Genomic DNA, 113,653 nt, shown 5'->3' with positions numbered 1-113,653 from the left:
TCTGAGCTTATGAAATCGTTCAGGAGATGAACCAGCTCCAATTGTTCAATTACTCAGGATATTTTTGTCATGATTTGCCAGAATCACCACCACCGAACAGGCTTTTAAAACTATACTAATAAGATTGTTTATTCTTCTGCTTAGTTTTCTTCTTCAACAAACAACATTAACAAAACTCGCACATAGATTTTTGAATGGTTGACAATTTCAGTTTTTAGATAAACGTAAAGATCTTTAAAAAATAAAATTTATGCAATTTCAACCACAGCAAGTACAGAAACAAGATATTCCCCAAAGGCTGGCTGCTGTCAAGGTAGTTATTTCACTTTTACAGTGGAGGATACAAGCAGCAGAAGTTTCCTCAGGAGTAAGGACTGCATGAATATGTTCTGTTCACGTTGGGGTTCACATTCTATCCCCCTCCCCTATCCCTTGCATTTATATCTAGAGACCCCTCTTCTTTGTTCAGATCTACTGCATCTCCCCAAATTCTCTATTCATTGACCTTTATTTCTAAGTACTGGCGACTTAGACAGTTCCTTAAGTATCTATTGTTACACACACACATATTTTCTGAACGAGAAATTTAGGGATGCAGCACTTACCCTGGAGTCATTTTCTTTGGAATGAGGTCACTGGAGGAGCAAGGGGGGCGGGGAGCCAGCTTCTCCTCTGCCGGCCCATCAAATGCCCTGCTGGCCGCATTTTGGGGCTTTCTCTCCTCCCCACTCATGGAATGCTCTATTTTGGGTCTTTCCATTGGTAGGAAAACCCCTGGTGGAAGCTGTCTGCCTGGGCAAAGTGAGGGCTCTACCACAGTGGAATTCCCACACACACACCCCGATGTGCTCCCCACTACCAGTGGAGGCAAATGGTGTCCTCTAGATATTTGGGACTACAATTCTCATAAACCCCAGCAAGCATGGAATGGTCAGGAATTATGGGAACTGTAGTCCAAAACATCTGGAGGGCACAAGATTGCCTACCCCTTGTCAATCAAACCACACTTAGACTAAGTCTAACACAGTGCCTCTGGCAATCCATTTCCTTAGTTTACTTAACAACAGAATGTGCCTGAATAAAACCTGGCTGGCAGGTGTCTGGTCCACCTTCTCCCTTAAATTCAAACTACAGATTATGCGAATTATCTAGCCTGTAGCCACCCCCTTCTTTGTTTTTTACTCTAGTGCAAGCAAGTATGGCCACAATTTGGATCAGGATCCCCAGCCCCTGCCAGCTTCCCATCAGCCCAAAGCAGAGCTCACCAACCTTTTTGGGGCCCTGGGCAAGGCATGTTTGTCAAATTGAAGAAGTGTTGTGAGTACCATCATAGGCTGGCTACTGTGGGTGGCTGGCATACTGCAAAGTTCAGTGTGTGGCTCAGTGGTAGAACACATTCTCTGCACGCAGAAGGTCCCCAGTTCTATTCCTGGCATCTCCAGGTAGGGCTGGGAAAAAATCCTGCTTGAAACTTTGGAGAGCCACTGCCAGTCAGCATCAACAATACTGGGCTAGACCAATGGTCTGACTCAATATTAGGCAGTTTCTTATGTTCCTATGTAAAAGCCCCAGTTTATCCCTCATCATAATTTTTCCAGAGTGCCTGTGGATCATGTAGGCCCAGAGACGCTTGAGGGAAATTAAGAGGGTGGGTGGGTGGAACTTCAGCTGGCACTGCATTTCACAATGTGCCCATCTGCCTTAGGTGTTGTTTTTTTAAGAGTTAAAAACAAAAACAAGAAGGAGGGGGGAGAAGAGACTCACAGGCACTGTGACTGGGGCTTTATGGGCCTGTGCCAGCGCAACTGCTGGGGAGAAAGTATTTGATATAAGAGACAGCACAGCATACTGTCTCCTGCTGTCTCCGGGCCTAATTGCTTTCTCCCCCTCTCTGACCTGGTTTGCATGTAACAATAAACCACCGTGAGTAAATTTCCAAAACGGGCATTTTGTTGTGTTGGCAGCCATTTTGAATCATAGACTAGCAGAGTTGGAAGGAGCCTACAAGGCCATCGAGTCCAACCCGATTTGAGCAGGAGCGGGCATAGCTTGTCATTACATGTGAACTCTGTGAGGATGGGTTGTTGAGGTGGTTAATAACTCACCTGCAACCCTAAAATGCCCCATGGGTTCTAGGTGGCTTGTCATCCACCCCAACAACCCATCCTTGCTGGGTTCACATGTAATGACAAGCTACACCCCATCCCCCACCCTAATATTAAAAAAAGGTGACTGCCACAATGAGATGCCCCCATGGGAAAATTCATGTCTCTCTCCTGCAGTTGCTTCAGAGAAAGGGCTTCTCTTTGGCTCTGAGGCGACTTTTTAAGAGGAATTTGGGCTCCCCTCCCTGCCAGAGCACAGTTGCTTCAGAGGTGAAGGAAGGGCTAAGCCCCTCACATGCAATTGTTGTGGGGAGAGATTAGCTCTCCTTGTGTGGGGTGAGGGAAGCAAGAGACAATTAACCCTCCTTCCCTGCTCAAGGCTAGCGTCTGCACACAGGCCCCTGCTGTTGGGAACATTCATTGGGATTTATAATTATTGCAGGCGGGGATTACTTCCTAATGAATGTTCATTAGATTGAATTTTTAGGATTGGGGATCAGCCCTCTTACCTGCAATATAGGGAATCTATTTAGATGTGAAGTGGTATACAACTATTGTAATAAAATAAATTACAAATGCTGGCCTACCCTACAGAGTTGTTTTAAGGATTACTGAGCTACACCTGAAGTGTGCAATATAAATGCTAAGTGTTGCATATAGAGAGCATTTCCTAAGGGACAAGATGCTTCGCACACATTATCTCAGCAATCTTCACAAGAACTTTATATGGTGGTTGTTTTTTTAATACGTGCACGGCCATGACTATGTGTATAGGAGCCCTGCCAGGAAAAACGAGAGAGTATTATTCTTAGAAGGAATGTGATGTGAGCAATATGTAGGACTTTGGTCTCCATGCAGGCTCAAAAACTACTAGCATGAAGGACGGTAGAGCAGAGGGACTGTGTTTATGAGTTGTGCATGTTGTAATCGAAAATTAACATCAGCCATAAATGCATTTCTGTATGCTATTACCTTTCCACCTCAGGGGAAAGCATCAAGAAACTTCACAGACATTAAGAATGCCCAAATGCTAATACTCCTGGAGGGTCACTTCTATTATTTGTGACTTGCCTCAGTAAATAAGCAGGCTCCAGCTGATGCTGCCGTACCAGCCTATAGAATCAAATGTTTCAACCAATTAGAACACAGGATTTCCTAAAGCGATTACGCAACAAGGATTATCTACTGTCCTGTTAACAAGCTCAAACCACTCTAATCCTATTCTTGCCCTGCAGGCCAGTTTCTCAACCTCTCGAAAAATGGAGGAGCTAAATATATATTTGTGCCGTGCACATCCACTGCTCTTCCGCCCATTTTGAGCTTCACAAAACTCTTCTAGCCATAATAATTGAGGCAGACTTCTGCAAAGTTGCACATTTCACTGGCAAAATTTGGTAAATCTTGTGAGGCCTAATATAAATATCCTGGGTTGGATACAGACTTCGTTATACTTAGAATAGACCCACTGAAATCAATGGGACTCATAAGTCTGGATCAACCCCCCTATTTTCTGGGAACCCTTTCCACATTTTATAACTCCTGCTCTTCTGCCACAGAACCCCCAAGTGTTGCTGACTATTCTGGGAAGTGTTTTAGGGCACCCTTAAAACACTGACTAGGCTTCTTAGGTCTCACCATACTTCTTTGTAAACAGAAGCTGCAATACATACTTACCTGGGAATTAGCCCTACTGGTCACAAAGAGACTTACTTTGCAAGTAAGCATGCATAAGTTTGTGTTGTTAGGAGTAGAGCTGTCAGCAAATGGCCTCTCAAAATTCTCCAGCCTGTTCGTGGGCAGAGAAATTGGGGGGCGGGGACAACAACAACATTTCAATGAATTTCTCTAGGAGGAAAAGAAAGTCTCCAACAGTTTCTCGGGAGATAGAACACATCATTAGCTGTGCGGCAGTAACACACTTCTTTCTTTTCTCCCCATAAAGATTTTTGCTATTTCCTTGCTGCTGCTGCTGCTGCTGCTGCTGCTGCTGCTGTAAACACACACACACACCTGTGTTGGCAGCCTGAGTATCATTTTACTTCCTCCACAATTAGGGTGACCATATTTTGGAAACCAAAAAGGAGGACAACATGATCACCCCCAATGTGGCGTGTCCAGTACCAAGGGGGCGTGCCCACCCGAACATAGCCTTGGTCACATGTCTGATTTTACAGCACACATTTAAGACAAATCTGTTCTACATAACATCTTAATGTTAAAATCACTGAAATAAAGAACAAGTGAGAGATTCAATGTATCTGAAATTAACTTCACTCACTCCTACTTTTGTAGGTTTTGCTGTACTTGGAAGCTTTTGCTATACTCTGTGTGTTACATTCTCCCCTTCCCTCAAATATCTTTTCTGACTGTATCTTCACTCATTGCAAGCTGCTGTTGTTGTTAACAGGGTTTGATACTCGCTCCAGATCTGTTTCAATGCACCTGCATTTGCCTTCCTTCTCGGCACCTGCACAGGAAGGAAGGCAAGTGAGAATTTTCCTGCCTGGCACCTCTGAAAAGTTTTTTTTAAAAAAAAGAACCCGGGGGGGGGGGGCGGGGGAGGAGGAAAGGAACGGGGCTGTCCCTCCCCCTTTTTAAAAGATGTAAACAGCCCAATCTGCGGAGCTCCGCATATTCAGATTGGCGGTTGCCTGGTCCTCCCAAACAGATTGGGGGTTGCCTGGTTCTCCCAAATTTATATTCGTTTCTATGGAGCTCCACAGATTTAGAGCATAAAATAAAAAAGGGAGGGAGGAACGGTACTGTTTCTCTCCTCCCCCCCCCCCGTTTTTATGTGTGTGGTTTTTGGGTTTTTTTTTTTTTTTTGCTTTTTTGCTTTTTTACAACCGTGGAGCCACCTCTGCTGCCAAAAAAGTCGGGGTAAATGCCCGACTTTTTTGGAGCAGATTTTCCAGGGTTTGCCCCTGGATGGCTTCGCATTTGTGGCCGTGTCATCTGTCCAAAAATGGAAAGATGCGCATTTACGGCAGTATAAACCGCCGTATGGACAACCCCTGTGTCCAAGTGACCTGTCTACCTGCTCAGTCTGCTGTCCAGGTGCTAACTGGTGATGGCTAACAGCTCTTATGGTTCTTTGTCTTTAAACCAGGTTTGGATTGGACAGCCTTCAAATGGAGGCTGCCTTCAAATGGAGGACCATCCTCTGTCAGCCATTCAAATAAATGGCTGTCCTCTGTAAAAGAGGATACATGGCTGCCCTGGGCAAGGGGATGGTTGAAAAAAGAAAAATCTCAGAAATTTTCTCAGAAAAGGTCTTTCTGGGAAATTTCAGCTCAGCTCAAGTTAAGAGTATGTGCCACCTCAAACACACTCAGTGAGGCTTTTATCCCACCGCTTTACCCAGACTTCTGCTTCTAGATTCTTTGTGGGATTAAGATTGGCTCCTTTACTTATGTTTTTTTCAGGGGTGGGTGGGTCTCTGCCTTTCTATATATCCCATTACACAAACACTAGGTGGCACTGTGGGATAGCACTATTGCCCAAATACACCAGGGTTCCATGCTGCCATTTACAAAAATACCACACTTTCTTCATTAGAAAGAAAACAACAATAACGCTACAACAGTTGCAAAGAATGGGAGAGGCCCTGGAGGAGGAGGTCAAGTAAAGCATCTGCAATCTACCATGAGTGAGGAATCATGAGCACACAATCAATGCCTCGTATAGAAAAGCTATCACTGTTTGCCTGCAACTGCACATTATGGTATTGTAGTGGTTGGCAACTATTTCTAGGGTGACTGTTCCACCATTACAGGTCTTATCATAGATCCCTCAGTCAGCTAATGAAGAACCACAGCAGATGATAATCCCTTGAGCCAAACATGATGTAACCCATTCCTTACCCTTTACCGTATTTCTTCGATTGGAAGACGCCATCGATTGTAAGGCGCACACTAATTTCAGTACCACCACAGAAAAAAAAACCTAAGACACACCTGCGATTCTAAGATGCACCCCATTTTTAGAGACGTTTATATGGGGAAAAAAGTGTGTCTTAGAATCGAAGAAATAGGGTAGTGTCTTAATTCTGGACATGGCTGCTGTGATTACATAATTCTGGCTCAGGTTCAACTGTTAGGTCCCTGGCAATGTCTAAAACTTGAACTGTTGTTTAACATTTAACCAAGTACTGTAGCTAAAGCCTTTGGGGAAATTCAGGCTGTCTTAACAAATTTGCCACATGAGAAGTTACTTCTACTTGGACTGTTGTAACTCTTGCAAAATGCCTGTGTGGATGTGGGAACAAATTCATGCCTCTGATCCTGTTGGCACCCTAAACCAGAGTTCAGATGATAAACGAAAGGTGGGGTGACCTTTCTTTCTGTACAGGGTTCCTGGATATGTAAACCGATGGTGAAGTATACGCTTACACTTCCTTAGTTGAGCAAAAGACCTTATAACCAGAATTCTCTTGTTATGTTAGGTTTATGTTTTCAGTTAGTTAGGAGGACATGATCCAACCAAAGTTAAGCTTTGAAATACCTATGGAGTGCAAAGAAAGTGTGAGTTACACATGTGTTGAATAGCACAATTGCATAAGTTTATATAGCAAGGGTTTATATAGCAAGGCGTTACACCCCACAAGTCAGTTCCCTAATGTATGTCTGAAATTGGTAAGTCTGGTGGGTTTAGAATGATGACGTGAGTGGGTGGAATTAGAATGTCTTGGGAGGGGGAGGAGTGATATATAAGGGAATGACTGAGGGGATTGTTGGCACTCTCTGTGCATCAGCTCTTGGTGTTTAGAGTACTTGGTTCTGGAGAGTTTGAGGTTCAGTGTAGAGAGTGGTGTCTTTGGAGTGTGGTGTGCACATAGTTGATGTATATTAAACAATACTGATAATAAAGAAAGCTCAAGAGTGATTGTGTGAGAGAAAGGAAAGTGTGTATGTGAAGGGGTGAAAGGATTGGATGAAAGGTTTCAAAAAGGTTTTTAAATGTTTTATTTTGAAAAAAGCTTGTGAATTTTTAAAATAAATTTTAATTATTTTGTTTTAACTACCACAAAAATCCCACTTGTCTGTTTGGCATATATTATCTGAAGTTTATACATTTAGCACCCACTCTGACAATAATTCACCTCAGCACATATAACTCACAGTGTATTATTTTATATATTGAAATCCTTCTCCATTTAACCCCTTTCTCCACATAGTTTGGAGAAAGGTGGTTTTTGTCCCTCGCCTCAGGTGTATCAAGCGGTGGTGCTTGGCTAGAGCAGGGAGTAGCCGCGGCTAGGCCTGGTGTTCAGAGCCTGTGTCGTTGCATGGGCAACCTTTATGTAGTTGGGGGGGGGCGCGCAACGCCCTTGCAGAACCCTTTGGGGACTGCACAAGCAGGCAGGGCTGGTGGTGAGTGCAGCGAGCACACACACACACACACACACATTCTCTCACACATCCATTTACAGTGAATAGGACTGCTGCAGGCGGTCAGGTTAGCAGTGGGAAATAGCAATCTTGATCAGGTTAGTTCCGGGGACGTTAAAGTTTCTTCCCCTGTACCCCCCCCCATCTCTATCCTGATCAAGAATGCTGTTCCCCTTTTGTTAATAACAGCAGGTAAACAGGGATCTCTTTCCCGCTGCGCGGATTATGGCTGATCAGCTGGGCAGCAGAGTGGGGAGAAGTGGACTTGTCTTTCTGGGGCTCCATGGGCTGTATGCACCCCGTGAGTCACGAGCTGCCCACATGTGGTATATAGGAGTGGCCTTTGTGGAAATTAAAACTGCTTAACTTTGGCTGGATGGTTCCTTAAATAAACAACATGGGACACACAGTGGTGAAAGCCTAACACTTTCCAGGCAATAAAGCAGTTATCAATACAATGGTGTACAGGAGGGCGTGGCTCCATATGCCACATGCAGCCTCCCCAAATTGTTAAAAAAAGCAGTCTTGAATTTGCTGGCAAGCCCTTCCCTTGATATAAGGGAAGTAGGTTAGAAGCCTCTTCTGGTTAACAGCAAACTATAGTTTGCCATTGCATCTGAAGGTGGCAAACAATGTTTTGTGCAAATCAGGATCCCTAACTAGGATCAAACCATGGTTTGTAGGCAGACTATGATTTGCACAAACCATAGTTTGCTGCATTTGAATGCAATAGTAAACTACAGCTTACTGCTAACTAGAAAAAAGGAAAGGAAAGGAACCTCTCGTGCAAGCACTGAGTCATTACTGACTCTTGGAGGGATGCCAGCTTTCACTGACGTTTTCTTGGCAGGCCTTATAGCGGGGTGGTTTGCCGTTGCCTTCCCCGGCCGTGATTACCTTTCCCCCAGCTAATTGGGTACTCATTTTACCGACCTCGGGAGGATGGAAGGCTGAGTCGACCTGAGCCGGCTGCCTGAAACCAGCTTCCGCTGGGATCGAACTCAGGCCGTGGGGAGAGCTGCAGAAACTGCTGCTTTACCGCTCTGCGCCACACGAGGCTCTTAACGCTAACTAGAAGCAAAGGCTTTTAATCTTTCTTCACACATGGAGAAAGAGAAGAGTTAGCATGAGAGCTTGAGGAATGTGGTTACTTGTGCATGTACTGGCAAGCTATGGTTTGCTGCTAAGTCTGAAAGCAAACTATGTAAATTAGTAGATTTTGCCCTTTAATTCCGCTAAAGAAATGAAGTCAATCTAAGTTTAATGTTAACACAGCCATTTCACAAGATTTTTTAAACATGTCCCTCTCCTCTGCAATGAAACCACACACCAGTCCATATTATGCATGCTTTCATGCTCTTAAAAATATCACAGCCCACCATTTTGTAGTGGGCCTTCCCATCCTCAGTTTCAAGTCTGGGTCCATCACTCTGTAGCAAAAATGGTTATCACTTTCAAGTAATAAACAACTTTTTACCATAAGAGGAAACATACAGCGATCAAATATTTGAAATAAAATTACTCTATTTCTCAGAACTATCATTTCAATTAAAAGTGGCTGCTTCTTATATTATGAACCATATTAACATATATTCACATTTGTTGGACATATTCCCAAACTTGAACAGGAAACAAATAGGAGCCAAAATGCATTCTTAATGTTACTTGTGAGAGATTCCAACTACACATTACGTGGGAGATCCATGATTAGAATCCCCTAAGTAACTTTCTTCTCCTAAAGTCTGCTCTATGCCAATTCTCCAATACAACCCTCCTCCCCGCCTCTGCCCCAGATTTGGTATTAGCCACAAAGGGGGAAATATGCAGGAAGCCATAGTTGTATAGCTTTACAAAATTAATTCAGAGCTGTTAAACTTAAATTATATCTTTATTATAAACTCTCAGTGTGTTTTAGGACCATAGTCAAAAATCAGAGGTACGCAAACTGGTTCCCTCCAGATGTTCTGAACTACAATTCCCATAAGCCCCAGCCAGCATGGCCAATGGTAAGAGATTCCTCGAAATTTAATAGGGATAGATGCCAAGTTCTACATCTAGGAAAAAGAAACCAAATGAACAGTTACAAGATGGGGGATACTTGGCCCAGCAATAATACAAGCGAGAAGGATTTTGGAATTGTTGAAGATCACAAGCTGAATATGACCCAACAGTGTGATGTGGATGCAAAAAGGCAAATGCTGTTTGGGGCTGCATTAATAGTATAGCTTCCAAATCACGCGAGTTACTGTAATTCTGCCCTGGTTAGGCCTCATCTTCAGTATTGCTTGCAGTTCTGGGCACCACACTTCAAGAAGAATGCAGACAAGCTGGAGCGTTTTCAGAGAAGGGCAACCAGGATGATCAGGGGTCTGGAAACAAAGCCCTATGAAGAGAGACTGAAACAACTGGGCATGTTTAGCCTAGATAAGAGAAGACTGAGGGGAGACATGATAGCAGTCTTCAAATACTTAAAAGGTTGTCACACAGAGGAGGGCCAAGATCTCTTCTCGATCATCCCAGAGTACAGGACACGGAATAACGAGCTCAAGTTACAAGAAGCCTGATTCTGGCTGGACATTAGGAAAAACTTCCTGACGGTAAGAGCAGTACAACAATGGAACCAGTTACCTAGGGAGGTCTTGCGCTCTCCCACACTAGAGGCATTCAAGAGGCAGCTCGACAACCATCTGTATGCTTTAAGGTGGATTCCTGCAATGAGCAGAGTGTTGGACTTGATGGCCTTATAGGCCCCTTCCAACTCTACTATTCTATGATTCTATGAGTTGTAATCCAAAACAGGGTTCCTGTTGTAGACACATGATTATGTTTGATATGATGGGTGCATGGCATCCTTTTTGAATTCTGTACTAGATGTCCAGCAGAGGGTGCTATAAGATTACTGCTATAAACCTTGCTATTTAGTTATTGACGTTTTTGTATTATCAGGGCGTTATAGATTGTAAAGCATGTACTACACCAGTGTCTAGCAAAACTGATAATCTAGTTCTCTGATGTCCAGTGGAGGTGAAAAAGGCATTAGGAAACTAGATTCCTCTGAAATCAACACCAATGGTCCCTCCACCATGGATTTTCTTTAGCAAAATTTCATGATGAACTGGGATACTCCATCTCATTTAGGAAGGTTAAACGTCTCAGTTGATAAAGAAAATGCCTCCCCCAAAACACAACCCTTATTAAATTCTTAACCAGGTGATAAATTTGCCATCTTCAAATATTTCAAAGGCTGACACATAGACTGTGGAGCAAATTTGTTTTCTGTTGCTCCAGAAATCCAAACCAGTGGGCTGAAATTACAAGAAAAAGGATTTAGACTAAACATCAGGAAGAAGTTTCCAATGAGACAAGCTGTTTACAGTGGAACACTGTCTCAGAAGATAGTGGACACCCTTCCTTAAAAGTTTATAAACAGATGCTTGGTGGAAAAACTACCAAAGATGCTGTCATAGCTGATTTCTTGCATTAGCAGGGGGTTGAATTAAATCATATCTGGATTCCTTTCCAAATCTATGATTCTATATTTATTGACTGTGCACCTTTCTTATCTTAAAGTCTCCTAAAACCTTTCTACATTAAAGTCTCAAACTGGTTCAAACGAATTCCTTATTCCCATGGAACCCTGGGAATTACAGTTCTGTGAGGAGGAAGCTGGTAAGAGAGAATTCTCAGCACTCATCAAATGACAGCTCCCAGGATACCTTGGGGGAAGCCCTGACACATGACATGGTAGAGACTCTCTCTATATGCCCTAAAAGATCACGTGTAATAAGTGACATAATTTTTATTGGCAAGGAGCAGGATTATCAATATGGGAACATTTAAGATCCTGCTGTCTGAATTCATTTTTTTCTTGCCAGGATGTAACGGAATCATGGTGAGCCTCAATTAAGCACACCAGGAACATGAGCAGGAAACAGAATGGAGAGACTGGAGCATAGGAGCAGACTTGGTTTGCTTAGGAGATTCGCTCCTATAGCCTGCAGGGGGCAGGCTGTGACTTCAACTCCACATCACAGAAGAGCAGTAACCTTGGTGGTGTTGATTCAGGTATCCAGAGACCATGCAGCCTTCTGATAAGCTAACAGACCTAGTCAAGGACAGTTAAAGGGGCCAGGTCATGTCCCCACAGAGCTATTGGAATGTGAATGATGAATTCTCTCCTGATTTTGTGTTAGGCCAGTCACTGAGCAGTATCTTATCTACAATGGATGCACCCAACTCTCATAGGTCCTAGATAGTCTGGCACATTTTCTTCAGTGAGAAACAAATATTGACACTTGTCAACCCCTTCTAAAACAGGAGGCATAGAGGAGACAGGGACTTGGTTAATGACTCTCAGGAATATATCGGACATGAAATTGCTGATGCTGCAGGTGGCGGAGTCTTGCTAACTAATACAACGCCAGGATTCTACCTGCTGAACCACTCTAGATTTCTATCTATTTCACAAAGGCTTATGCCGCAATGAATGTTTTTGTTTCTAAAGTGCTGCTGCCCAAGTGCCCAGTCTGTGTTTATCAGATTTAATAAATGTTTGAAGGACCTAAGAAAGCAGCAGGGGAGGGGGAGCATTGTTTTCATTTTACTTTGGATGTTTCCAAGACAAGGCACTTTTAGTATAGCACAATTTTGCAAGGATTATATTTATGTCAGGTGTTTTCATTTTCTGGGTCTGTAATTTGAATATAATTCCTATATTAGACAGAATGTACCTTCCTTCCCTCTTTCAGCACTTTTATCCTGCCCTTTAACCAGGAAAGGCTCTCAAGGCAGCTTACAAAAATAATTCTTAAGACAGTCCCTGTCCACAGGCTTACCATCTAAAAAAACATGACCCAAAAGGAAAGAGGATTGGGAGGGAGGAGGGAAAAATTGGGTCCCCTTTGCTTTCAGTGTCATAATAAAAAAATGTGTATGAGAACAAATCATGCTGACACCTATTAAAACAATTCTCTAGATTTTTCTGAGTAGGCCGCTGCAAACCAAGAAGTCAAAAAATGTCAAGGTAAGAACCGTTACAGTGCAATCCTATGCATGCTTAGGCAGAAAAAAGCTGTACAACTCCCAGCATGGCCCAGGCAGCACGGTGGGAGCTGTATGACTTTTTTCTACCTAATCAAGCATAGGATTGCTCCTTTAGTCAGTTTTTTTTGTGATCATGCGGCAGAGATTGCTAGTTATAACTGGACTATATATTATTTCATTCCTCACATGTATCTGTAGCCCAAAATTTCAAAACCAAGTATTTTGCCATCTCCTCTTTTTCGTGAGAACAGCTGATCTTCCTCCACCACAGGTCTGAAGAAGTCTTAAATGCCAAAATTTAGCAGCACAGCTTTTCTTAGCAAAGAGAGAGATGGTGGGAAAAGGCACAAAAGAAGGGCCAGAGTGTGTGTGTGTGTGTGTGGAGGCTGGCCACCCTTAGGACAGGGTTGCATTCTGTCCTACATTAACCATTGTTAATGGTTCCCAAAGCATGGGAAGAGCTTTTTTTAAATGTCAGAACCATCTTAAGCCTTGAAATGGGTGACAGGGGGTTTACAGCAACCTTCCCCAACCTGTTGCTGTCCAGATCTTCTGGACTACAATGCCCATCAGTCCCAGCCAGCATAGCCAGAGGTCAGGGATGATGGTCATTGCAGTCCAAAGCATCTGAACAGTACCAGGTTGGGGAAGGCTGGTCTGCACCTTCAACTTATATACCTGCCCTACAAACCATGTTGAGCTCTCCCAAAGAATCTTGGGAATTACAGTCTGGTAGGGTGACCATATCTAAAGGAGGACAGGGCTCCTATATCTTTAACAGTTGTAGAGCAAAGGGATTTCAGCAGGTGTCATTTGTATGTATGGAGAACCTGGTGAAATTCCCTCTTCATCACACCAGTTAAAGCTGCAGGTGCCCTGCCCTCTTTTAAATCTGGTCAATCTAGTATAGCTCCTGCAGCTTTAACTGCTGTGATGAAGAGGGAGTTTCACCAGGTTCTCCATATATACAAATAACACCTGTTGAAATTCCTTTTCTATACAACTGTTAAAGACACAGGAGCCCTGTCCTCCTTTCCATATGGTCACCCTAAGTTCAGTGACGTGCAGGGAGTTCTCTGATACAGATTCAGGCATTCTTGGTTAAGCTTCCTAGCACCCCCCTCCTTCCCACAGAACTGTCATTCCCAGGAAGAAGGACGGACAACTAAAGCACTTTTAAGCTTCTAATACTTAAATTTTAAGCTTTCTCTTCTCCCAGGCATTTTAACAGCATTTAATAACGTTAAGTTTGTTTTAATGGCCCCCAGAATTGTTGTTTTAAATGGATACTGTTGTTGTTTTTATACTGTTTTTATGTTTTTTAAAAAAATTGTATACTTTTAATGTTTACTATTTTTAATTGTTGTAAACCGCCCAGAGAGCTTCAGCTGGGGGGCGGTATATAAATGTAATAAAATAAATAAATAAATAAATATGCCCCAGCTCATATCTTCTCTAGGGCTTCATCTCCTCTTTCTTCTCACGGTTTCTCTTGTGCACAGCATAGCTTTGCTTTTGGAACTACCCACAAAGTTCACAGCACATAGAGTTGCAGTAGGAGCCATTGGGATACAATGGGTTATAAAGCTAAATAAATAAGGTGCTAGCTAGAGCAACAGACCTTGTTCAGACTTCCATGGATTGCCGAAATGCAATGCAAACAAGGATGAGATGGGCTCCAGCTGGTGCATTTTATGTAGCCTGTGGGCAGCTGGGAACAATGAAACCTAATGTGAGCCAAGGACAGGCAGGTTTAAGCAGGCAGGCATGGCTGTGCTTTTGCCACCTGACAAAGCATGGGTAGAATTCCGGCACTTTAATGATCGTGCTCCGTGTGTTGCTAACCTGCTATTTTACAACTTAATTTGTTAGGGCTCATTGGCTCATTCACACTTGCGGCTTATTCCTGCATATTGGCCATTCAGTCTTAGCTGGAGTGTGAAGGCAGCCGCTTGACATTTCTATCACATGTACACAAGGCTTTCTCTCTGGATTAATTAACCTGAAGTCCATCATCTTTGCATGTGCTGACCTGCTTGACTGCACAGACATCCCCTTAGCTCCTCTTAAATGCCACTTTAGGACACCTCGACCTAGTATATTATTTATCACACTTGTATCCTGGCTCTCTTCGAAAGAGCTCAGGGTGGTATACAGGGTGTTACCTAGTATTGCCATCAGGGCAGGTATTTGGAGCAGCCTTCGGGGAGCTTACTCAGCAGAATGTACAGGAGGGCCCTCAAAGGCAGCAGGGCTGGCTTCTCACATTTTGAGCTAAGTGAAATAATACACATTGCCACAGTGGAGGCTGGTGGCTCCAATGTCAGTGGGGTGGTAAATCTGCTGCGGGTTTCAATCAGAACTCTAAGAGAACTATCCAAGGTGGAAAGCATGGTTAAGGTTAGTTTGCAGGTTCAAAAGCTGCTTTAGAGTTCTGACTAAAATCCAGAGTGGACTCATCGCCCCACTAATATCAAAGCCATCAGGGTCCACTGCATTGCCATCTGAAGAGCCTCCCCCCACCCAACATCATTAAGTTCAGAGTTTATAATTATCTAATTACACCACTGATGTTCTCCCATTTAAGACTGAGAGACACTGACTGGCCCATTTTCATTCCTTCATTCAAACACACCCATATAACCATCTATCTATGTGTTAAATGTTGCTCCAAGACTATGACTGGCCACAATCCAACGTGCAGTTGAGCACACAACCCTGTTACTTTAAGTCAGAGGGGGGCAGCTCCTGGCCCTCCAGAGGTTTTGGGCTACAACTTCCATCAGCTTGAACCAGTACAGCCAATGGTTAGGGATGATGGCCAAGACCTCTGGAGGGCTACAAGTAGGGCAGACTTCAGGAGGGCTGCAAGCTGCCCACCCCTGGACATAAAGGCATTGACCTGTTCAGAAGACACACTAAGCCATGGTGGTGAAGCATTTTGAGTTAATGCTCAAAATTTGTTGTCCATACTCTGGTAACTTCCAAATTAGATTACTGCAATGCCATCTACATGGGGCTGCCTTTGAAGACGGTCCGGAAGCTGCAGCTTGTGCAAAATGCGGCGGCCAAATTGATAGCTGGAACAGGGAGGTTTGAGCATGTAACACCGATTCTGGCCCGCTTGCATTGGCTGCCTATATGTTTCCGAGCCCAATTCAAGGTGCTGGTCTTAACCTATAAAGCCCTACATGGCTTGGGACCACAATACCTGATGGAACGCCTCTCCCGACATGAACCTACCCGTACACTGCGCTCAACATCTAAGGTCCTCCTCCGAGTGCCTACTCCAAGGGAAGCTCGGAGGATGGCAACAAGGGAGAGGGCCTTTTCAGTGGTGGCCCCCCGACTGTGGAATGATCTCCCCGATGAGGCTCGCCTGGCGCCAACATTGTTATCTTTTCGGCGCCAGGTCAAGACTTTTCTCTTCTCCCAGGCATTTTTAACAGCATTTTAACAGCATTTAACAACGTTAAGTTTGTTTTTAATGGACCCCACAATTGTTGTTTTTAAATGGATACTGTTGTTTTTATACTGTTTTTATGTGTGTGTGTGTGTGTGTGGTTTTAAATTGTATACTTTTAATGTTTACTATTTTTAAATGTTGTAAACCACCCAGAGAGCTTCGGCTGTGGGGCGGTATATAAATGTAATTAAATAAATAAATAAATAAAATGGCTTAGCATGTCGTGTGAACCATTCTTAACCATGGTGGCTACATAACCATGGTTTAAACACACTATTTGCTGTAAAAGGGTTAGCAGCCTAACCATGGCTTAGCATGTTGTACGAACAGGCCCATTGAGAACTCTGCACTGAATTGTGCTTATTTGTGTGTTAGAAGCTGCCTGGTTCGCCTAAATGAGCCCCAGATACATAACAGAAGCATAATGTGGTTGGAGTATTTGACAAAACTGCCACTCTATAGCTTGGCTTTGAACAATACTCAAATGGCTTTCCACAACTATATTTAGCATTTATATAACAAGAGTCTTGTGGCACCTTAAAAAGCAAGACATTAATTATGCTCATTTTTAAAGCACCTCAAGTCTCCTTGTTTTTGCTGCGACAGACTAACACAACTATCCCTCTAAAAATTAACACTTACATTGTTTTGAAACTGCAATTCACTTACCTGGAAGTAAATTCCACTGAAGTCAATGGGACTGATGTCTTGTGCTGTTACAAGTGTTCAAAGTATAATTCATATACAATAACCCTGTAAGGTAGGTCAGTATTATTGTCCCCATGGGGTGTGTGGACACTGAGACTGAATAAGCATGGCTCACTTGCATAAAGCTACTTAGTGAGTGAGTTCATGCCAGAAGTGAGATTCCAATCTTTCACAATGCAATCCTAGTCATATTGACTCAGGAGTAAATCCTATTGAGTTCAATGGGGCTTACTACAATTAAGTGGGTATAGAAGTTCAGCCTTTGCCTGGCCACAGTGCTGCTCCAACTGTCTTACCCAACACTTATGGCACATTTGTGATACCAAGAAATTGGAGTCCTAGAAGTCAGCCTCTAACAGAATGGTCAGCACTCCTAAAAACGGTATCTTCCATAATGTAAGAACAGTCTTGTCAGCATTCCCCAGACAGGTGCCCTCCAGATGCCCTTGATTACAAGTCCTATCATCACTTTTCATTGGCTGGGGATGATGGGACTTGTAGTCCAACACATTTTGAGGGCACCAGATCAGGAAGGCTCAAGGATTAATTTGTAATAGCAGCTGGTTAGATGCCTTGAAAAACTGAAAGGCAAGGGTGTGATAATGATAGCTGTGACTTGCTCTTTGTCAGTTATAAAGCAGTAGTGTAGATCCTGCCCTAAAATCCAGGTATCACTGAAATATGCTACTTTTAATACCAGAAGAATGATTTGATTTGACAGAGACCTAAGATAGAGAACTTCCTGATAGGGTTTATTCCCCATTAATTTGTCTATTTCAAAACAAAGCAAAACATATATGTTCTGTATGTTGTACAGAAGTAGCTGAGACAGTTATGCCAGTTTTTAAAACCGTTACACATTTACAGCATATATTGAATTCCACAGCACAATCCTCTACATATCTTTTCAGAAGTAAGTCCCATTGCGTTCAATGGGGCTTACTCTCAGGTAAGTGGGTATAGTATTACAGCCCTAGAAAGGTGTTTTTTTTAATCTCACACAAAAACAAAATGCCTGTGTAAATAGTGTTATTATATAGTTTAGACACTAGATGGCGCTGGACTTAGTTGTATCTGGGAGGACCTAGGAGTTTCCTGTTCCTGTAGGAGGAAGATAATAAAGTTCTTGTCTGGGTCCTTGACTGGTGTTTTCTGTCCTCTAAATGTTCCATTGCAATGTCCTTCTATCCAGTTAGGTTGAATATTTCAACATTGCCTCAGAAATCTCTTCAGAACAGAATCACTTCTCTTACTCCACTCCCACCCGCTTTTCTGCTTCAATTTTATGGCAATAATTGCCGTCTCAAGCTAAAAGCTATTTATTTCATGCCCACTTGCAAGGCAGTGGTTGGCTAATCGAGCAATTTAGCTAGAATCTCTGTAATTCTCCTAGGTTTTTAGCATCACCAGACACTGTGATTACCGGACCAAGGAAATGATGTGACATTAAGCTGTGCAGATTTGAAAAACACCATGGTGCATAAAGCTTGTCAGACTTGCCCTGAGGCTGGTATATATTGGTAGCATTCAACTGGTTGCATTGGGACTTCCACAGTTAACCCCCTCTCACCTAGACTAAAAACAACGCCGTTTTCATGGCTTTTCAATATTTGTTATTAGTAATAGTGTCTATAGAACTTACAATACAAAAAACGGAGAAAGGAAAGCTTTGTAATGATTATTGACTCTCGTGACAGACTTTGTTATTAGTTGCCACCACATCAGGTAGAGAAGATTCACCCAAGGTTGCCTAGCCAATAGTGTTGCCAAAAATGGTGTTGCCATACAGAATCACCAATCTGAAAATACCATATGTATAGCAAGCCTGTACACTCCCCATGCATTAATAAATATTGGATAGTGTAAAAGGAGAACTGTGATGTGCCTTGTTTCCAGAGGGATTCTCCGCCTACTAGCAGCCTAAGTATTTTCACACAAAGTAGACAAACAGCCATGCCTGTCTTGGAAATGGGTTTTGGCATTTTTGTACCACTTTCTAAAAGTAATCACACAATATATAAGAATTTCTAACCAGGCTGCCCAAACCAGCAGAAGACATCTTGGTTGGTCTTAGTCTACAGCAGAGGGGTCAAGGGCCAAATTCAATGCCAACTAAGTTCTCGGAGGCCCCATTCCAGTGGGTGGGACTGAAGGCAAAGGAGGTGTGAGCCTCAGGAGAAACATTTTCACCTTTTAAATATCAGATCATGTGGAAATAAGAACCTATCAGGGCCCTTCAGAGATTAGGGCCTTGACTATTAATTATGAAGTCTAAGATGGCTGATGTGGAAGAGATGTGGCAGCACTGTTATCACTCATCAAGATTAGGGGGTGCTGCCAAGTGGCAGGAGGTGCCTGTTGCTGTGGCTCAGTGTTGGATCCTGGAATGGATCCTGGTTATGTTTCCATGGATTTACTAATTGCTGAGGAGCTGGAGGAATCAGAAGACTCAGCAGAAAACTTAAAGGTCAACGTTGCACCTGGACATTGATGTCATGATTGAATAATTGGTAACTTGATTGTTTCAATTAAGGGATTGCAAGCAGTTGCATCACTGTACAGTTAGCCTATAAAAAGGAATGTATTCCCATGTACATGTATCAGAAATGATCACTCAGTAATGATCACTCTATCAGAGATCAGATATCAGAAATGATCACTCAGTAATGATCACTATATCAGAGCTGTATTGACTGACCGTATGTAAGTATTTGTATTTGTGATTGCCATAACTAAATTATATTTTTATATGCCAGTAAAGGTTTGTTTAAACCTACTAAAAGTCTCAGTCTTAATCTGTGTCTGTGCTGACTTTGCTGGAAACCGCTGCAAAACTCTGCTATATGGTTATTGGCCAGAAGCCCAGTCTGGCAATAACTAAATCAGGTTGTAAATATAAAACCAACATATCCCAATACTCAGAAGCTACAGTTCTCTGGTGTAACAATATTAAAGAGCTACTAGACTCAGCCAGAATAGGTTGTGCTTCCTGGGAAGAACCAGGAAGTGGTTAAGAGCAACACCCACGGTTTCTGCTCTGTGGAGAGAGAGGCCACAGAGAGGGTTCTGTAGAAAGCCTTTGCTTAATTAAATCTTAAAAGTTGGTTTAGAAATGAAAGTGTGTCTATTTGATTCTATAAAAAAGGGCCTACAACTCCCAGGATTCCCCAGCCAGCCATGGTTGCCTGAGGAATGCTGGGAGTTGTAGGACTTTTGTTCTGTCTAACCATGCAAAGGGTTGCGTGCCCTAAAACACAATCCACCAACCTTGAAACACCTGGTGCTGGCAGAGCCCAATGGCCTTCATGAGAATCCCAGCATGGAGACAGGGTGTGAGAGTGCACCTTCAATGCTCAAGAGTTGAGCAAGATACTAGTTCCTGAAAATATTAAGTTTCTCACCTCTTTACTTCCTCTCCTTTACCACTGTGTCTACACCAGCCTTCCCCAACCCAATGCCCTCCTGATGTTTGGAACATGGTGGCTGGGGTTGATGGGAGTTGTAGTCCAAAGTATCTGGAGAACACCAGGTTGGGGAAGACTAGTCTACACTTCCTGTGTCACCAAGGGAGATCTGTCCCCTGCAATGCAGGAGATATCAACCCAGCTAATGAGATTTTGACTGGATTCAGACAACACAATAACCAATAGTGGTTTAAATAGTTGACGATGGTTAACCCACCGTGGGTTATTGTGTTGTGTGGTGGGAGTTTTTTAACCAATGGTTGGTTATTTGGCTGAAATAACCAAAGCAAATTACCAATGCTGTGCAGAGTTGGCTATTTGAACCACCGTCAGTTATATCATGTCATATAGAGGGCACCGTTGCTTATTTTGTCAGCTACGGAGACACAAGGCTAAGGTGTTCAAAGCAGCAGCTGCCGCAGTAGTCCAGGCAGTAGGACAGATTTTCAGCAGGAACGGCTAATAGGATACTAGCGGGAGGATGGGTGGGTGGGTGGAGAGGGCGGAGGATGAATGAGTCAACTCAGCATGGACTAATAGCGATCCTAATCCACGCCACAGTTGATTATTATCATGTCATGTGGTAAACAACTGATAAATAACCAACAAGTTATTACCCCACCATTGACTATCATGTTGTCCGAACACAGTTTAAGTCGTCCCTCTCTACTGCTGTCAAACAACAGCACTCCCCTGAAGCCATATATCTGCATAGCTGATGCATGTGCCTCTGAAATTTTGGCACCTCAGGCGGCAGCCTAGCTTGCCTCAGTGGTGGTGCTGGCCCTGGAGCCGTGCTTTGAAACTGGAAACCATTCCGTCTGCAATGTAATTGAAACAGAAGTCTGATAATTATTTAAGGGGCTGCGGCTACATTTTTTTGTCAGGCTTGATCTTTCCTTTCCACTTGTGCATCGTGGCATGAAAAATATCCATTTGCCTCCTAGGCAGTGCCAGAGGGAGAGACAAGTAGGGCAAAGCAAATCCCAACACACAGGTAGCTTACTACCTACTGTTGGATTTTTCTGGTTACGTGAAGGAAAAGCACTTTCCGCATACTAGGAGTGTGTATTTATTGCCATCAATCAATACTAGAGAAGGAAAGCTGTGTCTGCACTGGGTGGGAATTTATCACCCTGCCAGAGGATCATGGAATTTGTGGCATAATGCCGGAGAACGTTCTGAGCGCATGCACAGTGGGAATAGGAAACAAACAATATGTGAACCCAAATCAAGGAATTTGGGTATGTGCCATGGATTTTGTAGTTTTAATGATGCATAAAGTTCCATTTTCATGCATGCATGTTTCTTTTGTGAGTCTAAAGATGGATTGGTGCTCACCTCCCCAGAAATTCACTTTGCTCCTTCTGATCCCCTCCACAGGTTTGTGGGTTTACTTGTTTTGGATACTGCTATTGATCTATCCATTTATTTTTCTCCAGGGCTGTTTTGAAAATTCTTGTAGCTTCTCTCCTGATCCCAAGGTTTGAGAGGTAAAGGGAAAGAGTTATTTTTTTCTTTTTCCCTTGCTAAGATTAGGCATTAAAATAACTATCAATTATGTAATGCTTTCTCTTCAGTATGAAATATTTAGGCAAGTTGCAAGGTAGTAAATGCAAAGCCAGACATCAGCTTGCTGGGAGACTGAGGGCTTTTCCAGACAAAGGTTTTAATGCGATTCTAATTTAGTGAGAGTGGCAATCCAGGCAGAGAGTTTCTTGCTCTTTCTCATTGGCTTTTTGCTTCCAGCCTGAAACAGTATGTTTAATGAATATAATTGGCATTGGAGGAGAAAATGTGCAATACACAGTCCTCTCCAGATTTCACTGATAACTCTCCTAGGAGAAGGGGGAAGAGTCCCTTGGAATCCAGGCGAATCTTCTCCCATGATTACGGTGACCATATGTTCTAATTTTACCGAGGTTGGTGTTTGCAAGCAGACTAACTCCAGAAAGTGAAGGACTTGGCAAACTTTACTGAGTCATAAAGAGAAGAGCACATCAGGCAAGGTGTTTTTTTTTTAACAGAATGAAACCACTACTACTACAGAACATAGTGAATATGCATGTCTTTTTATACACAAGGCTCTGCAGGGATCAGTTTTGTCCCTCATGTTATTTAACATCTACATGAAACTTCTGAGTGGGAACATCCAGAGTTTGGGAGTGCTTTGGCATCAGTATGCTGATAACATGTAGCTCTATTTCTCATTTTCATCTGCATTAGACAAGGCTGTGGATGTGCTAAATCAGTACCTTGCTATGACAATAGATTAGATGAGGGCTAACGAACTGAAGCTCAATCCAGACAAGACTGAAAATGCTGTTGGCGGGTGGTTCTTCTGACTGAATGGAGGGTGTTCTGCTTATTCTGAATGGGTCTGTACTCTCCCTAAAGGAGCAGATTTGTAGCCTTGGATGTTCTCCAGGAGCCATCATTGACACTTGAGGCTCAGGTGGCTTCAATAGCACAGACTGTCTTCTACTAGCTATGCCCCTATCTGGATAGGGGCAACCTGGCTTCAGTAGTCTATGCTCTGGTAATCTCCAAATTCGATTACTGCAATATGTAGTACACGGGGCTGCCTAAGATGATTCAGACATTGCAACATGTGCAAAATATGGTGGCCAGATTAATAGAAGGGACCAGGAGGTCCGTGCATATAGTTCTAGCCCACTTGTACTGGCTGCCTGTACATTTCCAAGCCTGATTCAAGGTGCTGGTTTTGACCTATAAATCTTTACATGACTTTGGACCACAATACTTGATGGAGTACCTCTCCCGGTATGAACCTACTCATACACTACAGTCAACATCTGTGAAACAAGGGAGAGGGACTTCTCAGTGGTAATTCCCAAACTGCAGAATGATTTCCCCACTGAGGTCTGCCTGGCACCAACAGTGCCATCTTGTTGATGCCAAGTTAAGACTGTGCTTTACTCCAAGGCATTTTATAGCATATTTTAGGATGTGTCAGTTGTTTTATCACATCTCAGTATCTCATCGTAACTTTTTTTACAGCTCTTTGAAGTAGCTTTTACATTGGTTAAAGTATTTTATATTACGTTTTGTGATTTTTGTGAATCCCCAGAGCGCTTTGGCTATTGGGCAGTACAGAAATTAAATAAATGAAATGTATGTTGGTGCATAAACACTCCAGGTCCCTGAAATACATGGGCCCTTGCTCTGTGCCATAAGCCATCTGTCATAGAAGGCATTTCGTTCAGTTGAAAAATGGCTCTTTTAGTTTCTAGCTCATACATCTGCAAGGGACGCATTTCAGCCTGAAGGACATTCTTAATGTTGCTTATAAAAACACCCTCTGTTCCCTGGCCCCAAACACTAATTGTATTATACGTCAGAATGCTTTGTGCCTCAACATCACCTTAAAATGACATTTGGCAGTTGAAATAAACTCATTTAGGAGTAGTAGGTGCCATAGCATGTGACTCCAAACATACGCCGGTGCCCTTGTTGCTTGACTGGCAAATGAAAACTAACCGTAATTCAGTGGATTATGGCCTGGATTTTATGCAAGACTCCCAGGTAACCCTCTTTATGTAAAAATATTGTTTTAGGGGCCTGTAGTCATAAACAAAGGGGGCAGGAAACAGGTCTGCTTGACTTGTGCCAGTTAATTAGACAACTGGGAATATCAAAACAAGCCAACAATGGAAGAGATGGCCTGATCGTCCTGCAGAGAAGATAGCGACCCCCTGATGGAAAGAGCCTTTCCAATGGAACATGTACCCCAATAAATTGCTCAGCTCACTGCTGAACCAGTTTGGGCAATTGCTTATTTTAATTTATTAAATGTATATCCTGCCTTTTCACCAAAAATGGTGCTCCAAGCAACCAACAATAAAATTAAGATTAAAAAGTTTAATTAAAACATAACATAAAATCAAATAAATCAAAAATGCTACACTAAAAGGAAAACAGCAGCCAACCTCCTTCAGCAGCAAACCAGCTTACATGGAAAAGGCCTGCCTGATTAAAAACGCCTTTGCCTGCCGGCAGAAGGATAAGAGACAGGGAGCCAATCAAGCCTGCTTTGGTAGGATAGGGAATTCAGGCCTGAGAGCGTCGCTCAAAATGGCCCATATCCATGTGTTTGCCAAATGTGCCCCTGATGGTAGTGGGGCTGAGATAAGACCCTTCCCTCAAAGATCTTAAGACCCAGGCAGGCTTTTACGGGAGAAACATTCATGACCACTACCAAAATTGGGGCATCCAGGTTCCGGGCTGAATCCAGGAGTACATCCAACTATGGACCTGAGTCCAGCACAGGTTAAAACCCTATTCTCTCATCTGCTTTTCAGCAAACCAGAAGCACTTCTGTCTTGCCTGGATTAAGATTCAACTTGTTCACCATCATCCAAGTTCATTACTGACATCAGATATGGATTCAGAACCTGAAAAACTTCCTTGGATTTAGATGGAGAGTTGGGTGTCATCAGCACACTGGTAATACCAAAATCCCAGACGACCTCTCCCATCAGTTTCATCTATATTTTAAATAGCATAAGGGGACAAGAAGAAACCTTTAGGCGACATCACAGACCAACGACCATGGTATCCAGCAGGGATCACCTAGCACCATCTTCTGAATTAACCCCTCCAAGAAGGTCCAGAGCCACCATATAACAGTATCTTGCAGTCTTAGCTCAGATGCCTCTGAAGGATACCATGGTCAATAGTATCAAAAGCCAAGATGTCCAGCAGAACCAATAGGGTCACACTTTCCCTGTTCAGTTCCCAGCAGAGATTGTCCACCAAGGCAACCAAAGCAATTGTTTCCCCCTAACCAAGTCTGAAGCCGAACTGAAATGGATCTAAATCAGAGGCAGGCAACGGACACCACTGTTCTTTTTCAGTAACACATTCTTACCAGCAGCTAGGATTGCTGCGAAATAGGTTTCCATTGGTGCGGAAACTGTTGGTTGAAAGGAACTGTTTGGTGTGTGTTGGGGCTCAGCCCCCACCTCTGCTTTGTGCTCAGACTTTTGTGCAGGTTTCCTGTCATTTCCCACACTTTCCATGGTAGCCATTTTGTAGTGATGCCCAGGACAATTTCCCAAATCGCCAAATGTGGCCATAATCCAAAAATGTTGCCTACCTGACGTAGATAACCTGCTCATTCAAAAATTCTTGAAGCTGAGATGCTACATAGAATCATAGAATAGTAGAGTTGGAAGGGGCCTATAAGGCCATTGAGTCCAACCACATGCTTCAGCACCTTACCCAAAAATGGAATATTGAAGACTGGCTGGAAATTATCGAATATGGTGGAGTTCAGGAGGTAGAGGGGTTTTTGTTTTTTGAACGAAGGTCTCACCACCATTCTTTTAGACAAGATGGAGGCATCCAGGGCTCCAGGTATCCTATTACACTGTAGTGCATGTGGATGAAAACATAGGCATAGTTTCTGTATACACGGTCATTTGCATACAATTTTCATTTTCAAGATCACAGCTGCCTAAGGGAAGCAACAGCCATAAAACATTTTAAACGCCATGTTAAGAAACCAAATTTATTTGTAAAACAAGACCTGTATATAAAAATGCTGCACAATCAAGGTATACAAAAATACAAAATTTTTGTTTCTGATTACAATTCTAGTTGCAAGTTCAAACCAAAAAGCATCTTTCTTTTCCCAGGGCTTCCAGCAAGCACGGAACACAAGCCTGTGGAACCTGGCAAAGCAGGAGTTTTGATGATGTCAAAGGTGAGCCAAATCCAAGCCTCTCATCTTGAGTGATGATTTCAGATAAATAACCTCACTGATGTGTCCCGCCATTTCCCTCGCTTTGGAATCCAGCTCCTGTGGTTTTCAACCTGCTGAGCCCAGGTTTCTTTCATTGTTGTTGTCAAACCCCCGTGACTTAAGCAAACAATGTCCGAAGTCCAGTGCCATGACAGAGCCATGGCACTTCCTCCCACAAATTAAGGCTCCTCTTAACTCTCCTCCTAAATATCCTTACAGTAATATGTAATATATACATTAAAAGAGACTCAAAGCAGTGCTCTAGTTTAAGCCTAGACTAATGCCTTGGTTCCTGCTAACACACACGCATTCAAGCCTGGATTCATCTCAACAGACCTACTGAATTTTCATGGCATTATTCATGTTAGTAAAGTTAAGCAGGTTGGGTCAACATGTTAGCAGGAACAGAGGCTAATCTAGTTTGCTAGTCTTAAAATGTACTTCCATTATTGGTTTCTGTGACTGATAAAGGATTCTTCTCCTTTTTTAATTGTCCTGAATTTTATTGCAATTCGTCTGAAAAGATTACGATGTCAGATGATTTATAAAAATGAAACTGAAGCATTGAGTTACACAGCAAAGACCACCAATTAATTACAGAATGCTATGGTTCCTTCAGCAGCCATTTTAAAAGCTTTCTGATCCTTTGAAAGGAAGCACAGAATCAAAGCAGCCATTTAATAAAACATTGGTGGCCATTCAACTCTACTGGGTGTTTCTACACCCATTCCTGCAACCATTTAGCTAAGCTTATCTAGAACAATAGCTTTCTTTTTCAAAAAGATTCTCTTAAGGAGTGATCCAACCATTGAGGCATTACTTCTCTCTCTCTCTCTCTCTCCACGTTTGCATTTAGTGCAATAAAGTTTAAAAATTCTGCTCTGAAATATTTAACTTTACATTAACAAAAATAGTTCTTTTAAAAAAATTGTAACAAAAAGGAATATATAGCATAAACAGATCATGAAATTATTCTCTGCAATTACACTGTAAGCGTTTACCATTACAATAAGCCAAACAATGGAATATTAGCATTCATTGTGTAATAAGTTTCAGGAATGAAGAACGGAATTTAACACACAAAATATGGACAAGTTCTTGTTACTGGATAAATGGAGTTCTTCAAGAGGCCTCTGACCATTCATATTAATGGGGATTGAGCCCTGTCAAACTTTGGGAACTTATGGAAAGCAATGTATATCAGTCATGTTTCTGCCACACTGATCTATCTACACAAACAGCAGATGAGACAGCTAAAATTGTTCCTGAACCATGCCACTTCATACTGCAAGGTAGGCATAGCATGGTTTAATGCTTCCACATAAAAAGAATATTCAGCACATAGAAAACTAGATGTTCAGGAGAAGGTTTCTAGCCCAACCTTCTACCTGAAATGCTAGCTTTCTCTATGCAGTGACTTTTGGTGGGCATTGCAGTAAGTATTCAGACATACAACTCCACCTCTCCACTCCACATACATGTGCAATTTAAAGTGGCATATTCCAAGAACTGTCTTATTAAGTCATCTGCCGGTTATGGAAGCCATGTAAAGGAAGCAGCCAGTATTTTCAATTCACCCTGCACTGTTAACTGGGACTTGGGCATATAACAGAATGCTTTACATGAAGGACTATCTCACAAAGCATCCCAAATACTTAGTGAGCTGATGTGGAATATCTGACCTTGTAATGAATAAGACGTACCGGATCAAACCCTGAAAGCAAATCAGGAGTACAAAATGTATTGCACCCTGAAATTGAAAGGTTGCAGATAAAGACAGCCCTGCCTGATTCCATTATCCCAGAGCTCAAAAGGAGGAGGTCTCATGAGGAAATTAGGGTATAAGATCTCTCTAACACAAAGATCATCCACTCATGGAAATCTTTCAAAATCAATCCACACATGTCATACAAATGAAGATATCCATTATAGATCAATTGTTGAAGTCTCTTATGAAACACTGAATGCATTCACATGTGTGCCAGTGTGAAGCAAACACACTTCTTCATATAGCACATAAATGATGGAATTTGCCAGCACAAGATGTAGTGATGGCCAGCAAACTGGATGGCTTTAAAAGAGGATTAGACAAATTCATGGAGGATAGGTTTATCAATGGCTACAAGGTCTTGATGACTATATATTACCTCCACTATTGGAGGCAGTATACCTCTGTATACCACTTGCGGGGGAAACCCAAGTGGGAGGATGCGACTCACGTCCTACTTGTGGGCTTCCCACCGGCAACTGGCTGGCCACTGTGTGAACGAGATCTTAGATAGATTCATTGGTCTGATTCAGCACGGCTTATCTTATGCTTTCCAAAACCTTCACTTAATATGACTACATCCTGAAGGTCCTCAACTGTTTGAATGAAGAGATTCAAGGGAGTCTTCCATAGGCTTTTGCTAAACTATGGGGTAAACTAGACACAAGAGCAGCAGGCTGGTGCATTAAAATGGGGTTGTGCCAAATTCCTATAAAGGGGAGGGATTTAAAGTGCAACATGGATGGGCAGTAGAGGGCACTGAACCCTTTCCCCACCTATGCTCCCAGCCCTTTTCTCCTGTTGAGGCCCAAGATTAGGAGAAAAATTGCCGGGGTCATGCAGTTTCAGCAAAGGGAAACAGGGGAGAAAAAGACATCATCAACTCCCTTCTACATCTTTCACATGTCTCCATCTTCCTACTTACAGGCATCTGGCACATTTTAGCACACAGGCTGTGCCACTGCAATATCAATTTTGCTGCTATAAGAATTAAGAAAGGCTACTCGTCTCTTTATGTAGTTTCAACCAGAAATGTGGGAAGGTAGGAAAGGACACACATGTTGCTTTCTGGAAGTTTCTAAAGTATTCATTTGGCTCTCAGATACCATTAGCATGACTGCACAGAGGCTACCCCAAGAACTGCGTTAGATACTAAGGCAGTGACATTTCAAAAAGATGGTTATCTGCCCTTTCCCACTGTATACGACTAATTACAAAACATATAATGAAGAAATGGTGTCAACAGTAAAGAAAAACACAAATGACTTACAGTACTTAATTTGTTTTGTATGGTTGTACAGTTTCTCTCTTTACTCCCAGGACCTTTCCATGTAGTCATGGATGATGGAGCATATCTAAGGCTGAGCTTCAGAAGCCTATTATTCAACTGCTTAGTTAAAGAATTTGCGTAGTTCAAAGGAACAACAATGTGCAAAGGACAATATTAAACTTAAGGGGGGAAATAAAGTAACACAGGACAAAAGTTGCATATAAAACTCATCCTTCCTCATATGCCTTTAGTTTGTCCTTCACAGATTCAGGGGCTGTCTCAATATCTAAATACCTGAGGAGTTGGTTAGGTTTTTTTCAATGTGTTAGATATAAATTGTCTAATGTGTTAATGAGAGAAAACTGGGTATGTTGAACTTATTGGATCCTATTAGCATCCCATTGCAAAAGAGCAAGCAAAATCCAACATGATTAATGTATTATTCATTCCAATTCTAAAGAAGAAAATTTAAGAAGGATTTGTCCCCCCAGAACAGTCATTATCCATTGAGTTTTAAAGACTTATGCTCATTAAAAAATAACCATGAGGGGAAATTACTTGACCTACATATGCTATTCCAAATCTGCAATCTTGCATGATTCTTTTTAAGTTTTATGGAATCCTCCTCCAAATTATGAAATATCTCAATCGGATTACAATCATAACATTGCCACGAACCACAATGATTAGATTTTTAAATGGAACAATGATAAAAGTTGCTTGTAAAAGCCACCCGTATGAAAAGAGTACATGTTTCACAAAAATAATCATTAAAAAAGTATTAAATCCCTGTTCCTTTTCTCTGATTTTGGCTGCTTTTTAAATAATATATATAGATATATATAGAGAGATAGATAGATAAGATAAATATTGTTTTGGAATGTCAATGGTTTTCATAATGGCTGACTAGCTTCAAGATGAACTTGCTCCAGAGGCCTAGAAAACAAGAAGTCATAAGAAAAATTAGAAAAGGTTAAAAAGAAACTGATATTTATAGAGACTGAAAGTCAACGTTAAAAGTGCACAATTTTGTAAAGGTATTTACATTCAAAGATAAAGCAGACAAATATAAGGCAGTGCTGCAATTTGATAAAGCCTGGAGAAAACGTGTGGGTGGTTTGGAGAGAATATCCTAAAAAAATATGCCTATGCATATCTAGGCAATGGTATAGTTTAAGTATAAATGGCTACCCTGGATCCAAACTTGCCCTTCCAAAAATAAAAGAGCTCCTTCCATTCACTGAAGTAATTAACGTGGAGCAGAGGGTCCACTGAAGGGCAGCAGGGAGTAACAACCAATTTTTGACAATTTTCCTTTCCCTCTTCTCATTGTTTTGGAGGGTCCCACAATCCAGAGCACCTTTTGCGGGGGTGCAGGGGGTAAGGAGGAATTAGTGAAAATCACTTCTCCCCTTTCTCCAGTAGAAGGGTTGCATGGGCAGCGTTTTACCCATGCAACTCTTCTACTGGATCCAACCAAGTAACCTGTAATGTGCTATTGTGTAATTATATATTTTCTTTATTTATGCATCATCTGTTGCATTTTGATAATAAAATACTAAAAACAATTCTGAAAATTAGGAAAACCACTTTTCAGGAATTAGAGATTCATATATGTGCTTCTATTCTAACAAGCCACATCAAAGTCCAGGATCCACAGCACTATTTTAGGCATGTCTAGTGGGATTTTAAAACATTTCTTCTTTAAAACAGAAGACTCCTGTGCTAGATCTCAAACTGCTTTGGAAAGTCCCTACGGGAGCAGAGAATTTAAAAAGTGGCCTTCAAGGGAGGTGGGGGCTGCTGTTCTATGAAACCCCCAAACCCCTTGAGGGCATGGATCATGCTCAAAGTTTAAAATACCTACTTTTAATCAATGTGTTGGGCTACAAGTAGGAATACTCAATATTCTTAGTGAATAGAAACTTAGCTGGCAACTTTATACTTTTAAGTTCTTTTGGAATGATAACATTATAAAAGTTTGCTGTCGTAGCATTTGGGGAAAAATGAAGAAGTCCTCTGGTCCCCTGGTTGAACATCTGGATCAATTTCTCTCCAGAAAGAACAAAACAAACCGTTTCAAACCATTTGCAAAATGAAATGGGGTCTCACAATTCCTGAAGGCTTTGGAGAGCAGTTTGATGCACATAGAAACTGTTTATCAAGTGATAATTTATTATAGTCTCTTTCACATTTGTATCCGCTTTCCTTCAAGGAGATTTACATGAGATTGATCCCGTTTTATCCTCAGTACCCCATGAAATCAGTTCAGTAACCCACAAAGTTTCATGTATGAGTTAGTATTTGAAGAGAATGCCCTGGGGTTCAAGACCCACACTCAGTCTGCCACATAACATCTGCAACAGTAGGCATGTAACCACATTGAAAGTTGTTCAGCTGTAATCTACAGCCAATAACACATTAATAAAGTACATAGGCCTGAAAAACTGCATAGCCATAATTGTCCAAATGCCATGCAAAACCTGTCTGTCTAGTACAGAGCGAGTTATAAAAATCATATATTTTCAAATCATTATGGGGTAAATTCTGATGACTCAGTGTGTGATAACTGGTGGATATATGGCAGCCAGCTCGGGTCGACTCAGCCTTCCATCCTCCCGAGGTCGGTAAAATGAGTACCCAGTTAGCTGGGGGAAAGGTAATAACAGCCGGGGAAGGCAATGGCAAACCACCCCGCTATAAGGCCTGCCAAGAAAACGTCAGCGAAAGCTGGCGTCCCTCCAAGAGTCAGTAATGACTCAGTGCTTGCACAAGAGGTTCCTTTCCCTACAAGAGGTGTACATTTCCTACTAAACCAGTTCCTCAGAGGGTTCATGTGATATTTATTATCTGTTTTTAAAACACACACACACATACACACACACAAAAACCCTGTGTTTCGCCATAGCAGGAAAAACTAAATCAGACCTAATTTATCCATTTCTTCTTCAAGTTTCTTCTATTTTAACTACTGTTTCATTACATGAAGACTGGAGATTACACAATGGGCCAGTTCAGATGTAACAGCAAACTGCAGTTTAGCATTATGGTGAATGGGCATTGGGTACACATGCTTTTCTTCCTCTCGTGTGGCTGTGAGGAGATTGGAAGCACCTACTTCTTGTTTTAAACTAACCACAGGTCCCCATTATGTTCAAACACGGGAAACTGTAGCAAGCCACAATAATAAACCATAAGTTAGTTTGGGTTTGGACTTAATAAGGAGTTGTGGTGAGTTTAAAACAGGAATCAGTAGCAAAGGGGGCTATCACAAAAGGTGCCACACAATTTGAACACTGGGGAGGAATGTATAAAAAAACACCATATGCAATGGCTTATTTGCACATGCATGCCATTACAGCATGCTACCATCAACAAGAGATGAATGTGAACTTTTCTTGTTTTTTACAATGGTCCAGGAAACTCTCCCTATGCCAGCACCCACTTGTTTCTACTTGACGGTCACCATAAACATCTCCAAAACCATTAAATGAGAAAGGAACAGCCTCCCGCTGGAGCACGTTGAGTGTATGACCTACACTTTCTAGCTTCCTTTGTTCCTTAGAATAGGGTTTCCATTTCCCACAAAGTCCCTTCCTGTTCTCACTTCCTCACCAGAGATTATGAAAGTTGCAGCAGCTAACTCTGTCAGCTACTAGCTCATCTGTAAATGTTACTCATGCCAAGTCAATTTATGTGACTGTAAAAAATTGCCCCAATATATCACAGGAACCAGAGGGAGAAAAGACTATGTACACCTTTAGTATCACCATGAAGTATAACAATAAGATTATTTTCTTTTACTGGTTCCTGCCTTTCTTTGTCCCCAGGAATTTATTTATTTTTTAAAAGCTATTGCATTTTGAAATAAAACAAAGAAGTGTCTGAAACTGAAGCCCCAATTACATATTTGTTCATTAGGCACAATCTTAAAACACAGAAGGAGGAATGACAGAGAGGAGAAGGGGTGGGGGTGAAGAGGCGTAACAAGCAGAATTGAGAGAAATGTTACTTTAGCAGGTTGAAAGGAGTAACTGTATCCATTTCCTTAGTGAAGGGGGTGAAGTCTGGAAGCTTAAACTCAAGTAAATAAGAGTCAACTTCAGGCTAAAGTGAACTAATTTGTGTGGATAGAAATAAATAGGGGAGTGAGGTAGCTACAACCATTCCCGATCACCTCTGAATTCTCCTATTAGATACAGCAGGTACACAACTGCGGCCACCTAGAGCAGAGCTTTAACTAATGTTCTGGCAAAGACTCATATCCACCATCTTTGGAATAAGAGGTCAAGTGGCTCACAGTCTTCCACAAATGTAGGGCCACGCTTTCCAACAACAGGATAGTAAATATTATGTCAAGCCCATGGACAAGTTTGATACAGCTCAGCAATGGAAAAGACAGCACAAGAAAGGACACATATTTGTTTTATGACTAATATTTTAAGTCCTTCAAGGCAAGGATCCCCCTCTTGCACATATATAGGACACTGCAAGTACTAGTAACATCCCTACTGAGAGAATTCGATTGCGCTCCGATGGTTATAGAAACACAGTAGAAGAATGAAGATACAGTTCCTTTCAGCTTACTTTTATGGGAGATGGTCTCAGCTGTGACAAAAACTCTGCCATCCAGGTGATAGGCAAGCTCACAAACAGAAAAAGCAGAATATCCTGAGTGACACAAATGACAAAGACTTCTCCTGAAGAAGCACAGTCAGTGAAAATAGAAAGGGACAGGAAGTACAAGTGAAACTCTTGGAAGAGGGAAACCACGTCTTCCCTTGGACCTACCATTGGTTTGAGCTCCCTGCCTTCAGGTCCTCCTCCCCTGCCAGCTTCTTTCATTGCTTTTCTGCTGTTTTCCACAAATTCCTGAAAGACAGTTGGGAAAAGGTTCTCTATCAGAGCTCTACACCACAGAGAGTCTACGATGGAGCAGAGTAGTGGCACAGGGAGTCTTTCTCCTTGGCTTTTGTCTGCCATGTTTTTAAAGAAGTGCCAGAAGGTGAGACAGCTGCTTTACCCCATCTCATAAGGCATGGTCTTCCAGGCAGGGGAAGAAGCATCCCAACTGCCTGGGCAATGGAGCTGCTCCCCACCATCTTGCTGCTCTCCTGGCCTCCTCCCAGTGCTGGCCTAGTTTGTCTGGGCAAGGACGCACTGTAATGTGTTCACAGAGCACTCTCCTCCTCTGGCTGTATTGAGACAATATTGCTAGTGGACCCCCGACATCTATCCTGCAAGATTATTGTAAGGATTAAAAGATAATGGGTTGGTTCACATGTAATACCAAATCTAATACCAATCTAATACCAATTTGTAATACCAATTTGTCAAATAGAGGCTGATACTGATCTAAATGGTCTACTGTTCCATAGTTTATTCCATCTATCTTCTTCTAATTCTCTTTCAAAATCTCCTTCCCACACTTTCCTCAAGCCCACCATTATGCCCATCTGGGCATCTATTAAGATAGCATAAATTAGAGATACCAATTTGTCTGGTGATATTGCAGGAACAAACCCTGAACCCTGTGCACCTCCCCCCACTTCTCTGGGGTGCTCTGCTTAATTATAGATTTTATTTCTTACATTTTTATCTCACTCTTCCTCCAAGGAACTCTAGATAGAATACAAATGTTCTTCTTAACGTTCTCACAAAAAAAGTGTGAGTTACGTTAATAGCAACTTGCCCAAGATCACCTAGAGACGTCATGGCTTAGTGGAGATTGGAACCTGGTTGTCCTTCTTCCTAATTCAATATTCTAACCACATACCACACTGGTTCTCAATTAGTTGCTTCCCAATTTGTGTAAGACCATCGTTTGCCATTATACCCAAACCAGCAAAACATAGTTTGCACTCAGCCTGAACAATACAATTGAAACCAGGTTCCGACAGCTAAAAACCCTCTAAGGCAATGATCAAATGAATGGTGGTCCAGAGATCACCAATCATTCCTAGTGCTGCTTCAGTTTCCAACTCATGCTGGAGAGGCTGTATCACTTCTCAGCTTACATTTAAAAATGCAATTAGAAAAGGACCTACAGTAGTGCAGGCAGCAGCAGTGTGGAACTGTGGGAGAAATTGCTACTTGTTTGTACAGTTCTCCCCCAGCAGAAAACAACAGCTGTGCTTTAATCCAAAAGTTTTCAAACATATTCCAACTAGCACTGGATCAAAAATCAGCCTGGACTTGTGAGGGCAGCGGACGCCCCTGCATCTGGCCCTCACGGGCCCAAGCGAACCCACCCAGCGCTAGGACAGGCCTGAGCCTGACTGATCTCGAGCCTTTGAGAGCATTCGGGGGCGGACCTGCCCTGACATGCACCCTTTGTCCTTTGCCCCTGCTGCATTTCTCTCTCCACCCCCTTCCACCAATGGGGGCCTTAAAGGCCCTATTAACCTTGCATTAAGAGAGCCTTTAAGGCCCTGATTGGCACAGGGGGAGGGAAGGCAAAGCACGTTTTCTGGGGCCTCCAGCCACACTAATAGCATAGCCAGGAGAACAGCATACTTTCTGGGTCCCCCGCAAAGTGCGCTTTACCGAGGGCTCCTTGGAATGGGGCCGCGCAAGCAGGGCTCAGAGAACCCAAGAGGCAACTTCCCCCCCTCCCGGTGAGTTCTCTAAAGTTTAATTCCAACGTCTTGGCTGTAAGGTAAGAAAATGTCGTGCCCACCCCACCCCAAACAACAACCGATCAAGCAAATCAGAATAGCCGTCCTTCGTATAACAAAATTTAACAACCGCAGCTCTAATGTCAATAGAGCTTATGGCCCCTCGTGTTCAGAGATTCCAGGGGTACAGAAAATTAAGAGGAACTTACCATAAGAACTTTATCCATGTAGAACTCCTTCCCAGGGCTGCCATCATTATACTTGGTGTCAATGGCAAAACATAAGAAGAGGACGTCCACCACCATTTCGTAAATAGACAGGAAGCAGTGGGCAACCAAGAACGCAAACAGGCAGACAATGATGAGCGGCAGCACCCACACGGTGTAGTCCCGCTGGTAGTTCAGCAGCATGATCCCTGCCAAGCCTGTGCTGCACACTATTAGGACCTAGAGAACAGAGGGAGCAAATGCCCAAAACTGCTAAAGGCTGCCAGGTCTCTCTACTCTCTACTCAAGGCATTTATTTAGTAAGGCAAGACTTTTAAAACGATTTGATTTATTCACTTTTTAGGGCCTACAGGTGGAACTGACTGAATGTGTCATCACACTAAGAAAGGCCACAAAGCCAAAGCCGTTTCTTGTTTCCAGCCCTGCAACCTGTGCAGATGTTATCATCTGACACCAAAGAAGCAGCCGAAACCTTTGAGCGTTGCCTGGGTTCAATAATGGACTGAACGAGGGTGAACAAGCTGAAGTTAAACCCAGACAAGACGGAGGTATTGTTGGTCAGTAGATCTGGGCTTGCCACTGAGCCACATCCAATCCCAGTTCTCTGTAAAGATCTCTATGCATACATCATACACGTATTTACACTTTAGCTGTACTCCTAAAAGCAAACATAATGTGTGAAGAAGCCTTTAAGACATCTATATTGTCTGAGGGGTCACCTCTACCGTTCCCGGCACTTTTGGGGGGACTGGGATAAAAGTATGTGTTAGCATAGCCCTCCTCAAGCTGGTGCCCTCCAGATGTATCAGACTACAACTCCCATCATTCCCAGACAGCATGGCAGGCTACCAGGTTGGGGGAAGCTCTATTATTTATTTTATTATTACCTTGCCTTTTTTCTTCCTCCTCTTCCTCATTTTATCCTCCCAAGAATCCTGTGAGGAAGCTTAGGGTGGGAGTCAATGACTGGACCAAAGTCACCCAGTGAGCATCATGGCTGAGTGGGGATTAGAAGCAAGTTAATCGCCTGCCCAGAAAGTTTTGAGGGGGAAAAAACAGTCCTTGAAGTTGCAAAGTCTTAAATTAAATGAACTATGTGTTTCAGTCCAACTCTGATTCCAAGAAGAGAATAGATTTCTAGTTATTAGTGCTAAGGACGAGCCATCTTTTAACAGCATACATTTGTGTGCATGCGTGTGTGCGTGTGCGCAAAGAAGACAGAACAGCACCCCCCAAACAAAAACTAGCAGTTTTCCAATGTTAAAACTGCTGGCTTTGAGCAGAGATGACCAAGTTCTAATTCTCGGGTGCCCTCCCAGGGACCATAGGATAGTTCTCTAAATCATTTTCTGGAGATACAGTCAGACAGATCCCCCAATTCCATCTCCTGTTTGTAAAAGGAAGGTTAATTTTATTCTTTGATTCTCCTTTTGCACAGTTTCTAACTGTACTTAGTATACGTTTTAGAAAAGTAATAAAATCCATTTCAACATTTCTTTCAAATACATCTTTCTTGGGGGGGGGGAATATGATAGTTTCATGAAAAATGGATTTTCAATGCATTTTCAAGTGTGAATCCTGCTTTTAATGAAAGATGCATTAGAAAATGGCTCCTTGCATTCTGCTTCAATTTGAATCTGGCTTGGCAGTGTTCAATTGACATTAAGGGAGCATGTTCTGCAGTGCTAGTTTCAGCCTCTATTATCATTGTGTTATTTCTAGCCATCTGAAAAACGTGACCGCCTCCTGCTACCAAGGGAGACCTTCATGGTACATGTCAAATCCATTCCAAGCAAACCTCGCTGTGCACTCCAATCCCCCTAAGGCCATTATATCTAATTATTCGCTCGCTCCTACTGCGACTTATTGATTTGTTTATTTGTGGGATTACAAAGTCTCCACTTGGAAGTTCAGTTGGCTGCAATGTGAATTAATACACAATGAGCAGAAGGAAAGGAATTCATAACTAGGACTCCAATGCCATGAGGTGGCTTTAGACATATTTGTCTGGGAAAATGAGCATGTAGATCATTTTAGTGAAAATAAGTATACTTTGAAATATGTACAAAAGCATGCTTTTTTCACTGATTATCTAGTGCCACTATTAAGAACAAAACTGAAACACCTGGGATTTTAGAAAGAGGGAATGCTGAGGGTAGGGTGCTGTAACCTATAAAATTGCAGCTTCTTTTCACTCCTAAAGGTGGGCAACTTCTACATCCTTTCACTCCACTATCCTGGCTAATTTTCCTCATTCCATTCACTAAAATGGTCACTCATTCATCCTATGACTCCTCCCTCTTCAAAAGGGAAAGTAAAGCATAAGAGTGCAAGTTGATGGTGCTATATAAATAATAATAATAATAATAATAATAATAATAATAATAATAAGAAGAAGAAGAAGAAGAAGAAGAAGAAGAAGAAGAAGAAGTAGGGCAGGGTGCAATGTCTCAGGTCTACTGAATGTGGTATCAGATGAAGAATTCATCTCCTTGGAAATCGCAGCTTCCAGTTAAAACCTTCCAGCCAGTGGGTGGATGAATAAGATCCCCAGTAGGTGTGAATCAAGATTCAGCAGCTTTAGGTTTTCCCCATGAATATCAGAACTAAAATAAATTATGCAAATTTATCTTTTTAAAATCCTCAGAATACATTATACAGAAGAACAAAAATTACACAAATTTGCTCAAATTGCACCATTTATATAGGTCACACATAATTTATACAGAACACGTGCCTTGAGTACATCAGGATAGATGTACCGTGATGCACTTTATGTGGGGCTGCCTTTGAAGAGTCTTCGGAAACTAAAAATGGTCCAGAATTAGAATTCGACACACAGGCAATTACTTTTGTTTTTAAATTGCAAAATACATACTGCCATGAGGGGTAGTAAAGAAAAAGAAAGAACTTGAGGAGAGTTCCCAACATTTTGGGGCTCAGTCCTACCTTTCCTAGAAAGAGCATGAAGTCACCCACTGTGTTTATGGCAGCCACACGCAAAGCGTTCTCCACTAGTATCACAAAGGCGTCCTTTGCTGAGGTGCAGAAGTTGGTGCTGTTGATAGCTGTGGCTGTATATGCATTCTAGGAAAAGAAAGACATAATTTCATTGATCAGATTATTTTCCACTCAACCCCCATTAATTTAAGACTTTCACAGACATTAATTTTAATAAATATATTCCTCCACTTAAGTCACTGCCACAGAAAACAGTGATGGTTTGTGGAAATCTGATAAAAATACCAAAAGGATGAAAGTGACTCCCCAGAAGACCATTAATATTGGAAAAGCTTTCATAAGTCTACCTGACTGAAGTGTGTCCAGATAAATGTCTTTATTCAGAGTGATTTGTTCATAAACATGCAGGGAAAGAGGAAATGTACCAAATTATTGGTACTTTGTTTCAAAAAGAATAATTTTAATATGGTGTTTTAATCTTTTCCTCTTTTTAATGTTTTACCCTTATGTTCACTGCTCTGGAATCTGTTTGGATGTAGAACGGCAGAGAAATGTTATAAATAAATAAAATGTCCAAATCTCAATTTTGTTTTTCATTTGGGATTTGGCAGTATGTAACTGGCAAAAAAAATACAGACTTCTAAAAAGCCACATTCTTGGAGTTATTAAACAAGGAAATCTTTGCAAAATTCTTTTTGAATGCTATGAGAATACGGTCTCTCCAGAATTGATTCTGCTGCATATTTCTAAAATTCATATCTAATTTCCCCCTACTCTTTTGTATGTGTAAAGTCTAGTTGGTGACCATAATAAAGTTGATGATGATAAACAAGGGAATTGGGGTTTACTGCACTCTGCCTGGCACAGCTTTGTGAATCTTAGGTTTTTCTGTTCGGTGGAATCTAAGCCAATAAGACCAAAAATTTAAAATAAAAAAAATGGGAGAAGGCTTTAGAAAAGGATAAAAAGCTCTCCCACCTCAATTTTAACTGGAAGTACAAGGTTTCACAAGGGGTCCTCAGAAAAGAAATTACAACCCCTTAAGCCAAACACAGCTCAACCCCCATGCTGGGGCTGGGGACGCAGTAAAGAGGTCGTTTTTGCTGCCTCCCTGTGCCCAGAAAACGTAGGGGAATAGTCAAACACCCAGCAGGCTGCAATATATGGGCGGGTCATTTCACCATTTCACTTCATAAGATGGATAGGGCTACCTAAGAGGTCTCTCAGGAATTTATTCTGAGCTTGCTTCCTGTCTCAGTTCCTACCTTTCCAATTTCCAAAGCCATACACACCCAGTGCTGCTTGTGTTTTTGTCTCATCTTTTAAGGCTAGAAAATTATATTCACCCCTTTAGCTCTTGAAAACGGATGAATTCCTTGGGCTCAATTTGGCAAAGCGATGTACGTTGCTGCTGCTGGTGTTACAGGGAAAACATAAGCTGAAATACTTGAAACTTTTCACCTGCCCAATGGGATGGACAGCCAGAAATTATTAATATCTGGAAGGCCTTTTGTCCTAAACCCAAACCTGTGATAATGAACAAAGATTCATTGCACATAACCTACTGAATTCTTATATCAAACAGTTAATTGTCTGTCTGCCATTTGTGTGTCTACTCTACAGTTAATGTTAAGATCACATTGGCTGCAGTTGGACGTCAAGTTAAACTGTGATTTAGTGAAAAGAAACGAGCACAGGTTCCGAGCTCAAGCACTCCCTCCTCCCCCTCCCCCTCCTTTACAGCTGGAAGGAAGAGTCCGGAAGCTTCAGCTTCTAGTTTTACTTGCTGAGTATGCCAGACCAGTTAACGGTGGCTGACATTAACTATGGTTAATTTAACCAAGCCAGCTTCAGAAACCACAGTTTAAAATTGGATTGATTGAAATTAACTACAGTTAATGTTAACTACAGTTTGTCAGCCAGATGACACAACAAATTGTGGCTAAGGAAAAACAGACATGAGAGCTTCCAAACTCTTCCTGCCAAAGGAAGTGAGGCAGGTGGCTACAAAGAGGAGGGCTTTCTCCGCTGTGGCACCCCGGCTGTGGAATGAGCTCCCCAGAGAGGTCCGCCTGGCGCCTACACTGTACTCTTTTCGTCGCCAGCTGAAGTCCTTTTTATTCTCTCAGTATTTTAACGCTTAATTTTAACTTAAATTTAAATTTTACTGTTCTAAATCTGCATTTTAATCTTATATCAATTTTGCTGCGTGGTTTTATCCTGGTTGTGCTTTTGATACTGTATTTTGTATTTGTGTTTTTAACCTGTTGGTTGTTTTATTATGGTTTTAATTTTTGTGAACCGCCCAGAGAGCTTCGGCTATTGGGCGGTATAAAAATGTAATAAATAAATAAATAAATAAATAAATTCCTCCGTCCAATGCAGGAGGAGGAGAGGGGAAGCACACAAGCCCGGGAGGGGGCTAGGTTTGTTCACATCTTGCTAAGCCGTAGTTTAGCATGGTATCTGAACTGGCTGGTTTGGAGGTCAAGATAAGCCAAGGCTCTGGAGAACCTTGGCTTATTGACATCAAGCAGCATGCTGCCTGATTGCTCCTGCTTGGCTCCTTCTGTGAGGAGGAGTGACTAAATGACCCACAGATATAGTTTGTTTTTCAAGCTGGAGTCATAAGCCAACAACATATCATGCTTGATCATGATGCCCAAACCAGGCCAGTGTTTAGTAGCTCTGTGAAAAGCTACTAAACCCATTCAGTTTTGAGCTTTATTCCCACCACCCAAGAATGATAGGAGAGAAGAGTGTTTTAACAAGAAAGATGGGTTCAAGAATAGTATAGATTTGAGAAACAGAATATACAGGATCATTACACAAAATCACTCTCATAAAAGTAACAAATACAATGGAGTTAGAGCAAAAGGGGGGGAAATGTAGAACTACAGCATAACATTCTGAGGAAATCTTTATAAAATAGGTGTGATTATAGCTAGGCCATTGGAATTCACTGTAGGAAACCCTCAAGGAAATGAGGAACAGACAATTACAGATGCTCACTTTCAAAAATACATGATGCTTAAATGCAAAAAAGGGGAAAGAAATATTTTCATTCTTGTTGCAGTAAGCACACACTGTGGTCCGCCCATACTCGATCATTGCACAAATTTGCCTCAGTACTGAAACACAATTACAGTACAATGGCTTCTCATCCACAATATTGTTCTTATTAACAGCCAAGGCATCTCTGAGAGATTACAATGCACCATAATTTCAGGAAAGGCTTTGCGCCTGCAATACCTAAGTGCATTCAAATGTTAACTTACAATCGGCATCCCAAGGGGAAATATTTCATCCTCTGATTTAAGTCTGACTGCAAGAGAGGTTGAGGTTAAACTTTTCAGCCTTTAAAAAAGAATAGTAGGCCAATATTAAAATCTTACCTGATTTAAGAAAGTCAGGCACTTTTCTAGACACCAAAGGCAGCAAATGCAGGCTTTCAGTATACATCGAGCGCAGGCATTTTCCTAAAATGAGGAGAGCAACAATGACAAAAAGGAAATACTCAAGAAACAAAGGGAAACACTAAATTGCATTAAATACTAGAACACCGGGTGCTTTTTAAATGACAAGAAATTGCAAATATAAGGCTTGTTTGTTTACAGAGCTGTTTCCTTGTACAAAGAGTTCAGAACCCAGTTTTAATTTTGATGGTTCCTGTTAACTACACAAGGCCAAGTCACATGGGTGACCCAACTGCTTTCTCTCTCAATGGCCCCGTTCAGAAGACACCTTAAACCATGGCTTTAACCATGGTAGTAAAGCCAGAAAGCCAGGCCAAGTTCAGAAGACACCTTAAGCCATGGCTTTAACCACAGTGAATAAGGCCTTTTACTTTATTCACCATTGCTAAAGCCGTGGTTTAAGGTGTCTTCTGAACACAGCCCGGCTTTCTGGCTTAACCACCATGGTTAAAGCCATTGTTTAAGGTTTCTTCTGAACAGGGCCACTGTAATTCTTCCTGTATATAGAAACCTCGGTATGAACCAGGCTATACATGGAGATAATTGGCAGCTATTTCCAAAGCTGCAATGGTGACAAAAGCTACTACTGTGAGTACAGATGTGGCAGTCTCTATGTGTCACACCAGACATCTTGGGCTAGGTCATTGGGACCACCCTGATCATTAACCAGACTCTGACAATGGAAGCTGTTGCATTGTAACCTGCATCCATGAAGAAAACTTGCCAAACGCCCTAAAGTCTTGCTTTCTTCCTTGATGCATCTCCTGAAACTTTTGCAGTATTAATAAGAACAAAAATAAAATAAAATAAGGGTGCATGTTTAGACAGAAAAAAAGCCCTACAACTCCCACCAACAAAAATTCTAAAGACTAAGCGCAGTTTAAAAGCTTGGGGTTAAATTAATCAAAAAATTCCCTTCCTTATCACAATCCTATTATTTTCTGCCCTCTACCCACACTCGGTCCCACCCCAGACAGTGGCTTCTGCTGCTTGTGCCTGAGAAAGCTTATTTTACTTGCAAGGCAGAAACGGCATTTTTTCTCTTTTTAAGTTTGCCTGTTTTTCCCTAGTGTCTGGCTGTTCTGTTTGCACGGTTCCAAAATTCAATTTTCTAACTTAAAGACAAATTAATAGAGGATCAGGCTATCAGTAGTAATGATTGCTGTATGCGATATCCAGGATCACAGATAATCAGCCTCTGAATGCTAGTTGCTGGGTAACAAAGGTAGGAGAGGGCCATGGCCCACAAGTCCCTTGTATGTGTTTCCCAGAAGAATCTTATTCGCCACTGTGAGAAACAGGATGATGGACTAGGCAGTCCTTTGTTCTGGGTCACCAGGACTCATCTTACGTACTATTAATTTTTTCTCCTGTCACTTTCACCAAACACCCTCATTTATGCAGCAAAGTTTCCCCTTACTTTTCCTTTGACTTGGGTATGAATATACATGAGTATCATCCGTGGAATCTTCACTAAGGTAATAATGAAAGACCCTTTAGCCACAGTTCCTAGGTGGTAACAGATCAAGCGATTGACAGATGCCAGAATAGGTGTGAATGGTAGGTTCCTTTTTTCTCTGCAGGGAAAAATTGTAAAAATACAAAACAGTGATAACATATTGCTTCAGCAAAATTAATTAGCAGTGACATTACTCAGGGGCTAACTGAAGTTGTGAGGGGTCATAGAGGTAGACCTTGTGGGGACATAGATCCTGCACAGATTCAACCCTTATAATAGAGATTCTGTGCGCAAGAACGCAGAGATCATTTAAGGTTATTGTCCCCAGCAAAAAGCAAATACAGGCTGGGGGTGGGCAACTCAGAGCCTTCTCGATGGTTTGGATGACAATTTCCATAATCGCTGACCTTGGCTAAGTTGGCTGCGGCTGATGGGAATTGTAGTGCAAAGCATCTGGAAAAACACCTACACCCACAATATAGACATTCATGATTAAGGAGGCAAAAAACCCTAGTAATACAAGTTGTCTATTACAGTGTTAATTGATCTTCTGCATTTCCTTGTGTAGTCTTGAGTGTTTATATACCACAACCTGGCAGCTCCTGCTGGCTTTGTAAGGGCTTCGAAGCCTTGCTTCACTGGCAGAATAAGGTTTGCATTTCACACAGAACTAACCCAACCTTTTGGATGTGTTCTGGCAGACAAAACTGGAGGCAAATCTCCCTAAATATCTCAAAATTTGGTTTAAGTTTTCCCATTAATATTTAAAGTCAAGCAGGCTCAAAAGATTTCTGCACCTTGCTTTTAAATACTGTGGACTGGTTGAGACAGTAGCGATCTCGGCTTAATAAGCCAAAAATGAGCATCAAGCTCGCATGCTTCCCCCTTTCCTTGGGCCCTGGCTTTGGAGCGTTCTCCCAGGGTTTGTGCTTTAATCCCTTTACTGATCATTATTTGAAATCAGGACTTCCGATCCTGTTAAGTAAACTGAGATAAAGCTAGCTTCCCAGTATGGTTGTTCCAGGGAACTGTGCTTTAAACTAACATAAGAGAATGGAGGAGTGAATGGACTAGGGGAAGAATGTGGGAATGACGTTTGTCCTCAGCTTAATAAACCATAGTTTATTAAGTTGAAACAGCTATGTCTCAACCAGACCTGAAGCTTTTTAAAGATACTGACTGCTACAGCACAAGGTAAATAATGGCTTAATCTTTATGAAAAGTGCCTACTATCACACGTAGCATTATAATTAAAAGCTTAGAGTTTGTTTGGCATGAAGTATTGGATGTTTGCTATAATTCTCACATCTCATTGATTCAAATGGGAGAATTCTCATTGATTTTAGAGGCTGCGGTAGACACTTTTGGTTTGTAAATCATAAATATTGTGACATAAGAAGAGCACCATTGCTTCTTGCTATAGCGAAGTCTGTTAAAGAAGCTTAAGGTTAATTATTTTAATTGCATTATAGTCCACTTGAGGAATGGGTGTCTGATTAGCTGTCTGAACCAAAAACATCAGGGAAACACTGTAAATCTATTACTGGGCTAAAACAATTACCGCTTAAATGAAAGACAAACGTCTCCACTTCAATTTACACCACAGGTAAAGAAAACTGCAAACTGGATGTTTCATGTGATTTTATCCTCTACTTTTGTACCTTGCTTTTTCTCTCCTTTCAGAAACGGTTGCACTCTTTTCTTAACATTTTGTATAATTATGCAAATATTCTAGATGATTTCCAAAAATCTCCACAACAGAAGACAGTATAGAACATGAAAAAATGTTTACTTATTTCTCCCTTTTTTGGGGGGGGGGGCTATGAACAAATATTTATTTCAAGAGAGAGAAGACTAAGGAATAGGACAGAAACAAAATCATGCCTATGCATAACTCAAAATCCCAGTTGCCTCAGGAGCTTAGGATGTTACTTCCATCCACTTTATTCACTTGGGAGTGGTCCACTTGCATGAGCAGCATAACACATGATGTGTGAACTTCAGAGAATGCAAAAGATGCCACAGCTGACATATACTGCTCTCACAAGGGTCAAAAATAGTATAAATCTCCTCTCCAGTGACATCTGAACATTTCTAAACGTATAAAGATACTGGAAGAAGAGTAAAAATACCTCTTTTGGGGGGAAATCTTTTAATGTGCAAGCAATGATTTATTAGTTTTAGTGTGATTTTAGTATTTTAAATTATTTAAATGAAATGTTGAACTGGCTTGACATTAAAAAAAAATTATGAGTGCTGGCTAACACTCAGAGAAGCTATTTTCATTTATGACTCATTTCTTTCACTCTTAAATAATGTGTTAAATTAGCCACTGTTGCATATTCAAGTCATTTATGTTTCCATCCATAGTTAGTGTCAACCGTCTCTCCAGTACTCGAGATAGAACATTCTGACAGCTTTTGCCATTCAATCCAAGTTGACAATGCTTACTATTCTGATCATGTCTGCACTTTAATAATTATATAAAAAAAGAGATAATCTGCTTTGAAATGTTCATTATTTTGTATAAATAAATAAAGAAATCTTGAATGAAATCCAATAAGAGGGGTAGTATGTGCTCTGACCTAGAGAAGCACATTTACATCAAATATATTATTATTTTACATGTTTGATCAGACTCATTGTGGCTTTTTCTCCACCAGCATTCCAGCCATCTTCCTGCTTGTTTCATCACAGTCAGCACAAGGAGCTGCATGGATGTGGCACTTTGAATCAATCATCTAAACAGCCTGAGTTGTCTCCATTCCAGAGAACAACTAGGGCTTTGGCGGGAGTGCCAACATACCAGCTGGAAATTTCCCCTGAGCCTTCATCAGAATCGATCAGCGGGGGACCATCGTTGCAGGGTGCAAAGCCGCTGACAGTCTAAACCAGTAGTCTTCAGCTGATCCAGACCTGAAACCCAACACGGACTGCCAATCTGCATGGGACCCACTTTCACAATTGCCCAACATGGCGGCCACCGCATTGCCGCAACCCATCTAGATTGTATCGCATGAACCACTTTTGCGTCATGACCCACCAATTGAAGACCACTGGTCTAAACATCAACAAGAAGTGATCCTACCATGACAAGGGAATAGATGTCAAATCCCCCACTTTCAGATCGCTATCTTTCTGTCCAGTTCAGAACACCAAATCCACAGTACACATGTACTGAATCAATAAACATGTGGGGTCAGCTTTATGGTTGTCATGGCAACCATGAAATCCTGAGATCCTCCAGACAAAGCAGCCCTGGCATGGATGTTGAAATCCTTCAGGATAGTCATCCTGGGAGTCTTCAACACCAAGGTCACCTCTATTAATTCAGGCAGGGAGGTTGCTGGGCAGTACATAGCAGCATCTGTAATCTGTCCTAAGCACCTAATGCAAGATATAAACAATCCAAATTGGTACTCACCCAGACCAGAGGCCTGGAAAAGAACATGGGACTCCTTTAGATGACAGTGAGTTGCCTTCTCTGACCTGCCAATCTAAGCTGATGCTTCACTAAATATTTTGACACATTATATGAGTAATACTCCTGAGCAAAAGTTTTGTGTGTTTGTCCAGGGGTGGGTGTGCGCAGTGGTTTCTAATGGTTGCAATCCTAAACACACTTCCCTGAGAGTAAGTCTCAATGAACTAAAAAATAGGCACTTATGAATAAACATATATATATATATATATATATATATATATATATATAATTTATTTTTTTTAAAAAAATACCATAAAGGCTCTAGCAAACAATGTGTCACCCAGCAGTGCCTATTTCTTCCAAGACCCACGTTTTGGACTTTGATCACATGTAATTACACATCAATCATGCAGAACAGCCACACAAGACAGATCAGATCCAATATCAACCAAGATGCTGTTTACCAAGAAACTGTGTCCTAGGTGAACAAATAACTGCATTGCAGTGAGTGCATTTAGCACAGCTCAGAGCCAGCCAAAACACATTAGCAGTAGTCTTGCTTTTTAGTTTCATCTTCTCATCTCATTACACCATCTGCCCCTACCCAGATACTTGTGTGATTTTAGAAAGCAAGTCTCTCATGATTAAACTGCCCCCAAATCTCTCACCTTGTAAAATAATATGTCACAACAGCTCCTGCTACAGTCATCTGTTGACAGGCAAGGATAAATTCACTGATCCAAACTAACCCCACAACGTGATACCACCACATATACCTCAGAGGGCCTGCAACTTGGAACTCTACAAAGCCCTGCTCATTTTGGAATGGGCTACCTAAAGTAAGAAAGAAGAGGAAGGAAGGCATTTAAAATATTCATTCTGCAAGAACACATAATTTTAAATATTCGCATTAAGCTATTATGCTTATGGAGCAGCACACCACTCTATACAGCAACCACGTATTTTTTAAATTAATAAATAAATAACAACATTTATATACTGGCTATTCTGTCTTTAAAAAAAGAAAGTAGCTAACATATTTCAGTAAAAATATTACAAAATATATTAAGAAATTTCAAACATATAACAACAGCCAGAATATCTGGTGCATTCTCTTCCCTTTCTTATTGTTTTATTGTGATTTTATTAGAATGTAAGCCTATGTGGCAGGGTCTTGCTGTTTTATTCTTTTACTATGTACAGCACCATGTACATTGATGGTGCAATAAATAAATAAATAAATATTATAATATAAGCAGCCCCCTATGCTCAAGAGAAGAGCCAACGTGGCTGAAAGCCAGCAGCAGTGAGGAAGGTCCCTCTCCAGGTAACAGCTAGCTGGATCTTAAAAGGTGGGGGAATGAAGAGAGGGCTTCAGTGTTGATCATAGAATTTTATTTATTTATTTATTTATTAAACTTATATACCGCTCCCATAGCCAGGGCTCTCTGGGCGGTTTACAGAAATTCTAAAATTGAGGTAAAAACAAGTATACAAAATTTAAAACTCAAAACACAGAACATACACACATAAAGCATTAAAAACCGATTAAAAACTAAACTTGTGGGTAATTAGGATGTGCCGCCATATGCCTGGGCAAAGAGGAAAGTCTTAACCTGGCGCCGGAAGGATAGCAGCGTTGGCGCCAGGCGAGCCTCATCAGGGAGATCATTCCACAGTCTGGGGGCCACCACCGAAAAGGCCCTGTCCCTTGTTGCCACACTCCGAGCCTCTCTCGGAGTAGGCACCCAGAGGAGGACCTTAGATGTTGAATGTAGTGACTGGGTATATTCACGTCGGGAGAGGCGTTCCGTCAGGTATTGTGGTCCCAAGCCGTGTAAGGCTTTATAGGTCAAAACCAGCACCTTGAATTGGGCTCGGAAACATACAGGCAGCCAGTGCAAGCGGACCAGAGCAGGTGTTATATGGTCAAACCTTCTGGTTCCCGAAATCAATCTGGCCGCTGCATTTTGCACGAGCTGCAGCTTCCGAACCGTCTTCAAAGGCAGCCCTACGTAGAGCACATTGCAGTAATCTAACTTGGAGGTTACCAGAGCATGGACAACTGAAGCCAGGTTATCCCTGTCTAGATAGGGGCGTAGCTGGGCCACCAACCGGAGTTTGTAGAAGGCACTCCGTGCCACTGAGGTCACCTGAGCCTCAAGTTATTAGAATGTAAGCCTATGCGGCAGGGTCTTGCTATTTACTGTTTTACTCTGTACAGCACCATGTACATTGATGGTGCTATATAAATAAATAATAATAATAATAATAAGTGACAATGATGGGTCTAAAAGAACCCCCAAGCTACGAACCTGCTCCTTCAGGGTGAGTGCAATCCCATCCAGAACCAGTAGAACACCCCCCATCCTGTCAGCGGAATCACCTACTAACAGCATCTCAGTCTTGTTTGGATTGAGTCTCAGTTTATTAGCCCTCATCCAGTCCATTGTCGCAGCCAGAATAGTAGAGTTGGAAGGGGCCTATAAGGCCATCAAGTCCAACCCCCCGCTCAATGCAGGAATCCACCCTAAAGCGAAGACTGGGATGGGTTCTACAGATGTTTTGGCCTACAATTGCCATCATCCTTCACTACTGGCAATATAGGACTGATGGAAGCTGTAGGCCAAAATATCTGGAGGGCCACAAGTTCTGCTCCCCTGATCTAACAGACTGGGTAGGCACATATGGGTCCTTCAGGTATCCCAGCCCCAGACCATTTATGGTCTTAAAGATTAAAACCAACACTTTGAATTGGGTTCAGAAATGAATTGGTAAGATCTTTAAATATTGTTAAAAGGTATTCACTAAGGCAGATAACCTGGCTATCATATTCTAGATTAGGATTTCAAACACTTTCCCTGCAGAGCGGGAAAGACCAATGCTTGTCCTTAAACATCCATGTAGACTTGGAACTATAGCTCAATAAGCAAACACAGATTGAGCTGATTCTGGTGTGCTTCCAAAAATAGTATTTTTTTCCAGTTAATTTAAAGGAAGTTCTCAGTTAAGTTTGCTAAAGTTAATTTAATGCAATAAACAGATGAAAGCACAGTAATACTTTAATGAGATTCCCCCCCCCCCAAAAAAAATAGTTACGGAACCATGCAAGACATACCTGTGGTACCTAGGAAGAGTAGGACTGCAATCCAATATATCCAGAAGATTATGAGGGCAAAAAAAGTCCAAAATGGCTGGAAGACGAGCAGTGGCAGGTGAATGAAGACCTTGCCAGCCACGTGGAACAAGGCAATGGTGAGAGCTACTCGTTTGCGCATAACTAACATTATCAACAGAAGGATAACCTGAGAAGGATGGAGATTCCACATGACATTTTAGATGAACTTTATCAACCGAAGCAGACCAAAAAATATGCCCCCAATTCACAGTTCCAAAACTTAACTTTTATATCAAATGTACCTAGTCCTCAGTGTAAAAAAGCACAAAGTCATGTTCATATGTCATGAGTAGTATGCTCACAAATTCTGCTTGATTGTTTCCTGGATTGTTTAACTGTTCCTGCCGGCAGGAGGAGTCAAGCTGGATCAATCAAGCAGTGGGGACTAGCGCAGTGGTTTATTCACAATGACCCAGGACTTTTTTTAAAAAAATGTGGGTTATCATGTATAAACTGGGAGGTGCAGCCATTCCTGGTTCTGATTATTATATCTGTATGATACATATTTTATGTCATTCATACATTACATGTTGAATGTACACATAAAAAACATAACGTGTGAACAGGCCTTCACACTGATCAGAGCTTTGCCCAAAAATCTTGCCTTCTCTTACAATCTGAAACCTATGGAACACATATGAGATTCGACTGATGAGCAAAATATTTCTAAAACAGATGTCAATTAACATGCCAGTTAATATTCCTAACAAGCAAAAATGTCACATGAAGCATGGTTATTTTGTTGAGTGGCTGTGACAGCATTGCCCTATGGGAAGTTATTACCACTATAATTATTTTAAAATGCTTTTCTAATTAATGCAATGATACAAGGAATTCTATATCATTAACTATCTGATCATTTCTATGATAAGGTAATTTAATATTGCAAGGACAAACTGCATCAAAAAGAGAGAGAAAATAGGGGAAAGTGGAATATATCGCACTAAAAATGGGAGCCCCTGTCCCTGTTTTGTGGCTCCCACGTGCCACTAAATTTTGGTGGAGCAGCCATAGAAGCTGCTACCACACCACCAAAATTTGATGGTAAACTGCTGGTTTTCTTCTTAAAGGGGGCTTTCCTCCCCATCGGTGCTGCACCACTGAATATCAGTGGTGGAGTGGGCCAACTGGGATCGGGGTGCACCCCATGCTGGGGTCCAGAGAGGGCCATGTGGCTCCCATCCTCATGGAAGTTGCCCACCCCTGGTCTAAGTGCTTGGTTTCATATATGGTAGAATACAAGAGCAAGTTCTGGATTTGTGCACTTTCCCGACCATGTGTAGAGTCTGTAACGTGAACTGGGAGACAGGTGGCATGAGCGAGACAGGGTGGAAGCAAGCCTGTAAGTCTGCCCGTATGCCTCCTGCAACACAGAAAATCTGCACATTACTCCACGATATGTATTTTTTAAGGGCTGCTTCAGATTTTCCTATATAGGCTAGGAGAATTGTCTATACCTGTGTACTGCATCACACAAATTGACTGCACATGTGTCTACTTTGCGGCATGTCCATATATCAGAAAGCTGTGATTTGCAGCTGTTTCCCAATTCATGGACATGTAGTAAAATCAACACAACGTTGTACACTTTGCTTCTTATTCTCCCTTACACACACATGCTTCATGTATTAAGGAGCCCTAATTCAACAGCCGCTAAATACTTACTGTGAAGACTGTAGCTGCAATGGCATAGATCAGGAGGGCCTGACGATTGTCTTTGGCTATTTGAAGCTGATCAACAGTAAGAGTGTCAGTGGGAGACTTCCGCTGTTTAGCATACAGCCACCACAAAACTCCTGTGCCACCTGTGTTCATACAGGAAAAGATATAGTGCATTCCCAGTATCAAAATATATGTATAATGGGATATGCTAATCAGCAGCATTACCAAAATCCAAACTGACTGAGCTCACACAACATGACAACTCACACTCAAGGTTGAGTACAGGTTGCTGCTGAACCATGGTTTGTTGTTACTTGTCCTTTGTGACTATCCCTGCCCACCCATGGCAGATATTTTATGGTTGTGCTGAGGACAGTGTCTCAAATTTCCAGATGTGCCCATGGCCACCATATTGCCTACTCTGTTCTATAAAATGGAAAATGCAACTTGGACATTATATAAATAAATACCGCCTTCTCCTATGCCAAAGTCAGCATGCCCAGGGACCCTGAGGTGGGGAGGCTTATCTCTCTCCCACTACTATTTTACGTTATAAGTAAACTGCTGTTTTGGGTAGGGAGCCAAGAAACCTCGCATTCACTTGTGAGGAATACTTTCTTTCTTTCTGCAATTACCTTTAAGAAGGGCCTCATGCAAAAATCATTGCAAGAGTGAAGCTTCACTAAGCTTGCTTCCTACAGTGCGTCAATATAATCAGAGTAAGGTTAATCAATATAACTTTTGAAATTTTATAGCTTTTTATCTTGCATCACTTTATTTTCCTGCTACTTTTGTACTTTTATATTCTATGAACTGTTATTCCCCAAATTCATCAATGTGAAGTCATTCTGCAGAGTAAACATTGCCATTGCTTTGACTTTCTTTAGTTTGCTTCCCGGTAATTGGCTGTATCCTCATTCAGTCTAATAAATCCTTAAACCTTGATAATGACCAAATTGATATTCTTCCCAAGGGCTTAGCTTTAATAGTTCTCAGTGTAACAATGGCTGCAAATCAATTGTTCCCAAAGTAGAAGGTTAACATTTTTAAAGGATGCAAACATGTCCAAGGGAAAGCTAAGTTCTCCGCTGGTCTCTTCCAGTGTTTCTTTACCGGCAGGAAGCATAACTTTAGGCTTCCAGTGTTATACAATCCAGAAGGACATCTGTGTCTGAACCTATGCACTGAAATGCTCCCCAACAATGAATGTGGGGCAATTTCAGTTTTTTACAAATATTTTCTTCTTCCTTTTTTATTTCTTTGAATTAAGCTGTGGGCTCATCAACTCCTGCTTTATTCTCTACTTTCTTGATCTGGAGTCAGACAATCCATCTTAGTTACTTATACAGGGACCACTTGGACAGACACTCTCCCATTAGCAAGCCATGGTTAAGCCATCAGGAGCAGGCTGCATGACCATCCTCTCCCAACTTGTGTCTTCTAGAGCATAAATCCTACCTCTCTGCCTTAACGATTCATTAGCACCCAAGTTGGCATCAACATTAATGCTGATTCGAGCTAACTTTATTTTAAAAGTCTTGCTTAATAAGGCCTGAAACAGAACCAAATCCTGGTTAAATGGGAAAACCTAGTTAAGTGGGAACTCTGCTTACACTTTACTCTTGATACTGTGGTGCCAATATAACCCTTAACTGTGGTTAAAGCAGATGGGAGGGGGAGTCCCTTCTGGATTTGCTTAGTCTAGGTTAAATAATCTGGAGTGCTACATGTGCACCTCCTCTAAAATAAAAGGAGGAAAAAACAATGTTTTCAGTGGTCCAGTTTATTACTCTTGCCTGCAACTACAAGCTGCGAATGAATTTGGCTCTTCCCCTTGACATTTGTTCTCTCCCACCTCGGTTCAGCAGTATTTCTTGCTGGATTCCATTCATCATCACAACACATCACTAGGCAAAACAGAAAGCAACTCCATATATCCAAGAATGAGGTACCTTCCAATTCTGCCTGAGAAAATCTGGAAACCTAAAAATTTCCCCACTAAAAGAAACTGACCCAATATCTATATTCTATCTTCAAGGTTTTTCTAGAAGGCAGGTTCTGGATTCTTAGTTAAGTGCTGAAACGTAATAGGATTCCTCCACATCCACTCCAGTTGAAACTTTGTCAGTCATGTGGGCCAGAAATAACACTGGATTGACAATAAAATTGGATGAAGCATTCCTGATTGACAAAACGAAGAGTGGGCTAGATTTGCCAGGGAGAGCAGAATCTCTGTGACAAAGTTACACACATGCATACACACACCAGCTGTAATATTTCAGACAATTCACCACAAGAGTTGGGCCATAACCAGCTGGTTGCCATCAAGCGTCTTCTCTTCCCCAAGTGATTCTTGGGAGAGAAGCAGTGAGTTCACTCATTGATGATGGGGTAAGGAGAGGGTAAGAAACAGCAGGAGTTTTTCCTGCTGCCTGGAATGTTTCTTACTGTCATGATTAGGCCTATTCCCCTTAGGCTGGGGAAGGGAGTTTCAGGCGATCAGTCAGAATCAGATTCTGAAGCAGAAGAGACAGCGCCAGAAACACACCAGCCTACACAGGGAGTGGAAGAGTGACACGGGCTCTTCGCCAGCTGGAAATGAAACTTCACCAGACCTTATTTAAATGTTAACAACACACAATCTGTGGGAAATGAGTATTCTTCCGAGGGGGAGGGCACTTCAAGGCTAGCTGATCCTAGAGTACACTGCAGACTAAAACGGGTGAAACTAAAGGAAGGCGAGAGAAGGTCGGCCCGTCTAGCTTCTCGCCAAAGGCTTCTTCAGAACCAGTCTCCCTGAAATTAAAGCGTTCTGGTAAAAGGCCTTCCGTTCTTCTTGAAAGGACAATTGTCTCGCTTAGTTTGCATAGTTTTGCCTGGAAGAAAGTTCCTAGAGGCTGGACTCCTCAGGTGGGAAGAGATGTTTATTGCCTGAATAAAGCTTTGTAGATTGTGTGGCAGACTTCTTTATTGTCTCCCAATAAGGTGGGAGGTTTTAAGAAACACGGCACTTACTTTCTTTAAAATTTAGTGGAAATGAGAGCTGTGGGGAGCAGATTTGTGGAAGCCTGGGTATTATGTTGTGAGACAGTAAATATCATATAGATTGTGCTGAAACTCACAACATTATGGCCCTTACTGATCCAGTGTGTGTTAAGGAAAGTAAGCTTGTCACAGGGATGCTGATGATGCCTATTTATTTATTTTATATATTTACAACATCAATATACTACTCCACATCTAAACAGATTCCAGAGCGGTGAACAAAACAATATAAAAGATAAAAAGAATAAAACACCATATTAAAAGCGTTTAAAAACAGAATACCAATAAAAACTGTCTTTGACTAGTCAAGGAAGACTTCTTGAAATAAAGATGTTTTCAGGAATTACTGAAAACAATATAATGTTGGTGCCTGATCTTCAAAGGAGGGAGTTCCACAGAAAAGGAGCCACCACACTGAAGGCTCTTCTCCGGGGGGATTCCAATCGGGCCATAAGTCCATGCGGAACCACCAGGAGCATACCATCTGATGACCTCAGTGACCAGGCAGGGAACTCCCATTCAAGTGAAACAAAAGCAAAATGCACTTCTACAGCAAAAATGGTCAGTAGTTGCAAGGTGTGGCGGAAAGTAGGGAGAATAAATATTTTACATTCTCACACATATGTGAGTACACACATAGAGTCTAAAGACATAGATTAGCTTCAGCAACTTACCAAGTGATCCCAGAACAACAAGAATTGTTAAGATCCAAACAAGTACTCTTGAAATATATCTGATTATCACCATCATAATCATGGAAAGCACTGCAGAGAAATGAAAGAGAATAAGCAGGACAATTATTGAAAGCAGAAATAGCCAGGAAATATGACTGCACCAATATAACTGTACATTAGTGTTATTTGTGCGTTCACTATGAACTCCTTGTACAAAAATGGGCACTATAAGCTACTATTCTATTCAATTTCTTATTTGCCAATTAAACAAAAGAAGCCTATATGAACAGCTATCTATCTATCTGAGATGTCAATACATACAATGAGAACAAATGCGATATGACAAAATGGCAAGTTTATTCTCATGAGTTGCAAAAGTACTGTGCAACTCATGATGAGCACAGCCCAAAGTTGCATGCAGACACACATGCTCCACAAGCACAATTATCATGACAAGTATGAATTAAGATGTTAAGTTTGTGATAAGAACCACACGCTATTTTTGCTCCAGCTGCCTTTTTCAGGAGAAGTTATTTAATGAGCACTTTCTACTGTCAATCATCAACTTGTCTGGTTCTTCATAAATTTGGAGCTAGAAGGTCTTAGGTTTTCAGGTCTCAGCTGGTATCATATGGCACCATACAAAAATGTCTGTTACAAACTACGCTGGCTTGGATGGAACCTGGTTGGTTATTCATATTAGATAAAAACTAATTGTTTTAAAGTGTGGGTGTGCATGCCTCCACAGGTGCACACGCACAAATGCAAATGTATAGCAAGATGAATGTCCAATATTTAGCAACTATCAGAAAACACAGAGATGCACTGGTGAACTTTGATAGTCATCTAAATGTGATTTTGAACATACCCAAGTGAAAACTGATAAAGTAGGGAAATTTTTCTGATATTCACTAAATTCACTAACTTTGGGGGATATTTGCTTTCCATTCAATGTGTCATATATTTGATGGTGAAACAGGGAGGTGAAAGTTTGTAAGTAAAAGGGAATAAATCTGTGTTGACCAAGGAACCATAACTTTGAAAATAATTAAAAGATCATGCAACATCAACTAAACTTAATGACCATGCCGATTATATTTTAAATTCTAGATTTTTACTGTTACTCCAAAATGTTTTGAAAGGCTATGGCTTCTCCACTACTGTAATTGTCTAAGAATCATATTATAATGGGTCTTGATTTTCTCAGTAATTACAAAACAAATTTTCTATGTGTGCAAGTAGTGCTTAAGTAGCTTAGTTTTCATTTTTAATCAACAAAACCTTCTATTCTATTATAATCTGATCACTGTATATTTTAATGAAAGCTGGTATTGATCATTAAGAGTTGTGGGCTCTAGCAGAATATTCTGAAAAAAATCTGGGATTAATTGATGCCAAAACTCCAAAGTATGTGTCATATAATAACACATTTAATTACAAATTATTTAAAATAATCAGTTTGCTTTGGCTTCTCATGTTTGATATATAACAACATAAGAGCAAGAAGAGCCAGCTCTTCTTTATGATCTTGTCCTATCATATTCACTTTAATAATCAACTCTTCACACAAAATGAAGAAATCTTAACTAAGGCTGCAATTTTAAATCCATTTAGTTGACAGATCAACTAATTTGCTGAGCAATCAGGGAAGGCCAATTTTAATTGAAGTTGCACTGAATTATTGCTCTAGAACATTTGAGGCAAAAAGTGAAGTATTGATGGGTGCAAATAACAGTGTCTGAATTCTCCCTCCCCTGGCCACCCTTTTTGCTATTTTTCACATTATTGCCTCAATCTCCTGCTGTTTGGGCACCATTTTTAAATCATTAAACAAAACTTCTTCAAACATGTACCCCCTTGAGAGCAATCCAGTGGAGAAAGACAATATTTACACTCCAATACATGTCCTAATACACATTCTGATGTGATCTAGGCTGATGCTCCCAGTTTACTTCACTGCAGCAATTTCGTTTGGTCTCTTCCCCTGAAAATTAACTGAAAAGCGGGTAGGAATCATTTTGGGATGTGTGAAAATGTCCATAGAACATGGCCTCTTCATTTTGCTCCATTCTCATTTTAAAGTGTCAAACGAAATTTGAAATTTGAATTGACAGGACTAAAGACTAAGGCACACTTATTTATATTTAAGGCAATTTGGGCCCTTTCCGTCTGTTTATTAAAGCGTAAATTTCCCCGCATTTCATATAATAATGACAACAGCGCCTCTCTATTACAGCTCTGATAATGCTTAAATTTATTTAAATGTATGTGCTTCATCTTCTTATTGATCTATTTTTTGATATTTATAAACAATAAATCAATCAATATAGCAACATTTCTTGTTATTTCTCCAAAGATCTCAGTACAGTTTACATGTAATTCCCAGGTGGTCTCCACTGAAGGAACATATGGCACCAGGCCTGTTTAGTTCAACTAGCGGGCCCCCAGATATCCAGTTTTCACCAGGCAAGAACAGATGATCAATGGTTTTTAAATTGGTTTAACAGTCCTACGGTTAACTCAAGTCCCTGAAGATACTACTGCTTAAGCTTTTAGAGGGAGGCAGAGGGTTCAGTGGCAATGACACTAAACTGAGTCAAAATTCCCACATTAGTTAAACATAAGGAAAGTCAATGCACATACATGTTTAAAGAACATTTAATTCAACTGCTAGATAGGAAATATATTTTGGAATAGTCTCCTATATTCGTTAATACTGAACATGCGTTATTTTCATATTGTAGGGACAGAAGATGTTCACATTCTCCTATTGCAGTACTATAAAAATAGCTAAGAACGAGAAAAACAATTACCTAGTGATAACAAGCAAAGTCCCAATATAATCTCTCTGCAGGTCATTACTCCACTAATCAGCCTGTGCAAGACACTACTGTCACTGACAAAGGTGATCAGGGCCTCTGCAAACTTGGCATAGCAGGAAATGTTCACAGGAGCACAGCGATGGAAGAATGGAATAGGTGCACTGGTGATACAAGAAAAAAAATCAGAAAAAAAATTACTCCTATGTAATATAAATGCCACATCAACACACAAATGGAAGGTGAATTGATGCAGTACACTCCACCCTCATCAATACTCTAACCAGGAGTTGCGAGATTCACATAAAGGTGCTGCTATAAATGAGGATGACTGTAATGGGTCATGAAGTAATTCTTAACATCCAAGATACCTCCAGAAGAGGGTGGAGTGTACATTCTGATGTTTCCCCCCATCCCATCAACTCAAAATAAAACCCACCACCCCAAAATTAAAGAACAAACCTCAACTAGTTCAATATGTTAAGAGTTAGATATAATTATGTATAATAAAGAGGTTTTTTAAGCATTTCCAGGAAATATTCAGACTGTGGCAAGCCTCTTGCATAGACTTTTCCATAACTCACAGATGTAACTGGCTGCTCACCTTAAGAGACTGCAGCACGGCATAAGGGTGTTGGGGTGGGTGGGTGTTGCATGTATATACCAGGATCCAAACAGTCACTTTGCATGCAGTACAATGGGGTTGCTATGGCCCTTCCAGCTACAGCCCCTCATGCAATACTGGATGATGTTCTAGGGTCTCCCAATATTCATGAGCAGATGGGGGAGTGGAGAGGAACATGGTGAGGAGCTGGGAAGGGAGCCCTAAAAGGTTGTGTTGTGTGTGTAAGACACTCTGTACAGCTCTTTAGATTCCGGCCATAGAATCAAAGCCTACTGCATGTTGGCACCAGAAGTCCTTTCACCAAAAGTAGATAATTTTGGTAGCAAAAAAAGTGCCAACAAACAAATGTGCTCAAATGCCAAAAACAGTCTGTGTTTCTGTGGATATTACACACATAACTTCTCACCAATAAGCATGACAAATATTCTATTTTAATGGTACACGTCCCTATTCTGACATACTACAGCTGGATGCAAAATTTGGTGCCAGTTGTAAACATTATTGTATCTGTTCCACTGTCCAATTGTCTACTGGAGTCTCAATGCATTGCTTTCACAATGCTATATAAGGCTCTCTACCTTAAATATTTCTGGGAGTACCTCAAACGCAGATCATCAACATACTATTTGAAATTATAGCCAACTAATTTAACTGCAACTTCCTGCCGTTTTATTCCCCCCACCCACCCCCAATTCTTGTTCAATAGACAGCTGCATTGCTGCTGTCAAAGCCGGTCTATTTTTAATTCTCTCTTGCACACAGAAAACCTTTTGCATTTTTATTCACAAGACACTGCCTTTTTAATTGGAGTCAATGAACAGAACTACTCTTTTATATCCAAATGGAGTTTTATTTAACCTCTAGGTTCTTCTGAATCATTGCTTGCTGTCTTACTTGTCTGATTCGGCAGAGCTAGGACAAGCAGAGTATAGATCATGGGTGATGTTTTAAAAAGACACACCTCGGAACATGCCCTGGATCTTTTTTTCTTGTGTTGTGCCCTAGATCTTTTGGGCTGCCCAAAGGACATCATCTGCCTTAATGCAAGCTTGCCTCTTGTCTTGGAGCTCAGTAGCTTTCTAGTGACTAGGAGGCCTGAGGTCTAACAACCTTAACAGACCAATAAGGGTACAGAATGAAGGCAGGAGCTTTTTAAATTATAAGAGACACAGCCACCTTCCACCTACCGCCCACCTCCCCACCCAGTCCCATTGTTTTTTCTCTCTCTACCTTTCTACTCTTACATGCCCATTTCTGGGAGCTTGCTTGCAATGAAAGTTTGAAGAGGGATGGGTAAGGGTAGGAAGATGTCCCTATGAATTCCTGGTATTTCATACAACATCTAAACTGACTGTCCCAAACTGGAACGTTTGACTTCTGCAGAAGCTCTGTGGCTTCAGCACAACAAATTAGTCTCTTCAGAACTCCCCCCACTCTCAATCCAACTTTAGTTTATCCCAGATAGCTGCAGGCAGCAAATTATACCAAAAAGAAGGGTTAGGACTATGTGATGATCCAGGAAGTGGAGGGGAGTATTGTGCGCAGAGTGCTTCATGGCACTACCAGCATATAATGGTCTTTCAAAATAGGTTTTACAATTTTAAAAAAAGCAAGACAAAGCCCTCAGCCGCCTCACTTCATAGAATCAATTAATGTATGTACAATCCCCCCACACTCTCCACTCACCTCCAAAATTTCTCTCAAGTGCCACTCCTCTGAAAGGAGACACTTGGCCTGGGGAATTATCTCTTTCCCTGCTGCATTTCTAACTACCGTTCTTCTTTTCCTCTATCCTGGCCTTTCTTCCTCATCTTTATTCCATCTAGAGAAAGACTCGGGGCATTCTCAAGAGGGGAGGGTGGTGGGTACGAACTGTATTCGACTTCATGGAACGGTTTAGGGGTTTTTTGGAGAGGGGGGGAGATAAATATTGCTCACACACAATCCTAATAACATCTACTCAGAATTAAGTCCCATTATGTTCAATGGACTTACTCCCAGGAAGGTGTACATAGTATTTCACCCCAAGGTACTTTTGTGGCATTGTTTATAGGCTGATCCTCCACATATTCAGAGGAAATTTCTGCATACTCAGAAATAAGTCCTGAGTTGTGAGCATGGTGCTGCAGGCTTAATAAACTGCCCATACCATTCCATTCCTCTTACTTGGTTACCTTTCAGATTAATCCTATAGATGTTTTGTTATTTAAAACAGACTCCTTGGTTGAATCCTGCCAAAGTCTTGGAACAACTTAACTTATGGGGAGGAGAAGACAATGACTTCTCCTCCCCATAACAAGTAGGATGTAAAGGAGAATTGCAAAAAAACAAAACATTTTTTTTCTGAAAAGTGGCTGAAGGACAGAAAAATGAGGAGGGATTGTTGTGTGGAGGGGAACAGAATGTATGTGATCCGGTTATCATTTTCTTGCAACAGGTATGGTCAGTGTTTAATTTCTAGAACAGGACTGCTCAGTCTTTGATCTATGTGGGATTCATTCCATCACTATTATGTGTGGGAAAGGGGAGGTTGTAATTGCCCAGTGCTGAGACAAGCACTCTGCATATCCTTAGAGGCACTTTTCATTTCACAGTTATTTTTGCTAACATTGCTATAACGTTAATAAAGTCTAGTAATTCTAAATTTATATGCCACACACCACATATTTTTTAAAACATGTGCTATATGGAAATTTGTGTCATTGGCCTGTGCCCTGGTATAGGTTGTTGAATTCTGGATTGTAATGTTGTGCAAACCCACCTGCATTAACAAATAACCCAGAAAGAGAACCCATGCTTTGTTGTTCAGTTATGAACTCTGGATTAAGCAACGGGTCGTTGTTTAAGCCACGGGTCACCATTATGAGCATTGTGGGAGCTTGGCTGCCGTCTGAGATAAGACAAGTCTAAAGACACCTTGGGATCAATGAACTTGTTTTTACAGTTTCGGGGAGAGATAATTCCCTTCCTGACGATGCAACATAGCCTAGAAAAAGAACTTGCTTGGTTCTCACCCCCATTTTGTTCTCAACCTCCCTCCCCCCACCACCCGGCCATTTTAGTTTATTTAGTTATTATTGCACTGAACTCCCTTTTGCTGAAGAGAGTGATTATCTAGCACATCCAAAATTACCTGGTTTTATGTGTAGGAGACAAAATCTAACTTTGCTATAATGAATAAAAAATGAGGTCAGTGGTTACTACATGATGTCTTGGAATAAATGGGGCTCTTGAGAATCAAGCACATGAGTCTAATTTCTATTTCAGTAGTTCTGATTCAGGCAGGTGTGAGATGCACTGCCCCTTCTTTAATAAGAAGCAAGTTAATATCTATTCAAAGTGACACTCTGTTCTTTTATTAATGGCTGTTGATTATATCCAGGGATATTGCATGTCTTCATGGAATTGCAATTCCTCTCAAGTATAATCCTTTGTTTAATGATGATCGTAACTTAATATGGGAGTGGGTGATTCTAAAGCAAATGACAAAATATTGACATGGTTCACAAGTAACAACAACCCATGGGTTTTTAAACCATGGGCTATTGGGTTTGAGTGTAAGTGAGCGCACTGCCTCACGCACACCTGCTGCGTCTGCTTTGGTAAACAACCCAGGAACCTGGCACTCTAACCCTCAACAACTCAAACAACCCAGAGTTTTAACCCAACAACAAGCCATGGATTCAAACAGGAACACCCAATTCCTAGGTTGTTAGGGGTTTTCCTGGGTCATTTAGCAAAGTGGAAATGGCAAGCAGTTAGGAAGTAGCATGCTTACTCACTTATCCCATGCAGCCCTGGGTTGTTAACTTATGAACTGATGTTACATGCAAACCAAGTCACATAGAGATATCTAGTTATTGGGTAGGTGTGTGGGGGGTGAGTGTACGCATGTTTGAATGAAAGAAAAATAGAATGGTATCATACACACACATACACACGGTCAGATCTTTATTTTAAAGCTCTAAAAAGGCTCTTTAAAAAATCAGAAGCTCCATATAAAATTGGCATCAAAACAAGAACATTTAAAAATCTATCTCCTGTGCTTGCAAAATAGAAAGATGCCTAAGAAATGAAAGAAATTCTTCCCCTGTGACCATTTCACCTTTCAGCAGACTCTTCCATCAAAAGGGGCTGTGAAAAAACGTTTATCTGACAGAAATGTTGGAGCAGAAGAGCTTCACTGATGTGCATGATTTAACAGAATTGTTAAGATCCAGCATGTATGTTTCTCCCACTAATAGTGAATACACAGAAGTTACATGAGCTAAGACTGTGAATGCTACCAAAACTCAAAATTAGGAGGTTTGCTGGTAGAATCTCTTACGTTCTTAATGCTCGTATTGTGTACCAAGTGTTAGTACTTGATTACAAGCGCCTGCGCAAGTCTGCATGACCAAAGCATATAAACTCCTCCATTCTTGCAGTTGTCTTGATGTTGGTTGGTTTAACCCATTACTTTCTGAGGGAAATGGAAATGTCGCATTTGCAATGCTCGTGCTCGCTGAACAATGTCACTTAATCCTTTAGTTCCTGTTTTCAAAATCAAAGTAGTGTAAAACTTTGAATTTGAAATCCAAAGAAACAGCCACAAAGGTTAATATCCACCCTTTGTTCAACATTTATTTCCTTTTTTCTTACTCATGGGTTAGTTTCCTTTCTGTATCTAGCTAGTCAACTGAGGCCATTTCTCTCTAGAATATTTTTCTTGGAGGAGCCCAGGATGGAGTGATTCAGCCCGGAGCAGCTAGTGGGGGGGGGGGGGGGAGAGAGGAGAAGAAGATCTGGCCTTCAGCGGATGGAAGCGCAACTTCCACAGCTCCTACTTGCACCGCTTGTGCCACACCACAACTGCTCACACCAGCTCCAAACCAAGGTCATGGTGTGATATTACAGTTCCCAAGAGGCATTCTGTTGAAGCTAATGCATAACAATTCACATATACACAACGAGATCTTGGGATAATTGAGATTTTTTTTGCCCCACATTGGGCCAAATTACAGAAGAATTTGTACTTTGATGAGCAAATGACTGTTTCTTTTGGGGGTACGTTCGCCCAAAGCTACCGAAAGATGTCAAAAGAAATCTCAGAAAGGAGAGCAGAATTCTAACTTGTGGGAATTTTTGCAACAGTATCAAATTCCATCTTTGCCCTCAAAAGTCCAAACTTAAGTTCATTTAGACATTGAGGGACTTCATAAACACTCCATACTCCAGATTGCATACTTCGGCTTCAAATATAATATTCACTCTTTCCTTTCTTACAACTTAAATGAAAGCCCACCTTCCCTGTTTCTATCCCTCAGTTCAGCAGTGGTGAGCTGAAAAGTTAGTTTCTGCTAAAAGCTCCCAGCATTTGAGGAGATCGAAGTCCTAGTTGAGAGGACAAGTGTCTTTCACTGTTCAGAGCTTAATGTCTTGTAGCTGCAGTTGCTATCAATTTTCCACAAGTTTTTTGTACATCTCTTCTCCTCTAATATGACACTATTAAGAAATCATTAAAGAAAAATATTAGGGCTGTGCACCACCGCACCTGCTTCGGAGGCTGATTCAGCATGAGGCAGACCGGATGTCCATAGTACCCGCTCCCCCTGAATCCGGCAACTCCCTGACCCATGCCTGCTGATCTGCATGAGCAGCTGGGACTTTCCGGAAGTGGCCCTTTACAGATGACATAGTTTCCAACTTTAGATTTATGACAAAAGACAGCTCCCATCTTCAATAAAGATGGCAGTTTTCAGGGAGGACTGCCGGCTGCCAGATGCAAGCAGACAGATTAGGTAAATCCCAGCTGCTTGTGTGGTGCGGCTCAGCTGGCAATGGGCTGCCATCGCTCTGGATTAAGCTGAAGTGCTCTGAGGCACTTTGGACCCAATCCAACTCACTTCATGCCTATCTAGTACTGATCCAGATTCGGACTGAAGTAGCCCGCTTTGGTTCGGGATCCGAATCCTGAACAGAAGCGGTGCACAGCCCTAAAAATATAATGCAACCTGTTACCATTTTTATTAATGAGTTTGTTTAATCAAAAGTGATTAGATCAAACAAACATTAGTACAAACTGTTGAATTTGCATAACTTCCTGTTCATGGTGAATTTGGCAAATTTAACAGTATGCAAGTTGGAATCCCAGTACAAACTGGCCCAATATAAGGTGACTTCAAGAGTAAAGTGTGGTACCTCTGCTCCTATTGATTTGTGCATTTAATCCAAACATAAAGTGCTAAAAACTGGTCATTGGGTGGGTGGGGAATTTTTGGGTAAATGCTATGGATGTTTCATCAGATGATGCTACTTTAATGCTGAGGCCAGCTTAACAATATGTATACAGGAAGGCAAAATGAAACTGAAGTGTGTGAATTAAAATTACAATGAATGTAGTTTTCAGGTCTCATGAAATGTAAAAGCTCTGTCTACTTGACCTGTAGCACATTTCTGCACTAATGAGGGGAAGAACCTTGAATAAAAATGAAGTGATCATAAATTTAAGTAGTCCAAAGCTTTTACAGACTTTGGGATTAGAAATAAAGATATAATCAGATATTAACTGTTTTAACATTTGGACTGAATAACCAGTTAATTTTTTATGGAGTGATGCTTCAGTTTTGAAACTATATGGTGTTCAGGCAAACTCAATAAACCAATGCACCATCTCATTTATTTATGAGAAAATATCACAGCCAAGCAGTTTAACGTGTTAATTGTTTCTAAATTACATTGAACTATAAAGGGGACATCTCCGGGTAATTGTGATTCTATGTTTTCATATTCTATATTGGGAAAATTCAGAACAAGATGTTAGGGCACAGACAAAACCAATCAATCAGGTGTCACTGAATGAAATACAAGAAAAAATATCACAGCCGACAAAAATACTTAGCATGCACATGCAACAAACACAACCCCAAGCTCCTTTGTAGCATTGAAATCTAACAGCACCAAACTTCTTTAAGTTCCAGGATAAGTGATACCAACAAAATCAACATAATACATGTTTAAGCGGCCTGTTTACTTATAAAGGGTATGCAATGTGGAATAGGAGCATTTAAGGAAGTGTATTAGTTAGAGGTAGCTCCAATAAAAAAATACTCTAAGGTGCCACACTGAATTGCCTGAATGGTTATTAAGGGCCCAATCCCATGCATGCTTAAACAGAAATAAATCCTACAACTCCCAGCATACCCCAGCCAGTTATGCTGATTGGAACATGCTGTGTATTGTAGGATTTTTTCCTGCCTAAATATGCATAAGATTGCGCCCTTGGTCATTTAACCTCATATTCATATAGAAAAAATGGTTTTAACACAAGAGTAAGACAAATTTGTTTACCTCTCTGGAACTGGGAGCTTGGGGCAAAGCTTATCAGCCCTTGGATCTGTAGTGTATTCAGATGGCTTTAGTTCATAACTACATAAAGAAGACCCTGTTCAAAGAACAAAAAACAAAATGAAGGACATTACTTGATGAGGAATTATACCCCCTGATATTAAAAGCATGAACTCCGGCCATCACAGTCCTCTCAGTGAAACCAAAACCAAGCACAACTATTGCTGGGAAATTCTGCAGTGTACCTGACTTGGTTTGCATTTAGGAACTGAGCCACATCCCCCCTCCCATCTGAACTCCAGTAACATTTTGCGCATTTTTTGTTTGTTTGAGAAGGTTCTGCAATTTGTGCAAATCCCCCCCGCGCAAAATTCCTGGAAAATCTACGAACTGGCCCAACTCGCTGCATATCAAGTCAAGCACTGAAGCAGGAACGGGGTGGGGAGGCAGCCTGAGAAAATCCGTTTCACTTCAGCCCCCAAACAAATTTCTCTGACAACTCTGTTGAGTCCAATGTTATATTTTCGTAAAATAAATATTTCATTTTAGTCTTCAGAAACACTTGGAGCCAGTTTCATTCATTAGCAAAAAAACAGCAACACCTGGTAGCTGCTTGAAAGAGCCTCTGCATGGAGGCAACGCCTTGCAGCAGCCTTCCATAATGTACTAGGTGGTTTAACACATGCACCAATCTGGTGGCATACAAGCTCTTCACATAATAGGGACAATCCACCACACACATCATGGCCACCAATATAGATCAGCCATCTTACAAAGCCTGTAACAAGCAACTGCCGCGAAGTGATTGCAATGTGTACAGGGGACCTCATTTAGACCAGTGAGTGGGTTGGAAGAGAGTGCCTTCTTCCAGTTTCATGTGATTAACAAGTGTGCTTCAGAAATCACAGAACTCCTTACAACATATATCTAACTTCTTACATATTTACTGACAGGGCAGATAAATCTACGAAATGTCAGTTTCTCAAAGACGCCTATTGTGAAAAACTCCATTTTCTTTCTTGTTCCAGCAGCCTGTGGGTTTCCATTTTGTCAGACTAAAGCAGCACATAGTTAAGCACCACCTGCATGAGAGTTATCAAGAGTGGCCTCAAGGCCGGACCAAGACCCAGTGCATTGAACTGAGTGATCTCAGCTGCGTTTCTGTGGAAACTCTTCCCCCCGCCTTTGGGACCTGAGAAAACCATCTTAGCCAGACTAATGGAGGTCTCCTTGGAGTTACCAGGGGTGGGAGCAAAGGTAGGGCTACAACTGCCTTTTTTTGCCTTTGCTTTGAACTCCACTTTTTGTCTGTTTGGTCCTGACCTATTCGAGGACCTGTGCTCAGATGTGTGTATGTGTGTAGGCAGGTTTAGGTAAGCTTTGTTGTTTTTTCACCTTGAAGCATTGTTTTCAAATACACTCTGGTTCACGTATGCCTTTTATTCCTTTTCCCTTTGTAAATAAACTTATCACCTTCCTCAAGGATTCTGTGTGCTTCCTTCCAAGTAAGCCTTAGTGCTAAGTCCAGAATCTTCTGCTTGGTTATTGCTACTGTTTAAAGCTGCAGGCCTACGGCTTTAAAGAGTGCCAGCTTGAGTTCATTTCACAAGCCCTAGGAGCGTCCTGTCAGGCCTGACAGGTCCCTGGCTACACTGCTGGGAGCTAGGGCAACCCCCTTCCTCCCTTGACACCTATAAAGCCTTTCATCCAAGCTTTGTTCTCCTAAAGAAGAAAGTGATATACTGCCCAATCCAGCAAAAACTACCCCATCTCTATGAAGAACAGAAAGAGGATCTAACATAACAGATCAACGGATTCCATAATTCCATAATGATGTCACCTTCCATTCTACCGGCTGTGTTTAAGCCCCCTAGCTTGGAGAAATAAACTGGTGCTGTTCTCCTAAATAATACCACCCACTGTGAACTAAAACAAGTAATTTAATCCCCCAGCTTTAAACTTGTATCAGTGTGTTATAAGCATTAGTGTGAGAAGAACATTTAACTTTCACGCCATAGACCTCGCAGCACAACAGATCTTTTATTAACACTGTACATCTTAACTGCTCTCCCTTTTGTCACCTTTAGAGTCTCAATGCCGACTATACCCATCTGGATGCAATTTCTGGTTGTAAGGAAGCCACTGAAAAGGCTTTACTCAGCTCTGAGACCTCTGGAGAAGAAACTAGGATGAAACAGTTTCATTGCATGTTTAGAGCTTATTGTCCCTCTCTGTTTTCCCAACGTCTATGTTTCAAATGAACATTTTCAATGGTCCCTACAGAGGCTTTGAAACCTTTCAATGGTCCCCACAAACACTTTGAACTTTCCAACCACTAAGAATAGTGGGTTTCAAACTTCCCATCTCTGGGAATCCTTTCTACATGTATTTGTCTGCATGTCTGACATAGAAACTTGCATGCAATATGAATATAATGGGATGTGTTATCAAGTCTGTACTGTGCCATACTTGCTAGGGTTACATGAACCAAGAACACAACCTATAACACCATTTTCCAAAGAATTCTGCATTTCAAGAGAAGCTTGATGTGTTTGCCAGTACTGATCTTCTCCTGAAGAACCTTGATAAACTCCTAAGAAGCCCCAAGGTTCCTAGAAACATGGTATGAAAGCTATCGAGCTAGAATAAATTGATACATAACAGAGGGAAGTCACTAAATGCCACTCTTTTCCATAATTCTTCCATTGTGAAGCTTTGTTGGCATTAACCACAAGATCATATTTAAGTATAATCTGAAAAAAATAGTTATTTATACATGATCATAACCGAGTCCTCCCATTTCAGTGAAAGAAACCATTGTTACAGTTGGTACCTTAAACAGCTAGCTGACCCTTGACTCAAAAATTTCACAATGCAGGGCTTTAAAACACAGCAGAAAGAGAAAATAAATAAACAACAGCAGTCGAAAGCTTTAACTAGAATACTGCAAAGAAATCCTTTTTGATTAGCCATGGAACATAAAACCTCTTTATTGAGAAACAGAGAATCGGGGGGGGGGGAGGGGGACACAACAGGAGAGGATCAAAAATGACTAGGAGATGGTGGGCAAATCTTTGCAAGCCTTATGGCAACCTTCCCCAACCTGGCACCATCAAGATGTTTTAAAATATAATGCCCATCCTCCCAAATTGGGAAATATTGGCTTATGGTCATTTAAGCTCTCAAAAGGCATTTCTAAAGTGAACATCTCAATATAAGACAAGAGTCCTATTGCTTGTCTTCCCTGACAATCCCTCCATACATTTCTACTTGATCTAAAAAGTGCTCAAAAGCATTTTTGCTCACTTTTTGATAGACAGTCATTGATGTAAATACAATCCATGAAGGATTCACATTCCCAGCAGCAGAGCACAAAACACATTGTTTCAGATTTCTTTCCCTCCCTGCAAGTCTTCTTCTATTGTCTCTATAAATGTACATGACAATACTGACAGATACAGACAATTCTAGGCTATTACGCCAAGGACCCCACACGCAATCCAACTGAACCGTGAAATATCAAACCAAAACATCTTATGTATCCATTACAGCTTCTCAAAATTGCATTTCTGTTGAAACAACAACTTTGGGCTACAAGCCATCTGGCAGAAATCCAGAGGTTATAAGATGCCATTTTTCCTTAGCACCTTTGACTACCAGTCCTGGGCTGCAATGCCATTCACACTTACTTATGAGTAAACACTGCTGCAATCAGTGGGACTTGCTTCAAAACAAACATGCATGGAATTGGACTGATAATAACGAAAATCTCATATGCAATTACAATTTCTCAGCTTTGAAACTCACAATTTAGCTTTGATAAAAATGGAATTGCTGTTCCCCTTTACGCACACATGCCTATATAATGCCATATTGAATCTAACATACATTTAAGTCACTCCTTTTATGCAGAAGGCACTGTAATAATTTTTCTACATACAAATACTTCTTACTTTTTTTACACAGCCTTGGCATATGTTGCATTGGAACAACTCTAAAGCTCCTTCTATAAATTTAATACGGTAGATGAAACCAAAGGCATAGGATATACAGGCATCTTATTTCAGACTGAAGTTGCTTCCAGACAAGCCTTTTTCCCCCTGCAATTGCCCTGACACAAACACAGAATTTTACGGGGTCCAGATGTCATAATCTCCTTACATGCTTTCCCACTTCTTCTTCTACCATCTTTCTTCGTACAACAACAAAAAAGCAATGAGGAAGAAAAGGCAGAATGCCTTTTGATTGGTACACTTAGGATCCCCCTGTATGGAAGCACCCTGATACTCACAACTCCCGCTGCGTTCTTAAAGCATTGAACTCTGATAGTACACAGGGAAATCTTAAAGGCCTCTCTGCAGCTAAATCCAAAAGCCAAAGATTCTACTTTTTTTCATTTCAAAATCTCAGTTGGTGGGTAAAACTGCTGATGTCATAACATTTAAATTCGATAACTTTAAGAGTGTCAAACCAGTGCAATTTAATATGGCAATCATGTATGTCATGACAAGGGGAAATATTTTGAACTGCTAAGAGTTAGCAGCCAAGTAACTAGGGATTTTTACATTATAATATCAATGAGTGGACAAATCCCTTTTCACCACAATTGTTAATAAGGCAAGAAATTATGCCTTAAATTATTAGCTCTACTTCTGGGCTGGAGGATGAGACACTGCCCAATTTTTTGTTGTTGTTGTTAGCCTCGTCACAGTATTGAATAAATCCTGGTTTTCAGCTGTAATTAAATGGATCCATCATAAAAGTTTGTCATCACATGCATGACCCTTGGACTACCAACCTTCCCCTCCCGTTCTCTCCTTCCCTTGTGCATTGTGATTTCTGACTTACTTTTCAGCAAACCACAATTTGCCCGTACCCAGGATTGCAAATTAGTTTTGCCCTGGTTTAAATCCTGATTTGCTGGCAAACTATGTTTTGAGAAACCATATTTCCTTCCTTCCTATGTCAAACACACATTTTACACATATGAGGTTACCCACAGAATCAGAAGGCATACTTTTGTTACTTGGAAATGTTTTTATGAATAATATTTTATGCTTCCACTCCTATCTTTCTGAATATCCAGCTGCTTAGCTGACATCTCTTCCACACTTACAGATATCCTAGCCAGCGTTATCACATCTAGACTTCGTAATTACTCAGGGCTAATGTATAACTTGTTTCACATGCTCGTTATCAAATGCCAGCAAACAGTAGCAGGTATGAATTTGTGTAACAGTGTGCAATGATTAAACCCAATGTTTCCTGCTATTAATTGCGTTCTGGTCTATCTGCTTGGTCAACGCAGCTCTGTGTCACATATTTTGCTCTTTCAATATGGCCAGGGCTTCAGAATTTTGAACAAGGTGCTCCAGACACGGGCATTACATTCACAAATATTCCTATAATTAGATTTTTATTTCTTGCGTAGAGTGTATAGGTGGCCTGATTTATCCAGGACACTAACGACATAGCAGTTCTATTGACACTGACAACAGCAGATGCAGACTCAGCAATTACCAGGATTAAGTCTTTTATTCAATCCCAAACTTATTTTTGGAATAACTTGGGAGGACTCCCACGGTACAAACACAGATAAATATTTTTTAGAAGGTTCTGGTTAATGAGCAGCATCCCTCTTTGGAATACTGGCAGGTGGTATAAGGATATTTCAGCAGTTTTCATATGATCATTAACTAATCACATGTCACTGTTTGTCACAACTAGAGAGAACACTGAGGATATGAGTGCCTGAAGACTGATACTAACCTTACCAAGGCGCTTTTCATAAGAACATAAGAGGGGGGAGCGGTACCAGGACAAATCCAGTTAAAACCATGATTTGCAGTCCTAGTTTGTGGGCAAACAATGTTTTGCACAAAACACTGTCTGCCTACTTTGAATGTTGCAGCAACTATGGCTTCCTGCTAGATTTGAAGTTAGGGATGAAATCAGGGTATGCAAGGGGAGAAGAGGCAGGCTCCCTCCCATAGCATAAAGCCATAATATGTGAATTCACCCAGTATTCATCATACTTTTATATGAAGCAGAAAGACTTAAAAGTTTGATTACAGCACCCAAACTATGACTTTTGAGAAGACAAGCAAAATGTTTCCGAATAAACAAATCAGATTCCAAATTATCTTAATTATGAAAATTGACTAAGAACTTTCACTTCACAATATTATCCATCCACAGTCTTTCAAGGAAATTACATTATCTACAGTTTCAATCCCACTATTGGCTTGTCCGCATGGCCAGCATTCGCATCTATTTTCTAATATGCTTACTTCAAGCACAAGCAGCTGCCCTGCAAGGTCACACAAAGTGAAGAGAGATTAGAGCGTCTTTTCTGATAAAATCCAAGGCCTTGGTTTAGGATTAAAATGTTCATGCTAATTTAAAATCCTGAGAGGGTTGGCACAGTAGAATCAAACTTCAGAGGAAAAAGAACTGAAAAGATTTTAAATGAGAAAGAGACTAATTTACACTATCGAACTTTACTATTAGAGAGTTGGGTTTTTTTTAGCAACTCTTATTATATCATACATTTAAAAATATAGCATGCTAAATTATATAAATTACATGTAATCTTTTGTATTTACATAAAGGGGCCAACAGCCTACATTTCTAACAAGTATGGTTGCATGCCACTGATTTCGTTCTTTCCTGGCTTTTATGCAGCGTTTTCCCCCTGTTCTAAAAGGCTAAAATGCCTCTCCTAAGGCTTAGTTACTAGCAGAAGGAGCCTAAAGCTAAAACATGCTGGCATTTTGGTCCTGTCCCTTTTCCTTTGGCCCCACCCTCAAGAGACTGGCTGAAAATGAATTTGGCCCTTGGCTGAAAGCTGTTCTGCACCCCTGTGTGACAAGGGCCACATACCAGAGCAACACTTGCTTTCGTATGCCAATTCAATGCACAGAGAAATATTAAAACTGAAGAAAAATATTTTCTCCAAATGGGATTTGGGTTCAGCAATGGTATGGATTTAATATCTCACATGTACAATAGCTAGCTACTTCTTTGACATAAATAAGAACAAAAACATCAATTTAAATTATCCCTAATAAAAAACAAACAGAGAGATATAGGCCAATATCACATCTAATGACAACTCATAGATTGATTAACTCATGGGTTGTTGGGAGTGAGTTGTCTCCTGCTTGCTTGCTGCTTTTGCTTCATCTCAGCTTTTGTAATCAACCCAGAAATGCCCTGTTCTTGGCTTGATTATTATGATGTACTAATCCAGAACTCTGGTTTGTTGAGGGGGAAACAAACAGTCCTGGGCCCAGTGCTCTTCAATATTTTTATTAATGATCTGGACAAGGAGGTGCAGGGAACGCTTATCAAATTTGCAGATGACACAAAATTGGGTGGGATAGCTAATACCCTGGAAGACAGAAACAAACTTCAAAGTGATCTTGATTGGCTGGAGTGCTGGGCTGAAAACAACAGGATGAAATTTAATAGGGATAAATGTCAAGTTCTACACCTAAGAAAAAGAAACCAAATGCACAGTTACAAGATGGGGATACTTGGCTCAGAAATATTACAAATGAGAAGGATCTTGGAATCGTTCTGGTTCACAAGCTGAATATGAGCCAACAGTGAGATGTGACTGCAAAAAAAGCAACTGCTATTTTGGGTGCATTAGAAGTATAGCTTTCAAATCACGAAAGGAACTGGTTCCCCTCTATTTGGCACTGGTCTCTTCTTGAGTACTGCCTCCATTTCTGGGCACCACACTTCAAGAAGGATGCAGACAAGCTGGAGGGGTGTCAGAGGAGGGCAACGAGGATGATCAGGAGTCTGGAAACAAAACCCTATGAGGAGAGACTGAAAGAACTGGGCATGTTTAGCCTGGAGAAAAGAAGACTGAGGGGAGACATGATTGCACTCCTGTACTTGAAAAGTTGTCACACAGAGGAGGGCCGGGATCTCTTCTCGGTCATCCCAGAGTGCAGGACACGGAATAATGGGCTCAAGTTACAGGAAGCCAGATTCCAACTGGACATCGGGAAAAGCTTGATGTACAGTACAACAATGGGACCAATTACCTAGGGAGGTGGTGGGCTCTCCCACACTAGAGGCCTTCAAGAGGCAGCTGGACAGCCAGCTGTCATGCATGCTTTAAGGTGGATTCCTGCATTTACTCAATGGCCTTATAGGCCCCTTCCAACTCTAGTATTCTATGATCCTATGAAGCAGCCCACTCCTACATGGCCCCAACTAACTAAGGATTGCTTAACCCATAGCTGGTCATGACATGCGAACCAGGTCATTGATAGAGGCAGAGTTTCCAAATGTTTCCATGTTATTTCCTGCTCATAATGATGATCTTTTATTTGGAACAACTCAGGGTCCTCTCTGCTACAATATTCTGCCTGGCCCGTTAGGGTAGCAAACGCAAGCCACCATGAATAGTTTAGAGCAGATGAAACAAAAACTCACCTACATCTCTTTCCTATTCTTGATTGTTATTAAAATACAAATAAGTAAAATATAGCAAGGTAAGGAATTGTGATGCAGTACTGAGCAGTACCACATCTGAAAGGGGCACAGTTACAGCAACTCGTCCACACACAAAAATTCCCCAACTAGAAAACTCTCAGGGTGAAACGAAGTGTATATTGTCACAGCCCATATATGTTGATTCTCAAGATAATGAGCATAAACTTCCCAGCAAATGCCCCTCCATAGCTGTTTTTACTTGAGCCAGGCTTACTTCTGAGCCTAGCGGAGAAAAATGATTACAAATAGCTTGTAATGGTATTTTCTGGGGATAACTGATAGGAAGAGTTAATTTGGCTGATTCTCCCCTACAAATGCTCCCATCCTACATTAATATCTGTATGCCACCGTGAGATCTCAGTGATATAGGGCAAGATACAAATGTTTTAATAAACAAACACATAAATAAATATTACAACACAAGTTAGAAACTTCATACTTGCCCCATAGTATGCAATTTTGACCTCAGTACGATAGAGAAATCACAGTGAGCATAAATTTCAAAGCATGTCTATAAGAGACAATCAAAGGGGCATGCAATGAAAGCCTTTGGGAAATAAAGCTAATGATGTACCTGAAAAGAAACCACATAACTGACATAAGACATAAAATATTTACTGCACAAATTCTTGCCCCACAAATTGGAGCATTTTAAACAGGTGAAGTGTAGTCTTGAAAAGAGAACTAAGAATGGGAAAAAATAAAATCAAATGGCAAATAAATTCAATTAACATTTTCTGTCAATTTCTATCAATCAATTTCAACGAATACATCTGTCCTTTTGACTTCTATTGTTTCTATAATATTACGCTTTTTACCCTATCAAGGCAATTTTAATCAATTAATGAGTTTTAATCACAGTAAATCAATGAAATCCATATATATTTAGATATTAAAAAACACATTTATTTATTGCATTTATATACCGCCCCATAGCAAAGCTCTCTGGGCGGTTTACAAAAGTTAAAAACAGTAAACATTAAAACAAATATATAAAGTTTAAAAAACATAAAAAGCATAAAAATACAGTATCCTTATAAAAACAGCGATTCTGTTTTTAGGTTAAGAGGGAAAAGCATCATCTTTTTATTTTGCTTTTAGGTTGATGCATTTACATTACAGTATGAATCAACTTAGGGAAAGTATTTCCTCCTGGATGAGGAAAGTAGGGAAATCAATTTGAGGATGAGTTAAGTACTTGTACAATATTACGTGAGTATGTTTTTTTAATCTGTTGTCTGATTAATCAACTAGATATTGTAGCTTTATAAAATACTGGGTGGGTAAAAAAACTAGGATTGTTCTTTGCCTTACCATTAGTATCTGCAAATTTCTGAACATCGGCCAGAGTTTTCAACTCATTCTGTGGGCATGTTGACACACAGAGGGCCATGGACTTGATCTTCCGGTGTACCAGATCTACATTGCACGGCTCCAAAAAGAACACATACCTTTAAGAAAACACACACCCAAAAAATTCAAATTAGAACAAAAACAGACTAAAATTAAGTTTCAGTCAATAGATATTCTATTAGTAAAGAACTCCTAAATCTCTGTGCAAAGAGCATGATTTTCCTTCTTCATTTAAAAAAAGACTTTCTCCTCTCAAACGTGCAGTGGCTATACTTAACATGGAACTTTTTTTTAAGTAAACTATTTTTTTGAAAATACACTTCAACTACAATCATAGTAGAGCCCCTTTGCAATAATGAATATATACTTGACTATCACATGAGTATCCTAAATACTCTAAATTTAGTCTTGGGCAATCGCCAGGAGGAAAAGAGGAAGATATGAAAACAAGAAGTACTGCCTGCAAGGGATTGTGGTACACCATATGATAAGGAATTGTCAGCAACTCACATCATATCTGCCCAAATACACAATTACTTCTCATTTCCCACTGATATGTTTCCTCCTGAGCAAATCAACTCCTGTTTTTTCCTGGTTACATTTGACTAGGAACAGCATTCTTAAAGTGTAATTCAGGTTATACCATCAGGATATTTAAAAAATAAAATTGACATTTAGAAACAAAGATTGATATCTGTATACACACAATGTTGGTCACAATATTTCTCAAAAGGCTTTCATTTTAGCAAGAATGGACTCAACAAGTGTTGCGTTTACAGGTTATTTTACAAAATACCATAGAGAAGGCCTGCTATATGATTTATCTTGTACAGAAAAGTAACAACTTACTTTAATCGATTGTTCACAGTTACAGATTGATCTCTAGCACATTAATGTGGTACAGTTCATACAGCTTCAGCATTTCGATTATAAAATGCACTTTACAGTGACAACATAAGCACTGAGCCTTTACTCCACATTGAAACCTGCACAATGCTCACTACCATCCCACTCTCACGTTAAAATACCAAGCAAAAGTTGCTTAGTGGGCCTGTATTAGTATCTTTCAAGCGAAACAGAGTTCACAATGTGTTTTGACGGATAAAGATTACTGAAAACAGCTTCTCATTTAAAGCAATTTCCCACACCAATGATCTGTAATTCAGTAGATTTTTAAAAAGATACATCCACAGGTAACCAATTTTGTTCACAGTAACTTAAAATAACTTATCTTATAGAACATTGTAATTTCATTTGGACCTGTAAAATATTACACGCAATTTCTTCTAGAGAATAAATATGCATAGAGATGAGCTCACACACAAAGGCAGAAACCTGTATTGCCTGAGCAAAAACTATGTATATTAAAGTAAAGACGAAATTATATGGATGTACAAAAACAATGAAACACAATGTTATGAGCTCAACAGTGTTCCCAGTACTTATTAATTAGTACATTAGTAGATTTTACTAAACCTATTTCACATTACATTACATATGGGTCAACATTAACTTTATTTGTGTGTACGTATGTGAACATCAATAAGAAAACTAGGGGATCTGTACAATGAACATAGTTTCATCACCCTAGCACAAGGGTGGCCAGCTTTGGAGGATGGATCTGGGGGGGGGTATACTTTCCTTGCCTAGACCCCTACTTTGACGGGTCACACTCCTGCCGCCACTGCCAACAAATTTGGCAGTGGCAAAAAAATGGGCATCTTGCCACTGAAATTCAATAGCAGACCAATTTGCAGCCTTAGAAAAGTTAAATTTAGCTTGCATTACATTTTGAATTTTGGCAGTAGATCAGAAGTTTTTGAAGAGCATTTATTTATTAATATATTTATTTCATTACATTTTTATACTGCCCAATAGTAAAGGCTCTCTGGCCAGTTCCCAATGAAAACCATAAAATACAACAAGTCAGAATTAATTAATTAATTAATTACTCACCTCTCCCTTTGGATCGAGGTGGCGTATAACACCAAATACAAATACAATGAATGAATTTAAAACTGTAAAAGCTAAGAAATGCCATGTAAAATCAAAATAAGTTTCAGCCCAAATAAGTTTCACAGCCTGTGTGAAAAGGTATGTTTTCAAGAAGCATTTAAAGGTTGTTATATTTTCCGCTTCATGAATCAAATAGTGGGTGCCACTACAGAAAAGGTCTTTTATCTGGTGGGCAGGGGAACCTCGTTCAATTCGGAAGGCAGAAACATATTTTTTCACACAGGCTTTCCCTGGAACTTATTTTGATTTTATATGGCATTTTTTAACTTTTAACTTCCACTCCTGTCCTAGCAAAACTCTTAATTTCATGTCAGATGTAGTCCTTTAAATAACATTTCCATCAGCACAATAAAAAATAGGTTAGTTTTTCACAATTCATATGAGCTTTAATGAGTAAGACCACCATGATTCTCTCCTCTCAGTGCAGGAAAAGTATGGGTTCACAAAAGCCTAATGCTGCAGCTTAAATTCCACTGAAAATAAGGTCTCTTAACTTCGAAGTAATTGTTTAAAAGCATATATTTCTTAATGAAAGAATATAGAATACAAAGACAGAAAGGTTTTCCCTGATGGGTAGCCAGTGCAATGTGTACCCTTTAGTGGAGTTCAGATTTCAGGAAAATTACTGTTGCATTATCCACCAATGCAACATATGCAATACTCTAATTCTTGTTCCCTTTGCTTATTAAAAGAGTCCCATGTTATCACACAAACCAAATGTTTTACAATGCAAGTGAGGATGTTTTGACTTTTAACAAAAGCAACAGAAATTCCCAAGTTTTATCTTTTCTTTTCTACTTCCTAGGAGTACCACGATTACTATTCATACAAAGGTAGTCATTAGTGACTATCATTAGTTCCTCCTACCAAGTTGATATGCAAAATACTACTTGCTTTCACATTCTCTGTATTAAAGACTAAACCACTTTCAGTCCATATCCCTAAGTTTGTAGTAATAAAATGTCCTCCTTAATACTTGAGTGTTTAAACTCTTACCATCCCCTTTCCAATCATCACCATCAGCCTTAAGACAGGCTACATTTTAAGACTCTGATTATGCAGGCAGTCTATATTCAACCATGTAATTCCTGTAGTACAACAGCGGCAGAAAATGCATCAAGAATATCTTTGCTCTTTGTAAAATCTTGCCTGATTAAGAGATATGAAGATCTCAACAGTTTGCATACTTTTTTGTGAACTTTTGATTGGCCCTAATAAAAGTATTACGCTAATATGGATTTTGGACGTTTCCATCTCTAGTAATCTTAGCATTTAACTATTTAGCCCATCTGTGCCATTAGCAGTATGTGAGGTTTACAATACACCTGAAAGCGTTCACAGCAGTTACTTATGCAGTATTAAGAGCACTGAGGTTCAAAAGTAATTAATTATTCAAATTCTGAGAATATTTCCTTTATTATGTGGCATCTGTACCACAAAATTCATTTCCTCCTTCCCACTCAACAGCCTGCAAATTTTGTTTCACCTATACATACAGTATTTATTCTGGTGCAATTTATTTGTGGAGATCTGTGTCTTTGTGTCAGGAATATACTGTGATTTTCTAAAAAAAAAAAATAGAGGCAGTGTTGAAGAAGACTTGGAGAAAGAGGATTCTTTCTCTCCTGACTAGTACCACTATTAGACTACTGTGAAAGCACATCTTCTGCACATACAAATCAAGAATTTAAAACTTTTCAACATTAAAGACATAAGACTTAAGGGAATTCACTGTTTATAAGCACAGCAAACTGCTGCGTTACTCTAATCAGTCTTGAATCAGTACATGCCACCTAGGTTTGCCAATTTAATTGATTTCCTATCATTCCAGACATCTTTATACTGCCAAATGAGCATGATACAGAAACACCAAGCAGTATGCTCAATGACAATCTAATTGAGATAATATCAAAGGTAAGTATGTTCACTACTATATGTCTGCAAGGGGGTGTGTGTGTGTAAAGAGAGAAGGGGGGGAATCTGCATATAATTTATTTGCCATACTTTTAGCCTGCCACTTAACAAAAAAAGATTCACAAGGTAGCTTATAGCATGTAAACTAATACAACCAGCCATTAAAAACACAATAGGGTAATAAACAGTGAAAATCAAATCAAAGTTAGATAAACTGTAGTGTCATATTGTATTATAGGAGCAAAAATGTGCAAGGGTCTTTTCTTTTAAACCAAAAAAAAAAGCATAGAGAGGGTGCCTGACAGAGGAAGAGTGGTACATATGTGAGATACCATGACCAAGAAGGACCTGTTCCTTGTTAGCAGCCACCTCACTTCAGAAGGTGGTGGTCTTTGAGCACAGCACCTGATGAAACTTTTAAAGGCCATACAGGTGATCCTCCAGGTACCTAGTTCCTAAGCCTCTGATAATATTGATTTGGGAGGAAGAAATGTAAAAGATTGCTCCACCTGAAAAAAACATCTGCTTGATGGTTTTATGCAGACACAAGTGGCATAAAAGTAGTTGTGATTTTGTTATCACAACCACCATGAAGCAGTCTGGAAAATGACCTACAGCCCAAGACTGATCGCGCTCATTTCGAGACTTATATATGCACTCTAGCTGCTCTCGGCTCCTCTGAAAAACAAATGAGCTCTACAAAGGGAAGAGTTCTCTTAGGAGTGATTATATCATAACTGCATCTCTCTTGCTATTTCCGAATGTATTAAATACTCCTCGTGAGGTAACGGCTTTATTCTGCAGGAATAGAAGTCGCAGGATAGAAGCAAAATACTGGCTTAATCATGGGATCATTTGCTAATGAGTAGTGACAGTGAAACTGAAGGTGCCGCAACAATCTTACTGGAAAAGAGATGAACTCTGTTGAAATTGATGAGTGGCTGTCAGCATAGTATGCACAGTTCTTTGGTTTGCTAAAATTAATTAGTGCAAACTTCCCCAATCAGGCGCCCTCCAGATGTGTTGGACTGTAACTTGTTTTTCAGCAACCTGCCTTCTAAAACAGAGGCTTGTCAACATTATATCTAGCTCAGTTCCCACAGACTATACATTCTTTGACCAAAGATCATGCGAGTTCGAACTTCTGCAAAGCACACCATGTTAGCACCCTCATTTTAAATAACAATGTTTCTCCTCACTACCAAATTGGTTCATCTTTACCTCAATGCAAGCTTCAATTTACTTATTTTATTTATTTATTTATTTACACTATTTATATACCACTCAATTATCTAACACAGATTCCAGAGCGGTGAACATAGGTATGAACAGTAAAAGATTAAAAAAGCAATTTAAAAATATTCAATTTAAAAGCAAAGTAAACAGAAAAACAGTGGCCAGTCAGTTGAGGAAGCCTTCTCCAAACAGAACTGTTTTTAGGAGGTGCCGGAAGCAGCCTAGGGTTGGTGCCTGCCTGACCTCCAGGGACTAGAGAGTTCCACAAAGAAGGGGCCACTACACTAAAGGCTCTTCTCCTGGTGGATTCCAATTGGGGCATAGTTCCACATGCCCTCCAACGACCTCATCAATCAGCCAGGTTGGTGAGGGAGAAGGCGTTCTCTCAGGTAACCTGGTCCCAAGTTGTTTAGGGCTTTGTACACTAGTACCAAAACCTTAAACCTGGCCTGGTAGCCAATAGGTAGCCAGTGCAATTCCCTCGGCAAAGGAGTTCTATGCTGAAAAGAGGCAGCTCCTGACAACAGTCAATGATCTTAATGACACGCTTAGTTTCCATAAGAGTGTCTCAAACATCAGATACTTTAAATTCTTGATCCCTGCAATTTATAAAGAACCTCTCTTAGAGTAACTACTGCCTTTTGCAACTTCTGTTCTCTACAACATCTTTTCCAAACAGTTTAGAAGAGTTTCCCAGTGAAAGATTTCCAACCAATAAATCCAAGCAATAATCAAGCATTTATGGAGGATTTCAAATGTTCAAAGTGCTTCATATACCTTCACTTAGTTATCCTTACAGCAGCCCCTTAAGGCAGGTCAATATCATGGCGATTGAGATGGGGGGACTGAGCATGAGAGCTCTTACCTAAGGCCACCTAGTAAATTCATGGATGAAGTGAGATTTAAACTGTGATCTTCATGGCTCACGCACAACTCATCTTTCACAGTCTTAGTCACTATGCTATATCAGTTCTCATGAAATCAGACTGCATACCACTTTCACATCTTGCAGATACAGACTCATGGCTATGTTAAGGTAACGGGGAACAATGTTTGTCAAAGGAACAGGGGGGTGTATTTAAGTTTAAAGATGAAATCAGAAGCCTTCTCACGAACAGAAACCTTTTTATTTTATTTATCTTCAAGAAGGAAAAGATGATTGCCAAATTAAGTATGCAACACTCTACTCATCCAACTGTTTTATATCTACAGGCAAGTGGGAAGAGAAGCAAAAAGCCTATTAAAAAAAAGGTATGGCCTTTTCCTGCCTCTCTCGAGCTGCAAATCATCTTACCATTCATTTTTTTAAAAAAAAAACCTAAGTATTTCACGTTTTGCCTAATATGGTTGGAAAATATGACTTAAAAAAAAATTAACCAACATTTGGAAAAGAAAAAGGATATGAAATAATTCTGTATATGATGCGCAATCCTGCGCTAAAACCATCTGCTACATCAGCTGCTCAACAGATGGAGATCTTTTTGTAGCAATCTCTAGAAGATGAAAATATATATATGCAAATTGTATTAACTGCTAGTACTATATTACAAACATGGTTTGCTAATCACAAACAAAACGCAAAGAGAACCCATTGTTTGTTGTTGGGTTGTGACCTGTGGATTGTTCATGGTTAACAAATCACTGTTTCTTAGCATGGCTGGGTTCACACAACACAACACCACAATTCAACAACCTATAGTTCCACAACCCACACTCAGAACATAGTTAACCCATATTCTGGCTTGTTATGTTGTATGAAAACAGCTTCTTTTCAGCCTAACTTAGTACACAGGGCTGTGAGGTTAAAATGCCATTGTACGTTTCCTGGAAGTAGGACAGTATAGAAATAAAACAAACACAAATAAATATGCACAACATTCATTAATCAGATTTTAATTTCTTAATTCTTCCTTCTTCTTAATTCTTCTTAAGCACAGGACAGCATACATGATGTTACCTCATTTAATGCTCCACAACAACCCTGAGAAGAACAATTTTAGTGTCCCTATCCCAATATTATACCCACTATACTACACTGGCTTTGCTTTCTTTGTGGTGAGATTAATCCACAAAGTTTAAATTCCAACATGTTCAAATTACACCTTTGATATCAGCACTTAGTATTTAAAACTTACTATCCAATTGTGAAATCAATAAAAAATAGCAGTATAATTTAAACACCCACTCAAAATTCTCAGGCTCTGACTATGAAATTGTCTCCTGCAGAACTCCCAAACTGTCCTTTACGTTTCTTTGAACTGAAAAAGCAAATTAGAGATTTGGCATGAAAGCTTTTTAAATGGGAAATGCTACTAGTGAACACTTGATATTTTCCCTTTAAACAATATTTTAAACTCAGGAGAAATTTGTGGAGACACCTTCTGAAATAACTGAGAAAACTCCAATTGTACATATGGATTCATTGGGTTGGATTAGGAACACAGAAAGATGCCTTATACTGAGTCAGACCATTGGTCTATCTAGCCCAGTAGCAACCCAGGGTTTCTGACAGGAGTTTTTCAAGCCCTACCTGGAAATGCCAGGGATTGAACCTGGAAAGGATGTGCTCTACCATTGAGCTCTACCACAGAGCCATGGTCCCACACCTCCGCCTGGGTTAGCGGGAATCCCTGCTCCCCCTCCACCACAGCCCACCATATTTAGCAGGACCTCCTGACCCTCTGTGTAGCATTTCCAGGGAGCTGGAGGGACTGCCGTGGGAAGGAGGAGCAGGAAGTGCACTTATGCCAGCCCAGCTGCAGGTGCCTAAATCTGGATCCAAGATTTGATCTGTGCCCCTGAATCAATCTGTGCCCCTGAAATCTATTTCAAGATCAGATACCCTTTTTCATTTAGCAAGTTTCATATTTGTAAACACTTTTCTGGAAGATTTTCTTGCATATTAAGATCTTAATATTGCTCTGGAACTCTTAACAAATTCTGTCTACAAGCTGAGTGCCCATTACTGGATTTCATTTAACAAGTTATGTTTACAGGGAAGATCTGTGCTTCTTATCGACATTCTTTGCAATAAAAATAATTAAGCTAACCATTAGCATTAGCATTTTATGGGTGGGGAGAAGAGCCTTTTGTTAAGCTTGTTTAAATTGAGATATACATTTAATATCAGCAAGTCTTATTTGATATGGTACAATAAAAGCTGACTTGCTGCTGACGTTAGCTTGCAGTGGCATAACCTGCAGCTGACTTATTAGGATGGCAAGAGCTGGATTGATAGCTCTTTAGAAATTTGGAGGCACTGGGTCTACTAGGAACTGTTGAATGTGATAAATTTTATTACCAATTGATCAAAAGATTATGTACCTTGGAAAGCTTATTTGTATGGTTTTGTAATTATCATAGCATAAATTATTCAGTAGGTATTCATTTTTTGACATTGGCCCTCTGAATAGAAATTGAACAAGTTTTTATACACTATCTGAAGTCATTTATCTGTATCCCTGTCTTTCATCAATGATAATTTTTTAACAACTTTTCTGCGTCGTTGGCTTTCAACTTGTGAACTGCACACAGGCAGAGTCAGCAAATCCATACTGTTACTATGCTAAAACCTGACTCAAGTTTTTTAAAAAAAAACATTTTAATTCTATCACCACAATTGATAGCGTCACAAAATGTTATACAAACAAAAAAGTTCACAACTCATACTGCAAATCTTATTTCTTCCTGTCAAAGGCTCAATGCTTCCTTTGTCGATTCTCCCAAGGTACAGAATTGATAGCCATAACCAGATAGGTTTAGTTCCCATCAGGTTTCCTTGTCTTGTTTGCTGAATCGATATTTTAATTTTCAACATTTTGTTATTTCTTTGGAGAAAGAAGTCAGAGCCAAAAGGCACAAATCCAACAGATAATGAAAACTGGTAAAGTCTAATTTAATTCTAACCCATCTTCATCATTTTGGGGATTTGCACCTTTTGGCCTTTGCCTCCGTTCCTCACTGTTGTAATGAGACCCTCTTACTCTTTTCATGTTGATGGTTTCTGAACCTGCCGCCAAACAGTGTCTGCAGTGTTATAGGTCTAAAGGGAAAACTTCAACAGCATAGTTCCCCTCTGACTTGAATCAAAACAGGCTTAAATCCAATGTTGCTCTAGTGCAGGGGTCTACAACCTGGGCATACCTCAAACTGGCTGCCATGAGAGGCATTGCAAAGGATAAACAAACTGCCCTAAAGACTGAGTACAAAGTAGAAATGGGCTCTGAGCCTCAATACACTAAACAATTCCTTTGAACCCACAGTTTTCAGCACCAAAAGAAATCTATTTCACAGCAATCCCAGCCACCAGTTAAGACAATAGACCTGTTCAGACAACACGCTAAGCGATGGTTAGGCCACTACCCTTTTGCGGCAAATGGTTAGTGAACATGTTTAAACTGTGGTTATGTAGCCACCATGGTTAGGAATGGTTCACATGACATGCTAAGCCATAATGTTTAGCTCAAAATGCTTAACCATTGTGGCTTAGCATGTCATCTGAACAGGGTCAATGTTTTGTTGTTGTTTTTAACTTTATTTATTTATTTATTACATTTATATCCTGCCTTTTCTCCTCCAAGGAACCCAAGGTGGTGTACATAACCCTTCTCCTCTCCATGTTATCCTCACAACAACAATCCTGTGAGGTAGGTTGGGCTGAGAGTCTGTGACTGGCCCAAAGTCACCCAGTGGGTTTCCATGGCCAAGTGGGGACTAGAACCCGGATCTCTTGACTCCCAGTCCAACACCGTAGCCATTACACCACACTGGCTCTTTGGCAGGGCACCCTAGCAGGCACCAAGTAAGGTATCTGGGGTTCTCTAGGCACATGTTTCCTGCACCTGCTCTAGTGGATGTCCACTAGCACAACAGGACATTCTTATTCTCTGCTCCACACTGCATCCCTCTATGTTGCCCAAAATTCTGTGCTGAATTTTGGGCAATTTTTCCCCACAGCCCTCCAGAGAAGATTTTAAGGGTGCATGGAGGGCTGTGGGGAGGATATATTCCCCTCCTCCTGGTTCTGCTGATGGAACTGCTTCATCAGCAGAACACCACATTTGGATTCAACCCACTGTCTCCATGTGGCCAGCAATATTTTTCACTGTTTCTTTATATTATCTCGAGGTTTAATTTTAAATAGGTTGTCCGTCATATTTGCATACTTGTATTTTGGATGCTCAAGGCTCCTTTAAATGTTCAGGAGATGCATAAGCTTTGACCTTGCATCACATGGGACTGAAATTATATTCCTAAGAGTATGTTAATACCAAAGCCTATAAGGGCTTATCTACAGTTCCAAACTGGTTTGATGGTCATTCCCTATCCTCCACTGAACTGTAGTTGTGACAGAGCTTCACAAACAACAATTCCCATGATTCTTTAAGGAAGTTTGACAGTTAAATTTGTATAACATGAATACACGTAGCATGGATATGGCCTAACATGGCATTCTCCTCAAGCAATAGCATCTTGTAAGCAGTACAAACAACTCTGGAGAGATACCAAGCACTCAGGATATTTGTAAAACAGTCAACTTCTATCATGCTAAAACATGCAAAAGCATCAAAGAAACTTTAAAGCGTTTCAGAGTTACATGGCTAGTCACACATCTATGTTTGCACAAGTTTCTAGACACAGGAATCATTCAGGAAATATTGACCATTTGATATAAAACTGTAGTGTCCAAACCTGTAGTGTTCACTGTTATTCTCCTTAGACTTGTAATACACAGCCAAAATGAAAGGACAATATATTCCATCAGTTATTGAAACAGCAACAGTGCATGGATCAGATACTCACTTCTTTTCTGAAAGGTCTAAGCCACTGTTGTCTATTCCCTCTACTTTTACATTCTTCTGTCCACAGATATTTCCGTAACTGTCATATCCTGAAACCAATCTTGCAGCTGCTCCAGTAGCTATTGAAAAGCCACAAATAAGACCCTGGAAACAAATGAGAATGAAAGCATTCAACAACAAACTGTATCAAAATATAGTTATTTTTAACAATGTCCTCCTGATGGAGATGTATAATACAGATGTGACTCTGTTCCCATTTCATCCTCTGCTCTTCGAAATGCAGGATTATTATTTTTTTAAAAGGAAACGCCCAGATTGCCCCAAAGCCAAGAGAGACAAAAGATACAAGAGGCAACATCATGAATAATGTGATTACATAAAATTACATACAAGTTGTAAAATTAAAACTGTTTCCTTAACATAAAAAAGAAGAAAGAGTTTGATATACAAGAAATACTTTGATCGGAGTCCTCACAAACTTCCTAAGATAATGGATTTGTGATCTGCGTGAGCTTTTGCATCCTGACTGCATTCAGAAGCTCAGGTGGTGGCGGCGGCAATGAGAGCGTTAGCAGAGTGCAACAGTGTTGGTCGTTGTTCTTAATCTCAGTACGTGGGTTCACCTTTATATTTCAATGTGTACATTGCCTTGAGCTTTTAAGGGAAAGCAGTTAAGAAGTTTGAAAATAAACAAACTGCAGCTAAATGGAGGGTTTGAAAGCAATGAGAAAAAAACTGTTGGTGCCAGCATGTTTTAAAGTGTTGTGAAGATAAGTGGGTCAGCACTCTACAGTAAGAAATGTGTTGGCAGAAATCTGTTGGCAGGAGATGAATCTTAGCACAATTCCTGACACCCACGTAAGATACACTGATCTCACAGATGTGCTGAAATCAGACACATTAGTAGTTTATCTAGGCTGATTAATGAAACGCACACACACACACACCCCGAACCCTACACGTTAAATGAATCTTCTGACAAGGAGTCAAAGCATCATCGAATCCCTGAAAGAATGCCTGTGCTCAAAACTTTTTAGAGGGGTTCCTTTGGTACTTACCATGCCAATGCAAAAGAGAATGAACAGCAGCAGCCATGGAATATCTGTGCAGCTGCGATCCTCCAGAGGCTTCCACTCTCGCTTGGAGCTCTAGGACACATAGGGGCAGGGGGAGAAAGAGTCATAGTAAACCTTATGCATACAAAACATGAAATATGAGTAATATTCTAAGGTATTTGGAATATCACTGTTTTTGTCATGTCTGGCCCTGCCCTCCCCCACCCCCGGGGTTGGAAGAAAGTATTTCAGGTGATCAATCAGAATCAGACTCTGAAGTAGAGGCCTCGGGGCCAGAAACAGGCCAGCCTGTACCAGTGGGGGAGAAAGCTCTCACGGTTTCTTCACCAGCTGGTGGTGAACCCTCTCCAGAGCTTATCTCGTCAAGGGCAAATAATAAACAGTCAGTGGGAAGCCAATGAAGGGGGAGAGCACGGAGAGGTTAGAAGATCCTAGAGTATGCCACAGACTTAAATGGGTGGAGCTAAAGGAAGGAGAGAAAGTCAGCCCGGCTGGTGTCCCATCAGAAGCTGCCTCAGAACTAGTCTCTCTGAAGTTAATTGTCTTGTGAAAGGGCTTTCCATTCTTCTTGAAAGGACAATTGTCTCACTTAGTTTACATAGTTTTGCCTACGGGAAAGTTCCTAGAGATCAGACTCTCTTCAGGTGTGAAGAGATGTTTATTGCTTGAATAAACCTTTGTGGATTACTTAGCAGGCCTCGTTATTGTCTCCCAAGAAGGCAGGAGGTTTTGAGAAACGGGACAGTTTTGTTACTGAAAGACATCCTGTTGGGTGGACTCCAAAAATCAGAGAGCCATTTAAACATGCGTGCATATCATTGGATGGGAATAAAAAACAAATCGTGCAGCTGTTAGATATGTTTACATCTGGTTTTGTGTTATTACTTGACCACTCAGAACACTTGAGAACTACAAACTCAATCACTGCTTTTAAAACTCAGCTAAAAACTTTTCTTTTCCCTATAGCCTTCAAATATTGAGTTTGTTCTGACTCTATACTGTTAGCTTCACCCTACCCGGTGCCTGTTTACACTTCCCTGTGCCTGTTTGCATTCTCCTTCCCTCTTTATTGTTTACTACAACTTATTAGATTGTAAGCCTATGCGGCAGGGTCTTGCTATTTACTGTGTTATCTGTACAGCACCATGTACATTGATGGTGCTATATAAATAAATAAATAATAATAATAATAATAAAACGCATGAATTGCCTTCATTGAAAAAAACCCACTGCATTTCAGGCAATATGAAACCCGTGAGTTTGATCTGGAAAGATCCTTTTGTACATGTTAGAATATGCATGTTTAACAAGGCTTGGGGTTAATGACTTCTATCCACAGAGAATGTAGAGATGAGGGATCAGTCGGAAGCAGTTTATGAGTAGAGGAACCCTAATGTAATTATTCTGGTTTAAAATATTCTTAAATGTCACATTAATTTCAAAAATATGCATCATTTTTTGGCATTACACTCTTACCTGAAGATGCATGAAAATTAAATGTTACGATTATACCACCACCTAATGTACATTTGTAAAACATGTGGCTTTGGCAACCTTTGCTGTGATGTTTCCTCACATGAAGTTTTTGTATGAGATCAATATATTACAGTCCCACACATTCTTGGATAGAACTTCCAGTATTTAATCAGTGTGCTTTTCAAAATAATAGATTCATGGGAAGCTTTTCATCTGGTCAAAGCACTTCAACATGAGCATACGAAAAGAGCAACAGAAAAGAAGACAGCGATGAAATGCAATGTCATGTTTGTATCCCTGGCTGGAGCAGAAAATAAGAAAGTTGCCTGGTCAGTCAAGACATTAGTCATTTCAGCATTCCTCCATAGCTTATGTACACAAAGTAATCTTCTTTACAAGGAGGATAAGCAAGTAAGCTATAAAACTATAGGTAGATTTAGCTACAATACAGGAAGAAAAGATGTAATAAACAGCTAAAAAAGGAATCATTTCCCCCATAATTGAAGATGAGGACAGGGATGGTTTTATTTATTTCATTTACTAATTCAAGTTTTTAGTCAATTTAATCTTTAATTAATTTAATTTTCCATTTTTTGCCATTTCAGTGAGTAGTATTAGAGGAAGCCAAAGGTTAAAGTGCTGCGATTCAAGAGAAAACAACACTTGCCATTGTTGCAGATGAGAAAGACATCCCTTACAGATTCAGCACTATTTAGATTTAAGATACATTTCTTCAATAGTGAGATGAAATTAGGAATAGCTCGACAATATAAAACTTGAATTTTGTTGACTTGTGATCAAAAGGCAAAGTTTAGAATACCTTAATTAAAAGCTACAGATAAAATTTACAGAGACAATTCTGTCATTCCCACCTAATCTTAAAGGAGAAGGAAAGAGCAGCATAGAATTCATGGCAGATGCTCACTGAATGAATATCTAGAGTGCACTCAAGGTGATCTGAACTTGACTGCGCCTTAGGAAACAACCTTAGAAGCAGCTGTAAATTCCCAAAGCCATGAACCACACTTTCCAGCGTGGAAAAAAGGAGGTGTTTTATTGCAAGAAAGAGCAGAGAATTGAATGAAATTGCCAGCTTAAGAAGTTCAATCTCTGAAAAAAATTACTGCTTCATTGTAGGGTTCTGATATGATTGGCTTTAAGTTCATACCATTTCTGGTAGCTAGAATTTCACCATTAAGAGTTTATTTAAGTGTATAGCCCACTGTATTCATAAGGCTCTGAACAAGTAACAACACTTCTTCATTCACCCTCACAAGAGCCATGGAAGGCAAATCATCATCACTATTTTACAGATGGAAAAACTGAGTCTGAAAGCGACCACTTCAAAGGCAAAAGCAGGCACCATTCAGCTTGTTTGCATTTTAAACTGTTCTGAAGTTTCAGATGTGGCTCTTTATCTATGCTTCCTTTTAAGCAATTCACACAGTAAACCTCTGAATTTATTTATTTTTTTAAAAAAACATGCTTTAGGGGGCATAAGCAGGAGGCAGTTCTGGGGGACCCCAAATGATGGGAATGCTCAACATTTGCATCATTCCATCATCCAGCTAAAAGGCACCTGGCAAATTGATGGCTGAGCTGGAATGTGAACTCGAGACCTCTTTAAATCAATCCCAAGCAGAGTGTGTATGTCAGTAGAGCTCCTAGCTACAGGCACCTTAAGAGACTTTCATTTTCATGACCACCTGTTTTCCATTATTCATGCACACACATACTAAAATCCTTAACTAAGATAATTAGAGGACCACATGCTAGATATGAGCGAAACGAAAATTATGCACACAGATTGCAGTTGTAAAATGTCAAGAAGACATTTTTTTTAATATTAAAATCTGACATTTCTTACCTAGTATATTTTCCCAAGCCCTTTTCTATACCAGCAAAGCTTGCTTTTTCAAGACCATCCAATCAGCAGGTGCTGACAGAATGGGGATGAGGTAGGAAAAAAGCAAATTACTTCTCCAATCATGAAGGCGGTTGACAGTGTCAGCTGATGCAGGACAATCAATTTCTCTTTCAGTATCGCCCAACTAGCTCCAGGTCTGTGGGAACCAGTAAAGTTGCAAATCCTACTCCAATTAGAACAAGGTGAATTCCTAACATATGCATACCCTACAATACTCCGAACAAAACTAGCCTCATCATGAACTCTGGTAGCAACCTACACCGAGTTAACTTTAACTTGTTTTGCTCTATGTGACCCCGGGCAATAAGTCAATGTGCTTTTCAAGCAGTTTGTAGTCCAAAAGCATGAGTTTGGAAAAGGAAATGGCATCACATACCTTTATTATTTCTCCTGTTTTTATACAAAGTGGTTTTATTTTTTTTATCTTGCCTATCATTTCCCCTCCCAATTACTAACTCTGCCACTTCAAACTACAAGGCAACCCATATTCCCAAGCAGAAATACATGTAATGGAAATAACTGCATATTCTCACCCTGTTTACCCCTGCTTCCATTTCTCCTTTCTTCCCCTGTTGTTTTCCTTTGTGTCTATTTTTAGATTGTAGCATAACAACAACAACAACAATATAAAGCTTTTCATAACAGTTATGTTACTGTGTGTTATGGAATGCTATGTGTGGTGCAAAAATGTCATATAATCAGAAAGGCTGCAGATGGCCTGAGCAGAGCCAGGCAGGTGTAGAATTTGTAGTGCATAAGAGAGGCCAAAGCCATGATCATAAGTCATACCTATGTGGGGCAGGTCAGAGAACAGAGTAAGAGGCAAGAAAGAGACAGAGGGCAATTCTGGTAGCAAGGAGAGGCAGCCTAGTGGCTTCCCTAATGAAGTTGCCAAAATTGAAAAAAATGCAAGCAGGCCTGGACCTAGCAGATGTGGAGCGGGCTTGGTTTTCCTTGATCATTTGACTCCAAAGCTCAGGAAGATCATGACCACTAATGTACATTGCCTGGCTTAAATGGCTGCAGTTCTCTTCACTACCATGAGCCAGTGGGACAGGAAGGAGTTAACATGCACCTGGTCCACAGGGCACTTGGTTTGAGCACCATGGCATCTAACACTGAGAGATTGTCTCATCTCACATCATTCATTCTATTTTTGATGTTCAGGCATGATTGCCATTGCTTATGGAGACTACATGACACCACCCATACAAAAGAGGGAGGTATCAACCAATTCACGGAAACCTCGCAATTTAAAGAAAAATCCCTAAGGGAGGGAGGGGACCAAAACAGCCCAATGAGGACTGAGCATGCTCAGTGGCCAAGGAATGCTGATGGGTTGTGGGGAGAATAGGGGAAAGGAACGGAGTTCTGTCGAGGAAGGCATGGATGGTTGTTTTGAACAATTAACACATGCTAACATTTTATTACAGGTCCCACTTGTACTCACTAAAACCCTTGCTTTTATAAACCAGGTACTGTAGAAGTGCAATATGAGCATTACAGTTTTAGCATTTCCTAACAGATCTTTTGCACTATTACTTGCGTTGAGCATATGTCACAGTACACTCTAATAGTATTCTCAATGTCAATGACTGAAGCCACTTAGGTTTGCAACATTCTTATTGAAGGAAGCAGCAATAGAAAGGACACAAAGCAGAATTTGGAAATCGTCGATGCGAAGCCATCCAGGAAGAAAGGGATAGCAGTAAAAAATGTATAGGCTTTGTGCATTCCACCTGCAAATGTAATCATGTAATAGGATTTTTAAAAGCCAATGTAAAAGATGAAAAGGGATCTGGGAGTCTAAGTGATCACTCACAGTTACCATAAGTAATTTGCTTCATTTTGCCTGGTCTATAGACTACAGCTTGCTTTCGAAGGGGGAAAATAAAGGCATGGTTTAACAGGTGGATAAAAGGTCACAGGGATTAATTAAATACATGATCTTTACATAGATTTTCAACATTGCATCACATTAAACCTTGTCGCTCTGTGCACACATGCACACACATAGGTATCTCTGTGTGATTAAAGCTGTAGATATCACTGCTAATCCAAACCATTTAACCAAGTATTCCCCTTAGTCCCTAAGACATCAAGAGGGCTGAAATGAAATCATGTATACAATAAACATGCAAATACTTCCCAGCGAAAAATTATGGTCACCTGAGCATCTTTAATATTTCATTTATGAGCAACACATAGTTTTAATCCAAGCATTATTACTACTCACTCTGCAGTCTGGCAGCAGCTCATTTTGCCCCATCCTTACTGAAATACCATAAAAGCTGCAGCTGACAGGCCTGGCCTGCAGCCCACAGTGATTTCAGCTTTTCTTCTCAGCTTAAAGACAGGAATAAGCATTCCTGTTTTCCCTGGTAGTTGCCACAGTGCAACCATTTCCCATTAAAAGTGTGATTATTGTTTAGACAGGTAAAGAACTGCACAGCCCTGCCCACCTTCATAGCAATCAAGTGATGCAGAAGTTGCTTTTATCCCCCCTTTTTTAAAAACAGCAACAAACCTTTAGATTTTATATATCTTAATGAGAATATATCCAATAATTAATACAAATGTATATAACTGCAGTTTCTTCAATACATGGTGTGAGTCAATGGATCTCACAGAAGGGAGCTCTGTTGACTGGCCTATTGCTTTAGGAAGCATTAGCTTTCTGTTGCACCCATGGGCACAACAGAATAAACAGCGGTGCAGCAGCAGTATTGGATGCTGCCCCTAGATTGCAAACCTTTTTTAGGAACTTTAGTTAGTAGGGAGGATTTAAATATTTAAAATACATGTATAGAACTGGAACTCTGTGTGTAGTGGGCATTATCTTATTTGAAGTTCTCCAGGGAGTTCCCTTTTCACTGCTAGGTGAGCGCTAAGATCATACACCAGCACATGTAGAAAAGACCATACCTATTGCTTATCCACTCTTTTCAGCATTTTCCCAGTACTTTCCCATTTACTTCCATCCAGGACTTCTTACTTGCAGAGTTTGCAAGCTTGGCAGATTTGTCAACTTAACAGGCTTTTAGCATTTAAGAAAGCTATAAAGACTGAACTCTTTCGGCAGGCCTATCCAGTGGAATTTTAGGATGCTTTTAGGATGCTTCTAGGAAGTTTAACAATGTATATTGTGTTTTGATTAATTTTTTAATGTATCTTATACTTGTTGTTGTTCCCCACCTCGATCAGGATGAAGAGGAGGGTTAGAAATAAAATTATTATTATTATTCATATGCAGACTCTTTTCTTTAATCCAGACACACTCTTATGAGTGATATTCCCCACACTCTCCACTAGGTTTACAGTATGATTACTATTTTTTTGTTCTCAGCAAATATACCAGAGGTGGGAGGGATGTTTATGTACAAAATAAATAGCAACATGGTTTTCAGCACAGATGCTTGCTCTCACAGTTATTTTGCACGCTTGAAAATATAGCCCACAGAATGTCAACATATTTTTAGTTTTCCTTTTAATGATTTTCCTCTGATTTCCTGGGGGTTTCGGTCCAAAGGGGAACATCCGGGGCAAAGAAGTAAGTCTCACTGAGTTCAAGAGGATTTACTGTTAAGTAGGTGCAGGACTGCAATTTAAACCACTCCTATTAAGCTGCCTATCCTCAGTTATAGAAGGAAGAATTACTTCTTGGGCCCAAAATGTAAGATGCAAGATTGCTGAATAAAACAGACTAGCAGCAAGATTACTGGAACTGCATGGTAAAGAATGGACATAGAAAACTGGATACCAATCACAGTAGTTGAAGTTGCTTGTGATGATTCCCCCCCTCCCCTCACAGAAACAGAAATCGCCTTCCAAATATGTATGAAGAATGGAAGTGAACTTGAATAATTAGTGGGATACTGGTAGGAAGGAAAAAAGATCAGTGTCAGGGTAAGAACGGAACATAAATAACCTTTAGCCTTAATACACATACTGAATAATGAGAGTCGTTAAAGTATAAATGTAATACTGTTAATGTTTGTGGCAGAGTAGCTTTTGGAGAAAACATTTTCTGGGAGAAAACAGGGAGCATATCTAGACAAGAAGCTAATACAGGAATTAAGTCCCTTCCTTATTGATACATTGTCACACTTGACCCTTGTGAAAGGGCTGGTCATGATTGAAGGTTTCATTTCTCCATAGAATACTCTATAGCTGTTTAGGAGTCCACCACTTACTATGCAAGCAATTGGAACCAGCTCCCAAAGAATCAGCATTTTTTTTCTTTTTTGGTAAAACATGATAGATTGGTATGAAACTAAATGCAGTAGAATGAACAATTTCACAAGGCAACTTATGGCCTCATCTACACCAAGCAGGATATTGCACTATGAAAGCAGTACATAAAAGGCAGGAGCCACACCAAGCAGGATATAGCACTATTGAAGTGGTATATGGTATGTGTCAATGGGCCCCAACAGTTGTAAGTGCACTTCAATAAAGCAGTAGTGTGGCTCCTGCCTTTTATATACCACTTTCATAGTGCAATATCCTGCTTGGTGTAGATGAGGCCTAAGATTTCTATATCTAGGGCTTCCAAAGTTCTGCTGACCCATGGGCAATATTACTGGGAAAAGACAGATTCAATTAACAGTCAACTTTTTTTTACACTCCTGAGCAATTTGAAGAAACATGTTTTCATAAAAATGCATAAAGACTGATGCTTCAGAATATAAAACATAAATGCACAAAAATGGTATCAACTGCAGAATGGAAAGCTGGATTTAAAAATGCCTGCTAGCTACTTAAAATTCAAGCTAAACAATAGAAATGCAACAATCTCAGGCAGGTAAGTAGAACGATTTGGGGTTGTATGGCAGCAAAGCTGTACCACTTCAGACACTGATGGACAAAATTAAGGTGCTATGATAGCCAGTGATCAAATACAGTATTGCAAAATGCCCCCAAAATAGTAACAGGTCAAATACGCCTAAGCTTTTTGAGAATAAAACAAGAAAGTTTTGAATCTGCATAGCCGCACTTTATATTCCAAAGTGTTCAATGGAGATCTATCTGCATAAAGATAATTTATTTAAAAGAAAACTTCTGAACTTAACATTTTTCTAGGAAAGGTATGACACACTAAAGGCCATTTTAGAAGAACTGTTTTTAGGGCAGCAAATGCTCCAGGAGCACACTATTCAACCTACACACCACTCAGGGCTGGAACATAGGGCTATTCAGTTGAAATAAAAACTTGCAGAACGCCAGTCGAGTTGGCTCATGCATTCACAGATGTTTGGGCATGTTATAAAGCTGTCTTCCCCAACCTGGAGCCATCCAGATGTGTTGGACTACAACTTCCATCAACCAGCCAAGAATGATGGGAGATATATACCAATGCTTTTGGAGGGCACCGGGATCAGGAAGGCTGCTGTAAACAATCAAATGCATCCCAACAATGATAGCTGCACTCTTTTGTTACTGAGAAGCTAGAGTAGTCTCCAGGTGTTGTGCTAGGGGTTGATAATCCAGCATTCTTTCTGTAAACATTTTTGTAAAATAAAGTGATAATTTCTTGATAGTGAATTTGTTGAAGTACAGGGCATCATCTACTATGTATGCACCAAACTTCTGCAAAGGATCCTATGTTTCCCAGTACACGTATACACATGGCATTTCACATGCAAAACCAGAGAGGTATATTCAGTAACACTTTGGTGGGCAATGCAAATTATTCAAGGGTGATTGTTTATAAATGTTGTCCCAAGAATAACCTTCAAGTGTTACTTTTAACTGTTTAGATTAATGGTGACACAACTGGAAATGTGTGTATACTTTGTATTATTAAGCAGTCCGTATTATGAAAAATTGCTAAGCAACCTCCAGTATTTCAAATACCTCTGGAGAATACTGTATTAAAGCCCACAAGTCTTGAAAGCATCATTACCACAGAGCACTGCCCCTATTAGTCTGAGAATCCCCTACTCCCTGTGCTACTTTTGGAAGTGCTTGGCATCATATAAATGGAATTTTGAGGGCATGACCTTGCACTTAAAGAATATAATATTAATGGTGGTAATGAGACTGGAAAAATATGTTTACAATTCAGGCTTTTTTAAAATTAACCTGTCACTGTCACGATCACCATGTGCTTCCATATACCACCCACTTGTCAGGCTATCCTCAGTTACAGAAGTTGAGTAAATCACATTATTTTATTCTCCCCAGGTTAGAGTCCTCAACTGCAGGTATGACAAATTATGACTGTCTATATCAGTCTGGAAGAAATCAGCACTCAAGCCATCTTCAAAGTACAGTTTTAGGTTATTTTAATATGATAAACCAACAACACCATTATTCTGTCCTCTGACTTGGAGGAAGGGATAGAAGGAAATAAACACAGTTCTACCAGTGTAAAGGGGGTGTATTCCGAAGACTTAAGCAAAACAACATTAAATAGATCTGTATGCATTCAGACATGCTCACTTTCGTATTCACAATCTTTATTCAAAGACATATTTTCTATTTGCTACTGAGGAAGTAGCTACTAGATCCAGCAGAGCTCTGAGCATAGACCAAATACACACAAGAGGTCCTAAATACATGGACCAATTCCGCAAGTGGACTTGGGATTTTCCCTCTATCAGAATACTTCCTGGCATGCCTTGACTGAACAGCAAATAGGGAAGCTCCACCCTTCTCTTTCACATAGGAAAAAGGAGGAGCGATTCCTTGGCTACCTGGATCAACTCAACAGCCATGCCAACAAGGAAATGGGGCAGGCAATCACAATTTTTAATTTGGCTACAAAAGTCAGCAAAAAACTGTGGACCCAACTGTGGACTGAGGGTCCCTTTTAGAAAGAGAAGTCCTGACAGAAGGGATTGGGGAACTTGCAATGTTCAAGCTCTTTGAGGTTCTCCAAATTCCTCCTCAAAGCTCAGTTTGCCTCATTCCTGAACATGCTCATCTTTTTTCTTCCCAATCAGGAAAAAAATGCATTTTTAAAAGTGCATTTTTTCCTAATATTTTTTTTTCATTTCCTCCCATAGAGCATGAAAATGCAAACTGGGGGAGAAATGTACATTTGTGCATTTTCATAGGTGCATTTTCATAGGTGCATACTTAGCTACACAGGTTTGAACACAAACACAAATCTGAAAAATTGCAAAACCTTCCTGAGAATTGTGTTCCTGCTCATGTTGGGTTTTGCAAACAGGACATATCTACATGACTTGCAAACAGGAACAACATTTTTTGTACATCCCTATTTGATAGACCAATAAATATGGTGGCAGTGTTCCAATGATCAGTAGATTTTGAACCTCAAGGTCAAAACTTGTGACCCTCACCATGAACCCTCCTCAGCTCTACCTAGGCTGATTTGGGTTGGTGGGAATTATAGAACAAAACATCGAATGGGACACAAGTTGCCCACCCCTACTACAGGTCATGGAAAACAGATGATGGAGAGTATATGGTTAGGGGGGAGGCAACTCTACATAAGCCCCATGCTATGGCATAGCTCCATCAAACAAACATTGAAATATTTTAGGTAGATTGTTAAATAGCTTACTTAACAGCAACATCCACAAACCGGTGACATTTTAATACTGTAGTAAGATGGAGAAAACTGCTATTACACCCCCACAGTAAAAACTCATAGAAAATTCTTGACAAAATGATGGCTTTCCTAATACTTTTCTGAAGCTGAATGAGTCACTTGCTTAGTCTCACCCTCTCACAGTTTTTAAGGCTAAAATGTAAGGACACAAATCACCATAGACCTCATGACCTATTCTATACTACAAAAGTAGTAATGAGCTTCCATCAAATCCAGACTCTATTCAATGTAATCTTTAACTATAGTCCTTAAACTGATTTTGTCGATCAGAGAGAATGCTGAATAAAACCTGACAATTTTAGAAGCAGGCTGTGAACTTTTAATTCAGGGAACGTTTTGTTATTCTTGCAACCTGAAACTGTAGCATAAAGTGTGCCATGGTGACAGTTCTAAGACATTACATGGAACATTGATTGTAAAATAAGATCCATAATTTTTTTTATTTTCCAATTCAAATAATTGTGTCCTTCAGGTTATGACAACAGCATTACAGTCCATCACAATGGCTCAAAATATTATCTCAACTTTAATAAATCACTGAGACTGCAATCCTACACACACGTACCTTGGAGTAAAACCTACTGAACCCAATAGCACTTATATCTAAGTAGAAATGCATAGGATTGCACTGCAAATCATGTTGTGAATGCACACAAACACGAGAACACAATTGAAGATAACTAACAACGTTCACAGAAGTTCATACTCTTACCGTGATAAATTATTTTGGAATAGCACTCAAAGCAACTACAGAGCACTGGTTTAAGGCCCAAATAACTATCTCTACCTGTGTGTTAACCCTCTAATCTAGTATGTTACAATTTCTTAGTATTCCCATAGCAGTGACAAATATATTTGGGGGATAATGCTACATAATTCAGATGGAGGTAGAAGGGAAAAGTGAATAGCACTACAGAATATTATTTAATGTTTATATAATGCTAACCATCTTCTTTACAGAACAGAGAAAACACTTACAATCTTAAGACAGAGATGACAAAGTTACACTGAAAAACAATTCTTGCTGTCATCACCGGAAAGGGTGAACATCGTTCTTCCTCCTTTTCTCACATCCTTTTCAATCTTTGAGGACTGTCAACCGGTTACCTCTTCTACTCTCAGTTAAATATACCCAGTTCCCAAAGGTCTTCCTTTACACTTTGTCATCATCATTCTACTTTTTCACTAGTAAAGCCCAATGCATCAAAATCGTTCCCAAGGTTCTTTTACTTCAAACTTCTTTCTTAGCAATCACCTAGTGACTACTGGCATCTAGGATATTTACTCAGGACTTGTTGGAAAAGGCAAGTCCTCCCATGCACCAGCACAGTTGTGATTATTGCAGCTCCCAGCAGGGAAGGACTGATGGTCAAACCTTGCAAGGAAAGGCAACCAACATGAACCTCTTCTGCCTCCTCCTCACAGTGCCAGTAACACAGGACCAACACATTTCCCAGGCAAAGGAGGGGTGTGTTGCCACCTCTCAGCAGGCCCAGAATTCCTTTGACTGTAATTCAGTACAGCCTGGGTGAAGAACCTATGGCTCCCTGGTTATCGTTGGGCACTATCCAATGGGGTGCTATGACCTCACCAATTCAGTTCCGCAACCAGGCCCTCCCACCAATTTTGTTGTGCAAGAGGGACCTGCTGCTTACATAGCAGAGATTTAACACATTCTAAAGAAAGCCCCATTTCTGGATTGGGGTGGATTGGCGGAGCTCCCTTATGTGAGCTCCGCTGACCTGACTTGCTCCCGAAACTAGTGTTTCGGTTGCTCCTAGAAGCTCTACATCTCTGTTGAGTAAGTAGTGGGCACCACTTGCAGAACACAATTATCAGGGGCATAGCACCCCGTTGGATACTGTCCAAAGAATCCCACACTGCCAACAATATATAGTCTACATATACTGATTTATCATGCAGCATTTATCGTTTTACCCTCTTTTAGAGTGAATGTGAAAGAGAATACAGTGGGATAACAGTACAATTCTATGCATATCTATTCAGAAGTAATCCCTACTGAAGTCAATGGGACTTTAAAATAAACACACCAAAGGGGTTAGACCTGTTCTGTCTATCAGAAGGCTAGTACAAAATGTTGCAGGCTAGTCACTCCTGTAGGGTTATTTATAAGCAGTTTTGTTTTGGCCAATGAAGTTTTGGGGTCAGTACTAGGTAAACCAATAGATAAACCCTCAAATTTATTAGATACGTCTGTTATTGTGTGTTATCTACTAAAATTCTAAACGTACTTACCAATGGGTAGTGCTTTGCCAGTTATTCTGCCTCTTATATATTATATGGCAACAAAATTGGAGTCAGGAATGGGGGTTGTGGATTTACTGCCCCTTTTGTATCTGGTCACACTAGGCAGGGCCCCTGCAGCTTTAACTGTTGTGATGAAGAGGAAATTTCACCAGGTGCTCCATGCATACAAATGACACCTGCTGAAATTCCCTTTTCTATGCAACTGTTAAATTATTATTATTATTATTATTTATTTATATAGCACCATCAATGTACATGGTGCTGTACAGATAACACAGTAAATAGCAAGACCCTGCCGCATAGGCTTACAATCTAATAAGTTGTAGTAAACAATAAAGAGGGAAGGAGAATGCAAACAGGCACAGGGAAGTGTAAACAGGCACAGGGTAGGGCAAAACCAACAGTGTAAAGTCAGAACAAACTCAATATTTGAAGGCTATAGGGAAAAGAAAAGTTTTGAGCTGAGTCTTAAAAGCAGTGATTGAGTTTGTAGTTCTCAAGTGTTCTGGAAGAGCGTTCCAGGCGTAAGGGGCAGCAGAAGAAAAAGGACGAAGCCGAGTAAGGGAAGTGGAGGTCCTTGGGCAGGCGAGAAGCATGGCATCGGAGGAGCGGAGAGCCCGAGCGGGGCGATAGTGTGAGATGAGAGAGGAGAGATAGGCAGGAGCTAGGCCGTGAAGAGCTTTGAAGGTCAGTAGGAGAAGTTTAAAGATACAGGAGCCCTGTCCTCTTTTCCATCCGGTCACACTAGTTTTAATAAATCATTATATCTGCAGGAAATTTAAACTTAGATCACAAATGGGAAAATATATACCGTCTATTCCATTTACATAAACAAAAGGCCATTTTTAAAAGAAATATAAATTATGAAAGGATTCTGTTTTGTCTGCTGAACAATGGATCAAGAATTTAGTCACTCTATGTAATTTACAGTCATAGCCCATAATTTTCAAAGACTCACAGTTGATTTCAACATTATTTGTTATCTACAGAAATTCCAAGAGGTGTAATTCTCCCTTCGGTTTTGTACTCACATACACATACCTTGTGCCTTTACTTTAAGAAAAAGAAATTGCTTTAAAAAGCTCTCTGAATTAGCATTACCTTCAAGACAACTTAATGAGACTAAGTTAAGTGCTGGTAGTTGCCCCACAGCTGACATCATTTACCTATTTTCTGTATGACCATCTCATTCCAAAAGGTACACTTACATGCCCTATGAAGGCTCACAAAGTAAAGTAAGAACTAAAAATTACTGGTTCAAACTAGAAAGATGGCTTAACCAAAACACTTCAAAGCTTAACGCTCCACCCCTAATAAATCACATGAAATACATTTGGTTGATTTGCTATGGAATTTATATCTGTCAAAGAAATCAAGGAAGCCAATCTGCAGATGCACTATAGTGCCTGAAGCTATCACGACCGACATGGTGTTTATTGTCTAGGAGAAACTGTTTGGACTAGGTTAAATCATTAACATCTTCAATTATCTTCTTTTACCACCTGTTTCATTACACAGAAGACTCAAGAATTTTAGAGCTAAACTACCTGTAATGAGACAACCCATCCACATTGTTTTCCCTATTTGTATATAAAGTGAGGGAGGGCTATCTATATAAAAAGGAAGTGGGGGAGCAAAACCTGCCCCCACCTTGCCACGTTGTACTTCAAGAGCACTTTCTTCTCCCTGGCAAATTTCCAGTATCAGAACTAGGCTTGGAGAAAGGTACTCAAAGCAAAGGAGCATGGAGAGGTAATGTGGGCAAAGGGGAAGTGAACTTGCTCCCTCTCCCATTCAGTACTTTTCAAGCAAAGAATGGATTCCAACCACCGTTGGTGTATATGTGAATGGGGCTAACATGTCAATAATAATAATAATAATAATAATAATAATAATAATAATAATAATAATGATGCTCTGCAACTTATGTCATTGAGATAAAAACAGTACAAAGTATTCATGAATACATAAATGCAGATTGTTGAAATATGATATAACTAACATTAAGAAACAGCAGCAAGGCTAAAATGTTACACATTAAAAACTAACAGCAGTAGAACTATGAGATGCTATATACATTAACAGTCCATTGAAACAAAAGTATTTTCTATTATTGATGGAAGTCTCAGTAGAAGCCTGATGGATTGTGATGGCTTTGCCATCACATGTACTTTGGGTCTCCGTTTCATTTTTCAATTGCAATCATCTCAGGCAGAAGACTGGGATCATATTTTATGATTATCAAATAAAAAATTAAGATACTACACCTATTACCAAACTTTGCAATGCACACATTCTTGATTTATCATATTCCCCTTCCCACCCAAGTTATGAGATAAGCCAACTGTGTGAAGAGTCAAATACTAGTTCCATGGTTTTCAAGCTTCATATCCTCAGTGAATCCTTTCCATCTTCTCCTGCACAACTAAAAAAAACCAGCCAGATTATCAGGCCTCACCATAGCCCTAGACAAAATAATGTGTATCCTGGGACATGCTCAACTTTTTTCTGTATATCCCTGGGAAAAATATGTAGAAGTAGATATTTTGTTCTTCAGGAAAGCTTACCTGCCACTATGGGAGTCTGGAAACTTCAACTAGTTCAAAATATGGCAGCCAGGCTGGTCACAGCTACACCTAGGCATGACCATATCACACCAGTTTTAAAATCTCTTCACTGGCTGCCAATTAGTTTCCGAGCGAAGTATAAAGTGTTAGTTATTACCTTTAAAGCCCTAGATGGTTTGGGTCCAGGCTACCTGCGTGATCACCTTCTCCCGTACAATCTGCCCTGCACACTCAGGTCCTCTGGGAAAAATCTACTTCAGCTAGCAAAAACTAGATTAACAACTGTTACCCAGAGGACTTTCTCTTCTGCTGCTCCCAGAGTGTGGAATGGCCTGCCAGAGGAGACTCGTCAACTTAACAGTCTACTAGCGTTCAAGAAAGCTATAAGGACTGATCTCTTCCGGCAGGCCTATCCAGTGGAATTTTAAGATGTTTTTAGGATGTTTTTTAGGATGTTTTTAATAATGTATATTATGTTTTAATTCAGTTTTATGTATTTTATCGTTTATTGTTATTCCCACCTCGATCAGAATAGAGAGGCGGGTAAGAAATAAATTTATTATTAACAATTGGCATGGCCTGCCCATACTGGCAGGCAAGCTTTCTGGGGAGATGGCAGCTGAGGGCCCAGCTGATCAGAAGTGCCCGTCCCTGCCACAGCTGCTGCCATCCTCCTTGCCTTCCAAGCCAGTCCTGCTGGCTAAAAGAAGCATTGTGGCCGAGCTTGCAGCCCAGTAGCGCTCCATTTTAAAATGAATCATTTTTTACTTATATTTTGAGCAGCAGCACTTGGAACCAATCAGTTGCTGCTTGGGAGAGGGGAGTTACTCATCCAATGAGGGAACAGGAGCAATGGAAAGACTGCCCTGTGCCCTCATTGACTGAGTCAACTCCACCTTCAAAAGCAGCATCTGATTGGTTCAGAGCATTGCTACACAAAATGTATGTATTTTCATTTCTTTGAAAAGCACAAGTGGGGCCTGCAAGCTCAGCCGGCCGAATGCTGTTGCGCTTTGCCAATTGTGGTCCTGCTGGGCCAGGTAAAAGGAAGAACTCTGCTACCACCAAGTAAAGAAACAAACAAATAAAAAACAAAATGGAGGGAGGGAACTTCAGCTGGCAGCTTCAGGTGGATGGGGGTTTCTGCGGATGCAGCATGGGCCCATCAGCAGCACTACACAAAGGGACCAGGCGCCGGCTGATTATGAATTGAGAAACTCCAAGGTTCCTAGGAACACAGCTTGAAAAATCTGTGTTAGTTTGTACCAGCTAATTCTACCCTAAACAGTCCAACAGAATCTGATGTTCCACACCTCAGATTGCCCACCCCAACGGTACTTCTCTGCCTGAGAAGAGGCCTAAGGAGAGGGGGCCAAGAGCTACTATGGTGAACCAACATGCATGTAGCCTCCCTGAATACACTTTGCAAAGTGGTACCAGCCACCCACATGGTTCTCCAAGGCAGGGGGTGATCAACCTGTGGCCCTCCAAAGCTTTTGGAGTATGACTTCTTTTAGCCCAGGCCAGCATAGCCAATGGTGAAGAATGGTGTTGGTTGTGGGCTGAAACATCTAGAGGGCTACAAGTTGCCTACCACTGCTCTAAGGGAAGAGTTGCATGGAGGAGCACAATGTACATACATTCACATTCAGAATATGAAGCCACTGCAGCCACCAATTCCATGTAAAATTCTCAGGCGGTGGCAACATTAAACTTGTGCACGTTGCACCGTTCTCTCCATACTTACTCCTAAACCCCATGATCCCACCTGAAAAAGGCAGCAGGTAAACAAATGGCCAGTAGAATAAACTGGGCCACGTAGATCAGCTGTGAAAGGAAAGACCAGAAGCACTTTGAAGGAGATGCAAGACAACTCAGTGGCAGAGCATATGCTTTAAATGCAGAAGGTCCCAAGTTCAATTCCTAGCATCTCCAGTCAGAAGAACCTCAAGTAGGAGGACTTAGAAAGATCTCTGCCAAAGACCTTGGCAATGGTCTCTAGTCAGTAGAATCTACTCAGTAGACGGTATGGGGCTTGATGAACCAATTGCCTCAACTCTGTATAAAGGGCAGCTTCACATGTTACAGTGCTCTAAATGCCCCCATGCTGCAATGAAAAATGTAAGTTGCCACTTTCAAGGACATTCTTAAGCAAGAGTGCAAACAGATTATTCATACCGTAACTATTAAAAGATGTACTCTTGCTTTGTAAACTTAGAACACATTGTCAGACAACAGGGTTTCTAGTAAAAAGAAATAACAGAAAAATACTATGCAACATTAAAGGCAGCTCACCCTTAGAAAATGTGGCAATGAGTTAAATAGTACCTGAACCCTAGTCAAAGCAGATAAATGTTATATTTCATATTGCATGTCACAAAACATTTTTTTCCAAGAAATTGCTACCTATGAAATCTGTCTGTTCATCATGGTAGAGAGGACAGATTTTCATATAGAAAGTTTTCACCTCACTACTGATTTTACCCTCATTGTGCCTTCTGGACAGATTTTGGAGTCCTGTCACCTCTCATTTCAGTAATTAAGGATATCCTTATGCAAGAGATGAAGTGATGATGTCGTTTTCAGGAAAGGAAGAGAAATACTATGCTGACGGTAGACATGAATAAGGAAGATTTTCACAAATTTTAGTGGAGATGCGATTTCTATATTCAAGGAGCCCACCAGTAGACATTTTCCCCAGTGACATGGGGGGGGGGGAATAAAAAATGTTATGCAGGACTGAAAAACAATAGATCAGGTGAAAAAGAATGTTTAAAAAAACCTTGAGAAGCATCCTATAAACAAGTTATTAAAAAATTCAAGCAATGCTGAAGTCATAAGACTACAGAAAAAATCCACCAAGGAAAGATCAAAGAGGATGACAAGACTCTTTTGTTAAAAACATATTGCAGACAAGAAAAAGTTAGGATGTCATCAAGCAAACATGACTAAGATTTAGTAGGCAAGAAGGATTCCCAAATGAAATTAGGTGAAACACAATGCAAGTACGCAAAGGTAGCTGGAAGAAGCAGACAAATAAAAGAACACAAGAATACTTATTGAGCTTGTTTGTGTGTCAGCCACCATTTTTAATATGCAAGCCCCAGCTGGCAGTTGCCATGGCTTGTCATGTCATGTGAACGCAGGCAGCAGGGGCTGTTTGAAGGTTAGACATGGGTTATTTTAGGTTATTTAAGTGTTGTTTAACCCTCGAACAATCCCTGCACCTGGGTTCACACAACATGACAACCTATGGTTAGCCGGGTGCCTATTGCCTCCATCAAAAAATGGTGCCTATGGGCACCCAGCGCAACAAGACAGTCCCCCCAGGTAAACTGTATCATGGTGGGCTATCACATCATGCAAACCAGGTTAGATTGCACTGTGTGGAAAACAAATCAGAAATATGAAGGGAAAAGCTTTACATGAAAGGATGAAGAAAAAATAGGAGACGTTATGGTAGGCACACAATGCCAAGGTGTTTCACCTTCCTCCATTACACATCGAATTCATCCACAGGGAACATTATTAAAGCGTAACTGAGTAAAGAATAATAAAATCAGGGTAGAGAAATAAACTTGGGTATAGGATTCTAGATCAAAACCCTACCAAACTCCTATGAAGGAAATTAACATAAAAAGAAGAAAATATTTGGGAAAGAAGATTCAACCTAAGGAGAAAGTGGATTCAACCTAAGGAAAAAGTTCCACAGAAAAAGAAATTCCAAAAAGTTGATAAACTGTACAGATCATATAAAGAACATGTGAAAGAATTAGGAAACATAGAACAGAAGCTGAACATCTTTCAGGGGTAGTTTTCAACCAATGGTAATCAGGAATGTGGATTTGTTAAAACTGGTTGAACTAATCCATGGCTTTTTTAAACTCTGTTGATTCAAAATATGGAATTATGGAGCTGAATGGAACTAAAAAGCCATCTAATGGTGCAATCCCGGCTGCAGCCACGATGCATGACCGTCATAGATCAGACCATACAATCCAAGTCTCACGGAATATAGCCTCATAATCAAAGAGCAGGCACACTGTGTAAGGGATGTCATCGAAGCAAAGAATTTTATAAGGTTTACTCAGGTGAAGGCTCACAGGCACTAAATGGAACAGGGGAAGGCAAAAATATGCTAACTGACATTATGAGAAGGGTGGTTACATCATGATGACAGTGACAACTAAGGGAAGAGGTCAAGGAGATTTGGATATTTATTTATTTATTTATGGGTGAAATCCTATGCATGTTTAGACAGAAAAATGTCCTACAACTCCCAGCATTCCCCAGTCAGCCATGCTAGCTACCAGGGGATGCTCACAGTTGTAGGCCTTTTTTCTGTCTAAACAAGCATAGGATTGCATCCTAAAACATTTATATGTGTACATCTTTTAAAAATCCCAAGCAATGAACAGTGAAAGAAAAAAATGCCAAAATAAAAAAAATAAAAATATTTAAAATCAAATTATACCAATAACATGTGGCTGGTCTTTTTCTCAGGAAAGTTTTGTTTAAAAAAATGCATTTAACAGATGCTGAAAACAGAGCAACATTTGCTCCTCCTGATATCAACTGATAAAAATTCCACAAAAAGGAGCTAGTACACTAAAACCGCTACACCAAATGAACTTTTAGGCAAATGCAGAAACACCATGAGTGTCTCATAAGATGAACTCAGTGACCGGTAAGTTGATAAGGAAGAAACCAACGCTCTCATGTATAGGTTGAGTATATCGAGCTCCAAGATTGCTGACGATGAAGACAATGGCAAGCTGAGAACAGACTAGTTCTAATTCGTTCAGTAGTTAAAACTTCCAATTTTTAAACAGCAAGTAGAGTTACTTAATGTGGTTTGAATCTTGCAAGCATAATACAACACTGGCAAATAGATTGGTTAAGATTGGTTAAAGATAGGAAAAGCAAGACAATAAGGAAGAATAGGGTGGGCAGCTAATCAACGTTATTACACGGGAGTTCCTCTATGCATGTTGTTTAGACCCCCCAAAAAAGATCTACACAGCAAACAGTTTGGGACCAGCCACAAGAACAGACACTAAGGCCCACTTCACTCATAGTGGTAACTCAGGGTGGATTGCTCCTGCTTGGATCCTCTTGCGGTAGATCTCTCCTGGCAGAAGCAGCTAAACAAGCCAGGGACAGAGTATCCCTGGCTTGGTTAGCATTACATCTAAACCTGGAACTCCAGTTTGTACCTTCCCCGACAAGTCAGAGTTGTAAACTAGAAGCTCTATCCCTAGCTTGTTTAACAGCTCCCACTGACATGAGGAGCCAAGCAGCAGTGATTGAGCCACACGCATTAGCACACTAGCTCACTAATAGTAACCCAGGGTTTTAAGAAACTTGGGTTACCTTTGCTCGTGAACCAAACTGGGTCAAATGGATCAATGCAGAGCCCAGCAAATTATGATATGGTCACAACATTGGTTCAACATATGCCTAGGAGCCCAAATTCTGGTAGGCTGGGTGTTATACATTGTAAATGGAAATTATGTGGAATATTTGAATAGCAGTCTTAAATTCACATAAAGACAAATGAACATGCAGCCATTATATAGCACTCTATCAGTCCCATCTTTGGCTATTGAAGTCTCTCTCTCTCTCTCTCTCTCTCTCTCTCTCTCTCTCTGGCCTAGAGAAAAATGTTGTTCTGCTGAAGGAACAGATGAGTATGGATAGTGAGAGAGACAGAACACAATACACTGACAGATTACCCCTTTCTTACACAGACACACACAAGACAGAAAGTCATCTGAACACATCTGTAACAAATTAGCCATGCCTATCATCAGACAATGAAAACTTCACATCTATTCCTCATGAATGCAGTGGGACCGAACACAAGCCAGAGTACAACAAGAATAACTATGAGACTCGAGGAACATACCTGTAAATCCAAGCCTTTTACTTACGATTACACCACCTAGAAGTATTGCTAGTACTCTCTAACAATTTGCCTTCACAATTTCTAATGCAGGTAATAATCATTACTTCAGTATGAAGCATGTAATGGAACAAATCCAGCCTTTTACCACCACCACCCTTATTTTGTGTAGAAAACATCTAAAGAGATCATCGATCTTTGTTAAGAGATACGGAATGTATGCCTCCAGAAAGAGCAGCTAAAGCCAGATAAGATTCTAAATGCTAGAAGACAGAAGTACTGAAGCATTCTGCCTGGATGTGAAAAATCCGGGCTGGCCTTGGACAGTTAACTATACCTCAGGCTAGTCTACCTCATAGGCAGCTGCCAAGAAAAAATGGGATAATACCATATAGGCCAGCCTTCCCCAACCTGGCACCCTCCAGATGTGTTGGTGGAGCATAACTCCCAGCCAGCATGGTTATGCTGACTGGGAATTATGAGGTTGTAATCAACACATCTGGAGGATGCCAGGTTGGAAAAGGCTGACACAGGCCACCCTGATCTTTGGAAGAAGGGTTTGCTGGAACAGGTGGATGCAGACATACTTCCCATGTAGGAGGTGATGGATAAGGTGTTTTTAAGAAAACACACACAACCATGCATAAATGATATAGAGACAGATAGGAAAGCACTGCAGTAAGGAGTGGTGAGCTTGAAAGCAGCTGAAGAACAAACAATGGAAAGTACACAGTGTTGTAGATTATTTCAGAGAACAAACCACAGGCAGTACTGCAAGGAGCAAGGCAAGGGGCATTAAAGTAACCTGAGATGGGAGTGGAGAAGAGGGGGGAAAGGTGCTTTCATAGAGCATCAAGTAAAATGCAACAAAGGTGTGTACAGTTTGGCAAGAACATCCATACTGAGAGAGGCTGCTGATGGAGATTCACCCTAAGAACAGACTCAATGCAGGGTCTTCATAGGGAAAGGATGCAATGAGGCACCAGCACTCTACAACCTAAAGGGTATATGTATGGGGAGGGGGGGAGGAATGGGAAACAGGCCAGGTAAAGCAGTGGGTCAACAAAAGTTCAGACTCAATAGAACAGAAAGAGAAAACCCGGGAGGCTGGGACAGCAAAAACAGTGGGGTGGTTAGCACCAGTTTAATAATGACGATGGGAAGTGAGGAGATAAGCTATAGTACTCTTTGTCCTACCAACTGGCGCGGGGGGGGGACCCCAACCGGAGATAAGCAGCTGCAAGAGGGATGCACTTGCAAACATTGTTTTTAAGTCTATTATTTTCCCTTTCATGCACTTTTATTTTCATCACTTACTTCAAGCACTTTTAAGCTGCAGCTGCAACCTGATACATTTCTAAGATAAAAAAAAAATCAGGGTCGAAATGTTTATAATTGGAGGATGGTGGTGTGGCAACACTGATCGTAATTCGACTGAGCCGGCTCAGAGCATAGGGGCAGGCATGAGTGGGATTAGATAGGAAAGGGGTTTTTTTTGGGGGGGGGGGTTGTTCCATACTCCCTCCCCCAGGATTTTTAAATTTTAGTTGCATAAGTTATTGCAGTCCACTCCAGGAACGGAGGGGGTGTTAAAAAAAAACCTGAATAAATATAAACATGCCAAAGTGTAGACTAGGATGAAGGGAGGGTGGATGCAATTGGTGGAAATAGGAGAGGGTGGTAAAGGAAGACTTGGAGCCTGAGAAGGTAAATCTGTAACTGAAGGGAGATATTCTTGGGTGATATTAGACTGACGAGGTCTCGCGCTCGCTTCATGCCCCCACATCCCACCTTTCCCCTCACCTGCGAGGCGGCGCTCCCGCAGCAGCCCATGGCGGGCTCGGGGCTGGGTCTCTGCCGCGGGCTCCAGGCATCCAAGCGCCGCGATTTCCCGGTCGCCCGCCCGGCCCCAGGGCGACGGCGGCGGCGGGAGCGGCAGCAAGGCGGCGGGGGAGGGGGCGGGCGAGCGGGGGTGGGGGGGAGGAAGGGAGGGGAGGGGAGGGACGAGAAGGGGTCGCCTGCGCCGCTGCGAGTGCTGCTCCCTCAGTCAGTCAGTCAGTCAGTCGCTCGGTATCCGCAGCGGCGCCTCGAATCCGTTCACTGAGGCGGCGGCGGCGGCGGCTCCTGGGTCCTCATCCCTCCTCCCGCATCCCAGCGTCGCGCGGCGTTCCTGAGGGCGGGGCTCGGCGCGAGAGGGGGAGGAGAGCGGGAAGAAGAGGAGCAGTAGCAACGCAACGCAAGAGCAGGCAGCCGGCTCGCTACCGGGCTCGAGCTCGCCTCGCCTCGGTCCCACCGACCGGGCTGCCTCGCGACCTAGAAACAGGCTCGGAACCTTCCCTCCCTGGGGCGCGAGGGAGAGCCGAGCCGAATTGCGGAGAGCACACGCAGCTGCTCCCCGGGGAAATCACTGCGGGCAAAAAGAAAGCGCCTCGCTTCCACCTCTGCAATGGAATGTGAGGGAGACCGTACGTGGCGCTGTCCGACACCTTAAAAAATCCCGGCTCGCTTCCGGCTTGTCTGAGGTGTTTTGTTTTTTTTGTTTTAAAATTGACGAACCTCCTCTGTTTTATGTACTTCCCCGTTTATTAAGTCTATAGGAGGATGGGGAAAGGTGCAGGAAAATATTAAGTACATTAACTTAGGAGTTCTCTCTCTCTTTTTTTAGGCTACAATCCTATTCCCACTTATCTTGAAGTAAGCTTATTAAAACCAGTGGGGCTTACTTCTGAGTAGGCATGTCTAGCATTACGCTATTGATCATTTTTCTTGGTCCTCGGATCCCTGTGTGACCTTGGGCAGGTCCCTTGCACTCTTTCCTGTCGGTATTCATAGACATTCAGTTTCCCATTATCTTTCAGTTGCATTATGACCTTTCAATCTCTGTTGTGTCTGGACGGATTGTGGGGGGAAAACCCCAGGAAAGTTATAGGAAAATCACACAAGCACGTGAGAATCTGAGTACTTACCAATGACCTGGAATCGGGGGTTGTTGGTTTATGTTAAAAAGGCATATCGTATTAAAATATGGTTATTACTATGTCGGCTTTCTTATTCTGGGGGGGGGGGGAGTCCTTGTCGGGATTATTGGCCAAAAAAAGATTGAAAGTTTACTCCAAACTCAAGGAAGGAGAAGGTTTGCAGCTTCCAGACAAGGGTTTTCTACATGTGCAGAAAAATGTTAGCGAAAGTGGAGTGGATGTGCAATGAGTGGGATATGGGCACTTTCTCATACAACATGCCAAACATGAAGAAATGCAATTACATGCAGCTACAAAACCTCCTTGGTGGCTTTTTAAATTATTATTATTAAGACTGAACCATTTTGAAGTTACATCTGCTTGCATCTTCAATTGTTTTCCTCTCCTTTTTTACATGCATCCTAAAGCCATGGACAGGGGAAAGTAGTCCTCAATTTCAGTTCCCTATCTTTAAAATGGTAGAGATAATAATAAGCATGACAGGATTGTAAAAAGATCCCTAAACTTAAAGATGCTATATAAATAATCATAATTGTTGTTGTCTTAATTGTGCTGCATTGTCTTCT

At 40.7% G+C, this 113,653-nt stretch overlaps 1 protein-coding gene across 2 annotated transcripts; it reads right to left on the bottom strand.

The window, feature by feature from the left end:
• Positions 1-25,695: 25,695 nt before the first annotated feature.
• SLC44A1 (solute carrier family 44 member 1) lies at positions 25,696-112,059 on the bottom strand. 2 transcript variants are annotated; one of them, XM_063129150.1, is made up of 16 exons: positions 111,913-112,059; positions 88,367-88,456; positions 87,310-87,452; positions 76,303-76,439; positions 66,478-66,571; positions 58,518-58,687; positions 55,705-55,794; positions 51,989-52,128; positions 50,264-50,450; positions 47,814-47,979; positions 43,683-43,839; positions 42,182-42,265; positions 38,775-38,912; positions 35,808-36,044; positions 33,773-33,853; positions 25,696-29,917 (listed from the first exon to the last, which is right to left on the bottom strand). In XM_063129150.1, exons 1-16 carry the CDS (start codon positions 111,940-111,942, stop codon positions 29,894-29,896), a joined length of 1,968 nt encoding a protein of 655 aa, XP_062985220.1. In that variant the 5' UTR covers positions 111,943-112,059; the 3' UTR covers positions 25,696-29,893. The 2 variants fall into 2 exon arrangements, with proteins under 2 accessions (XP_062985220.1, XP_062985219.1); XM_063129149.1 differs by lacking the exon at positions 25,696-29,917 and having other exon boundaries at positions 33,560-33,853.
• Positions 112,060-113,653: the final 1,594 nt, after the last annotated feature.

The sequence above is a fragment of the Elgaria multicarinata genome, chromosome 6, assembly GCF_023053635.1.
Source record: "Elgaria multicarinata webbii isolate HBS135686 ecotype San Diego chromosome 6, rElgMul1.1.pri, whole genome shotgun sequence".
Taxonomy (NCBI): domain Eukaryota; kingdom Metazoa; phylum Chordata; class Lepidosauria; order Squamata; family Anguidae; genus Elgaria; species Elgaria multicarinata.
Note: the sequence above shows the minus strand (reverse complement) of the source record. Positions and strands in the feature narration are given on the sequence as shown.

Excerpts from the sequence above, each read along its gene's own strand:
- SLC44A1 (XM_063129149.1), bottom strand. The coding sequence starts at position 111,942 with ATGGGCTGCTGCGGGAGCGCCGCCTCGCAG. Across the intron at positions 88,457-111,912 it reads GCGGGAGCGCCGCCTCGCAG|AGCTCCAAGCGAGAGTGGAA; the intron begins GTGAGGGGAAAG and ends TATGTGTCCTAG. Across the intron at positions 38,913-42,181 it reads GCCTGACTTTCTTAAATCAG|AATGCATATACAGCCACAGC; the intron begins GTAAGATTTTAA and ends TTCTTTTCCTAG.